The 103,079-nt window shown below is 43.0% G+C and overlaps 1 protein-coding gene across 1 annotated transcript; it reads right to left on the bottom strand.

The window, feature by feature from the left end:
- Nucleotides 1–7,617: 7,617 nt before the first annotated feature.
- arid1ab (AT-rich interactive domain 1Ab) lies at nt 7,618–66,474 on the bottom strand. The gene is made up of 20 exons (XM_033636548.2): nt 65,168–66,474; nt 41,849–42,070; nt 35,406–36,125; nt 33,904–34,020; nt 18,679–18,919; nt 17,771–17,860; nt 17,230–17,400; nt 16,368–16,668; nt 15,603–15,748; nt 15,383–15,480; nt 15,082–15,291; nt 14,752–14,956; nt 12,709–12,841; nt 12,061–12,236; nt 11,850–11,979; nt 11,562–11,681; nt 11,263–11,359; nt 10,274–11,093; nt 9,954–10,084; nt 7,618–9,858 (listed from the first exon to the last, which is right to left on the bottom strand). The coding sequence occupies exons 1-20, from the start codon at nt 66,065–66,067 to the stop codon at nt 7,936–7,938; spliced, it is 6,951 nt and encodes a 2,316-aa protein (XP_033492439.2). The 5' UTR covers nt 66,068–66,474; the 3' UTR covers nt 7,618–7,935.
- Between the last annotated feature and the right edge of the window lie 36,605 nt (nt 66,475–103,079).

The following is a 103,079-nucleotide window of genomic DNA, read 5'->3' as shown; positions in this document are numbered from 1 at the left end:
TTCAAAATCATGAAAAAAGTCATAGTATAGTATGTCGTCCAAAATCATGAAAAAACATCATAGTATAGTGTGTCGTCCAAAATTATGAAAAAAAGTCATAGTATAGTATGTCGTTCAAAATCATGAAAAAATATCATAGTATAGTATGTCGTCCAAAATCATGAAAAAAAAGTCATACTATAGTATGTCGTTCAAAATCATGAAAAAACATCACAGCATAGTATGTCGTCGAAAATCATGAAAAAAAGTCACAGTATAGTATGTTGTCCAAAATCATGAAAAAACATCATAGTATAGTATGTCGTCCAAAATCATGAAAAAAAGTCACAGTACAGTATGTCGTCCAAAATCATGAAAAAAGTCATAGTATAGTATGTCGTCCAAAATCATGAAAAAACATCATAGTATGGTGTGTCGTCCAAAATCATGAAAAAAAGTCACAGTACAGTATGTCGTCGAAAATCATGAAAAAAGTCATAGTATAGTATGACGTTCAAAATCATGGAAAAACGTCATAGTATAGTATGTTGTCCAAAATCATGAAAAAACATCATAGTATAGTGTGTCATCCAAAATCATGAAAAAAGTCATAGTATAGTATGACGTTCAAAATCATGGAAAAACGTCATAGTATAGTGTGTCGTCCAAAATCATGAAAAAAAGTCATAGTATAGTATGTCGTTCAAAATCATGAAAAAACATCATAGCATAGTGTGTCGTCCAAAATCATGAAAAAAAGTCAAAGTATAGTATGTCGTCCAAAATCATGGAAAAACATCATAGTATAGTATGTCGTCCAAAATCATGAAAAAAAGTCACAGTACAGTATGTCGTCGAAAATCATGAAAAAAGCCATAGTAGTATGTCGTCCAAAATCATGAAAAAAAGTCACAGTATGGTATGTCGTCGAAAATCATGAAAAAAAGTCATAGTATAGCATGTCGTCCAAAATCATGAAAAAAAGTCACAGTACAGTATGTCGTCGAAAATCATGAAAAAAGTCATAGTATAGTATGTCGTCCAAAATCATGAAAAAAAGTCACAGTACAGTATGTCGTTCAAAATCATGAAAAAAGTCATAGTATAGTATGTCGTCCAAAATCATGAAAAAACATCATAGTATGGTGTGTCGTCCAAAATCATGAAAAAAAGTCACAGTACAGTATGTCGTCGAAAATCATGAAAAAAGTCATAGTATAGTATGACGTTCAAAATCATGGAAAAACGTCATAGTATAGTATGTTGTCCAAAATCATGAAAAAACATCATAGTATAGTGTGTCATCCAAAATCATGAAAAAAGTCATATTATAGTATGTTGTCCAAAATCATGAAAAAACATCACAGTATAGTATGTTGTCGAAAATCTTGAAAAAAGTCATAGTATAGTATGTCGTTCAAAATCATGAAAAAATATCATAGTATAGTATGACGTTCAAAATCATGGAAAAACGTCACAGTATAGTATGTCGTCCAAAATCATGAAAAAAAAGTCATACTATAGTATGTCGTTCAAAATAATGAAAAAACATCATAGTATAGTATGTCGTCCAAAATCATGAAAAAAAAGTCATAGTATAGTATGACGTTCAAAATCATGGAAAAACATCATAGTATAGTATGTCGTCCAAAATCATGAAAAAAAAACATCATAGTATAGTATGTCGTCCAAAATCATGAAAAAACATCACAGCATAGTATGTCGTCGAAAATCTTGAAAAAAGTCATAGTATAGTATGTCGTCCAAAATTATGAAAAAAAGTCATAGTATAGTATGTCGTTCAAAATCATGAAAAAATATCATAGTATAGTATGTCGTCCAAAATCATGAAAAAAAAGTCATACTATAGTATGTCGTTCAAAATCATGAAAAAACATCACAGCATAGTATGTCGTCGAAAATCATGAAAAAAAGTCACAGTATAGTATGTTGTCCAAAATCATGAAAAAACATCATAGTATAGTATGTCGTCCAAAATCATGAAAAAAAGTCACAGTACAGTATGTCGTCGAAAATCATGAAAAAAGTCATAGTATAGTATGTCGTCCAAAATCATGAAAAAACATCATAGTATGGTATGTCGTCCAAAATCATGAAAAAAAGTCACAATACAGTATGTCGTCGAAAATCATGAAAAAAGTCATAGTATAGTATGACGTTCAAAATCATGGAAAAACGTCATAGTATAGTATGTTGTCCAAAATCATGAAAAAACATCATAGTATAGTGTGTCATCCAAAATCATGAAAAAAGTCATAGTATAGTATGACGTTCAAAATCATGGAAAAACGTCATAGTATAGTATGTCGTTCAAAATCATGAAAAAAGTCATAGTATAGTATGTCGTCCAAAATCATGAAAAAACATCATAGTATAGTGTGTCGTCCAAAATCATGAAAAAAAGTCATAGTATAGTATGTCGTCCAAAATCATGAAAAAACATCATAGTATGGTATGTCGTCCAAAATCATGAAAAAAAGTCACAGTACAGTATGTCGTCGAAAATCATGAAAAAAGTCATAGTATAGTATGACGTTCAAAATCATGGAAAAACGTCATAGTATAGTATGTTGTTCAAAATCATGAAAAAACATCATAGCATAGTATGTCGTTCAAAATCATGAAAAAAGTCATAGTATAGTATGTCGTCCAAAATCATGAAAAAACATCATAGTATAGTGTGTCGTCCAAAATCATGAAAAAAAGTCATAGTATAGTATGTCGTCCAAAATCATGAAAAAACATCATAGTATGGTATGTCGTCCAAAATCATGAAAAAAAGTCACAGTACAGTATGTCGTCGAAAATCATGAAAAAAGTCATAGTATAGTATGACGTTCAAAATCATGGAAAAACGTCATAGTATAGTATGTTGTCCAAAATCATGAAAAAACATCATAGTATAGTGTGTCATCCAAAATCATGAAAAAAGTCATAGTATAGTATGACGTTCAAAATCATGGAAAAACGTCATAGTATAGTATGTCGTCCAAAATCATGAAAAAACATCATAGTATAGTGTGTCGTCCAAAATCATGAAAAAAAGTCATAGTATAGTATGTCGTTCAAAATCATGAAAAAACATCATAGCATAGTGTGTCGTCCAAAATCATGAAAAAAAGTCAAAGTATAATATGTCGTTCAAAATCATGGAAAAACATCATAGTATAGTGTGTCGTCCAAAATCATGAAAAAAAGTCACAGTATGGTATGTCGTCGAAAATCATGAAAAAAGTCATAGTATAGTATGTCGTTCAAAATCATGAAAAAAGTCATAGTATAGTATGTAGTCCAAAATCATGAAAAAACATCACAGCATAGTATGTCGTCCAAAATCATGCAAAAAAGTCATAGTATAGTATGTTGTCCAAAATCATGAAAAAACATCATAGTATAGTATGTTGTTCAAAATCATGAAAAAACATCATAGCATAGTATGTCGTCGAAAATCATGAAAAAAGTCATAGTATAGTATGTCGTTCAAAATCATGAAAAAACATCACAGTATAGTATGTTGTCGAAAATCTTGAAAAAAGTCATAGTATAGTATGTCGTCCAAAATCATGAAAAAAGTCATAGTATAGTATGTCGTCCAAAATCATGAAAAAACATCACAGTATAGTATGTTGTCGAAAATCTTGAAAAAAGTCATAGTATAGTATGTCGTCCAAAATCATGAAAAAAAGTCCTCCATTTTTTCCCTGTTATAGGATTATTTGGGCAGTTATTCCTTACCTGTAGTGAGGGTCAAAAGGACAGAGGGCTGTCATATGCTGTAAAGCCTCAGAGGTAAACTGTCATTTGTGATATTGGGCTTTATAAATACAACTGAATTGACTAGACCTTGTTGTGAGCAGTTTGATGTAGGAACCATTTTCTCTCTGCCTAACTACAACCACTAATCGAATCACTAAGCAGAAAGAAAATAGTTGCTACATTAAACTTCTCACAACAAGGTCTGTGGATTATCTTGAGTAAGGTCATGATTTCTGTAAAGAGACATTGCTGTTGAGTTTTCCAAATGTATTTTTGAGGCGTTTTGAGCACCACAAGCTGAGTGCCATCTAGTTTCATTGTACTGGAGAGACGGCAGACATCTCTACAGCAGATATCTCTAGTACTTGGTAACTCACACCAAAACAATCTCGATTGATAAACAGCACCACAGGTAAGAAGAAATATATGTAATTGCGTGAAAAACTGTTAGGAGCAGGGAGGAGGTCTTTAAAGAGACTAAAGAGTTTCTTAATCAGAGGAGAAAATGGTGGAAACACAAAGAGGTCGGAGAAACGGTCTCTAAACACAAAATGACAGTGAGTAAATGAAATGCTGCAGATGTGATCGTGCAGGAATAATGTTTGTGGCCGATCTTATTAGGGATATGCACACATTTCCCACCTAACAAAATAACACTATAACGCCAGAAATAAAATGATCAATGATGACATTTGAAAAACTGGAAAAATGCAACAGTGCAGCAGTGATGACTTTGGTCTGTCTCAACCTTCCATCAGCAGAGTAATCATACTAACACGTTCACAGTCAGCAGTTCATTTCATGTCCACTGGGTGTCCACACCTTGCAGGCTCACAAAAGGGTGTGTCCGTGACAACCAATCATATCTGTTGAAAGAAAGCATCACACCTAGCAACAGGGTCAACCACACCTCCTCACTAAGGTAAAAGTCTCTGTCCCTTCCTTGCTCAGAGTTGCTCTTAGAGCTTTCCTAAACCACCCCTAAGCTAAGACTCCTTACTGAAAGTTTTTAGTCTAAGTTAGGAGCTGTCTGAGAGTGATGTCAGAATGTTTGTGATTACGACCCCAGCATGTTAGCATTTAGCTCAAAGCACTGCTGTGATGGAGCAGTGAGGCAGCTCCATCAGGTGACTCTCAATGCATGCAGGGTCTACATCAGGGGTGGGCAACCTGCGACCTGCACTTGTATGGCGCCTTTCTAGTCATCTAACCACTAAAAGTCACATTCACACACTGCTGGTTGAAGTAACCATACAAGGCGCCACCTGCTATTCAGTTTTTAACACACTCACACACCGATGGAGCAGCCACCTCGAGCAAGTTGGGGTATCTTACTCAAGGACACTTAGACATGTAGGCTGGATGAGCCAAGGATCGAAATGCTGATCTTCTGATAGGCAGACGACCTGCTCTACCTTCTGAACCAAGGGTAGAGCTATTGAGCCCCTCTCCAATGGCTCCCTGTGGCTTTGACCAAAACATTAGACTACAGAGAAATGAACTAGGGTTATTTCTGAACATTGCCCTAGGAATTGGGACACCGCTACCCCTTGCAGGAAGGTGCAAATCTAGGGGTAGGGCCAAGGGGTCGGGCTAAGGGACACGCCCTAAGTTTTCATTTATCATCGTAGGCGCACAGTGATTCGGACATTATCCAACTGTAAAAGAATATGTAACCTGCAGGCCTACGACAATTTTTTAAACATGTTTTAACATTTCATTATCTAAAATATGAGTCGTAGAAATGTCTACAGTCTCACACCTTATCTCTAAATTTTCATCAACAGCGGTGGCATGTCGTGAGTCTCCTTAGCAAAGGTAGCGTTTTTGGACACAAACTGACTCCTCTGGTGGTAAAGGTTGCCGACCCCTGGTGTATATAAATGTACAGTATATTTCTAACTGCGAGTTCATGACTACACTCTGAGACTCATCAGCTCACTCAGGTTTCTGTCAGGAGATGCCTTGATGCATTTAACCAAGTCAGAGTCAATGCTGTGAGAAGGAAGTGAGGACTTGACTTTGGATTAAGTTGTTTTCACATCTCTTCAGCCAAAGAGATCTCGATCTCTGCGAAACCTCCTGAATAAATAAAGCTAAACTAAGTGAAACAACATCGAAAATTTCAAAATTTAGTTGGTGCCACATTTGGCTCACGCTGACTGTTTTGTTTTTTGGATGCTATTTTGCTTCACCATTGAGAAAACTTTTATTTTTTATCTGTGCTGTGGTGAAACTGAAATGGATGCTTTTCTCTGGGCTTCGGCACATCAGATATTTGGTTTGGTTTAAGTCTGGTATCTCTCCCACTGATGAATGCAGCTTCTGTCAAAATGTCACAAATGAAATTCAGAGACAATTTTCACCCTCAGTAAATGAGAACTCTCTGGGTTATCTGTATGTATCAAGCAGACTCTGCCTGGTCACACCCCCGTTACTGTAAATATATATGTAAATATCAGCACATGTGATCCAGGGACAAAGACATCAATGCAACATCGGGGTGAGATATCAATCAATGCACAGAAAGAAAAACATGGCTGTGCATTTGATGAGCAGCATACTCCACAGAGCGAGGTGTGTGTGCGTTATGCCTCCGCTTCTATGTGTAAATATAAAAGCCATCAGCAGAACACGCATGTTGCTTTAGACGCATCAAATTGTCTCCGTGCAGATGAAGTGCGAGCCAAATGAAAAATTCAGGACTTTATTTACTGCTGCCTCCACCACATAGGAGAGGAATAATAAATAAATCCACAGCAAACGTCTTACGAAGATTTAATGTACATTTATTCTTAACACGTGGAACATATAGTATAAAGATTTCATACTGAATAAATGATATTCATTAAGCCAAAAAAAAGGAAAAAAGAGGAATTTACATCAAGTTTTTAGCTACATCATCTGAAATACAAATATGCAGAATCCGCATCACTGGAAAAAAAAAAATAAACAAAATAAACAAATTTAAAATGGTTTCTTCATCAAGGTCTAGTTTGTCATTTATGAGGGAGCTCAAATGGAACCGCAGACATGATTTTTGTTATATTCTCTACACCCAGACCGGAGACAAACTGAAACTTGAAGTTGTGTTTGTTGGGGGGTGGCGTTGGACAGCAGCTAAACACCCCCGGAGCGCGATACGAGCAGGGTGAGGCGCCTAAGGAAACGGAGAGGGTGGGCGTCAAGTAATCACATGGCGTACTTGATGCAGGGGAAAAACTGTAATCATCAAAGATTAAAAATGGTGAAGAGCAACAGAAGTTGAGAAAGAGAGAGAAGTGTAATGTACAACATCATATATACACTGCAGCTTGGACTGCATCTAGAGTTGAGGACCAGTCCTAAAGAGGTGACTTTTTAATATAAGGGTCAAGTCATACAATCAAGGGACAAAGAGAAGAGGTCGGGGTGTTGTAGGTTCACCATACTTTGGGGGGAAAGCCGTTTTCTCTCTCGACATTAACTAAAACTGTTTTTAAAAACTACAGTTTGCTGCCAAGCCAGCGTATCTCAGTGTGAAACAGTATTATTACAGTATGTTTACAGTTTTTAAGGTGTACAGTACAGAAAAAAGTCCTACAATCTACTGCACAGGCCTCCCATGACAGATGTCTGTTCACAGCCAATAATGTGGTTCCTGTGGGGCTGAGTATATAGCATCCAAAGTTACAGCAATTATACCACACCACAGTCCGTGAGTCTATGTAGCCTCCAAACATGAACCATAATATTGTTTAGTCCGTGCCCTCTTCCCCCTGCCGACCCCCCCAGGGAGAAAGCGAGCACATGTATCCCCCAAACTCACTGTAAACGAGACAGCAACTTTGGTTACAGTTTCTTCTTTTTTTTTTCTGGAGATTTTTCTTTTCATTAAAAAACAAGTCCTTTCCGCAGGGCAGCGCACTCTGTCCTATGCCTGGGTCCCAGTCTGCTCTTCTTTGTCAGTATCTTTCCATTTCAGACGTTTAAAATCCACAGCTACTTCATGGTATTCCTTCCTTTAGTGAGAAGCAGGGGTAGAAAGACAGTGGAATCCGAGGTGATTTTGCATAAATAAAAAAAGGACAGTCAGTTTTGCTCTTTTCACTCACACGCAACAGACACACGCACACACAAAAAAAGAGGGGAGGGGGAGGGGGAACGGAAAGAGGCAGAGCCGAAACCTCCCCACGGCTGTCATGACTGGCCAATCAGAAAGAGTACGTCACAGATCACTTGGGACACCAGAGAGTTCATAAGTGGGGACACCGAGATGTCCAGTAGCCGCGACTCGTACAAAGTGAACTCAGAGTGGTTTTCCTCCACCTTAGCCAGGGCGTGCAGGGCCCGGGCCGCCCGCCGCATCATGTCCACACTGGTGGGCTCAAACTGAGGTCCTCCCTGCATTTGTAGCAGGGAGCTCTGGCTCTGCTGGTACTGCGTGGCAGCTAGGCTGTCCTCCAGGAAGCCCAACAGGTTACCCACGCTGCCTTTCTGCACAGCAATAGCCCGCGCCGCTAGGCTGTCACCCTGGGCCAAGTTAGCCAACAGGACGACTGCCATTTCTCGGCAAACGGCCACCTTGCGTTCACCGACCAGACGCACCAGCGAGCCGTACAGCTTCTCCAAGCGGCTGAACGGTGGCGTTGCCAGAATGAGGTCGACGTTGTTGTCCTGGATGCTGAGCTTGCTGAGGGTCTCGAGGACCAGTCTCTGGGGGGAAAGTGAGCCATGGGGCCCCAGCGTGGGGAAGGGGTCCAGGGCCTCTGCCGAGGGGCAGACTGCCCAGTGGAGCAGGCCATCCAGCAGCGGCAGGCATATACTCTCTGGATAGATAGAAAGGTCCAGCTGGCCTGAGATGTTCGCCAGAGTCACGAGGCAGTTCTCCCTTAACACCTCGAGGCAGTCCCACCACCACTCATCTCTCTCGCAGCTCACGCCTTCATCTTCCTCTTCCTCCTTCTCATAGGTGACGGGCGCCTGTTTGCGTTCGGGGTGCCTGTGGTGGAGCAGCACCAGGCGGCCCAACAGCAGCAGGAGACCTGGGTGTTTTGACATCTCCTGGTCATTCCCAGGAATGAAGGAGAGGCTGCGCACTATGTTGGAAATGCAGATGCAGCGCCGAGCTAGCGAGTCCTGCCAGTCCGACAGAGTGCTGAGCGGCGTTTCGTCCTTGCTGTGAGGCTCGTCCTCCAGGATCTTGATGTTGCGTCGACTCTGGAGTTCAGGGTTGATGCTAAACAGATACTTTCCGTTCTCTTTCTGCTCTTCTGCGCCTCCTCGGACCACCTCCTCTGTGACCGACCCCGGGCGGGCGGATAGGACATCATCAATGGTGGCAGTGACTGGTGGACCAATGGGAAGAGGAGGAGGGGTCTTCTCTGCTGGAGATTTTTGAGGTTCAGAGGACTGGAGCTGCTGCTGCCGAGGCTTATCCTCCCCGTTGGACTTGGATTTGTCAGAGTTTTCTGTCACAGTCTCAGTCGCCTGGACCTTCTTGCGGCTCTCAGTGGCTGTTGGCTTGCGTTTCCGCTGCTTGAGGAGGTCCATCCGGCTCTCAAAGTGGGTCTGGATGTGCTCGGTAGTGTCACCACCGCCAATGCTCCAGTGTATCAGGCCACTATCAAAGCTCTGCCGCTGCCCAAGCTTGGACGAGTGGTTCACCAGGAAGGGATTCTTCTTCCGCACCACCTTGATTGGGAGTTTATCAAACTTGCTAGCCTGCTTGGGCTTTTCCAAGTGGAGGTTGGGGTCCTGGGAGGACCCTGAGGTAGAGGTATTGGGTTCCTTGATAGAAGACTCCCTTTCCTTCTCCTCTTCCTCGTCCTCTGAAGACTTGTGTTTGAGTGAACTCTCCTCCTCTTGCTTCACCTGGACCAGTGAGGGGGTGTCGGGATTGGCTTTTGTTTCCTCTACCTCCTCCTCCTCTTCGTCTTCTTCATCCACGTCCATACCCTCTCCCTCAGGCATGGGGATTTCATCGTCAGAGTCCTCAGCAGCGTTAGGGTCTATGAGGGTGCGCTGGCCTGGGTCTCCCACTTCGTACTCCTTTAAGATGCCAAAGATCTCGATGAGGCAGCGTCTGAAGTACTCCACCACCAGCTCCAGGAATCCAGGCAGCTGAGAAACCAAAGACGGAAAGTCACCAAAACAATCCTGTAAACATTAACACCATGTGATAATGTACATTTGACACGTGGCTTTGTGTTGCTTACCTGGCATAAGTTAAAAGTAGTAATGCTATTGTCATCATACAGTAAAATGTTAATGGTGTCCAAGGCCCAGGTGCTTTCAGCTAGTAAGCCTGACTTTAGTGACATCATCACTCTCCAAGCCTCAGGTGTGCCTGTAAAGAAAGAACAAAACCTGAATGAGCCAACTGGATCAAGATCAGTTATTACAGCTGTGAAAAACAGGAAAGATTTCACTGAATGCATTTATTTAACTCACAATTACTTATGTCACATATTTCAAGCATGCAGCTTTTATCGGCTGAACGAGTCAATTTACAATTTATGAAGTAAATGTTTTGTACCAATGTCTTTCATGGTGAGCCGCCTGCGGGGCTTAAGGTGGGGTTGGGAGGCCTCCACAGACCCAGGAGGGAAGGCCACATCTCGCCTGATCATGGGTTGCTGCACAGGGGCCTGGCCGATGTGGGAAGCGGGTACTGGGGGTCCAGCTTTCTGCACCTTGATGCCAGGATGCATGTAGGGGGACTTGCTGGGTGACGTCCTGCTTTCCATGGGCCGGGGCATGGGTGTTGGGCTGGACACCTGAGGAATGTGGTTCTGGGAAGTCTGGTAGGTGGATGGCAGGGGTCTGGTCATGGGAGGTCCAGATCCCCCGGGGCCAAAAGGTGGCTGCCGTTGGTTGACATGGCCGGGCCACTGACCCTCGTGGTTCATGCGTTGGTCTGACGGTATCATCTCCTCTGAGCGGTTCATGCCGTGGTAGCCAGGCCCCTGGCCTGGTACAGGAGGTCCCTGTCGGTTGGGATAGTTGGGGTAGCCCATCTCATTGCGGCCCTGCCACATCGGGCCCTGGGGGCCATCAGGACCCGAAGGCATGGGGCTTGCCATCATTTGTGGAGGCATTGGAGACTGGGAGTTGGGGCCTGCAGATGACGGTCCTCGATCCCGGTTGAAGGGGAAGGGGAACTGGTTCTGTGGGCCTGGTGGTCTGCGGTCCCCTCCAGGGTATGCGTTATATTGGTTATACATGTCCTGCTGGCCCTGGGGTCCCGTGGACTGGGGTCCTGGCTGCTGCTGACCACTGTAAGGGACGTTGTACATTTCCCCCTCATGGCGCTTGGCTGGAGGACCATACCCTCCATCTACAGGACGCTTGTAGTTCTGGTAGAAGACAACAATCGGCATTATATTAATAATTGAGTGATAAAATAATTATAATTTGCATTAGTTATTCGGATGCCAGCAAAGATAGGTAAGTGTACCTTTAACACATGCGTACATAAAAAAAGAGGAATCAAGTTAAGACGAATGCCGGACATTATGTTCTTACCGGCTGCTGCTGTGGATACATTCCTGGCTGTTGATTTGGGTATGGGCCACCAGGGGGAGCTCCTTGGCCAGGGTACTGATTGGTATAGGACTCATGCCTGAAAACAATAACAAAAGTTCACACAATTACATTTCATAGTTCTTTTTCACAGTAAAAGCGCAGACAGTTTAAGTATAAAACTCCAATGCTGAAAATCCTCCAGCCTTGATGACGTAAAAATGATCGCACTGGCAAAATGCCCTCAAACAACCACATTTATACTTTAATACAGAACGATCTAAGCAGTGAGTAGTACTGACCGTTGCTGCGGTGGAGGGCGGCTGGGCGAGTACATCCCTGTGTCGGCTCCAGAAGGCATCATGTTGGGCTGAGGAGCTCCTGGTCCCATACTGCCGTCAGGGCCCATGCCTGGCTCCTGTCTGTAAACCCAACACTCATCAGCTGATCTGACTTGACTGAATATACAAAAGGACACTTTTAAGCTTGATCCCAACCTTGCCAAGCTCTTTGTGAACCTTATATATTTTAAAGATGTATGCAAGTATAACATCATGTCGACCACCAAGAGAATAATGCAGTATGTTTACCTTCTGTCATATCCGTAAGGGTACTGTTGCCTCTGACCCATCTGCATGTTGCCCATAGGCCCTGGTGGGCCTCTGTTATACTGTTCTCCCATCCCACTGTTGGGGCCTGGTTGCATGAACTGCTCTCCAGCTACAAAAAAAGAAAACACATTGTTTGTTTCAGCTCTGATAAAACTAAAGCATCTGATTTACTGGTCTAGCTGTCGCTCACCTTTCCTCATGCCACCAAAGGGGTCCTTGTTGGACTCATAGGGACCCATTCGACCTATCATCTCTGGGCCACCCATCCCAGGCTGATAGCCCTGTGAGTTGGGAGTCACGGCGTTCCTTCTGGAAAACGCTGGGTCTCCGCCATCAGCAAAGGGGTCCTGCAGATTAACGCTACTCCTGTGGGAGGGCAGGAGGCTTGTTATTGAAACATAGAAGTTTTTGCTTCATATACACAGTATTCAAAAGCACTGTTTATTTCTTGTTTTAAAGGTTTTGGTGTCCCGCCATATTTTTCAAGGCATTCAAAACTCCGCTACAGTTTTTTAGGGGATATTCATATTACTTTAGTTATACAGTCTATATATTTTATATAGTATTCTGCAGTCATTTTCCAAACCGCAAAACATAATTTCAGCAATAGTTTTAATACATACCCCATTATTACACTCCTCTTTAACAAGCTGCTTTGGTGTGTATATATCTTAACCTGACCTACAATTACATAATTTTTTACTGTTTGCTGTAGATCATTTTTTATTTCCTGCTGCAATGATCCAATTTCGCCACAGGGATCACTTTCGTTTTATTGTGATGACTCCAGATATTGTCAACATCACAGAAACATGATAGTGCGGCTTTGGACTCATACCTGACGCCAGGCATCGGAGGCATTTGCGTGTGCGGGGTGGAGGCTGGGGTGGGGGGCTTCAGGTCTCCCCCCTCTGCCATCGAACTACTTGTGGACTGCGGAGTCTGGGGTCCTTGCAGGGATCCAGAACCAGCTGCAAAACAAGGACACACACACTGAGTGCTTGTAAACGACCAAAGTGCTCTGGTTTGAAAAATTCAAAGATTCCAGAGAATTCATCCCCCTCCTCCTCTCCTCACTCCAGGAATAAAGGCGAGAGTAGATAGTTGAGAGTGAGGCGGGCCGGTCTTGTGGATAGGCTGAGCACTGCTGGGGGCTTTCAGGAACACACGCTGCTTTTGGCAATCCTAAATCCCATTAAGAAATTCCTGAGCGCTGCACAGAGGAACACAGTTTGTGTCAAGCTGACTGGCTTTTGAGTGCACAGCCAGCGAAAACGTTGAATCTTCCAGCTCATCACAGCATGCCAACCCCACCCCCCCACCTCCACCTCCATCACCCTCCTCCTCAGCCACTGCCGGGCTGTTGGAGTCACCAGGAAACAATGATCTAAACCTTGACTCTGACAGATTACTGCCTGACCTGTAGAGACAGGAGACAGCAAGTTGTGTTCGTGTGCACGAGAGTGAGTGATTGTTTGTTTGTGTGTGACATAGTGCTCGTTCTTAACTTCAGCTCAGGACTTCTCACTATTAACACGCCAGTCTGATGACTCACAGGTTCCCATTCATTAAACTGGCACACACACACATACACACACACACACAACACCGGGGTCACTGGCAGGTCACATTTATTCACATTTTCTCACATCACCCTCTCGCCTCTCTAGCTCTCACACATACACACACATTAAGCGGCTCCCCCTCCCCCTCCTCCCTCTGGGCAGGGATTTCCCTGTACTAAAGATGAAGGGAGGAAAGGGGAGGGGGGAGGGGGAGGATCTCGTGAGGATGGAAAAAAATAGCATGGTAGAAACAGAGAGTCAGAGAGAGCGAGAGAGGGAGAATCGCATGACTTTTACGCACACACATACACACACATCCAAGCCTCTTCCCCCCATTCATCATTTCTGGCTCAGTACTAATCTCCAGGGAGTGTTGCCTTGCCTCTGTAGCCCTGAGCCAGGCACCAGGCAGTGAGGACACGCCACTGACGGGGCATTGCTATCGCCAAATCACCTCCCGCCCCACGCCGCCGCTCCCCCCACCCCCCTCCCCAGCTCTTCCTTCGTACTAACTAGAGGGCTGATGCCAGCTGACAAGCACCCTGATGTCTCCTGTAACAACACCCCGGCGCTGACTCAGTGCCCCGTGTCTGACAGCATGGGTCTCGGCCAGACTGAAGCAGCACGTGGTCGCTCCTGGTGTGGTTGCTCCTGGCAGCTAAAACCGGAGTCCCTCCAAAACAAACAACTTCCAGGCGACACATCGTCCCGAGACCACCACCCCCCTCCCCCCATCCCCAATTGCACCCCCCCTTAACCTCTGACTGACTGCCAGTTTACACACTGACTTTTACCCAACATTCAGAGTTCATTGAAAGATTTGGCATGCTGGTGGAATCACTGTTCGCACAAAAAAACAACCCGGGGAGTCTGAAAGGACAAGTCTTTCGTCATGTCCTGTGCAAATGCCAGGGAGTATTCCCCCGAGAGACGTGTGTGTAGAACTGTCCAGAGGATGCGTCGGACTTCTGTGACTTACAGCTACGCTGCCGTCATTTACAACTCCTCAGATATACGGCAAAATAGCAGTGATTTATGGAGGATGGCAGCCCTGTACAGAGGATGACAAACCATCTGCGATCGGCTTTTAACGCTGCAATTAATAGGATACAATAAAATACACTAGTTTATAGGGCAGATGATGTGAGGCAAATAGAGCAAGGAGGATGTGATGAACTGCACTGAAACCACACTGCAACCACACTGCAACCAAGGAAGACACGGAAAAATGAAATAAGCTTTCATTCATTCGAGTGTGATTTAACTCCGAGGGGGAAACAAATGGCGATGAGGTGTGGGAGGATGCCGCCGCTCACCTGGGCTGGGAGGCTGGATCTTCGGCTGGTTCTTTTTGGTGTCCGTGTTAAAGAAGTCCGGGGGCGGGTCTTCGCCGCGCTCGATCTTGCACTCGAAGGCGTACAAACACTGGATGTACTGTTTCTTGAGCGAACTGGCTGCGCTGCTCGACGTGCCCACATTCAGGTTGGTGGCCAGCTCCCTCCACTTCTTGTTCTTGTTCACCTGGTGGGCGATAGAGGAAGGAGTAGGCTCAGAAAGCTGCACACAACAGCCTTACAGGAATTACAATGCTGTCTGTTTTTAAATCTGTGATATTCACATCAACTTTGTTTGGAATCCAGGCATACCTGGGTAAGGCCGCCGATCTCTTTGACAGACACGTAGAGTCTGAAGAGATCGAGAGGCTTGCGTCCCACTGCGGGCAGGTTGTTCATGCCCATGGCCTTCTCCTCAGCGAAGGCCAGGTATCGATCCACCCACATCTTCCTCTCTGGCTCTGGGCCGAGCTCGTACAGACGAGTGATCTTCTCGTTAGTGATGGTGGAAGAGCTCGACTTCTGCAGCACAGATGATGAGAGGAAATCATGAGATTGGACAAAGACTCGATTGAGCAACAAGAATTTCATCATGAGGATTTAGAACTTGTACCTTTTTGGATTCGGGCTTGGGAGTCCCCTCCACTTTGTTGTTCATCTTCGGGGCGGGGTTCATTTTCTCCATGCCAAACTCTGAACTAGGAGCCATTCCTGAGTGTTGAGAGGTGAAAGGAGGACAGTGAAAAACAAAAGTTTACCAGCCTATAACAGTCTTCTAAGGACATACAGTAGTACCACCACTAGATCAGGGATTCAATGTTGTGTTTACTCACCAGGAGTGTTGTTGGCCATATTTGCTCCCATTGGATATGGCCCTGGCCCTCCCTGGTTCATCATACCGTGCATGCTGTTCATGCCAGGGCCGTATGGAGAGCCTGTTCCCATCATCCCCTGGGACATGTTAGGGTAGCCAGGTGGCCTAAAGTAGAGAGTGCTTGTTTAGAAGGAACACTAGCTGACACAAAGAAACTCCTAGAAATAAATATGCAAGAGTCTGTCGTCCTTCATGCCTTTCTCTTTGATGCTGTGACAAATCTATGCCTTTTTCTTATTTAGTGTTCACTGTGTTTAGCTTATTCTGTAGGAAACATCAATTTACGTCACATGACTCCAGCAACTGCCAAGCCCGCGAGTGTCTCTCTGTAGGCTGAGCTGGCATCTTGGCTGGGGAGAGATGTGATTCACTGATCTCAGAGACCATCTCCTGCTCTCGCGCTCTCTCCACTTTTTCCTTTTTCTCTCATAGATAACTGTTTGGTCTACTGCCATCTACTCTGTGGCACACTCAGGCACCAAAACACACAGCAGACCGGCTTGCACGTGGGAAGGACCAATCATTTTTCATGGCCACACAACCGGCACATACGAGCAAGGACACACATACGAAGACACACACATTCAGCTCAAAGAGGGAAAAAAAAACTCCTTCAGAATCTTAAGGGAGTCTTGATATAAAGCTTCCTACTGACCCTTGACAGCTAACTGCTACCTCATATCTCACCTAGACACATATACAGCCAGTAGCTGTGAGCACCCACCTGTTGTGTATGGAGTTTGTGGGTCCATGGTGCATGGTGGGGCCACCGTCCTTCCTGTTCATGCCCGGAGGGGGACACATCCCAGACGCCACCTGCGGAGGCATGCCCGCCATGTTTGAGGCCATCCCGGGACCAAAGGGCCGAGCACCCATCTGCCCCGGGCCTATTCTGCCAGGCGGGATGCTCCCATATGGAGCCCCGCTGCCCTGACCGGGCATGGGGTTCATGGAGCCGCTCATGCCGGGACCAGTGGGGTAGTTGGCATTGGGCATCCCTGTGTAGCCAGGCTGCCTGGGGTAACCTGGAACAATCACAGAGACAGAAATGTAGACTGGTACCCACAGTCATCTGATGTTGGTTTGAGGTTTTCATGGCATCCTGCTGTGTTTTGAAACTGTATTTTGGTCTGAAACAGAGAAGTAAGGACTTCTACTCATCTCTCCCTGATGAGATAAAGAGTTTCGGCAGTCCAGCTCTAAATTTACCTCGGTGCTGCCTGTTCTGACAAGCAGCCTGATGAAGCGGGCTTTATCTGGCCTTCACTGATATGACTCATAGCAGAACTTCTTCAAAGCCCACAGAAACCATCTGAGACTTCAAAGTGAAGTGATATAATTTCATAAATATATGAAGTGAGAGGAAACTTCAAAGCCTTTTTTTAAAATCTGGGCTATCTACGAAACTCTGATGGTCTCAAGACGACAACTGTAAACTCATTCATAATATTTTTAGGATTTGAAAAAAGAGGCCTGCTTGATATGACGGAGCTGACTGCACCATTCAACACTGCACACTATTCTGTCAACCATTGAAGTGGGCCTTTTAAAGCAGCACCACCTACACGTCTTCCCTGGAACCTTACCTTGTGGACCGTACTGGCCCCCCTGAGGCCCGTAGTTTCCCATGGAGTTGTTCTGGGGATATGGTCCCATCCCAGCATGCATCTGGCCTCCTGAAGACTGGCGTGGAGATAAGGCGGAGCCAGGTTGTCCAGGGGACCCGTAAGGAGGCATCTGAGGGTTGCGCATGTACACTGGAGAGGATTGGTAGAGATTAGATACACAAAAAACTCTGTGTAACACATCATGTCCCTGTGTGAAGAACTCTTTACTTCCTCACAAACACACAGAGGTACAGCGTGTCTGTCTGCTGCTACCCTCATTTGACCTGGCAAGTAGAATACAAGCACATTCTTATTTAAAGATGGAGCCTGGGGGAGTGTTTACAGGAGGACAGAATGCTTACAAATGCAAACAATCACACCATACAAGCTGCTGAGGACGTGGCACACATTCATGCCCTGATGGCCACTGAGCAGAGGAAAGGTTAGGTGCTTTATTAAAGACACCTCACGAGCAATTTGAAGCTATTCCTGCTCATAAACATCTCGAATCAACACTCACCCCTGTCCTGGCCCATGGCTGTCTGGTTCATGGAAGAGTGCATGATGTTTTCTGACTGGACGCTGGGCGGCCGGGGAGGCATCTGATTACCTGCAGGACAGCGACAACACAAATGCTCAGCAACTCAAAAAAGACATCAGAAATTCAATTGTCTTTGTTTTCTCCTGTCTTTGCCTTAAACTTCAAAATATTGGCCATGAAATGACCGAAAGCCAATCAAATGAAATGAAAATCAAAACAAAGAAATACTATGACAGTGTCCTGTTGGCTGCCTGTTAAATTGCTCTCCACAATGAGTTGTTGGTGGCATCGTAACTTCTGTTTCCCTGCCGTCTGGATGGTTTACTAGCATCATGTTAGGAGAAAATGTTCCCATCTGGCAAGTCACTTCATGAATTACAAATGTGATCCATCGTATTTGTGAGTGAGCAAGTGGTGAATTAAAACTCTAAATCTGTCTGCTGTTCGTTTACTGGATGTTTCGTACAGCATCCAACTCCATATATGAAAAATGGATTTTTTCCTGTTTTTTAAGCAGATTTGATAAATAATCTGTAAATAATCTGCATTTGTTCTTTACCGGTAATTCTGGTCTTTTCACGTTCATTTTTTCAGTTTTATTTCATCTCAGCACAATAAATGTTTTCAATATAATACATTTTTGTGTTTGAGAAGTCACCCTGGAATATAACTGTCCTTGCTCCATGTTATTTATACAGCAGAAATACATTTCAAAAGATCAATTCAATGCTACTTCAATGCAGCACAATGAAATATTGTGCTTATGATACAACTGTGAAATCCGTTAAGACATGCAGCAAAGACATTTGTCCAACATGAGCAAAAACCACATTCAAAAATGTGACTATTTCAAACACCAGCCAGTGCTCATAGTATCACGTCTTTACCTGGCACAGCAGCAGGGGACAGAGGGCCAGTGCGGGAGGGGGTGACGCTGGCGGGGGAACCCACAGGTGATGGCGAAGGCCCACGTATACCTGGCAGGTGGGGCGAAGTGTGCGGAGAGAAGGGCGACTGGGCGGGATTGCTTTGCTCGCCCTGACTGCTGGATACCCCTGAGGTGCTGACGCCCGGGCTCAGGGCCCCCTCTGTACCAGTGGGCAGGTCGTCGATGGAGCCCGACAGATCCTGGAACAAGGGGAGCAACATGGGTTAATGTTTGTTTTTAACAGGAACATGACATCAGCAGCGTTTTCAAAAGTCCCTGTTTCTGGCTGTTAGCACTAAAACGCAACCCTGGAGTTTCCAAATTAAAATGGCGTCAGCTGCATTTCCAAAAGTCTCCATTTTAGGGGTATGCAAATATAGGAGTGGTGTGGATGCTAGGCGTTAACATAAGTTATAAAGAAAAATGTTTCAGTGTGGATGTAGCCTTAGTTCAAGTTGTGAATAAACAACATATTGGACATTATAACATCCTGATAACTTTAAAGACTAAGCTAGCAGCTTTGAATATTACCATGAAATATGGCTAGGATTAGCTGAAGCCAAATACTGTCCTGTTTTTGTTTAATGGCTTATGTGTTTTTTTTTAACATCTAATTCATTGACTTCAAATCAGCTTATTGTAACTATTGTTAATTTTATGCACCATTTCATTTCATTGTATTGGGATGGGTTGAATGGTATTGGTTTCTAAGAATAAACGTTTCCAAGGCAAAAACTCTCAAAAGACGACTCAGTCCTCTGTGGCTGTGAGGAAGCTGCGATTATGATGGAGTAAGAGGGAAATTAAGAGGAAAAAGCGATACAGGATATCAGAGGCGTGTGTGTCAGTGTGTGTAAGCAGGGATGTAAATAAAGCCCAGTTTGGCTCAGACTCTAAAGCAGGAGAAGAAAGCTGATGCATTTGGGAAATGTGAATCATATTCAACTTTCGTTCCCTGCACATACTTGAATGAGGAGGGCGAGAGCATTTTATTTGAGCGTCATGTCAAAGTCAAGTCAAGTGAAGTCAAATCAAGTGAGTGGAAATCCAAATGGCCACTGTTGCATTACAGCAATCTTTGCCTCCACTGGGGTGTGTCTGTTATTCTCACATACAAGGCTGCCAGCCCTGTTACGGTGCGAACACACTCAGGTACAACGACTTCTTTTCCCACCTTTATAAAAATACTCCACATCACTCCTATAACGCTGATAATGATCCATCTTGGCGAGGAGAACTCTGTTTGTGTGGCTTGCAAAGAGAAAATGGGGGGAAAAATGTTTGAAGCAAGTCATCTCGGGAGGCAGTTGAAATAATTGGTGCTGGGCACGGGCTCTGGTGCCATGTGGTGTTGTTATTGAGCCTCGCTGGCTGTGACACAAAGACAGCCAGGCAGGAAAGAAGGTAGGAAGGCAGCCGGCGATGATTATGTTTGTGGGAAGGTGAATGTTTACACACTGGCCACTCACGTGGAGCCCATGTGCTCGCTCAGAAATGCAAGCTCATCTGCCAGTCACATCGGAGGAGGGAAAAAATGGGAGGGAGGAGGAGGGAAAAAAAAGCACTCATTGGAAGGTGGCCAACTATTCCCATAGAAATCTCACACTCGCAGGCTGGCTGCAGCCCCGAAGCCGGCGGTTTTGCACTTGAAACAGCGCCCGTTGCTATTTTTGGGACGTGACCTGATGGAGGAACCCCAGAGGGAGTGACAGGAGGAGAACGCTGATTCAGAATCCACCCCCCACTCCAACCCACCCCCACCCTGTTCCCTCTGCCCTCCCTCCATCTCTTCCTCTCTCTCTCTTACTTCGGTGACTGCACAAACCCGGGCCTTTATGACCTGCACAGGAGATGTGGCAGCTACAAAACCATGTGAAACTCAGCATGAGAGCTTTATTTACAAGAATCACATGCTGAAGCGTTTCACTGGCTGATACCCAATTAATGGTCATAAGTGAAAAAACAGGTCAGAATGAGGCAGAGCCGTGCTATGTGAACGACAGGGAGCAGCGAGATCTTAATGCTCCGGAGTAAGAAGCAGAGATCAAACAGCATGACATTCCTTGCTTAAACAACCATGGCGGGATCCTTTTTCCAGCAGCCAGCATCGTCAGATGACCTACATCCCCCCCTCTTCCCAACTAGCACCACCCCACCTCCACTCAGACATCACAAGACCGGTCATCTGACAGAGGACTCTGTCTGAAGGCCCTGGGCCAGCCGCCACGATGACCACCTCAGCAGCTGCCATACCGAAAGCTTCAGAGATCACTGCGCAGAGTTGTGTCTCCGTGACACCCCCCCTTCACCAACCCCTCCCTGACCCATACCACAAGACAAACAGGTCAGGGGTCAGGTCCTGGGGTTATGCCCAGGAGTTGCACCTCAGCAAGAGGTCACTGTGGACGGCTGCACAAGACATACACACTTCAGTCACGACACAAAGCGAGGCAAGAAAGACACTTCTTTTTACAGGTGGAATTCGGTGTGCTTAGAGGCATTGGAGCAGAATTAGGATCAGGTGAGTAAAAATCTGCCAGAAATGAGCAAAACTGGAGAAAAACCAGTCCTTGCTGCCACTTTTTTACCTCATATAGTGAAGACCATGACTGGGCATTGAACACTCTTGGCACCGAGGTCAACTGTCTAGTATCAAAGGCTGTCAAGTGGCACTGGCATTCAGTACTCAACAAATTTGTAACCCTGTTTCCTGTTCTAGGATGAGACAGTCATTTTACCAATTCTTGACTGTATTGATTTTTATTTAGGAGAACCAGGTTTCTCAATTTTAATCAACACAACTGTCGGCACAGGCAGGGTGGAGTGTTCGAAAGGAAATTCGAAAAGGATTTGGATCAGAGAAGCAGTTTCAGAGCTGGACTCAGATTCAGAATCAGCTGACAGTATAATAAAGTGCCTGATCATATAAATAACTTTAAGTATTAAAGGTCCAGCGAATTGAAATTAAGAATCGTTGCATTTTTGTTACCTTAGAATGAACCTATGAATCTACATCTATCATCTATGGAGTTTGCCATTTTGTTTCTACAGTGGCCCAGGACAGACAAACCAAACACTGGCTCCAGATCAGGCCTTTCGTATATTCTCGGCAGCCACTGTGGTTAGCAGTCCTTTAGAAAAGAGCTTAACAGTGTCGGGAAACACAGAGTTTTAACATAAAACTGCTTTATTTTGCGTTTTTACCTTTTTAAACCACCCAGCCTGTTTGTCTTGGAGAGGAAGACACTTGTGGATAAATCCTCTCCCAGTATAATCCTCCTATAACAATGAACACTAATGAAAACCTGACCGCAAGTCCACATTTGGCACACGGGAGAAATATCAGCTGGTTGCAACCTGCAATCCTCACCACTAGATGTCACTCAATCCTTCACACTGTTCCTTTAAGTTTCTCTGACATTTGAAAAGTCTGGCTTATTTAGTTTCATGGGAAAGGGGGTGGGGGGGGGGGGTGTAGTAAAAGCATGTTTATATTTGTCAAATTAATATATGTGAGGGAGTAAGGTTTTGAAAAATATTCCTGACTTGGGTTTCTTTTGACAACTTGTTTTACCCTGATGCATAATTACAAAAAGAGAAAAGAAACGCAAATCTACAGAAACGTTCACATGTACACCTGCCACACGATGCAGCATCGAGGCCGAGCTCTTCACCCTTCTGTAAATATCTGACAGCTCTGATCCCTCAGCCTGGACAGGCAGAAGCATCGCACACACACATACATTCAAACACACAAGCTCCTACCTACTCCCACTCTGCAGTCATTGATTTTTCCCGGCTCAATACTGCACAGCACCAGCCTGTTCTGCTGACTGCACAAGCCGGACAGCGAGAGGAGAGGAGAGGAAGCAGGAGGGGGGGGGGGGGGAGCTTGGTGATACTGATGCTGTGTGGCTCTGCTATTCAACACGCTCATTATTAGAAGGCAAATGATGAAGAGGACATGGATCAGGCATGAGGAGGAGCTGAGGGACGGCGGGGTGTCTAAGTTGGAGTGTGATGGTTTATGAGCTCGGAGGAAGGTTACAGCAGTTATCATCTGAGACAATTATAACAGTTGATTATATGAGAATAAAGGAGAACACAGAATTTATACACAAGCATGAAAAAGGGGAAGATATGTGAGCTGTGTTGGGGAGAGAAGGAGAGAGCTGCAGTTCTTTCTGTGGAGCTTCAAGCTCCTCTCTATGGCAGCCATTTTGTGTTTTTCCCAGCACTGCCTAACATGGAACTTCAGAGCTGAGAACTGCAGAACAGTCTTCCTAATGTTTGAGGGTTTAAAGGAGGCAAAAAGACAGATTTACACAAAGTGTGGTGTTGAAAATTTAACACAAAAATCCTAAAAAAAAATCTTTCCAATGCAATTATTGCTTGTGAATGTGGAAAATGGCAGAAAGTCTTCACTATTGCCATTATTCCCATATTCTCCACCGCTCCTCTGAGTGTGCCTGTGCTGTCTCTGAGTCATCTGCTCTGCTCTCCTCTCCTCTCCGCCGTCCTAATGTATTCCATTTGCAGATTACTTCACTGAATCAATCAAGCCTAACCAGAGCCATTAGTCTGCCAAGCCAGCCGATTTCTTTTTTTTTTTTTTTTTTTTTTTTTTTTGTAGGTTATGAGGAACAGAAAGTGGGAGAAGAGAGGTAGCAGCCCTGAGATAATGAAATGTATCTGGAATGTGTGACCCTGGCCAGTAGCGTAACCAGATCTGGTGGTGGTGGTGGTAAGGAGGGGAGAGGAGGTATGGGGGGGCAGAGTTCATCCCTCAGTCACACACTCTCCCTGACCCACTCTTCTCTGTCATTCTCAGACCTCAGGGTTTCACCAGCCGCCTGGTTGGCAGGCTTCCTTATTCTCAGGCCTCCAGATGCTAAACACAATATACAGCAGGGGGAAGGAAAAAAAAAGAGAAAAAGCTCACTCACTCCAGACTGGCTTGCACACACACTCACACATCCTCTGTGGCGAGGTGATAGCTGAGGAAGAGAGAGTAAGAAGGGGAGAGGAGATCGGGTTGGGGAGATAGAGGAAGGGAAAAAAATGGATGTATCTCAAGGGCTGCCATGGTTACTGAGATCCACGTGGTTGACACATTAGAGCCGACACAGTCCCTCCCCCCTGTTGCTGCCATCCCTATGTCTGTCTCTCTCTCGCGGTGGCCTCCCTGCGTGCTTGGCAGGGTCACGGTGCAGTCAGCTACTACAAAAGAAGCAGCCCGTCATTGTTACAGGAAACGCAGACGCACCAAAGCCGTGTGCCCCCCCCCCCCCCCCCCCCCCACCCTTCCTGCTCCACCACTGCTTTAATTACACACTCAGCCTCCAGGCCTTTTGCACTGAGGACTGAGACACATGCACATAGTAGCACGGAGAGTGGACAAACACAAAACAGTGAAACCTTGAACTTTTTTGCCGTCTTTCCTGAGTCCCTCATGTTTATGTTTACATGCTGAAAACCTCGTCACTAGGAGTGCTGCACATTCACCGCTCATTCAGGGCACAGTGGGCTTCTGATATCTGAACAGGGTCATGGGAAAAGTCATCTCTTCCCTTTTATGTGTAAGATCAAGTGAAATTTTCTCTGCACAGTTTCTAAAGGGGTTTCTCTTCTCTTTCTCCCAGCTCAGCCTCTGAAAATGCTGACTTGATTTAACTGAACCCAGAAGCATATATCAGAGAACCTCTATCAGAGCGCTTCTATCTGCACGTACACAGATGACAGAAAGACTGTAGACGCACCAACAAAATAAAATCTAGTTTGACTCGTCTCTGAGACCACCTGTAATGACTCCGTGCTGCAGCACAATGGAGTGACAGCAGGAAATGTTCAGGTGGTGAACAAGGAGACGGACAGGTGGGTGGTGCTGACGCCTCAGCCACCTGCCCAGAGGCTCCCACCTGCATCCGGGGGCTGCGCCGAGCTATGGGGAGCTTCTGGGAAGTCCACAGATGGCTTGTAGAGAGGCAGCTCCGGCCCCAGCTCCAGGTTTGCAGGGCTGAGCTCAACCATAAGGGGGCACTCCCATCCCACTATGAGGGAAGAACTGGAGAAAGGAGGAGAAGCAAGGCAGGCCCCTGCCTCATACAGCAGCAGCAGCCATTACAGGGCTTCACATACAGCACAAGCTGACGAGAAACTCTCTATACACAGTTGGAGCGACCTATAGGAGCACCACACAACTCTGACCCTATCTGCATGATGATACAGATATGAGCCATTGAGCAGATGGCTCGAAAAGTATTAAGTGGATGAAATGAACACGTCTGAGTTTCGTTATCTCATTTCTCCAAGATGTAGGCAAAGAACACACGTGGATAAGGAACACGGCAGTAGGGTGACACAACGCTCAGAGCCTTGGAGCACCCTGCTGGGGTTACATATCTTGTCTGGAGTATCAGTGCCACAGACACAATGTCTACTACCTCCACTGATGAGCTACCTCCAGCTCTCCAGAGATCACCATTACACTGCTACTTCATCACCAGCAGCCACGTGGGAAGGATAATAACACAGACAAAAAAAAAGTCCAAGATGAAAGAGTGAAGCAGCGTTGTTCAGAAAAACAGTCTCGTACTGCTAAGGCATAAAACATACAATTCATTTGACACTGATCAATACTGTTCTGCTTTAACATTCCTGTGTGATGCAGGCTCGCAGTCAAAAAAGAAAATAAAGGCCAACTATGAATCTTAATCAATACGTAGAGAGTTCTTTTTTAAACGCTCCACATTTGCCTAATTGAGCTTCTCTGTGGGTGTAACAAAAAAAGGGGGTGTGCGAGGCACACAAACACTGCAGCAGTGTGTGTGGAGCTAACACAGAGTAAATGAAGGGAGGTGGTAGAGGGGAGGAGGGTGAGAAGGGGGGGGGGCGTCTGATTGCTGTGAATAATGGGGAGATGGTGTGTGCGTGGGGGGCCTTTTGTAGAGATCACAATAGTAGCAGGGAGTCCCAGGGCAGCGCACAGATGCCCAAGTGAGGCAGGCAGCTGCCCAGCCCGAGGTGAGGGGTGCTGGGATACGGAGGACGAGGGGGCTGGAGGGGCTTGGGGTGTGGTGGGGGGTTTTGGTGGGCGGGGAGTCTCCAGACCCCTACAGCCAGTCTGCCTGCTTTCCAGAGCAGCAACGCCCCTCCCCTCCTACTGTCACACACACACACACACACACACACACACACACACACACACACACACACACACACAGCACATCTAGGGGGCGCTACCAAAGCACCCGACACCACCAGTGAATTAACTGGGGAGAGGAGAGAAAATATTATATAGAGGTTATTTCATAGAGTGAGAGTTAATTTCATTGTGAGGCCGGTTTCATCCATCCAGGCTCAGCAGCTTGTTCCAGCGAGAGCAGGAGAGAGCAGAGGACAGACAGTGCTGCAGTCAGCCACAGTCTTTGTGCTGCAAAACTAGCTCAGCCCAGCAGAAATGGAGGCAGAGGGGAGGGGCATGGGAGAGTGTGTGTGCAAGTGTGAGAGTGTGTGAGTGAGCGGAGAGAGCAAAAGGGAGAGGGAGAGTGTTCTGTGTGTGTGTGTGTGTGTGTGTGTGTGCTGGTGTGTGTGTGTGCTGGTGTGTGTGTGTGCGTGTGTGTGTGTGTGTGTGTGTGTGTGTGAGTGTGAGTGTGTGTGTGTGTGAGCGAGCTCACAAGAGCAAAACAGGGCTCGGGTTTTAGCAGCCTGAGAAACAATTCACTGAAGCAAATGCAAAAACAACACACTTTGTCAGCAGATTGAATTTTCTCAAGTACATTAATTAAAAATCACATAGAGGAAAGAAAAGGGGTGAGACAGAGAGGGAGCAGGGGAGAGAAACAGACGAGCTGGGAGGAGGGAGGCAAGGAGGGGAGGAGGAGGAGGGGGGGTGAGAGCGAGTGAGAGGCGCCCTGGAATCTGAATAAGACATGTGCACACAGGAAGCAAGGGCCCCAGAATAGCAACAGGAAACTGGCCCCGGACTCTGAATACTGTCAGCGCCAGAGCCTCGCAAAACAAGGCTGCGCTGCACAGCGTTATGAAAGCTGATTTACTGAGAGAAGAGAGAGAGAACGAGGAAGGGAAGAGGAGGAGGAGGAGGAGGGGAGGAGGGCGCAGGCAAGGCAAAGAGAAAATGAGAATATGGACAGAAAGAGGAACGGGAGAGAGGCAGAGAGTGAGATATATATTTATATATATATAAAAACAGAAAGAAAGAGAGAGATGCAGCAAAAAACAGAGTGTAATATTGAAAAAGGCACAGAGGGGGTTGGGCTGGGTAGGAGAGGAAAAAAGTGGGCCGGCCTTGTCAGGCTGATTGCTCCAGAGCTATGTCGCAAAAACAAGCTTAGCTGCAGCAGGAGAGCAGAGCTGGGCTGGGCTGAGCGCAGGGAATGGGGATTGCAGGAGGGGGGACTCAGAGTTGATCAGCACCAAGACTGGAAGATCTCTTGGATCCAGATCAGAAGGCTTGGCACACAACATTAAAGGTCATTAGGGTGGGAGGGTGGTGGGTGGGGGCTCTGTTGTTGTGATGTGGGTGGTCTCGGAGCTTTGCAAATGCACTCAAGACTGAATTCAAGCGAGGGTGGGGTCCTGATAGACAGTGATGCAGTGATAAATTAAAAGGTGAGAAGACTAGGACCTCCAACGCATCAAAAGTCAACTGAGTGACAAGCAAGAATGCACGTCTTTCATCATTATACCACTCCACTTACAGGCTTCCTATCTCCCACATATTATACTGAAGTTGTTAGTTTTAAGTAGGGCTTAATACTGAGTACTGAGTCTACTCCATTACACCCTTGTTTATAGGCAAATAAAGTGCATCCCTGGCACAAATAAAGAAGACAACATGAACCCTTGGCCCTTCCTTAAAGATGAAACCACTCCAGACGAAGCCTCTTATTTGGAAAGGCAAGATGAACGGGAGGGTGGAGGACAGAAAAACAAACTCCGGCATGAGTGTGTGACCAACATGTGACCTTCCTCTTGAGTCTGGAGCACATTCAGACACATCAGAAAAGAGGAGCATCACAACTAGTGGGCGGTTCTGAGTGGGATTAGCCCCATAGTGGAAAAAGGGTGTACAAAAGACCTGAGGAAGGACAAGAAGGAGATTAAAAAAAGGGGAGAAAACAGAGTGGAGGGGGATGGTGGGAGGGAGGGAAGTTGGTGGTGGTCTGGTAGCTATTCCCTTTCCCATGGCTTGACATGGAGAGGAAGCGTCACTTCCAGGGACCATGAAAGCTGAGGCCTGCTTTACTTCTGCTGGAGCCACAAAGGGAGGAGATAAGTTGCACCAGCTTCAAGGAGCTTCCATACTACAAAGATATTATAACTCTCGTCCCTAAATAAAGACACTTAACTCACTATTACCTTGTAGACTGAGCAACACCGATGTAGTGCTGCTAGCAGGCCCGAACATAACTACATTTCCCACACTGCAACTGCATCATATCTTTCATTAGACCCTCCCTGCCTCTTAAATGCCCATATTTTTTCAAACTCCAAACCTCTAGTTTTAAAACACAGGCTTTATACTAAAACTTTAAATCTCAAGCTTTACTGAGATGACCCTGGTGACATCACTTTGACATCATCAGGGTCAGGACTTTGCCCACCAAATCTGTATTTTTTGTACGTGTTTTTTAAATCTATCATCTGATATAAATCATTGTGCAAAGAAACCTTTCACTCTGCATTCAGACAATATTTCGTATATGAAACAAAATGGTAAGACTCATTTGCTCACTTTCTCTCCTCAGAGGAGTTACCTCCCCGCCTGTCGCCAGTTCCTGCCTACATCTTGCATTTGGCACCGTAGCTACCTGAAGGGGCTGAGCTGTCCTCCCTCTCTGTCTCCACACTGTCGCCTTTTCTCTCTTTCTGTGTGCGACTCTCATCTTCTAATAATTCCTCCTCCTCGTCATCATCAGCTGAATATCACTATCTTAGCAGGCTATCTGAGCTGGGAAATAATACTGTGCATACCATTCCCCCACGTTAAGCCACATTTTCTTAACTGCTTGTTAGTCAAAAAACTCTCAAGGCAGAAAATCGAACCAGCTCTGAAAACTTTAACAATGGACTAAAGTTTTGGAGTCAGTGTGTGAAAGTGGTTGACACAGTGTGAGGTCATATTTATTCTTAAACATGCAACAATTTTGGATGGAAAATACAGTGTGCAGAGGCCTTTATTTTTTGTGAACCTTTTAAGGTCCCTCCAGAGCTGCAGATGACATTATACAATTGTTCAGCCAGTGAGTGCCCCTTTAATCAGCAACTATGGTTATTCATTATAGATTAAGTCAATAATGTGACGCATTTGATGGAGACAAGTACAAAATAATGTCTCTTTCTGTCCCTTCTCTTGGCTCTTAGTTTATTTCCTTTCCTAGAAATGGCATTATTGTTGTCACAGGAATATTTTAAGACTGCACAGACTACTTTACAGCTGTTACTCACTGTAAGGTTGTTAAGAATCAGATACCTGACTACTAAAAGTGTAAGCAGGCTTCAGTGAAGACAACAACAGCTCCATGGAGCCGGTGTGGTAAATACTCAACAGTTAAACTGTGCGTTTGTATCCTGGAGCCAGAAACCAGCTCAACCTGCTCAGCTAGTTCCACTATAGCTGCCTGCTCCCTCCCTCCCTCCCTCCTCCACCTCTTATCCACAGTCCCTTTCTCAAGCTGACTGTTGCTTTCCTACCTGCGCCTTCCAGCAGGCGCTGAGCCTCCTGTACTCCTTTATTCCCACCTCAACGGCGGCCTAACAGACGCTGGGTTTTTAGCACCTGGCTCAAACAGACCCATCTGTGCTCTGGATGAGGTGATGTCTGGCTGGCTCTGTGCAAAAGCTACTAAAGTAGCTAAATGGCGCTTACCTCTCAGCCGCTGTTGGATCGGGATTCAAACATGTTCTGAGGCAGATTAAAACAAATGCGTATGTACAAATCACTGCAGGTGCCTGCAAAATAAACACCCTTCCCCATCAAATTAAACCTGTAGATCTGTCGCGCACATCCTGTCAGGTGTTATTTTAGTTTGGAGAACATGCTTCTTTGATTAGTTTGACACAAACTAGTTAATTTAAGATTAGAATACCCAACACTTCCTTTTTGAGTACAGGTGCACAAATACATATTCGTACTAGTCACTGACAATAGATGCAATCTCTGCACATGTAAAAGTATCCTTGGACAAGACAATGCACTCAAATTGCTCCCGATGGCTCTGCCTTTTACGTGTGAGCGTGTATGAATGCTTAACTGAGTAGCAGGTGGCACCTTTACAGTAGCCTCGGCCACCAGTGTATGTGAATGAACAAATGTGGCATGTCGTGTTAAAGCGCTTTGAATGGTCAGATGACTGGAGAGGCACGATACAAATGCAAGTCCATTTACTCTTTATGCATCCACCACTGAATGGAAAACGAAAAATTAAGTGATATAGAAAATATGAGCCGGACAATAAGGTGTTCTTTTGTTAAGCAAGGGGATAAAACTGCTTATCAGGGTATCATCATCTGGGTACTGTTTGAATCATTTTAATGCCAGTGACAATATGATATCTGTGTCAGCACAAGTCTGATGTGACACTTTATTATACCCTAGTTTGACATATGAGCATGTTTTGTAACAAAATGAGCGAAAACCTTTGAATTTCCTTAATTTCCTTTGACACAAAAATGTCCAGCAAAACCTCTGCCTCATTAAACTTTCTAAAATTTATCCTTAACATTTTAACAAAACTAAAAGGCGATCCAAATTAGCCACATTTTAAAGCATTTCTGGAGCGTTTTCAACATCCATCATGGAACAGAAACGTCCATTTTAACGAAAGTAACATTCCACATCGACTCCAGTTTTCTGGACTGCTTAGTGAAGCAAGATAAGAATCAAGCGAGTATTGAAAAGATGCCTCAACAGCGCCTCTGCGCCACTGACGTCTCAAGTCTTGCAAACTGGGGGTAAGCATGTGGACAATAATGCCATGCCAACTTTGGATTCTTGACACTGAGTGCTTTGGACAAATTTCAGCTGGTACCACGAAAGTGACACTGAGCCCTGCTGCTAATGCGGAGTACATCTTCAGATGTTCAACAGGGTTTGGCTTAATAAAGCTTTAACAGTCACAGATCCCTGTCTTAACTACACCTTTCTATGAATTAAGCAAACAGCAGCATCAGAAACATTTTCTGCATCGTGGCAGATTTCACGTGCAGTTATTAAAATAGATTGATTTTCAGGTGCAAGAGATACTACTGGTGCATATCTACTCCTAACACCTGTAGGAGTCGGTTCAGCTGTTTTGACAGAGGCTGTCGGGGTTATACTCACAGCTAGCATGGTCTAATCTGCACACTGTGCCATGTGCCCTCCACAGGGGTGCGAAGGGAAGACGGAGAGGAGAGGGAAGGGGATCAGTTCATCTCTACCTTAGCCAGATTAATGGTTCTCACAGCCAATCACAAAACACCAATAGGGAATCCCCGAGAAGTTGGAGGGAAATAAATAAAAATAGCCCGAGCCTGGCCTGCTCGGCCAATGGCTGTGCCCACAGAGAGATGTATAAATAAATAAGAGAAATAAATAAAAGAGGAGGGAAACACATCCTGAGGGCATCCCCTACTGGCATAGACAGCGCTGCCTCTCATCCCTCCCTCCCTCTCAGCATCTCCCACTCCAACCAATCACTCACACTATTTGAAGTTATTTGCTTGCACTCCCTCAATCCCGCACCTCACCTCCCCCCTCCACCCCCTCCCCTCGCCGCCGACTCCGCTCTCTCACTTTCATTCTCTCTCATTAATGATCTCATTTCTCACTCTCCTTCCCTGAGGCCCAGAATGAGGTTAGCTCCGCAGTCTGACCTATAAACACTGCCATGGAAACTGCAACGTGTTACAGCGAGACACCTCTTTAACAGGGAGGATGGGGGGGAGAGGTGGGGAGGGAAGGGGGTTCTCTCACCTTTATCTTAGCCAGAGGGCTATCACACACCAGCTTTACTTCACTTTCAACAATCCTTTTCCTGGCAGAAATGTTTTTTCCCCCTCTCAGGTTTTTTTTCCCTAACAAGTCAGTAGAAACCTGCACTGCTTGAACATGCTTTAGTCACTCTTGGCATCAGCTTGTTGTGTACTGTGTGTATGTTGTCTTCAGAGGCAGCAGAGAGACAGGGCTAAATTTAAAAGATAGCAGTAAGGATGCAGATTCTTACTCTTGTTACCTCGAACAGTTAAAAGATCCGTTCACACCTTAAATTTGTCATTACTGCCATTAATATGCAGATTTTAGGACAGAAATATGTATGCGCCAACTGAGGAAAAATATTTATCGAAAGATATGTTAGAATTTTATGCAGAGTAGACTTCAGTATCCCCAAACATGTCAGTGATTTAGCAGACATGTCAACAGAAACAGTAAACAAAGCTGGGAATCCACCAGTGGCCAGAGTCCAAAGTACTGAATATTGACCCTTCTCCAGTAAAGCACGCAATACCCACAGTAGTTCTGGCTTTTAGAAACATAAAATGTCCATCATGTTGCTCTGAATAGGTTAGTGCAGCTGAACTGAAGTGTTTGGTAGTCAGTCATTTGCAGTGTGGGCCCAAAAATCCAATATTTACCCCACATTTCTATGTGTTTTCTTCTTCTCTGGTCACACTGTGACTGTGCCTACTGTTATGGTGCAACTCTTTCTACTGTCAGGTGATGGTTGATTGTGATTGTTTTGTGTACAGGGGTGGTTGGTGACGTCTGTTGCACAACAACAGTTCGATTTAAACAAGAATTTATTCTATTTAACTTTAAACCCACCTTCATTTACTAACTTGGGAAGAGAAAACAATTAGTGTTATGTGTTACGGGTGGCTAGAAATGATTATGAATTAATTTACAAATACCAAAAATCTGTTTCAAATCAAGACACAATTTTAAATCTAATCATGACACCAAAAATGGCATGATAGTGAGTCACTAAAAACTGGTTGTTAAAGGTCCAGTGCGTAGAATTAAGGAGTATATATTGGCAAAAATGGAATATAATATAATAAGTATGCTTGCTTTGGTTATAATAACTTAAAAATAAGAATTATTGTGTTTTTGTTACCTTAAAATATGCTGTTTAAATCTACATAGTTGTTGAGTCTGCCATGTTGCACCACCATGTTTCTAAAGGTGGCCCAACCATTTGCGTTTTTGCGTCAGCCACCGTAGTTAGCAGCCCCTCTAGGACAAAACCTTACATTTTAACGTGAAACTGCTTTATTCAGTGTTTTTGCTAGTTTTATTCACCTGCTCCGTTTGTTTCTGAGAGGAAGACACCTCTGTGGATAACCCCTCTCCTCGTAAAAACCTCCTGATTGTCTGTATTTTAAGTTATTAGAAAAAAAGGCAAGCACACATTAGCATTTGGTGGGCTAGCAGCCTGTCTCCAGCAAGCCAAACAGCATCAGGGAAACACTGATTACTGAGGCTAAACTACTTTATTTAGTGTTGTTACTGATTTTAATCACCTGGTTTGTTTGTTTGTTTCGGAGAGGAGGAGACCTCTGTTGATAATGGTAAAAACCTCCTGAACAATGGACACTGAAAGAAGTCTAACTGGAATAGTTTATAGCTGGTTGCTATCTGCAGTCGACACTGCTAGATGCCGGCAAATCCCACACACAGCTCCTTTAAGTCTGAATCCATGAGCGCTTTGCTTAGATACATAGCAAAATCAACAGTTTTATTGAACTTGGGTGCCGATCAAGAAAACATCTGAATGAGATCTGGTCTGAAATCTGTTCTAGTCAAACAGCAGTGCCTCCTATCTGCAGACGCAGGGCAGAGGAGGCGACACTTAGAGTAGGATGATTTCCAAGTGTAGTTCTTGCATATGCCCAGTGTCCAATTTTTGACACATGCACAGGTCCACAAATTCAAGATAAGTCCCCCATTCACTATCAAGAATGTTATTAATTATTGTCTTTTCTTTCCTGGCTGAAGGAGAGGATAGACTGGTCAAGATTCAAAACTACTTAGAAATCTCTAGTTGTAGATTTAATGGGATTTCTGGCATTGTCTTAAGGCTATAAAATACATATCAGCGGTGCAAACTATGGAGGCCAGCTGATGAAACCCCAGCATCGAGCACAAGTCAGATGTTAAGTGAGCAGATGGAGTTCTTACCGGCAGACTGGATGGCCGTGCCTGCATGCTGTCTTCTTGACTGCTCTTGTTGGAAGCCATGGGCTGGTTGGAAGGAGGAGCACTGGACTGGGAGCTAAAGGAATCCTGGGAAAGTTCCTGATTATGGGGAAAAGCAGAAGAGAATTCCACACATGTAAAAAAATAAAAAATCCCAAGTGTTTTTACTGCATATTGGCTCTTTCCAATGTACAGCAACATAAAACAAATGACAGATCTCCACTGGGCTGGATAAATGTAGTGTGCCGTGCCACACGCAACTGTGATTTGAATACTTCCTGTATGGCATGACTGTGTCACCATAGAGGAGACAGGGAAAGGGAATTGCTTACTTTACAGCTGTTTGCCTGTTAAGCTCACTTGTGGCTTCATCATCTTTCCAACTGTGTTTTTTCATGTAAAACGGGAGTTGTTGTGTTCTAAATCCTACTGTTGATGCTGTTTATTTAAAGGGTTACTCCATTATATTTTGATTTTTTTTGTTGAGGTTTTAATATCATTCTGTATCTTTCCAGTAGTGTTCCTGATGTATTCAAATCTAAAAATTAAAATTTTGGTCAAAGGAGGTACGTTTTAGCAAAAAAAAAAAAAAAAAAAGGTTTCTTTCTCGGGCACTTCTAAAAAGCTTTTTCGCATGTGACCTGGCATAGGTTTCTGTGCGATCTTGCCACATATAAGTCGGTGTACTGCTGTGGACGCCATGTTAGTTTGGTTACGAAAGTCACACAATTACAAACAAAGTTAACAATCAAGGCAGCAACTCCCGTGTTTTGTGAGGTAAATTACTGTTCCTGGAAACAGCCTTGTGACTTTGAGGAGAGCAAAGAAAACGGCTTTTGGCAACAAGTTAAACCGGTAAAATAATCTACATATAGCATACGCTTCACTTTTTAGGTGGTCCTTTTTAGGAACCTAAAATACATTTAGCTGCTGCTCCTTCAAAAGAAATAGTAGTTTTACTTTGCAGAGGTTACTCCTTACAACTGCCCCTGATCGGTTAGTTAGCTTGTGTTATTGCGTGACTTTCGTAGCCACAGTAACGTGGATCAGTGCTTTACCTACGTCACTGATATTTGATAACAGCTGAGAAGGAGTTCAAATTTGAAAAACATGGAAAAGACCGGCCCTTCATCAAGCCCTTTAGATATTTACACCATTTTTGGACCACTTGTATTATGGAAAATTAAGGGTGTGATGATTTCAACTGTCTATTACACAACTAAGTCAATTATGACCAAAAAGGCACTGAACAAAGAGGGAATGGAAGGTTTTTACTGAGAAGCAGCTACAGACCGTTTGCATTAACATTGTAAGGGACATTATACTACATCTCTGCAGCATTAAAAAAGTACAGCGGACATAAAGAGCATGCGTCAGCTCAAGAATCTAATGCTGCAGACAGAGATGGAAACACAGATAGGTCCAACAGGGCACATCACATCATAGCTAAAGTGTGCTAACAGAGTTCTGTGAGGTGTTGTTACCTGTGGGGGAGGTGGGAACCTCTGATATGGTGACTGTTGTTGCTGCTGCTGCTGTTGTTGTTGCTGCTGTTGTTGTTGTTGTTGTTGCTGCTGCTGCTGTTGCAGAGGGGGCGTCTGGGAGTAAGGTGATGGTTGACCCTGCTGGCCATGACCTGGAGGTTGCTGAGATTGAGGAGGCGGACCTCCTGGTTGTTGTTGTTGCTGTTGTTGTTGTTGTTGTTGTTGTTGTTGCTGTTGTTGTGGGGGTCCTTGCTGCTGCTGCGGCGGCGGCTGCTGCTGCTGCTGCTGCTGCTGCTGCTGCTGCTGCGGGGTTTGCTGCTGTGGTGGCTGCCCTGGTCCGGGGGGCTGTTGGTAGCCAGGCTGGCCCTGAGGGCCCTGCTGACTTTGGGGTCCCTGTTGCTGCTGAGGCTGCTGCTGCTGGGGAGGGACATAGGGTGGCTGTCCTGGCTGAGACTGTGGGGGCTGGCTATAGGGAGGCTGACCTGGAGAAGGACCATGGGGACCTTGGGATTGTTGGTAGGGGGGTCCGGGCTGCCCGTGTTGGCCAGAAGGCTGTGAAGGGTGGCCCTGCTGGGAATAGGGAGGTCCAGAGCTGCCCTGGGGTTGACCAGCATATGGGGGCTGCTGCTGGCCAGGGTGAGGTGGGGGGCCGTGCTGACCATAGTAGCCCTGGCTCTGCTGGCTGTAGCCACCCGGCCCCTGTTGCCCATAGGCTGACATCTAGATGAGAAAACAGAAAGATTGGTCATCAACAATAGCTCAGCTTAAAACGAGGAAGAACAGAAATGTGAGCAAATAAAACCCAGCGCGGTTGAATTGGCTGTGAACACAAACAGCTTTCTTCTGTTTTACTACAGGTTTACTATCCTGAGCCCCTCTGTGGAATATCAATCACTACCTGAATACAGTCTGTGCACTGACAGGATCCTTTCTAAAGCTGTAAAAATACATAAAAATAACCCAATATCCAAAGTCACCTCTTTGATATTTTTACCATTCATTCTCAGCGGAGTAATCAGAGCATCTCTTCATCTTACTCACAGATTAAAAGGGAAAGACAACCGTTGTGTGTGTGTGTGTGTCTGTGAGAGAGAAGAGTGTGATCCTCGCTATAAACTGATCAGTCAAAGCGCATAAGAAAAACCATCTAAGTGTTGGAATTCAGCCGTGTATCGCTTTAAATTACAGCTGGGGAAATAAAAATTGAGTTTTGACTTCATCTCCTTGAACTTCAATATGAGGCTTTTCATATTCTACCCGATCCAGAGCGCGGAAAGCCTTTCAATACAGCGATTTCGTTTCATTACCCTCAAGGAGCATGGAAGGAGAAAGCGCTGACCTTGTGAGGAAACACAGTAATAAAAAAAAGAGGAGAAAAAAAGCCACGTGTTGTTTTGGGAGGGTTCTCAGCTCCTCAAGAATTCAAAGGGAATAAGAGATAGTAAAGAATTGCCACACATTTAAAACAACGTGAAGCGGTTGTATTGTATCTGTCTTACAAAGGGAGGGAAGCCGTTTTCTTCTCTGCATGGCACTTATCGAGTCCACGGTCAGACACCAGGCAGGCCAGTATGAGATAATCACACCACACAATGGGCACACGACCACAGACAGCGGACGTAAAAGAAAAGGCTTCACTCTATGGGATTCCCTGCATGCATTTGTCTGTTAAGACGGACTGCCTGGCTGAGAGGGTTCAAGAAAGGTCTTATTCCTAGCTATGAGTGAGTAGCTTCGGCAAACTGGATGTTTGCTGTTTTCAATTGGACGACGCAGTCAGAAAGTGCTGCCCACTGTGCTCATACACACAGCCTGAATCTTCACCAACTTTTGCTCTCGAGCATGAAAATAAACCAGACAGTGAAAAATTGATGGCCTGCTCTCTTAGAGCCGGTTCCTCTTATAGGTTTTTCTTCAGTTGAATTTTGGTTCCAGGTGGAAAAGATGCGACATTTTGGTTTTGTTCAGCTCCAATAACACTGATTTTTAAATCATCATGATCAATAGGGGTGTTAACCTTTGCGAATCCTATGATTTGATTCGATTCTGATTCTTAGTGTCACCACTGATTCAAGATCGATTATCAGTCACAACACTGATTCTTGATTGAGAAAAAGAAAGTGGTGCACTTTTTTCAGGCTCTTACAGCACTGAAACGCAATATATACATGGCTTATGCTAACAAAACACTTCACTTAAGTCATGCAAAGCTAATTACTAAGTTCTAACATTTTCGAGGATAAACTACAAGAAAATTCTGGTGTGTGCGCATTGCGTATTGTTGTCCAGGTGCTGCACTTTGCTCTTGCAGTTTGTCAATATTACAACTTCATTAACTGTAATAAACTTGATGTTTAGCATTTGATAATTGATCCTGAATCATAGAGGGTGAGAATCACAATTTTATGTCAAACTGCTTTTTCCTCTGACCCCTAATGACCAAATTTATACAGTACAGGCCAAAAGTTTGGACACACCTTCTCATTCAATGCATTTTCTTTATTTTCATGACTATTTACATTGTAGATTCTCACTGAAGGCATCAAAACTATGAATGAACACATGTGGAGTTATGTACTTAACAAAAAAAGGTGAAATAACTGAAAACATGTTTTATATTCTAGTTTCTTCAAAATAGCCACCCTTTGCTCTGATTACTGCTTTGCACACTCTTGGCATTCTCTCCATGAGCTTCAAGAGGTAGTCACCTGAAATGGTTTTCCAACAGTCTTGAAGGAGTTCCCAGAGGTGTTTAGCACTTGTTGGCCCCTTTGCCTTCACTCTGCGGTCCAGCTCACCCCAAACCATCTCGATTGGGTTCAGGTCCAGTGACTGTGGAGGCCAGGTCATCTGCCGCAGCACTCCATCACTCTCCTTCTTGGTCAAATAGCCCTTACACAGCCTGGAGGTGTGTTTGGGGTCATTGTCCTGTTGAAAAATAAATGATCGTCCAACTAAACGCAAACCGGATGGGATGGCATGTCGCTGCAGGATGCTGTGGTAGCCATGCTGGTTCAGTGTGCCTTCAATTTTGAATAAATCCCCAACAGTGTCACCAGCAAAACACCCCCACACCATCACACCTCCTCCTCCATGCTTCACAGTGGGAACCAGGCATGTGGAATCCATCCGTTCACCTTTTCTGCGTCTCACAAAGACACGGCGGTTGGAACCAAAGATCTCAAATTTGGACTCATCAGACCAAAGCACAGATTTCCACTGGTCTAATGTCCATTCCTTGTGTTTCTTGGCCCAAACAAATCTCTTCTGCTTGTTGCCTCTCCTTAGCAGTGGTTTCCTAGCAGCTATTTGACCATGAAGGCCTGATTCGCGCAGTCTCCTCTTAACAGTTGTTCTAGAGATGGGTCTGCTGCTAGAACTCTGTGTGGCATTCATCTGGTCTCTGATCTGAGCTGCTGTTAACTTGCCATTTCTGAGGCTGGTGACTCGGATGAACTTATCCTCAGAAGCAGAGGTGACTCTTGGTCTTCCTTTCCTGGGTCGGTCCTCATGTGTGCCAGTTTCGTTGTAGCGCTTGATGGTTTTTGCGACTGCACTTGGGGACACATTTAAAGTTTTTGCAATTTTCCGGACTGACTGACCTTCATTTCTTAAAGTAATGATGGCCACTCGTTTTTCTTTAGTTAGCTGATTGGTTCTTGCCATAATATGAATTTTAACAGTTGTCCAATAGGGCTGTCGGCTGTGTATTAACCTGACTTCTGCACAACACAACTGATGGTCCCAACCCCATTGATAAAGCAAGAAATTCCACTAATTAACCCTGATAAGGCACACCTGTGAAGTGGAAACCATTTCAGGTGACTACCTCTTGAAGCTCATTGAGAGACTGCCAAGAGTGTGCAAAGCAGTAATCAGAGCAAAGGGTGGCTATTTTGAAGAAACTAGAATATAAAACATGTTTTCAGTTATTTCACCTTTTTTTGTTAAGTACATAACTCCACATGTGTTCATTCACAGTTTTGATGCCTTCAGTGAGAATCTACAATGTAAATAGTCATGAAAATAAAGAAAACGCATTGAATGAGAAGGTGTGTCCAAACTTCTGGCCTGTACTGTATGTAGAGGTGCAGGAATGAGTCGTAAAACCCTGAAATGAGTTAGCATTTTAGCACTCCGGGTTCCCTTGTCTCAAAGTCAATGTTTCTTTCAATGGGCTTTTGGTTAGAAATTAGCCTGTGGTTCACATAAGCTCAAAAGAATTTCATGTACTGTTCGATTAAGACACAGTCACATCAGTAAATACCCTCCCTCGTGAATTTTGAAGCTTTTAGGTGTCCTAATAAGGTGGTTGCTAACAAGTGACTAAATGAGGCGCAGTGTCATCACGCCGAACACATGGACTTGTTGTGGTGACAAAATTAAGTCACATGACCCTGGTGAAGTAGCCTGGTGTTAACTTTTCACTTCTAGCCATTACGCTTCAAAAATCAAAAATTGGTGTTTATTTGTAAAGATCATCTTGCGCAAAACAAATACATATCATAACGTTAATTTGCCACAGAGCTTATTCTCTGCAATAATCCGAAATCCAATGGAATTATCCTATAGGTCTTTTCACAGGGGAACCACGGCAATGCCAACTTCAGTGGCGGCCTACAAAAAACAAAGTTATCCCTGTAGCTACCACAGTTCAATAAACCCTGTGTCATGTTGCTCTCCTGTTTTTCCCCTACTGAGACCGCAAATTTGGAAGTTGCCGGGAGTTACATGGGAAGATCAATACCTCTATTACAACAAATAGCTGGTTAGCTTAGCTTATCATAAAGACTCGACTCAGAGGGAAAAGTTAGCCTGCCTCTATACAAATGAAACAAAATATATCACATTTGTTTGATGTGTATAAAAATATGTGGTTTTATGGAAGAATATATGTGCAACTATTTCTATTTCAGCTTTGGACAGAACAAGGTTAGTCTTTGCCCCTGTTGGAAGTCTTTAAACTACGTTAAACAAACCATCTCCGGGGTTAGTAAACACGAGAAAGCAGCAAGGAGGTTACGTCTTTTTCATATCTGCTATTTATTCCCTCGTAAAAACTCAGTGCAGACTAATTTAAGATGATGTCTGAGCTCTGCTTGGATGGAGATAGACAGAATTCATGAAGGTGGGCCATTGCACCACAAGACAGCCGACAATTAGCACGTCCACCTGCGTTCATTTGGTCTGTGACAATGGTGACAATCTGGAAATGGTGGGGTAGTAATCACTTCAAAAAATACTTCAAAATACTATTTTGATCACTTCCAATCGCATCCCATTAGAGCTGGAGCCAATATTTCTCCTAGGAACGACTGCAGGTTGAAATCGTTCCCACTAAAGACAAAAGCTAGTTGGTGTTAGTGGGTTTTATGTCCAGTGGGTGAGGGACTTTACTGAACGGAACAATGTTGTATCAATTTCTTCATCCAACTCTTGTCAAGAAAGTAATATGCTTATTTCCCCAAATGTCCAACTATTGCTTTAAGTACAGCTACATCCATCAGCTCCACCTTTAGCTAAAAGCATAGCGCGCCTTTAAAGAATCAGCCGTACCTTTGCAGGCTGAAGTGATTACTACCCCACCATTTCCAGATCATGACTAGTCACTATGAATAAGTAACTGGCTTGCAAATTTCCCCGCACCTGAGGTCAGATGAGTTCGCTACATAAAGTCACTCTATCATCCGTACGCTACCATTTCCACCATTCCTGCAGCAGTAAGTCACAGACCAAATGAACGCTCTACTGCCTCAACTAACAGGAATGTAAAAAAAAATTATTAACTTGTGGTCCGGACTTCAAACCATGCCCTGCATCATGACTAAGTACCACACGCACTCAAAATGGCCCTGTTAAATATCCTTTCCTGAGGCAGGAGGTCTTTCATTTATAAGAACTTATTGGTTTCAACTGGTTTCAACAGACTTTTTTTACTGACAGCAGCAATGTGGTTTGGGTCTGGCGATGCCAGACTCTACCCACCAATTCCTCAGCTCACCCAGCAGCACCATAGGTTGTGGTGTTGGTTTGGAAAACAGTGCCACCCTGTCAGTATCAGGCAGGACAGATCCCTCAAACTGTTCTTAGTATGCTGCCCTCTGGACTCCAATGGTGGTTATATACTTATGAGTTCACATCCTCATTACTCTGATTATAAATGCATTGTCTTATACATTAATTCTATTTAAAATAAGGAAAAAGGTTGTTCTTGTTATATCAACAGTCAACCTTTGCAGAAATGTCAAAAAAAAAAAAGTTCTGATCAACACATCAATGTGGTTAAAAAACCTTCCATGATTCATCTCATCTATCCAGATGGTAAAAGACGAAGCAAAGATAAATTGAAATCACCTGGAAGACGTTCCACCACACAGGAACATTGGTTATGTATGGTTACAGAGAGGATACAGGGATGTTCATCTATATGAAGAATAACTGACCTGCTGTCCATACTGTATGCCGCCCATAGCGCCAGGAGTCCGGTTCTGCATCGCCATGGGATACCTCTGAGGGCCAGGAGGTCCGTAGCCTTGCCCTGGGTAAGAGCCTCCCTGCTGGGGTCCTGGCCCTGTGGGAGGTCCTTGCTGCTGCTGGGAGTAGGGGTTGGGTCCTCCATATGGCTGGCCACGCATCTTCCCAACCTGGTCCATTGGGCTTGGAGGCTGGAGGACACACAGAGAATTTGCAATGTCTCAGTAAGCTAAGAATGGATGGCTGGCTGGAGTAGCAACTCTAGCTTTAAAACACCGTAGAAAAGGTTTGACTTTAGAGGTACTCGTTTGTCATTGCTTTTGAGGTTGATGGTTTTGGTGTGTCTATAGCCCTTGCTAGGCTGTGCAGTCACATACCCTAACAACCTATAACAAGCTCTATAATGATGCAACTGACAGAGTATTGTTCAGAGCCCGGTGATGTGACAGGAAAACATGGGAGAGCCAGAGTTATTTTGGGACCTTTTTAGTTGGGTTTCTTGAAAAAACATTACTCAGCAACGAACACAAATGATGACTCCACCGTTTCTTCACTGTGTCGTGTAAGCATCATCTCATAAAAAAGTCACAGTATAATCAAGCAAATATAGAACAAAAAGCAGAAGGGGGAGGGAAAAAACAGTAGTGGATTTACTTTCCTACTAGAAAGGGAAAAAATTGGCCATGAATGAATGAATGAGCCCACTATATCCGCCAGGAGTGTTTCCTTGCCCAGGAGATCATTGTGCCAGTGGGTGGATACTGTTACAGCGGAGACGTCGGGGAGGGTTTCTATGAAAATAAGCTTAAGGAAGTGGAAGTGTCTGCGGTGGCTGGAGCTGGCCCACCCCTCAGCTGGAGCCACGTCAGGACGGAGGCCGGGTTGGTGGTGGGGGCTGACCTTGGCCAGCTTGGAGTCGGGGAGATCTACATGGCCCGGGCAGGCAATGTTAAAGGCCAGACGGCCTTTCTGGCTGGCGAGCCAGGGAGGGAAACGGAGAGAGCAGAGAAGGGGCGGGGGGGGTTTCGTAATGAGGCAGCCTCGCCTGTCAACAGCTGGAGCCAAGGTCATAAAGTGTCTGATGCCGCGTGTGTACATAAGAGATGAGCTTGGTGGAATCCCCCCCAAACACAACATTAACTCTCCAGTGTAACAAAAAATAAAAGAGTTAAAAAATTCCATTGAATTATAATGAATTGGTCATTCCCTGGAAATAAAAAAAAAAAAGAGAGAGAAACAAAATTCAAGCCAGGGCCTGTCAGATTGTCTGCCTGCTTGGCACAATCTGATGCCATCAACTCATCACACCGCTGGCAACCCGTGTGTTCCCATCAAACCCACCGCAGCGGCATCTGAAAGTGCGAGCCACAATGGGGGCTTTGAAGTAGCAACACCTCCTGGCCTGCTGACCTCGGGCAGCAGACACAAAGCTTTCATTGCTTCCCACGGTTATTAATCTGTGTGTGTGTGTTTTTTTTTCCTCCCCCAAAAACCTCTTTTCCTTGGTTAAGGGAGACAACCACCAGGGCTATTTATAGCCAGCGAGACGGAGAGGGCAGTCTGCCGAAAATGTAACAGGTCCCAGCTGCACTGCTGTTTGAACCTGGGCCAGGCCTTGCTCTTCCTGGGCTTTAATAAAGCAGCAGGCTTTGGCACTCTATGAATGACAGTGCTGCAATGAGAGAGAGGAGGTCGGATGGGGGGTGGCTCAGCAGGAGAGAGGAGTGTGTGAATATATATGTGTGTGTGTGTGTTGGGGGGAGACTGTAGGTGTTGCTGGTGGTGGTCGGGTGGGTGGGTGGGGGGGATCAACAGGCTGTCAGGGCGGTCAACCAGCTTTATCCAAGATAACATATTCCATTCCAGGTTTTCCCTGTAGCCTCCCCCAGGCCACACTCTCCTGAGCTCCTCCAGGTTCAGGAGTATGTGTATGTGTTATGTTGTGTGTTATGTTGTGTGTGTGGAGGGAAGGAGGGAAAGAGAAGGGGGGTGTTACTACGTTCCCAAGGGTCATTACCGACCGCACCTTGGGGGGAAGACGTAACAGGCCCCGGTAGGCACTCTCCTGTGACCTCTAATGCACTTTTAACCCCAGTCTGAAAGGAAGGACACCACCCCCACCTGACATCATGCCATGATCAGAGTCCGCACAGCACACCGATCAGCCTAAAGATGACTGGTGAAGCAGACGCGACCTCGATGTGGTTTTTAATCCATTTCAGACAGGTGTATTTGTCCAATTACGGCAAACAACAAAAAGTCGTCACATTTCCAGAAACAAAGCTGGAGTGACTTCTCTCACTGGATAAAAATGTGCTATAGCTCTTTCCTAATGAGCTGCTTAAGCAGTTAGGCAGAGCCTCCTGTGTCATCCATAAAGTGTGCCATAGAGGCCTGAATCACCCGCTAACGTCCTCCAATCCACATGAAAAATGACTAGTATGCTAACAAACTACAGAACAGCAACACTAAAAGTAAAGTCTATTTCTCATTTAGACAAAATCTCCCAGCGATGACCGGGCCATAAAACAATCAACCTTTTTCCTCACCAATTTCGGTTGATATTTCGCCAGCAGTGAGAATATTTCTACAGCGGCCTGTGTGCCCGCTTTTTCATTAAGGAGCCTGACAGCTCAGGCCTCGGCCCAGCAGGGAGAGAGGGGGAAAGTACAGCTCGACTACAATCAGGGTTTCCAGCTCCCTGAGCCACGTGGAGAATCAGCGCCGCCGCTCCCAAAACAACTCACTCCTCTATCTCATGTCTCATTTAACAACCACTCTAAAGATGGAGATAGTGGTCATTTAAAGAGGTGATCAGGTGGGAAAAAAAACTCGATTTAGACGCTACTACTCCAAATAATTAAACTCTTTTATTTAGGGTAGCAGATCCTTGAAGGATAATTACAGTTTATAAAAAAGCAAATAATAAAACACCCATATGTGCACAACAAATAGGTTATACCATGCTAAATATCATGTAAGAACATTCATAACATAAGTCAATGAGCCTGGTATTAATCCAAGGAATCCAAAAATGAATTAATAGTAATTAATTAATATTTTTTCTTGACAGAAATATAAAAGTGTTCAAGAAATGTCTGATAAAATTAAACCAGGGCTGACCCAAATGTCTCTAAGTTTCAATCTCTACCATGGTAATCGACGTCCAAATCAGTATTTGAATGGTCCGATTTTTGTTTGTTTTTTTTGCCAATAAAATTTGCGGAGGAGCCAGTGTTCCCAGCACAGTCATCAACCCCTGCTTCAAACCAATGTGGAAAAGGAAGAGATGAGACGAATCGCGGACAGCGACAGTTCTCTTTGCATCGAGTGATGAGGCCTGTACAGAAACAACAGTAGCAATAGCCAACCTTCCACCCATTGTTCCCTTTCTCCATCACTCTGTCACACACATTCAGCAGCGCCAAGTCCTTCTAAAGGTGGCTGATTAGCATATATAAATATGACTGATCACAATTAGCTCCACTAGGTCCCTAGAAGCTACGAATATTCTTGGGTAATAATAACCGAAGCTTCGAAGCACCAGTGCAATGGTATTCGAGATAGCCCTAAATTAAGCCACCCATACATCAGGATGGGGTGCTAATGCTAATGCACCTCAAACACTAGTTGCCCCCCATCATCAGACAGGAAAAAAGGAAGTATTAGTAGTAAAAGAAGAACAGGATGTGACCAACCACCACGCTAATGTGTACGGTAGCCTTACAATGTTAAAACCACATTCAACATGACCATGAAGTTATTTTTCAAAACTTACTGTCACTTTTTTTTCAGCTCTGAGTTCACTACATAACATTAGCTACAATAGCTGTATGGCTAGTTGACCCAGCTAATTCTAAGTAACATAATGTTAGCCAGCGTTAGCAGCTATTTCATTAGAAAGAATTGCTTTAATGTGAATAAATCTGACTAAACATCACGTGACTAAAACTTTATCATATTTTCTTGTTCGTGAACATGATTTTAGACTGAGTCACGTCAGATTTTCATCAGCAACAATGACCGTTTAACACCGCTACAACATCAAAGTCCATTGATTGAGAAACGGCAGAAATTACAAACCGCATTTAAAACATGTACAGAAAACAATGACCACAGTGGAGATTTGTGTTTTGTGTATTTCTTTAGTTTACACTGTCAGCTTAAACTTCTACGAAATGTTTTAAACCATTTGTACAAAGGGTTTGACATGTTGCTGACCAGAATTAAGAGTCCTTTGTCAATTTATTGTTTTATTTATTGACACTTTCTTGATAGTAACTGTTTTGAAACTACCTCAGATTTGTCAATGTTACGCTGTTGGCAAATATTTGTCATCTTCTGACATAAAAAATAGTTTAAACCAGAATCATTCTTCAACTTTCAAACTTGAAAGAAATAATGCTTTGACATTTATTGTGATAATTATCTTTATCGACTGATGTGAATTTTTTATTGTAATAACATTTTTGGCCGTAACGCCCAGCCCTGGTTAAACCTGCTCAAGAGGTCTTGTTTTTTACTCCTCGACCTCATTCGATCATGTTAACACATCTGTGTGCTGCAGGCTGGGATAGAGCTGTGGCCAGTCTCCTGCTCAGGCCTCCATTGATCTGTTTACCAGCATTTTAAATTGTTCACATCTGACACACCGTTACGCATCCTCCGAGATCCCAGAGAGCTTTGGCTGAGGCATTTATGAGTGTGTGTGCTTTAACCACACTAAACAACCTCTTCTACTGCATCTTGTGTATAGAGGTCAGGGACTGCTATAGAAGGCTCTGTTCCTCCTTCTCTTAGCGATAGAATGAGTGGCTCTTTAGAAGTGCGACGCCAAAGCTGGTGCACTGGTGCTGTTGAGTAAAGACCTTGAGTGTCTGAATTTTTTTCCCACGTTTTTCCACAAGTCTGAACTTGGGAGTTAAATCATAACCGATAATGTGACATCTATTGTTGTTTGTCCTTGTAATATTTAAAGGAATTATACTATTTAATGATAGTGTTGAGATTAAAACTTTCAACATTAAATAGTAAGATTCAGCAAGATCTCCCACATTTGTCAACCTTCAAAATGGATGAACTTGTTATTTGCAAATCAGTGCAGTTGTTTGTTGCGATTTGTGATGTGTCAAAGAAAAATGTCAGGGCCTGGAGGTGGCAAGGGCAAGATAGACACAGTGGAAAGACGATAAGGCATGCAACAGTAGAGCGGAGTGGAAGTCTGAGTCCTTGTGCTTTTTAACACAAATAACTGCAATCGAGGTCTGACACCTGATGACCTCCCAGCTACTGGTAAAACGTGGCTCAGTTCAGTGAATGCACATTTTAAATATTGAGGGGGACATGTCACCTGCATCCTCCCTGAAATCTACATCTGCGGCTTGTTTTAATAACTTTTTAGTTTCTGGTATTTACAATCATTTACAGAGCAACTGATCACATTAGCATGCTAACAAAACAAGCTAACAAGTATCTGAATTTTTTATCCAACAACTACCACTGTGACATCTTTGGAATAAAATACGCACTCTTTTTTCTTCTAAATAAATGTAAATCATACGTCACAAGTAAATTGGCGTACCTAATATCTTTCCGACATATAGTGGAAGAATATATTGCCCTCAATATTATGCAGCCGTAAATCAGAATCTAAACATTTCCAGACTACGAATGTCAATTTTTTATATATATATATATATATATATATATATGATAAAATGCATGTGACTAACAAAAGTCTGCTGTTATGATGTGCAGGGAGATTCCCTGACAGACACACATCAAAAGCCACGTGATAAAAAAACATTTGCAGCAACCCACTTATTTGTTTCTGAAACTGTCTGGCTGAAAGGCTGATATTTGTTCCAAAAGGTTAATGGTATATTATTTTATAGATATGAAATGAAAAGATCATTCGCATTACAAAATGTTAGAAACCAATACTGTGTTTTGAGCCAATATTTTCCTTCTTATTTAAGCCACTCGTACAAAAAAAGCAAATTACAAATGAAAAATATTGTAACTACTCTGTGTTTCCTCAAGAATTTTAATTATGAAACACATTTCAGACAAGGTTACTAAAACTCTCATTTCAAGGATAGCACTTTTAACATAATCATCTATAAAAATTCAGGGATAACTGACCTATTGCTATCTGATTTTCAGTAAAAGACCAAAACATTGCTGACATGTTTCCTTCTCAACACAGACTACAGGTTTATGATGAACTTTCCACACGCAGCAACAAAGTCTGAAACATGCACACTGGATGGCAACTCAGCTAACAGCACTGTCTCTTTATTTCTGCTCAGTCATCTAATCAATTTCTGGAGGAAACCCCTTCCCCTCCCTTTTTTCTCTTCCATAAAAAAAATAAATAAATAACCACAATTAGCACGTGGCTAATCTGCATAGAGGAAAGCCAGAGCACTCTTGGCAGAAGAGGTTGCACTGAGTATATTGTGTCATGACTGGGCTGCTGGTGGATATTGCAACTATTCAAAAACTGTGTGTGTGTGACATGGGGATAGGGATTTGTAAGGGGTTGGGGAGGGTGATGGGGGGGTCTGGAGCAGTGCCTGAGAGCAGAGCTGGAGTCTACGGGGCCTAGCGGAGCAGATGGACCGAGGGGGTGGGGGGCAGACGATAAACAACTGCTGCTAATTTAATCCACCACACGGCCACATGGCCTCGGCTTGGCGCACACACCATTGTTCTGCGTTAAAGCCCTTCAACACGCAATACACCAGCGATAACACACGCCGGCTAAGGCCGCCCTCATATGGTGGCGGAGACACACACATCACATGACAGAGAGGGACAGGATATCCTACCCTTTAGCATCAATGTCAACTTCAGGGGTGAGATTTGTGAGGCACTTTGCGTTTAACAGCTCACTTCACATTAATGTGGTTATCCATATTCACAGTGGGAGCTGCCCAGTATGACCAGTCCTCACCGTTTAAGCACTGAACACTCCCACTGCAGAAGTGAGGAGATAAGTACTTTGCTCCAGGACAGGCAACTGTTTCTCAGCCACTTGCTCCACTGACATTTTCCCAGTTTCACGAGAAGTCATGCTGACAACATTTCTCCAGACTAACACCTTTAAACTGAGGTAGATACTCCTCAGAGACAGACAGCAGAGATGGGTATTATCGCTCAATGTCTGGGTAGAATTCAACAAGTTAAAGCAGGACACACTGTTTGTCCATCCAACAGCCCAAACAAACCAAAATACTCAATTCACAATACTTAAAGACCAGAAAAAACTTGTTAAATTCTCACAATAACAAAGCTGCATCTGAGCAGCAACAGCAGTGAGGTACTCTAAATATTCAAGGCCTCAAAATAACTTAATTAAATGAGCTTTTGAGGAAAGTATCCAACTGTAAGTAACCAACTAGTATAGAGAAAACAAAAAACTTGAGGAAAAAAACAACCAAAAAAGCCATGTTCTCAATTAAGCAATTAGCCTGCCTTCCCACTGCATCAACCCGAGAAGCTCCAACTTTGAGCTGTCCGCTGCGTGACTCTGGATAAAAGCACCGAGGACCTGGCTTGTGCCTGCTTGTGCTATCATCCACATCGAGCAGAGGCAGCGGCACCCTACTTGCCCAGATGTTCACCCAGCTGTTCCAAGGAATCCAAAAGATGTTCAGGGAGGAGAGGGAGAAGGGAGCTCGCATGACAAAATCGACTTTCACATCTCTGAGAGATCAGGGGAAAAAAAACAAGGCTATTTGAGGTGAACAAGAACAGAAACAACAACAGCGACAAACAGACGAGAGTTAAAAAACACTTGCATGATTTAAAGGTGGGAAACACTGCTGCTCAAACGGCCCGTTGCATTTCTGTGCACATTATTCCCAAAGACAAGCAGAGGTCGATGTCACATATATTAGAGATATTCTTTGATCTGTTCAAATTCAGTTAGACAGCACAATTTTTTAAATGTTAATGCTATAAACATTTTTCTGTCAATAGCTTTCATTATACACTGACATTCAGCATTCACACAGGCAAAATAAAAAACCAGAAAGGCAGCACAGACACCAACATCTACACTGTTAACTCAGTAAATGACCAAAAGAAAAATCTTAACTCAAAGTCCACTTCATAGCTTGTGTCCGAGTTTTGAAATGTATCTTTGTCAACTATTGTCCTGAGAGCGTCCGCCAGGAATGAGTCCTAAAACCCGGAAATGAGCTAGCATTTTACCACTCCTGGTTCCCTCGTCTCAAAGTCAATAGTTTAGGTCTGTGGTTAACACAAGCTTAAGAGACTTTCACGCTTTGTTTTCCGTCTTGAAATACATCGGTAAATACCCTACTCGTGAACTTTGAAGCTTCTACCACGCCAAACACGGCATCACAGCCTTGTGACTGTGGTGTAGTTCCTTTATAGCCTATCATTTTGCTTTTTACTTCAGGCGATGGCATTAAGGCTTCAATAACCATGAAAATTGTGAACAAAAGGTGCTAGCATCATAAATGTTAGTTTGCCAAAGAGCTTAACTTCAGAAATCCAATGGACAAATCCCACAGGCTTTTTGACAATGGAACCAATGGAAGGCTTATTTCCTCATCAACCTACAGAAAAACATCATACCTGCCGGACTCAATGGAGGTCTGGCGCTAAAATGCTGGACTATCTCTGTAATTTTAACATCAACAATGTAATTAGCATCACATAGAAATGATATAAGAATTCGAGGGTGAAGTCATACATTTAGCAGAAACAGATCCAAACAATCACATCACAATAATTTTAATAAGTAAAATTATTAGAGTTGTTCCGATACCAATATCAGTATTGGAAGCGCTTCAGATACTAGCTAACTGCGGGTTTCAGCAAATACGCAAGTCTATGCACCTATCTGATACCATGTAATTTATTAATATACTCAAAAGTAGTTTCACAAACAGATAAAAAGGCAGTTTTCATTGAAGTTAATTTTTCTTCACCTCCCCAACACAAAAGCCTACACAGCAAGTTGCACTGTGCAGCCCCTTCTGTTTTAGAGCAATGAACAAGAACTGATTGCTGGTAAATAGTGTAATGTTAGCCGTTAGCATAATGTCAGGAATTTGGCAATATTTCACACTGGATAAAATAATCCTATGGCATTCAACCTTTGTGAGCCATGCCATGCAACAATGATAGCAATCATTTCACATCTGTACCAAAATTATATCAGATTGTACTTGGTATCGGTCGAGACGCAAGTTCAGGCTTCAGAATCCGTATTGCTAAAGAAAAAAATTGTATTGGAACATCTCTACAAATTATCTACCAAATGCAGAAAACTTGATAACAAGATCAATCATGACTTCAAAACGAAAACAGAAGACCAAAATTGAAAAAGAACCTGCCTTGAACAAATGTTATAATGGTCACAAGATGAAAGCAGACCTATTAACTGTATTTTAGACTAGTGTGCATTTAACACCATAAACATCAGGTAAACACAATCCTTCCTTGAGGAGAAACTCAATCGATTAGTGTCAATCTGACAGCGGTGATTAGTACCTGAGAGTGAGTACGTACTGAACAAAAACATAGCTGCAAGGTGTTAACTGGTTCCCAGCACTGACAGGCCCAGTGTGCTCTGTGAAAAAAATCCCCCGTTGGGTAGATCACAGCAGCTTGCTGAGACCATCCAGTTATTGCCTGATAAAAAAAAAGGAGAGAGGGGGCTGCCTGCTGCTGCCTGGCCTGTCACTGTGATGTTCAGGTTGGAAGTACAAGAGAGTGAACATCCGCCCTGACTGCCGGCTGTCAACCTGTCAGGCCAAAGTTATATTTCCAGGTGACAGTGGCTGATTCCCAGGAGTGAGACGGGCGTTTGTGGACTGGGAGCTCAGGAGGGCTGAGAGCAGGGCCAGTGGGAATGGTTCACGTTGTGGTGTGAAACAGAGGAAGGCGAACCAGATGTTCACTGTTTAACAGAGGAGTAATAGTAAACTCTGAGTGATGTGTACGGCACCTGCAGACGCAACAAGAACTGGAAAGTTTTATTTTCTACACTTGGTTAAAAAGGTGATAAATAAAAGCAAAGACCATTTTGAAGGGTAGAAAATCTTTTGCTGAAGAACTACGGAATGGAACCTTCACGTTTTTGGTACCGACCAAAATACGTCTGTAGCGCAGAGTATTAAAGACTGTGACTAGTATTTACTTATTTTTGGATAAGATAATACCAGATTTATATCAAAATGTCACCAATTTTAGACTATTTGAGGTAGTGTTGTCACAATATTGGCATCTCTAACTACGACACAACACTTTGAAAAATATTGTTATTTGATAGCAAAGGGGAAAAACTGAAAATGAGGGCATACAAATTAAGTTTTCATTAAAAAATAAATACAAAAAGCAGAGAACAGCAGAAGGACTTAAGTAAATATCAATAATAAGAGCAACGAGAAAGCGCAGCTGGTACCAGTTATTGATACTATGGAAAATGAGTATCAAATAATTAAAAAATTCCAAATTGATACGTATGGATAAATCAATATTTTTGACATTATTTGGTAGAGGGTAAAGTTATTGTTCAGTTGTGTTAAAGCAACATTTGATATTTAAGTACTTTGACGTTGATATTTAAAAAAAAAAAAAAGGGGGGGGGGGGAGGTTTTGTTTAAGAAAAAACACTTGAATAATCAATTGAAAAAAGTATTGTTTCAGTATGGAAACAAAAAGAACTTCACTTAAAACTTTATTTAATTAGACAAAACAGATGTTATGGACAGAATTTACAGCTGAAAAAAGGTAAGTAATCGCAATATATATTAATATACATGTTATTGCGATACTCAGCATATCGGAAAACACCTAAATTCGCAATATTATTATATCGTGGGGCCTCGGGTGATTCCCACATCTCATACTTTGCCCTATGAACAACCAGTTTCTGTGTTTGACTTCCTCTTCATTATAAGTCACATATGAAATCACTTCTTCACCTATAACCTACAGTGTTAAACCTTTTCAAATGGAATCAAATATCCAGTTACACTGTAACGCTTAACAGCTCATTGTTAAAATGCACTACCTTTGCAAAGAGTATTTACAGTCACGGTCGCCTAACATCCCATAATAAACAGTGGTGTGGCTTTTTTAAGGCCACAATGTGAGTACAGCTCAAGAATGGCTGTGGTGCTCAGGTTACACGAGCACTTCACCAGGAGTGCTCGCGGAAAAAGAAAAAAGCCGTCTGTGCTCTCCACTCCTGCTCCGAGATAAGCCACTTGGTGCGTTCAGCGGGCAGAGACTCCTCCGTCAGCATTGGAGGCAAGACAGTGATCGGTTACATCACGTTGCCGAGGCTCGGCTCGCGCTGCTGAGAAGGATGCTTATTCAGGCTGACCATTGGCACCCTGGACGACCCATTACGATAAGTGTGTCACTCACTACTATGCCAAAAATACCCTGGCTACTGAATGAGGCGAAGCCACTTAAGGACCTGGCTGGGTCACTGCCTGCCTCATGGTTAGAGTCACAACTCTGACACTGATGTCAGACACACTGCTCTGCACACACACACACACACACACACACACACACACACACACACACACACTCGACCAGAGGAAAACATGCTTGGTCATAATGTGAATTACAGACCAGGAATTTTAATGGAATATGGCGTTTGTGCATTACGGCAGAGCTGTACACTTTTAATTTCCACTAAAACTCGGAGGGAAAAGGCTTGTGCAGGACTGTCTCCATCATGTTTCAGGCCTTGACGGACTGAACTGCTCTGGACAGACAGTTTGGATTGTTAATTTGCACTCCCTCGGGCACTGCCATGCAAATCTTCAGGTCAGGGAATCATGCCAACAACAGTTACTGCTTTCTCTACAGCCATGCAACCACATTTTAAAACATCAAAACACAGTTAGCATCAGCCAGGCAGCAAATACTGTTCAAATGTGTCTTTGGTGCATAAATCACTGTCACCTGCCACACCAGCGAGAGACAATGACACTAAACAGCCTTTTTGCTGTCGCTTTTGTCTGTGTAACTTCGTCCCTGCTGACCACCGGCTGCTCTTTTTTTAACCATGAGCCTACCAAATCAAAAACAAAACAATGGCTCCGTATCAAACGGGCTGCTAACTGGACGCCTGGCACACTGCTGTGCACAAAGAGGTGGCATTTAAACTTGTGTAAACACTGGCCTAATTCTATGAAAAATGTACGTTAATTATTTAGGCCATTTAAAAATAAGCACAGTGGCACCACGTATACTTTTTAAAGAGCTGAAAAGTTAATTTTGAAGTGTACAATGAAAGTGAGTCAGAACTCTCTCTGCTTATAGTTTATGTTACAGAAAACTATGTCAAAAAATCAAAAGTGATTCAATTAAGGGCTGCTGTTAACAATTGTTTTCATAACTAATGAACTCCCCAATTATTTTATGATTAACTCATTAATTGTCCGGTCAATTACCTGTTAGAAAATAGTTAAAGATGTCAATCACAGGTTCCCAGAGCAGTAATTTTGGGCATTTTTTCCAACAAAATGATGCAAGTAATTACCAGAATTGTTACAGGTGAATTTTGACTCTGGCTCATTATTTTCAACCAACAACTTAACAAAAAACAAAGCAGTTGCCGACTGCTTTTCTGTCAATCAACTAATCAATGAATCGACAATTTGTTTCAGATAGAAACAGTGATACACCAAATCGTCACGTTCAAGAAGCTGGAATGAGCAGAAGATCTTAAATATTATTCAACACGGTTATGCATTTATTTACTTATCAACACATCCATTAATTTGCTAACTATTTCAGCACTTGTTACTGCTTTCCTGTCTTTACAGTACATAGATGTAGCACAATATCTGGAATATTGATCCTCCATTGCTTTGCTAAGATTACTTCAGTGTGCACAGGCTTTCTCCCAGCTCCTGCCTGTCCTAAATGAACTCCACAGAGCTGGTTTTATTAGCCTAAAAGATGTTCAATATGATGATCAGAACATATCTATGATTCTGAAGTTGTCTGCACATAGAGGTGGCTGACCCAGCAGCTAGCAGCTACTGGTGCTAACAACAGTGCTAACAAAGCTAACAGTGTTAACATGGCGGGTGCTTTCATGATGATGCCATCCTATCATCAGTGCTAACCGCCATTTAAGTGCAGTGGAGTAGCAGTGATGAGCTACACACTAATAGGGACCCACATGCACTAACATGCATGTGCGATACCACAACAATAACGCTCAGAGAAGCTACAACAACATACATAAGTAGCGTGACTTCATTCACCTCTCAGGACACCACTACTCCACTGTATCTCTACCTGGAGCTCGCATGTACGGAGCCTGGGCTTGGTTGAAGGTGGCAGTGCTGTTTGGGCAGAGAAAGCCATGTGTAAGTAAGGTAAAGGAGGTTATTGGGTTGGTGCGGGGAAGGGAGCAGTGAGACCTGGCATTAGGGGAGTGTCTCTGGGGCGCCAGAGATTAAGGATAGACCGATACATCGGCCGGCCGATATATTGGGCCGATATTTGAGTTTTTTACTTGTATCGGCATCGGCCGATACGCGCGTGGGTTCGCAGATTTATTTTTCCCTGGCATGATTTACAGACAGGCATCCGCGGGCAGCTCTGTGTTGCCGGAAGACCCTGCAGCGCACATGCAGCGAATCCTACTGTGTACTGTAGTTGTTGTTTTATTTATGCTTCAGCTTAAATATTTGTTTATTTTATAAAGACATTACTGGAAGATTTAAGAGCACTGAACTCTTTTTTTTATTTGAATGTATAATAATAATAATAATATTCTACCTGTTCTACCTCAACTTTCCATCTTGTTTTAGTATTTTTTACTGTTCAATAAATGTTTCTTATTTTAAAACTTGAGACCTGTAATATTTGTTATCATTGTGTCATTTTTTTTATGTAAATTGAGGGAGCAAAAGCAGTATCGGCCCCAAATATCGGCTCAAGAAAATCGGCAGTCCATAATCGGTCATCGGCTAAGGGTGATGGAAAAAAATCGGTATCGGCATCGGCCCTAAAAAATCCATATCGGTCTATCCCTACCAGAGATCACTGTCTAGCCTCCTGGAGGTGTCGTGGGACCAACTAGACGAAACACTGGTGAAAGGAGGTTCCCACCCGATGACATGCTAGTTATCACTGCTCACTGGTTTGTATAGTTAAGCCTTGCCATATTAGCTTATCATAGGGCTGAGGTTATTCACTGAGTGTTTATCCTTCCTCTAGAGCACAAACTTCTTGTGTTTATTTGAACTCACACATAGCAAATCTAGCTTGAGTCATGGTGCTGCTTGAATAAAGTTCTGTCGCTGGCCGTTCCTCCAAAGTCCCAGATGCATCCCAGATGGAAGTATTTCCACTGCTTGAATATTCTCCTACTAACAATTTGATGGTGTGGGTGATCTATAACAACTACCACCACTTTTAAGACTGGTCATGGGCTGTAAAAAATACCAGTTTGTGTGCCTAAGACTTTTTCTTTCTGCAGTGGTTGTGAAAGAGGCATCGAGTCTAATTTTTTATACTGGTATTGCATCAAAGTTTAAAATTCTGGTATTGTGACAACATTAGACTTGAATAGCACATTAGGAGAATCAGAAAGCAAGGCTATGACTAGAGGGCACACTCCACAACAACAGATATCATGATTGAGTTCCACAGAAGACAAAGACGTGTGCTTATGTTCCCCTTTTCCGCTTTATATATGAGCCAATGGCTTTTTTCTCCCTGCAGAGAGCAAAGGTGAGAGCTATATGAGAGCTGGGAGGAAGCATCATTCTCTACCTTCTAGTATCAACAACTGCACCAATTTAAAGGTTAACCACTTTATTCCATAAAAACACACACACCATACGTCATGTAAATGAAGTCTGTAGTCTCACACAGGCTCGGAGAAGGATATTACTATGCTAATCTGGGGCATTTTAGAAGGTAAATGTCAAAAGAAATGAATTACCTTTACATTCCAGCGTGCCCTGATGCAATAGCCCAAGTTTGACATTTGTCCATGAGGAACTTGTTTTTCCTCGGTGTGTTTTCAATGCGCAACACTGGAAATATAATTTTTCAGTTTGGTAATTTTCACCATCAGGAATTAAAATTATTTTTTGTATCACTTTAAAGCAAAGATTTCAACAGCATCATCATCAGATACTGGCGGGATAGTTTGTGGAAGTCAATACACCTGCAGGTGTAGTCAACTTTATAAGCACTCACAGCTTCTTACTGTGTTGTTGTCTCTGACGTGCTCCCTATCAAAAATTCACAGGGATAATTAAACGGTCGTGTGGATCCAAATCCAACACTTGACTCTAGAAAAAGACTGAGTTGGAAAAATGCAACACTGTCTGTGGCTGTCAGCGAGATGAAAACGGGCGATGTTACCAAAGAAAGACGGATGGCTGGTGACACGTGGAGTAAGAGCAGGTCAGAGAGGCTCCTGGGGCAGCACACACACACACACACACACACACACACACACACACACACACACACACACACACAAACACTCGCAACGACCACTGAGTAACTGCCGCACTTTATACACAAATACACACAGCTGTCAGGGGCAGACGAAGATCATTCACAAAACACCCAACCCCCCTCCCCTGGGTATCACTGACACCGTTTCTCCCTGATACACACACACACACACACACACACACACTCACCATCCAGTCTCACACACACACACACACAGTTGCCGGGAGGCAGCATGCTGTCCATGTGGCCTGTGGAGAATCATTACTCAGCAGTGCACACTAAAGAGCCGAGAGTGAACTTCCTTTCTGAATGCTCAGGCTTCCTCTTTTCCACGGCACCAACCCCCCACCAAACAGAGTCACAACAGTAGCTGGAAGTTGTTCTGTGCGTTTTCTTGGAAATGTGTGTCGTGTTGAATGAGTAGGGACAGTTTAGAAAGTGTATCGCCAGCTGTCAAAGAACAGCAGATCACTTTCTAGTGATTGTGAACATCCAGTGACGCAACACTTATCCGTCCAAAAATTATAGTTTAAAATGAGAATTATTTTTAAATCATTTCAAATACAGAAAGTGCCTGTGACAGCCGCAACCAGCAACTATTTCATTACTGACTGACTCATGTTTAAGAAACCAATTTATCTTTTAGTCTATTAAAAGAATGAAAATAGTTAAAAGTGAAAGCAGATGACGACTTCTTTAAAACGCCTGATTTGTTGGGTTGCATAGATATAGTGGTTTCAATGTATACTGTGATATAAAAGCTGATGGTTGTAATACTGTGTACATTTGCTTATCTACGATATTTTAAAAAATGCAACTGGGCGGAGACCTTTTACACATACTTTTCTTTACTTTTACTTACCTTATACTTCCATTAACAAAATGGCTTCAAGTTTTAATTATAGTGATAAAATTTTTAGTAAAATGAAATAACCCTTTTGTTTTTATTCCTTTCAGTGTCATTCTGACTGATGATAAAATAAATTCCGTTATACAGTGAAACTGCGATGTTTTCTGAGATGAGATCGTACTGTCAAATTGTCATACCGTGATTCGTCTGGGAAAAAAAGTCCACATCTGGTGAACAATTTACAACAACATCAGACAGAAAAATCCTTTGGGCTTTTTTCTTAACGACTAACTTAACTTAAAAAATAATAACTTAAAATATTTCTCACTTTCATGATCAATTAATCTACTGATAATTTTTTCAATTGCTTGGTCGAGGGCTGGGCAATATGGAGACGATAAAATATTGCAGTATTTTTTAACAAATATATCAAGATTGCGGCAATATTAAAATAATTTACACAATGAGATTTTTGATAAATCATCAGTACTGTGAATATAATTGAGGTAAAATCAAATACAGTAACAGCAGCTAGAACAGTCTTCAGGAAATTATATCACTTTACTGAAATAACACTTACAATATTATCATATCCAAAATCTAAGATGACATCTGGTCTCATTTCGTGATATCAATAATATCAATATATTGCCCAGCCCTAGTTTGGTCCTCACAATGTCAGCAAATACTAAAAAATGCCAACTACAATCTACATTAAGGGCTGCAACTAACAATTGTTTACATTATGGATTAATCAGTAGATTATTTTCTTGATCAAATGTTGTAAAAATAAAAATAAAAGAGAAAAAATAAGAAAAAAGGCTCAACGCAACTTCTCAGAGCCAAATGTCTTCAAATGTGTTGTTTTGTCTAACCACATTGATATAAACAGAGAGAAACAGCAGATCGTCACACTGGACAAGATGGAACCAGAAAATATCTGGCATTGTTGCTTTAACAATGAATAAACAATAATTTAAACAGTTAATCTATTATTAAAATAGCTACGGATACATTTTCTGCAATCACCTAATCATCGCACCTCTCATTACAAGACCCCAGACTCAAAGGTGACATCTTAAATGTCAACTATTTGAATCATCAGACTCTAGTTGCAACCTTTTTCCATCTTCACCTCACCTGACATTATTTTATTCATGTATCATCTCCAGTACAAACACTGTGAGTGAATGGGTACTTTAATCGTCATAATTAGGGCTGTAACAATTACTTCCAAAAAATGCCCCTTTAGGAAACTGGAATTGTGACAAAGAGGGATTTTAGTATGTTCTGACACTTATATATCAAATAATTAGAAAAATAATTGGCAGAATAATTGATTATGAATATAATCACTAGTTGCAGCACTTTATTTTTGGCATTTAATTAAATTTTTTTCTTTGTAATGACTTTAAATTTCATCAGAATACAAATTTAATGATTTTCAAATCCCACTTCAGTGTAAAGGACTCAGCGCCCAGTATACTTCACATTTCCAGTATGATCTCCAATACGATTTTCATTACATCCTCAAACAAATGACACAATTAGAACAGCTCTAGTGTGCTAAATAAGAGCATACTGGTCGGTTTAATGCTTTAATTAGTTTTACTTTTGAATAACAATGCAGAGACGGGGAAAATGTTTGCTCTGGGAAATATTAAATATATTCCATCTTCATTACTTGTGAGTTTTTGACACCGTAAAGCTGTCATGAAACTGTTTATTTGTGCACTGCTTTCCAATTTGCAGTGGGGCTTCCCTTGTACATCAGCAGCAGCAGTGCTGAGCGTCTATTAGCAGCAGGCAATTTAACACCCTTGGTTTGGTGTTTTTCATTATGTTTTCAACTGTGGGACTTTCTCAGAGAAATGTTTCCAAAGTGTCTTGGATTATGATTTAATTCAAACTCTATTTGGGAAGTCAGCCTTTCAGAGCGGAGAGGGCATCCCTGATGGCTCACTCCCATGTGTTAGGCGGAGGGAAACACCTGGCGTTATACCATCCAAAACAACCCCACTACAATCCACTTCAGAGTATTTGTTTGTGTGCAAGGCATAATGAAAACCCATAATATTAGCCCTCACCCACCACTCAATTAACACATTAATTCATCTTTAGCAGGTGGCTCAAGGCAGGTGAATGGCTCCATAAAAATCATCCATCGAATCATTACTGGCGATGCATCTGCCAATTAAAAGGCCAATCGTGCCACTGTTGATGAATGGAGAGTTGAAGCATTTAATCAACTCTGCTAAAATACAGCCAACAGCACTCATCGTGGACAGCTCTTCTGCACAGTCTGTGAAAAACTCTCCAATCGCTGCAGTCAAACATCAAACACATAACAAGTTCTTTGACTGAGCATAATGTGTGTGTAGTGGTGGCCTCATGTGACATCGCTGTGTCATGATTTGACAACTGTTTGGAAACTATTTACTTCATCTCTCCGTCCATTTGCCCCATGCGAGTGGTCTTTTCCTCCCAGTACCACATTTGGGATTATATCCATTAAAGTAATGTGTTCTCTGCACCTGCACCACTGACACCAAGACAAAAAACTCCTGCAAAAGCTCCAGTTCTAAGTGGTTCTAATTCTTCCCAATTCAGTGACACTAATGAGATCTTGATACAAACCCGTCTGCCTCCTGCAAAAATACAGTTTCTGCTACCTTTAACTGTGCTTAACAACCAAACTGTTCAATTTCCCTCCCAGCAGACTCTCTCCTTCCACTTGCACAATAAGAATGAGATTGAGCTTCTTCAGCAAAGAACCGCTATGAAAGCACAGTAGCTCATATAAAAAACCGGCATGGTTGACAATCTAGTGATGAAAAGGTGTTAAGAGTGTTGGGACAGACTAATGTCCAGTGTGTAGGGGGGATATCAGAAATGAGATACGATATTCATTAGTGTACAATCACCTGAAACTAAAGACTTGTTGTGTTTTTGTTACCTTAGAATGAGCCGTTTATATCGACAAAGGAGCGGGACCTTTTCCACGGAGTCCACCATGTTGTTTCTACAGTAGCCCAGAACAGACAAACCAAACACAATAGGGCCATTCGCATCATCATGTCGGCCACTGTAGTTCTCCTACACACTAGGCACATGGGGAAGTTTCAGTTGTTTGCAATCTGCAACCTCACCTCTAGATGCCACTAAACCTGACACACCAGACCTTTAAGAAAACAAGTGGATATCACATTCAGGATATGACCACAAGCAAAGCTTACAAACATTACTGGTAATACTGTGTCTCCACGAACATAATCTGTTGCCTACAGCAAGCATTATAACAATAAATTGAAGAAAAGTGGCGGCAGAGTTGTTTGCATGCTGCTCTCTGAGACATTTAGACGTCACAGCAAAGATAAGACACTTCTTCCGAGTTCACGCCTCTGATCTGACACCTGAAATATCGCTTGGCCCACAGTACAACCACAAATAAAGATAAAACTAACCTACCGAGAACTAATGCACTTATTCAATAAGATGAGTGTTACTGAGGCTAGTCCACATGCAAAACTGGCAGCTAAGAAATGCTAAAAAAATGTAAGTGCAATTAAGAAACACTGATACTTAGGAGCAACAGAAAACATCTCTACTTCTTCTTAACAAAAATTCAATCAATCAAAATTAAATGTGATTGAAATAAGTCATAAGACATTTTTAAAGCTGCCTGGACTGAAATCTAGAACCAATTTAACAATAACCAAAACACGAACTGACATCAACTACTTTGGGCTTGGGAACAATTTTGCCTAAATATTTACTGTAACATAAAACATTACTTTTTTGTCTACTTCAAAAGTTAGATAATCTAGTTCACATGCTGAAAAAATGTACAACTTTCTGTAGTGGAACATACGGAAAACAACGAACATATATGTTATCATAAAACTATTCATCTGGTTTGCTTTGAACAAAACACGTTCATCTGTCATTTGGATTTGGTAAATGAGCGTTGTTGGTTCCTCCATCCTGTTCTGTTCAAAGTTAATGTACGACACATTCAGTTAAGTTTTTATTTAATAGATATCAATTGTTTTGAGATATTAAGATGCAATATGTCAGTTAAAAAGATCATAATATCCTATTTCACGTCTTAGCATTTTTAAGGCTTTTGAAAGATTGATTTAAGACATCTGAATATCAGTTAACGCCTTATTTTTAACAAATTTAATGTCCTTTAAGTCTTTTGAAGGATCCACAGGAACCATGCAATAAATATGAATACGACCCACGTGGTCATCTCTGACGTCTCACTAAAAACATAGCTGAAAACATGATCTCAAAAAAGTGTCTGATGGTTAATATTAATTAATTTGATGTGAAAAATAAATTAATTAAAATAAAAAAGTTCACCCCACAGCATCAGCAGCTCAACTATAAAACAAGTGCCCGTCTCAATGTCCACAAAGATGCTGTCAATTTACCCCGTTTACCAAAGTTGAAAGCTGGCCTTGGGCACTGACACTTGCACACAGGAAGCCACAAATTGGAACGAAAAAGGGAAATCCAAACTTTCCTCAAAACAGCAGTGAGCGGCACTTCAGTAAGACTCATCAGCCTGACATTCCTTAACCCTTTGGTAAAGAATCACAGATCATCACAGCCAGTGAATACAACAATGCTGTCTACAGCTACTGATGTCAAATCGCAGAATATCTGGACGTTTGAGTTAAACCTATTGGAACCAAATCCTTTTGCTGACATTTAGAGAGCGCTGTGAATGTGCGAAGTCGCACCGTGTTGCTCTAAGTGTCCACAATTGACCTTGCTGTGAGGCAGCAAAGTGGCATTTGACACGTGTGAATAGCTTGCACCTTTTAAGTTAAAGCAACATGTGGTGATATCACTTCTATAGCTGAACAGTCTGTCCTTGAAGACGACTCTTTCGCTGGAAATAAAGTAATAAACACAGTATGTCTGCTTTCTTGTGGGACTAAATCAATGTATCAACACACATAAAGCACGACCTTTGTCGTAAAGGGTCTATCATCTTTGGTTAACAGATGCATCAAGCAAAGTTTGACAGGAAAAAGCAGAAACATGTGATGCTCAAATCTGAATATTTAAAGAAATTCAAAATGTTGTAATAGAGAAAATTAAATAAATGTTCCTCTCTGTGTCAAAGTGAATTGGAAATCACATCTCTGCCCTTAATGACAATGCACACTGCACAAATGTTTCCCATGACACTTAATTGTAGAGTAAAAACACTACACATGTGGCTGTTATCACTGGAGAGAGAGATGTGGGTGAGCACTGTTGACATGGTTACACTCTCTGCATGTGGACGCAAATTAGACTATTGTAACCTGCTGGGGGAAAAAAAAAGCCGTGACACTCGGCTGACACCTTAGTTGCTTGTAAACACAACTGGAGCCAGTCCAGCCCTCTCACGTGGCTGCGAGACGTCGGAGCACACAAGTCTCCTCAACTTCTGATCTGGGAACAGTGGAAAACACACTTGTACAATGGGGCTACATGGCCACACCTACTCTATGTGCTGTACCAGAGTCAGCCAACTTCAACATGCAGTGCACACAGTGTACCCAACAGCGAGAAAAAAAACAAAAAACTTCAGGAGAATGTCAGAGGTCAGCAGCTGAAAATGACAGTTGAGATGTGATTCAGCACAAGTGAGCTTATCATACAAATAAAAACAATGGTGGATCCACACGAGTACAGTCATCATGCAAATTACTGCAGTGGGAGGAACTGTGTTCTCAAAATGCTTTAAATAGACACAACCAGGGAGTAAGTTAATATTCTGAAATTAATATTGTGGTTTTTGGTGCATGTTTCTGTTGATGTGGGAGAACATTCACAGCATTTATATGCACAAAAATATAGGTATGTTTTAAGGCTACAAAAATGCACACAATAGTGATCAAAATAAATATAATGACATAAAAGACACAGGGACTATGTTGTCTTGACACGGTGGAGGAACACATAACTGGGCAGAGGGGGCTGTTTTTCTGCAGCCTTCCATTAGATGCAATTATAAATGGCCGAGAGCAGAGGGATGGGGAGCCAATCAGATCTCGGCTCGCATGTCAACCTAAGACCAACTGTCTCCTGGCTCTGACAGCAGGATTTTACCTCCATAATTCAAATCCCAAAGCAAAGGCAATCTGCACTTTGCCAACTCTAACCAGCGGGGCCGTGTTTACAAGGCGGCACATGGAGCAGAGGCGCAGGGGCAAAAAGGGAGAGCGGAGCCGAACCGAGCCACAATGAATGAAACCCTCCGTCAAGATGAATCAATCGCGGTCACAATCACACTTTGATCCGAGTAAACACTTAGCGGATGCAATTGTTGCCATTCACTGGACTGTGAGACACATCTCCACCTCACCGTGCGGAGGCTTTTTAACCGACAGAGGGGTCTTTTCTTAATGATTATGCAAATGTTATTTAACGGCTATCGCTGTCATTTGCATCTTGTTTATTGCCTTGACAGCCATTGACACAACTTTGATAGCACTGGAGGGAGCACAGCACATTAAAAGACGCTATCTCGCCGCGGATTCTCGCAGAAATAACAGTGGTTACAGCACTTCTGTCTACAATGAGGCTGGAGGAGCACTGCGAAGAAATATCGCCTTATCTCCCTCTGCACACACACACACTTTCTCCTGACAAACTCTTGCTCTACTTAGTCAAACTCTTGCCCTGTACCCAGCAGGGACACACACTAACACCAACAACTCGGGAAGTTGTTTCCAACAGAATATGTGGCTTCTTTCTGTGTCTAAACACTATTGCAGGGGGTGGTATTGGGAGAAAGAGAGAGAGGCAGCCATTTTAGAGCTCTTGCTACATAGACAATGGCTGGTCCAATGCAATATGCAACTCTACAGTGCTTTTCCTGAGCTACTGGGTGACTTTAACTGTGTCAAAGTGGTACTGTGCAGTAAGTGGAGTTTACCTGATTTCTGTTGGGAGGTTGTCCAGTGTTTCCCGGGCTCATGGGAGGCGGATGGTGGGTCCTTTGTTGCCAACCCGGATGGACCCCACCATACTGACTGCTGCCCATATCTCCTGGCCCCTTGCTGGCCCCTTCCTGATTGTTATAGTCTCCTTGGGGGTAATTCGGGTAGCTCCTGGCAGAGCTAGGGGATGTCAAAAGCTGATTTAAAGTTGGCGTAGACGTAGGTTGTTGGTTTCCCATGTTATACCTCTGATTATTGTAAGAGGCAGCCATAGCTGTGGTTCCTCCTGCTGGCTGTTGCTTGCCTGGCTGCCCCCCAGCCGCCGGAGGCTGGTTGTTACGCGGGGAATTCATGGCCCCGTATCCTTGGCCCTGATAAGAAGTCCTGTTCTGGAAAGGGCTGTAGTTGTTATAATGGTTGGGGTAGCCGTGTTCGTGTGAATTAGGGGGGTAAGGGTCCATCATGCCCGGCCCCGATGCAGCTGCCATGCCAGGGCTTTGTTGTCCGCCATGTTGATGAAAAGGGGCCCGGCTGTAGTGCTGGTTGTAACCGTAAGGAGGTGGAGGAAAGGGGCCCGGGTGGTGGTGTCCCATTCCGGGATGGTTATTCCCTTCGGGCCCGCCTGAATCATTCTGATTACTGCTATTATTATTTACCCTGGGCAAATTCCCGTTGCCGTTCTTCATGTCAGGATCCCCTCCTCCCCCAGCATTTCCAGCATCGGTCCCGTCCTGCAGCTCCTTCTGGCCAGGAGATCCGCCGTCAGGTCCCGGTTCCTTATTTTCATGCTGTTTCTCTCCCGGTACCGACTCCTCCTGTGGGTCCCGATCCGGCTTTTTGAGTTCGGATGGCGGGCTAGTGTTGAGAGTGGCGACGCTGGCAACCTGAGCGGCCATGATATCCCTCTCTCTCTCTCTCCCCCACTCTTTCTCTACCTCTCTCTCAGCACGGCGACTCACTCACAATCAAACTCCGAATAACCATTGAATATAAATACAATTATATTTATAACAACGTACCCGTTGTCCCGGTTCATTCCCCCCTTTGCCCTCCGCCCGGACCGGTATCCGGTAATCCACCGCGACTCCGTTTAAAGTTAAAACAGAGAGGGGAAAGTTTGTGAAAGAAAGAATATATAAATACAGAGCCAGGGAAATGAATTTCACCGACACAAGTGAGTGTGTGTGTGTTGGAGGGGGGGCTTCTGTTACAGAACGAGAGCGCGAGCTAGAAATCAACCAAACCAGCACGAGGCTCCGCGAGACACAGCCATCTTACCGACCTGTCGCGAGAAAATGAAAACCCGGAGCGGAGTCCGCGGTGAGAAGTGGATCCGGACTGCCCTGTCTAATAACAACATTGTTTATACCCAAGAAGAGCCATTATTGTGGGTCTAATGCGCTTTAAACTGAGCTCGTGCATAAAAATGTCGACGTGTACGAAAAGCCCTGTTTGTTAGCATAAAGTGCCGGTCATTGTGAGACTAATTAAGTGTTGAACGGCGAAAAGGCTTATGCTAATGAAAATACACAGCAGTGGGCTGGCTGACAAAGTGAGTGAGATTTAGATTTGAAAAGAATACACATTTTACAAAGCGTATTTATGCGTGCATGCTTACTGCTGAATTAAACTAAGAATAGGTGACCAAATTTTGGAAATTTTGAAGTTTGGTGGTCAATATTAATAAAATATTCAGTGTTATCATCTATGAAAAACTCCAGTGTAATTTGGCCATGGTAAGTGTTGATAAAAATGGGTGCTATATTACTATATTTTCTTTTATTTTATCCTACAGTGCATCTTTATTGCTTATTTTACAGCATTTTTATTCCATTCTGATATTATATCTTATTCAAACATTATTAAATTGTGTATGTAGTACAGACGAGGCTACAACTACACCCAGGAAGAGACTCAAAATGACTTCAAACTAACTACATGACCCAAAATAAAGCACACACAAAATCAGCATTACACGAAACTGCAACAGATGCATAAATACTTTGAAGATAAGTTAAATAACTGTGCATTTTTAAGGCTAAACCATCTGTGTCTCAGTTTGTCTTGCTCTTATGCAGGAGAGGTGGTGAGGACTTTTGCATATCTGCACCCAGGGGCTTGTTATCTCATTATCTGCCCATGAATGTGTGGCGTGAGAGCATGTGGAAGGTGTGCATTGTGTGATTCTGACAGTTAATTGAAAGTTAGCAGCCCTGCCATTAAACACAGGGACATTTTCTGCTGGGGACATGCCACCAAAAACAGAATTACAGGTCTGGAGACATATTCAACTTCAGTTTAACTATGTTTTAAATAGCCTTATGGTTTTATAAACAAGGCTGCTGCACTGCTCAGTACCACAGACTTTGTGTAAAGTAAATCTATTAAAATGCCCCTTCCTGCACTGTACTACTCTGCCTTGAAGTCAGCCATAACTATGCAACCGTTCTGATTACAAAAATTGCTTCATGCATGAGCTGTGTGTGTTCATCTGTGTTACGTTCATTTGTGCACTTTATCTTATTAGCTCGTTAAAGGAGTGGAACAAAATAGGCTACAATGTCATCTTCTGTTAGAGTGGGCTAATGGGTGGAAGTGACTGCGTCCATGTGTCCACAGGAGCAGAGGAGAGGACAGCAGAGGAGAGTAGAGGAAAGCATGAAATCACAACCTGTGCAAGTCTGTGCAGTGTGTGCAGAGTGTGTGTGTGAGTGTGAGAGAGAGGATAGAAAAGGAAGAAGGATGGGGGATGGACTGAGCCAGTCACAGAGCAGGAAGTGAAGATACAAAAAGAGAAACAGTGGTGGTGGAAAAGTGACAGTGTATCAGACCACTGAGATCCAACACATCATATGCTGTCCGTTAAAACTCAGATCTCACGCCAACACGCACGAGAGCGAGAAAAGCACAAAATCGTCCTATACAATTAATAGGAATAGACACCCTGTGCCTCTCCACCACTCTCTCCCTCCCCACCCCCTTTCTTCGTGCTCTCTGCCTGCCTGCCTCGCGCTCTCCTAGCAGCAGCAGCCTTCGTGCTGCCTTCAGAGGCTGTCGGAATTTTCGCGAGTCAGAAACGAATGACTCATACAGTGCAAAACTAAGAGACTAAATGTGAAAGGAAAGTATGAAACGTCATGCAAAAGCCTACTTTAGTGTGTTGTGTTGTGTAACAAGGTAGTGGGTGCATTAATTTCTGTCAGGATTAATAAAGTATCTATCTATCTGGGGCATTATCCACCTCAGCAGCACACAATACAGGAATGATTAGGATTATAAATAATATAGATTACAATACAAACATTTAGTAAAAATGTAGTCACAGCTTTATTATTCTTTTATTTAAAGCATTTCATAGCTTTGTTTTGAAGGTGACATTTATATAAAGTTCAACACAAGATCATGTGAAAATATAGGCTAATACTATTTAAAAAGTATTACATTTCCTCTGTGTTAACGCATCAGTATGCACACAGGTATTCAAAATGAGAGGACATGGAAAATAGTGTTTGTATGTGTTCATATGGAAAGATGTAGTGTGCTTTTTTTTGTATATCAGCTCTCCTATTTTCCTTTTTTCCTTGAAATAATATCAGAAATAAAATGCGTGTGTTTTTGTAAAGTGGCTCTGAGATACACAAGGCATATAAGCAACAATCTAAGCAAACCATTCCCCACTCATATAAGAGTATAGAGTGTTTTATTTCTAACCACACAGCACGAGAATGCTGCGACACTGTGCGTTCCCGAGCCTCGCGTGGAGCACGTGAAGGCACCATCACCGCTTGCAAAAGCAGCAGAACTTTGCTATGTGAATGTGGGGGATGGGAAGCAGCAGCTCTCTGCTCTGCTCAGCCCTTTCTCTCTACAATGCGGGGCTTTCTGCTCACATTGCTCACTCTGTCCGCGGAAAAAGAGATCCTCTTTTACTTTAAGTTTTACTCTGAGGCCAACAAAAAATATCCACATGTATTTTGAAGCTGCAAAGACAGCTTTTGTGTGTTTAATAAAGGAGAGTATGCAGGGTGAAGGGGGTCAGCTCAGCTGCTGTCTGCTTATATAGGCTAAGGGAGGAGTGTGTGTGCATGTGTGTGTGCGTGCGTGTGTGTTAGCAGAAAGCGCAGAGACTAGGCTGTAAGGGAGGAGGGGGTAGGGAGCTTCTTTTTTCTTTTTAGCATAAACTTGCTGTTTATTATCAAGGGGTGCAGTCTCTCTTCTTCCCTCTTTCATATTTTTAAAAAGGAGCACTACAATCTGCTTTCTATGCTCTGTTTTTCCCGGTCTTATTTTAGACATGGCTTCAAAAATGTGCTGTATTTTCAGCACTCACCTTGAAATATATTTATCTGTTGTTCAGCCGTGTGTGTGCAGCTGCAGAGCAACTTAAAGGCACCGAGATCATATGGTATGTTAAATCTCAGTGGGAGAGCAACAACATGATGCTAAAGACCTCCTGTGCAGCTAAGAGTGTCATGCATTTATTTATGTGATTCTTGTTTTACAAGGATATGGTGTTCTTTAAAACGCCATGCTGCACGTCCAGACGAGCTCAACACAAGCACGAGGACTTCCTCAACACAGAATTAATAGGGATACTATTCTTAATTGATATCACTTGGAAAGACTTTTACTCTGAAATACTGACGCGGAATCAGAAAACAGGTACCAGTAGTTTACAATTGATGCTACGATTGTTTATGTCGTCACCACTATAACTGCTTCCACCCACCAGTCACCTAATGACTTGATGAAAAAGTGTTACCATGAAAAGCTCTCACTGTAATTCTCCGTCATAATCCTGTCTGGCTCATGTAGCATGAGATTCACACTTCCCACATGGCCTCGTAGTATCGTGCCCCATGCCTGTCTTTTGTCTCGTTAATAATATTTCAAACAAAAAGGAAAAATTTTATTTTTTTAGATTGTTGCACAGAAAGCTGCCTGGACTCTGTCACGTTTGGCTCTTTGCTCTGACAGTTGATAGTGTTGAGAGGCAGAGAGAGAAAGAGCGGGAGGGGAGGGGTTGGGGGGGGGGGGGGTCATGTGACATCCCCCATCTGTCCCAGGATGATGATTTAAGAGTGTTTACTTGTGCCCCACCGCCACCTCCCCTGCAAGGATGACCGTGATGCATCACCTTCGGCCTGATGCCGCGGCTTCCCCCGTTCGTCACCAAGGCTTCGGCTTGGACTTCATCCAGTCGATCCTTTCTCTTGTAATCATTATTAAATTGATATCAAGGGTTGATTAGAGGGAGGAAAGTAACAATGGAAGCTGTGGTGGAAAAAAGCTGCATTTAAAGATGCAAAGAGTTAGAGGGAGTTCATTATTCATGTCATCAAATCTAGTTATAAATGCAAAACACAAATTTCAGTGGACAGGCTAGGGCCATAAATATTTTACCAACTTAACTAAGCCAAAATATTCTATTTCTGTTAATTTATGTACGCCTTTGATATTCTTAAATATGCATTTTTAATGTAGTAACTTTCTTCAATTAATCTCAGCTTTGAACAGTAAAAGTGTCACTCTTGTTGAGCGAGTTAACTGATGACTGATCATTCAGGAGGTTTTTTTTCCTTTATTTTAATCCCTTTGGATCCAGTCTGGGAATGGAGCCATACAATCACCAAGACAACCCAATAATGTGGCGTGGAATTTCCTAACAAGAGTGGAGTTGAATTCAGACACACACACTGATGCACGGTGCACACCCTCGTGTGCTATAGCCAGACACAGCTCATACCTGACAATAATGTACACACTGAGAATTTATGGCCGTCAAGAGTCCGTCATTAACACATAGTTGCGCCAAACATCAGCGGTAATCCCACAGTGACGTTGTCCCTGGACATACACACACATACACACACACAATCACAACAGTTGGGTCCTGTCCAGATGGTTGCCAGGCAGCAGTTCAACGCATAGTCTGGAGTGTGTAGAGGAAGGAAGTGCCACTTTGCGAAGTGCAATGGGCATCCGGCTCGTTCCCAGACGCTGTGTGTGTGTGTGTGTGCACGTGGAACCTGCCGCTTAAACTTACACCTGACAAACACACACCCACCTCTTTGTAAACAGTGCAGCATTAAGGAATGTGCAATAAAAAAAAGCCCCACGTGGTTTCCTCCAGGGTTCCTTAATAAATGTGGACAATCAGTTTCATACCGCCGCCGTCAGAGCCTCAGCATACGTTCAGTCAAACATACAGCGCTGACAGATGAAAGGATATCTAAAAAAGCACTTGTGGAATTATTCCGCTGCCTTGTAAGGTCATATTTCAGATTAATCTTTCAGCCATTGTTCTTACATGATTTGATCAAATGGGATCAAACTTTTTAAGAGCCGCAGCTCACCCTGAACTGCTTAGCAGACATTCAATCAGTTGCTCCTCTCTCCTTGTATTATTCTCTCCAAAGCAGTGAAATCCTCTGTGCTCCTTAGGTGAAAATAGACCAGGGGACCTCAATGCCCCACGACAGGCTTTCAAATCAAAGCTGATAGGACATATTCAGGTTACACTGGAGCACTTTTATCTACCTTTTTTTGTGTGTGTGGGGTGATAATTTGCTAGGGGGCATTTTTTCGAAATTCTCTGAATTCATGAAGTCCGCACAGTCACACAGGCACTGGCACTGAATTCTAAACACTCTATTTTCTCGCAGTGTGTTCAAGTGAAGTGAAGGAAGGACCCCCGATCGCAACAAAGCCAGGCAAGGTTAAGAGCAGTCAAAATTACGGTGTCCACCCTGCAAGGACTGAGAAGTGCTCACTCTCTTTTCAGGGAGGATGAAAAGAAACCGTGCAGGGAATCATTTCTGTCGTAAGGGAACTCATCACTGCGAGCATACTGGGAACCGATCCATTGTGGGTCACAGAGCCCAGTATGTGAGCTCCTCCTAGACTGACAAACGGTTCCATCCCTGCAAATCACACAGAGCATCTTGTCAGCGTTTCAGCTGTGGGGAAGGGCCAATATAAAGAGCAGAGAAAGACCGTGCAGTGGTCTTACAGCGGAAAATTTAACCAGGGCTTCTAAAAAAATGTACTCGTAATCTCAAGTTTAGCACTTCATATCTGTAAATATATCTTTTTCAATCCCATAGAAGTACTTCAGACCAGTCACACCAGAAAAAGACGGAGAGTCTTCCGTACATCTTTGCAAAACTAGTGGTGCTAGCTGGCAAGCTAACAGTCAACATGGGAACATGCTAGCAATAGTCAGTCCCAGCATCTCTCTTTCTCTCTTTGTGCCGTTTACTCTCCCTGATATTTTGTTGGTATTTGCATTAAGAGATATTAAGGGGGAAAAGCACTTTGAAATAGCTAGCTTGATAGCTGTAAGCACAACCTGTTCTTAACCCTAGATGGTCAAATATCGATGCTTTATCACACCCCTTGGCATGTGATATCAACGCCAAGGCACCCCTGCATGCACAAGGCTTCCAGCAAACACTAATGTAAACCCGTCTGTGGCAATACTTCAAACTGAGAGCAACTGATGTAGTATGAAGAGTAAGAAATCTGCATTCAAGGCGGATGGGTCAAACAAAACAAGATGATCACCCAGGAGACCTCAGTTTGTGTCTTGCGAAATAACAAAACTCAACACAGAAGCACCACCAAGTGCGCCAATTTTCCGTGGAGCTCTGCCTGCTTGCTTTCGGGACCCATATTAACCGATTGGGCTGTTCACACTGGATGCATCGCGGCAGCAAGCACCCAAGACAACTCGTGATCTGCAGCAATAGTTTTGGCATCTACAGTGTCTGCAGTAGCGTCATTTGACGCCACCTCTGATCTGCATTGATGGGAACACAACACCTGTGGGAACTTGCTATTTCTAGCTCCTTTACCAGTGAGATGCAATGACATCAGTTCTTAATCAGCACTTAAGCATCAGTTCAAATTAGTCTGCGTCTAGTTTGAGAGAGAGACTGAGTAAATAAGAGATAAAAGAAGTGACCACCGTAAAGTTCTCACTTGCCTCTATGCTCCTCTCTATTGTTTACTAGCTTGGCCTGTCCCTGATATCAAACATGACACAGCTCCGGTCTACTGGCAATGGGAAAGGAGTCTATAACCTTTTAGTGGGTTTACCTGTGGGGCCGCAAACACATGCTAATTTTGGTGGAAAAGGAGATGCTTAAGGGTTCCTTTGGCGTCGCTTTAAAACTCAAGGGCTGTGACAAAACGTCAGTATTTGATGACCTGGGAATGAGAACAGGTTGGTCGGCTAGCTCTGTTGTCTACCAGACATTGAGTTCAACGTCGTAATTTAATTGATTTTGAATGTTATTTTATCGCTCTTAATGTCCCTTATTTCACAACTATTTTCTTTTGTTGCAACGTTTAATAATAGTAAACTGAGTTTTAAGTGATTATTTATTTGATGTTTTATCGCTTTATTAGATTTTGAACACTTCGTATCTCCATAAACTTTGTCTAGTGTTCACAAACAATACAAATGAGAAGCATCGGAATGCTTTCAGAAATAAATTTTGCAGCTGCACATCACAGGTCATTAGAGAATACGTTCATCTGTTTTCAAATGATAAGGTGAAAATGAAAGATTCTGTGTTTTAATGTTAAGGTGCTGCCCTCCATGTGTGGGTGATAGACGGGGCCTTTAGATTCTGCTCATGCAGTAGATTCAAGATAGAAAGATGGACTGGGCTATGAATATTTAAAACTATAATTGAACCAAATACGCGTGTTTGAATTAGCGATTCAGAAGCCATAGGTTTGCAATCAATGGTGGCAATCGGGGGACCTGCGTTTGTTTTGAGTTGAAATAGCTAACTGTAATGCAGACATGATGAACAGCAGAGTGGGCTGGCAGAGATGGACGAAATTGACATGTTGAAGACGGAGTGATTAAGTTACCTGTTACAGAACAGCCCCTGAGCATATATCAATATGTACTGTGGCAGGCTGAGAAGATGAATTGGCTGCGAATGAATGGATATGGGGAAAAAAAGAATCACAAGCACCTGTACTTACCCAGCAAGGAAAATAGAGTCTGTGTAGAAACCAAAGGAGCATTTTATGGAGAAACCATTTTCTATGTGTAATATCAGTATGTTGATACAAGGCATTATATTGAAAAACGGCCGGTGTTATTCACTCCCTGGGCCCCTGAGATGCTCAAGAGACCAATCTTCTCATATACTGAAATTGGATGTATTTCAGCCGCTACCAGCTGAATCATTTTCTTGTCCCACTCTTTTAGTCTATTGTTTACAGATGCGCCTTTTGTTGTGCCTGAACTCTTCCCTCTTATGGGGGCTGATGTTTATGCTGTTTCAAGCATGAGTGCCTTAACTTACAAAGGGCAGCGATGAAGAGAAATTGGAATACATTAGCATAGCAGTTTGATACGAGATAGGTGGTGGAGTCGATGTTGAAACAGCAAGAGAGTTCTGTTGAAGGAGGAAAAACTTTGGCATATAAAACGTATTGTTTGTAAAGTGACAGCAGGATAGATTGGGTTTGATGGGAAGACAAGGCCTCCAAGTGAAGGCACCTATGTGGCCATGATGACGACCTAAGGGCCCCTCCGTTGGGAATTGTCCCCTTGTGTAAGCCCTGTGAGGCAAATTGTGATTTGTGATATTGGGCTTTATAAATAAAATTGAATTGAATTGAATTGTGTGGCGGCACACTTCAGGCATGACCTTTTGCATCTATCCTAGGACAGCAGGTGGGGGGGGGGGTGAAGGGGGTCCAGCACCATCCACCAGTCAACTGTGAAAACAAAACTTTATCTTGACTCTGTAGGGAGGCTGCGAGATAGGACACTACAAGGCTTTTGAGGGCAGAGACTATTCTTTGGGGCTGATAATTGGCTTGAGGGCTGCGGGGCAAGGTTGAAGATAGGAGTGGTGCTGGCCGGGGGTCGGATCTTAAATCTTTGCATTGAAATGCTGATGAAAGAGAGGACATTCAGCTGTAATTGCTCTTTTGCTGCGATTCTGGGTGACACACCTCCAAGCTGAATACTAAGAAAACAAACCGTGAACGCTGATGTGCTGCAGCTGCCACCTCTTTCCTCCATGCGTGGAAAGGCAGGAGGATGCCGAGATTAACGAACAAAATCTACTATAATGTGTGACAATAAAGTAAAACGAGGCTGTGCATATGACTTTCCAGCTTTTCTCCATCTGTTGCCAGTCGAGTTGATAAAACATAATCCACGGTTTCCTCTGAATATGATATGAGAGCTTACAATTTGGAACGCATCATTTGGATCATTTAGGATTTGGATCAGGTTCACATTTGAAGAGGGTATTTGAACCAGAACCTTAAGAGACACTGCTGGGCACAGCTCTTGCCAAATAGGGCATTTATAAAAGGTTGGCACGGGCCCTACAGAGTGAAGGCTGGCAAAGGCATGATGCCCACATCATAGTGCCAACCAAGGGTTTTGTTTGGCATGTGTCTCTGTAGTATGGCTTGTCTCCTCCAGACAACTGGCCCAAACACAACTTAGCATTAGGTTACAGAAGCATTACAAACTGAAAGTGATTCATTAAAAAGCTCTCAGTCTCTGAGTGAGATGAGAGGCGCAAGAATGGGAATCAATTAAAAACATACTGGGAAGGTGCAAAATATTGTGGACGAATTCCACATGTCTTGTAGCCCCCTTTATCCTCAGCTGTCTGTTTGGATTTTAATGAAAAAAATCAATAAGGAATCATAGCTTTAACAAAAAATGGGTTACCTTGTATTGTTTATTAACTTTATATATAGACCAAATCACCGTGATGTCACACTAACAACAACAGTGTGTACATTTACATGCACAGTTAAGTCGAGCTACGGTTATAGCTCGACTAGGCCATTTAATTGGACTACTGTCCTTGTCCAAGTATACAAGCACAGGAAGAGTGTCACTTTATTGACCAATAGGTGGAGATATGCCTCCTTCAGCTTGTTAGTATTGGACCTTCTTCTGGTTTACCTATTACGTCACAGGCCAAACAATCAACAAACAAGTTAGGAATGGTTAGCTAGCAGCAAACTGGTGCCATGGTGGACAACTTTACAGCTTTGCACATTTCGTTCGTCCAAAAATGCACGGCTCTGGACGTAGATTTCACCACGTTGTGACCGGCTTCTGTTACGCATTTAACGCTTTCAACTTCCAGGCCAAAGCGCAGGGTGGACACCGTGGAGCGTGCTCAGAGCACCTTGGCCAATTTGGGTTTGATTAGTCTCTATATACAGACTCTACATTAAGTGAATGTAGAGTCTGTAGGCAAACCCTGGAGATCTTGCCTCCGGAAGAAGAGCGGAAGAGCCCTGGTTTCCGGTTGCAGGCTGTTTGTAGTCCGCGTGATATTGACCAATCACGTTTGAGCCGGCTGCAGTTGTTGCCAGGTTAAACGGTCCGTGCGGTGAACTAACGAGGTGGAACATAATTGGCGTCACTGCAAACTCTGAATCTATCGCAATGGTTCAGCATTTTTACCTATATATAAACGGAAGTCGGAAACGGATATTCGCCTCCTCCGTCCAAATCAAACCGGAATGCCAAAAAATCGGGGGTCTGCCCCCAGACGCTGTATCGCCGTCTGCCGTTATTCAGACGCCGAATACAGCCGATGGGTTCCGAGAATGGGGTTTGATTGACTGTATACATGTAGGAGGAATTCAACTCCCAATCACATTATCTGGGTGTGTTAGTCCGATTTTGAGAAATTCGATTTAGTGTGATTGGAATAACATGCTTACATGAATTTTAAACGTTTGGTTTTAATCGGACTAAAACAATAAATCGATTTTCTCTAATGTCATGTAGACGCACTGAGACGCTTCCAGGTAGACAACTGGCAATTGATTTGAATTGCGGAAATATGTGAAATCAACAAACTTTAGTTTTAGTTTCAGTCATCTTCAGCCCTAACTGTAACATTTTAAAAAAATACAGTAAAACACAATGGTCTGACTAAAATTCCTACATAATGATGAGCCAGTAATTCGTGCACAACCCATGTATTTTGGAAGGCTGCGATCATCTGACTAATGTGCTGATGGGAGTAAAAACGGAAGTGGTCCTGAGCCATCCAGTTAGGAGACAGGTTGGGGTGGTGGATCGGTCCCCAGGACGCCGGTGTTTGTAACTATATGAAATTTGAATCATTTCAAGGTACACTCTCACCATGTTCCTTTTCCTAAACCTAACTACAGTAACTCTGCAATAATTAGGAACTTTACATCAAGGACGTAACGTCATTTGTTGGCCCCTGATTAACAGGACATCATACAAACTAATATTTGTGCATTTTCATGGGATATCTTACAAACTGTTGTATGAGGATACGTAGATCTGGCATATCCGCTGTGCTCATTTTATGTTCTGTGTTGCTTTGCTAGCCTCTTTGCACTACTGGCATGGTGGCAAAGCAATGTATGACTGTGATCGGGGGCCACAGCAAAACGTATTTTAGCATAAACTGTATTCGTAATATTTTCTCCACTTTACCTTACACACTAAGTGATCAAGGCAACAACAGACCAGCAACTCCCCTGTTATGCTAAGTAAAATTGTTTTTGTCAGTGGAGTCTAGTGGCTTCAGTTCCCCGATGGAAAGTACTGTCTGATGGCAAAGTAAAGCGGTAAAAATATTCTAAATAGAGTATACACTTAAACTGTTTTAGGTGGGCCTTTTTTAGGTGGCTAAAAACTAACCAACTGAGGCAGCGTCTGTTCTGCGCCGTTTCATTTCATGTATGTGACGCAGAGGTTCTACTTGGAAGTTATTGTAAACAAACATCATAATTTGGGCTATACTCACTGGGCAAACTAAATTAAATACACAATGTGTCCTCAATTATGAACCAAGCTTGACAGTGTCTTAACCGTGAACCTTCTTACTGGAAGATTTGGCTCAAAGCCTCTCCAAGAGATTTTGATATCCCTTGTTTGATAGCAGTAGGCGCCACATACGCAATCCTCACCGAGGCTGTTACAATAAAAAGGGCTCTAGGAACATAGTCAGGGACAACAGCAATGTTTAATTTCAGGCACCGAGGAGAGCAATTTCTGTCCTGCAACTGTACAAATCAAGACAGTGGGGAAAGAAGGGGAAAATGTAGCTGAAGTAATTTATTCTGCCTCATTTTAACCTGCCAGAGAGGCCTATTTTAAGAGAAAATAAAAGCGGAGGGAGGAGGTGCTGAAAACAATGCATTTTAAAAGAGGCTCTTCCCCCAGTGTGCCTTTATCTGTCAGTCAAACCCAGCAACGTAAACACATATTAAGGGGGAAGACAGAGGGGTTTCCATAGCCACAGTTTTAAATGGCACTGTCGTGCACTACACAGTACCCCCCCTTTTTTTTTTGCAACGCTGTTTATTTGCTGTTGTGTTGGAAGAATTCAGGTTGTGCAGAAAGCGCTGATAGTGAGGCACTGGGAGGCTTGGCTTGCCCTGTTTCCACTGCAAGAGAAAGAGGAGAGAGACAGAAGAGGGCCCAGCAGACTGAGAGGAAAAAAAAAAAACATACAAGGCCGGTTATGCAGAAACACAGATTTAATGTAAGGCTTGGCTCTCTGTTATAAGCAGGGGAGAAAGGAAAAAGCTGGTGTGGACTGGCAGGAAGAGGGAGACGGAGAGTAGAGGAGGAGGAGGAAGCAGAGGCTCATCAAGCGGCCTAAGGGACGCCTGTCAGCCCCGCAGATGGAGCACTCAGGGGTGCTTTCGATGGGATTCAGTCCAGTAGAAGTAACTGGCCCTGGGCAGAGCGGACCCTCTCTCTGGGAGCCACTTCTCCAAGAGAATGGTTCCCCTATTGAAGCAGCTTCTGCCCCCTCTTTGGATAAACAGTGCTATAATACACTGAATTAACAACACGAGCCCTGGGGAAATCAGGTCTCTCTACAATAAATTGGCAACCCCTCCCTTGTACCCCCACCCACCACCCACTACTCATGATTTTTATGGTTTCAAGCTCAATAACACATTTATTATTAAATCATGTTTACTGGAATCACGTGCATGTCCTTGTCTCGGCTGTATAACTGTTGGGTTGAGATTTCAAATGTGCCTTTTTTTTCCTTTTGGTTGAATTCATTACATTACATGATATTTCATAAGCACTTATTGATTGTAGCTGTGGGCTACAGGAATTCAGCACAGCTTTTGGTTTTTAAGTGTGTGTAGAGGAATTGCATTAAAGCTTTAAATCCATGTGAAAAAGAACATTTGTTTAATGTAATTTGTTCATATGTTTCACTTCTGGTATGTTCAGCTCATCGGCCGCCCCATGCAGCCGAGCGTCTCCCTTGGAGGTCTGTGCGAAGGCAATACATAAAACATTAAGCATGTAAGCAAAAAACACTGTTCATCAACACAATGTGGGATGTTAAAAGGGGGTATGATTCTCGCGGAGCCACATTAAAGCGCTTTCCAAAACCTCTGATTCTGTTTGTACTGTCGTCTCTGCTGGAGACCAGGTAGGAACCCCTTAGCTGTGGCTTCTCACCCGCCGCTTAATCTCACCCACAATCACATTCAGTGACAGGCGCACAAAGCCGTCCGGCGAGCCCAACAAGGCTCTGCTATTATGTAACCACTGACAGCTGGGCTTTCAAGGGATGGGTGAACCCCCATCCGTGTGGCAGCACTTTGTGTCAACCAGACGTGACAGTCAAGAAAGGGCCTGGGTAGAGAAAGGGTATTATCAGGCCAGGCAGAGGCACACAGTCCCCAATAACAAATGCACTGAGTGATGGAGTCCAAATCAAAACAGCAGCACAGACACGACACTAACATTTCCTCCTGATTTTTTATCAGATGTCATGTAACATCCTGTAACTGTGTAACACCTGATAACAAGTGCTGGCCCATTAGAAGCCAATCATGTGACTGCGATCAAGACAAAAATCTAAACATAAATACATACATTTTCTTGGCTTTGGCTTCACAATTCATCCCGCGGGGTAACAGGAATTATGGCTCTCTGTGATGCAGAGATGAGAGGATTTCATCTCTTTCAAGTTCACCCAAAAATGTTTTTGGTTGCATTTCAACCAATTGCACCTCAATGCAGATTCCTGAGTCTCAAAAAAAAAAAAAAGTGGAAACGGTAACATGTGCATAGGTTTGAAGTCTCCCCGCTCCAAAGGGGGTGATATCTCCCCATGGTTTTTCTTAATATGTCACTGCTTTGAAACAGTGGCACATGACACTGAACACAGAGGCACCCAAATGTTTGATTAAACTGTGCATCGCTTCCCTTTAGGCCGACATCTCCGACGGGCCTTTGATGCTCCGAACACACAGTGGAGCCAAAGGGCCCAGAATAGCAGGGGGATAATCGACAGACGGTGTGTTGATTTTGCCACCCTTTCCAAATAATTCCCTGTTGTTCCAGAGAAGAATCGCTGTCAGTGGCGGCATTCCAGGGCAGGCAGACTGGAGAGATTGTACAGGATGAGGGCCGCCGTCTAGATATGGTAGATCTAAACATGTCTGTGGTCACACAGACCTGGCCTTCAACACGCTCTTTAGCCAAACTGGCTCTGGGTTTGTTACATTCCTGCCTGAGCAGCTCGGCGTGCATATAAACATGTTTGTACCATGCAAAATGAATGACCAACACTTCTGTTTGTCCATAAAATGGTTGATATGACAGTGGACTGCTGCAACGGCATAATGGAGCAAAAAGAATATGATTCAAATTAAAGGCAAAGGCCAATATTGAAATACTAGGGTAAATATTAGAGTGAAGGCAAAGTAAGAAGAACTTGCCCATGCTAACTCCAAACTTATTAAAATACTTAGCTTTGTCAAGAGCGTAAGATGCCGATGCATGCAATCAGGTGCTATGTCTGTGGACGTCTGCAAAAAATACCAATGCACAAAGCCACCTTTTGCAGGCAGCAGTTTGTAATGTCATCAGTAACCACATAATATAAGTGGCTGTAAGGTGGCCAGGAGGAGAGGTGGGTGGATCCAACAAACTCCTGGAGCCCGTCATTCGCTTTCTTTGTAAATGTTGAGCCAAACCATTATGTTTTTTCTGCACCTAACCACTTGCTTCTGTTGCACAAGGAATTAACTGGAAATATGAGGTGTTTTACCAAGGCAAGTTTATTCTGAAAAGACACAATGCATGTAAACAAGCCTAAACTGACACGGCGTCCCAACGTGTCAACAACAGACACAGGAGAATACCTGTGACGTTAAAGTCCACAAACAACATGACGATATTTGAAAAGTTGGGACGAAAAGAAGTCATTCAAAAGAAATAATATAGGGTATTTTATCATTAGGAATAACTACATGTTACATTTCAAGGATCATGCTGATGTTTTACTCATTTTGTCTAAAGAAAATCACATGCACTACAAATTATGGCCGTGAGCACCACATGAATTTAGAGATATATATGCATTATGGAGGCTAGCTTTAGGAATGTAAGCTAAAAGAAGATGTTGTTGATGCTGTACATCTGTAGCATATTTTTTATAAGAAACTAGTCTTGAAGTGTACAGGCTGCAAACAGGCTGATGCCGTGCTAACTTTTCCACAACACTACAACATGTCTGCCCTGCTGCAGAGGCTTCAGAGGTGCACGACATGGTTAATTCAGACCTGACAAATCTCCCCATTTTATTTCCATGGGACATTTTGAGAACTGCTGAATGACCTTCGGGCTATTCTTGACACTGGGGTGTCCCAGTTTACCGTCCACCAGTGTAACCAGTTCCACTCTGTGTGCTGCTTGTGCCTGGTGCTCACACAGTTGAGCCAGAGATTGTCAAGTCTAGATAGAGGTCATAGTACAGCAACCGCTCCCTCCAATACACAGGCAGTTCATTAGCACATACAGGCTGAAAACAGCGAAAATGTGTTTAAATATTAAAGATTTCACCAACAGAATTTGATTAAATATATTTGTCAGGCAGAGTAAAGCACTACTGCACTCACCTCTTGTGTTTTTGCACTTTTAAAATGTGTTTTTGCTTCAGATTAACATCAAAGTCCAGTCCGGGTTTTCCACCGAGCCGGAGCCTCAATTTACTGTGTGTGCTTTCAGCGCCGCACCACTCACTGGCAACCTTAAGGATTCCTCCGCGGCTCACTTGTGTGTGCGTGTATGTGACTCTTGATTCACAGCACAAAACGACACGTACTGTCACACGCAACGCCACGCAAAAACAACTGCGATAGCTCATTTTGAATGTCTCTTCGCGGGTTAGTTATTATAATGCGTTTCAACGCCCGCAGGCCCGGTTTGGGGAACTTGGCGCACTATTTTGCCCCAGCTGTCCTGTCTTTCTAACGCATACAATACATTCCTGTGTTGTTCCGCGGTGTGACAAGGCCCTGCCTGCCTGCTGTTCCTGTAAACTCCCGCCTTGACTCAATGAGCGAGAGAGGCAGAGAGACACAGAGACGGAGCTCAGAGAGTGAGTGGAAAAGCCCTATAAAACAAGCAGGCCCACAGCACCCACACTGGAGTTCATATTCCATTTTAGAGCACGCATCAAGTTTGCAGGCAGTAATGAACACAGTAATCACGTAATAAAATAATGACTAGCACACATCAGAGTGGACAAATATCAAGTTACTCAAAACTGCCTGCATAACAAATAACAGCTCTCATTGTCCTCTACATTAAGAGCTAAGGGACTGTTCTGTACTTATCAGAGGAGGGAGGTGTCTGTGGTGTCACTTTATTATTATTACATTTTAGTTTGGGCTGTTATTAAAACTGTTTAAGATTAATTATTATCTTGCTTTATTTATTGATTATTTAATACAATTCTATCTTTATACCATAGGGGAATGGATAGGTGTCCGTACAGGTATCCATCCATCTGTTTGGGGTCGTACACGTGCCATGCTCGGGCACTGGGTGCTACTCTTGTGCCTTTTTGGAGCCAGCTGTCAAGAGTGCGCCGTTAAGTTGCGTCTAATGTTGCTAAGCAACCATGACAAGCACTGTATCGTATCCTTTTTACCTGAAATCGTGAGTGCAGAGCTGATCTTCCTCCAGGTGTGTAGGCCTATCGTCCGTGGGACAGATGTAAAGCTCCAGCAGCCCTGCACCAAAATGATCAACTTTTACATATTTACCACAGACTGGTATTTACGGAAGAAGGGAAAGATATCTGTGATGGAAGCATCCTCATTGAAAACAATGAATTCGAGAAAACGCAGCATGTGTACGGCCCCTTAGTCTATCATCGATATTCAATGGTTGGACCGATAGATGTACACAGAATGGGTAACCTAGATCCACATGTCAAAATATGAGTATTGAGTTATGAATATTGACAAGACTGTGAAACTGTGTCGTAAGATACCTGACAAATTAAAAATACAGAGTATATCTCATTTATTAAGGCTATTAGTTCAAACTGAACAGAAGTCTGAAGTGCAAAGACAGAGAAAATGCGCTATAGGAGGCTTAGTTATAACACCATGCTACAGCTAACTCCGCCAGGTGGAATATTATCATGCCTAGCTAACACTTGCTGGGAGTTGGGTACATACGACAGTTGTTAAGATGATATATGGTTGGATAGACGGCTCAGTAATCGAAAAACAAGTATGACAAAGACATTTACTTACATTGGCTGAAAACACTTTGTTACTGACCTCACCTGAAACATGTCCGATCTCTGTGCAGGTCACTATTTGGTGGTGTTGTGGTCAACTGGCCGGCAGCACAAAAGGATCGACCCTGTGTAGCCACATAAATAGTCCATGTTACAATTTACCCCACGCTCCCCTACTATTATTATTATTATTATTATTATTATTATTATTATTATCTGACCCTCTCTAAAGCTACAGATATTTTTCCTTGAGTCTCCCTGAGTGACCATAAATGAGATTATTAAAACTTACCCGATGATATTTTAAAGTTAAAAGTTGAAGACGAAATCCTGGAGTTGAAAAAAGCCTCGGTTTTTCACTCTTGCCATGCATGCTGGTTAGTTTGTGCAAACCAACCTAAATAATTTTGATTAAATATCTGTATTTGAAGCTCAGATTTGGTCATGTTTGCTTATATTCATGCTCTCTGTTCTCAGAACTTGTTTTTACTGGCTTCACTTAGGTTACGTATAGAGTTTGCTCTCATTGGTTCCTCTTGGCCGTTTCAAGGGATTTTTGTATGCAATCTTCTATATGTCAATGTCACAGTGTATTTTAGGTGGTTTTTGTAATCATGTGTAGTTGTCCTTTTTGCGTTTTTATGGTTCACTTCTAGTACACATTAACAGACTTTTTGGCTTTTCGTTGTAGTAATCTTATTTTGTGTTTTACTGTATATTGCTTGTTTTAGAGCTGTACATTTTTATTCTATGTTGTCTGTCTGTAATTTATGTTGCTGCCTGTCTTGGCCAGGACACTCTTGCAAAAGAGATTTTTCTGGTTAAATAACTTAGGTTAAATAAAAGAAATAAAATGTAAAATAAATGTTTTTTTTTCTGATGGAAGCGTTAATTGCACATGATGTGTCCAAGGACTGTCAGAAATTCAAAAATCAAATAATTAAATCTGTTTTTACAGTTTCTGGTTTGTGATAAAATTTGTCATTTCGGCAATTTTTAAAGTTGCCTTCTGCGGTAAAGTAGTTTCAAAATACAACCATTCAAATTTGTATGCTCCTCCCCTAAGCCAAAATAAAAAACATAAATCCTTCCCCAACGCTTAAAAAGTCATTCGAGACGCCTCCCCCTTTTGCACCCTCCCTTCCCTCTCATAAATAACGAACAGTCCCTAACAGACAACAAATGAGCACTGTACATATAGAAGTATGTCTAAATATTTATTAACATGGATATGTAACCTTTAACAGCCATATAAGGATAACACATAATGTAATATTGTAGAAATAGAATATATTTCATGTTCTTGAACTGAAATTTAAATCTAGAATTATTTCATTTCTGATTAATGTGATCAATTTTGGTAACTAAACCCCCTCAGTATAGTAGGTGGGCGAAGGCTCTCTCATAAAAAGACACTCCATAATATTCCTATCATACTCCTGCAGGGCCTTTAAAGTACATCTGTGCCACTCAAATGTGGGTCTGTAGTGCTTTTGTCTTACATTTTATCACCCATGTCACCAAAATATTCCCATAACATGGGGTTTATAGCTACTTTTGCTGCTGTGTGACCCTGTATTAGTCACAGCCTTACTTTTGCAGTATTTTTCTTGGGCGCTACCCAAAAGAAGCAGCTCCTTATCAGCACTGTATCTTAACCATCAATTAATTTCTGCCCTGGCCGCGATGCGGTTGTATGATGACCGATGCTTTCGCAGTCAGATTGCATGCAAAACCAGATTCCACTGCCCCCTAAGTGACAGTTTATGGTCTTTGATTTGGTTTGGCTGGAGATTGCCAGGCAACAAAACTACCCCGAGTCCTGAATGAAACAGCCATCTGTTCCGTAGACCGGTAAAACTGAATTAATTTGACACAGGGGCTAATCCTGGAATTCAGCTGTAGATTGATTTTTTTGGACCAGAAGAACAAAAAAAAAAATAGGTTACATCAAAGAGCACATGGTGAGCCTTGATATGAATGAGAGAGAAATGCTCGGTCACATCGTCACTGTACTCATTTGTTGCACGTACACACTTGGACAAAGGTGGGGTTGCTTGTAACTTTGAGAATGAAAAACGAAGGAGAAGCTATTGTTTGTGCTGACTGTAAAGCAGGTCATAGCATACTAATCCCCTTGTCTGGGTTGTTACCCATTGAATGCTGGCCTTGCTATTCATATAGACATGGCTATTCAGGAGCAGGAGACACTATAAAAGTGAGATGGATTACAACACGCTCAAAGGAATAAGACTAATTAGAGCCAAGGTGAAAAGATGCACATAGTTGATTCAGGTGAGTGAGCTTCAGCCAGCTCCTGTCGACATGTCAGTGACCTTTACCCCCCCAGATTACCCCGCTGCCCTTGACCCGCAGCACACTGAGGGCGAGGCCCTTTGGCTCGGACGACAACGTCTCCTTCCAGCATCCCCCAGCTTTATCCGTCCTACTTCATGCCTGTTAAACCTATATGGATTGTTTTACCCTCCGATCCACGGGGCCACACAATACCCATTGAGAGGGAGAGGTCAGAGGCTCACCGCGGCGACCCAAGCGCTGAGGCTTTTTGTATGGAGCCGTGCTTGTATCCCATTCTCCACCCCGGCTCAAATCATGTAGCCGGGCGCAAGACACACTTCTGGGCTCACATTAAATCAGCTTCATAAAGGGGGCGATGACAATGGAAACAGAGCTGATCATCTGGCTGCTTGTTGTTTCCCTTCCCACATAGTTGTAGGGTTAACTTGGACGGAGCACCCCCTTTTCTTTTACCCCCTGTGATATTAAACCGATGGCGAGGGAGCAGGTCTGACACTGACAAATCTACTAATACTGCCACAGTGTCAGACACACTTCCAGGCTATCTCTCTGTCACAGCTGGTGAAAGTGTCTGATAACCTACATGCTCCCTTTCGTCTCAGATGTTGTCTAGTGCTCACGCGGGTCAGAAGGTGCAGCAGCAGCCCGGTGATTATGACACCTTTGGTTTACCTGCAAAATTAATAACTAAGGACGAAGGTGCTGTCCTGCTCCTGGAGTGGAAACTGTGAGCCAGTCGAGAGCTGTTGAATCCAAGTGGGAAAACCGGCGGAGATGTGTTTGATTTTCTTTCATTCTTCATAATAAGATCACTTTGAAGGAAAAGATAATTGGCAAAGAAGGTCAGCAGGAAAGGGGCAGCTGCTATTTTCAGTGTTGGTTTTACTGCAATAAGCTCTGTTTTTAAATAATTTAGCCGGGCTATTCTTGATTTGGAAACAGCTTTGACAGCAAAACAAGAGTGTCTATCTCAATCAGAGGAACGATGATGGCCTGTGAGGAGCGAACAGAACAAACAGCTCCCTCTTTCATGCCAGTAATTAAACCAGCAGTGGGTGGAAGAGTGTGGGAAAGAAGCAGAAAGGGTGGAAGAGGGCTGGTTCAGGATTGCCACCTAGTGGTGTGACGAGCATAATGCACAGTAGGACATCCAAGGGGCTTTGTTTTATGGATTTTTCTGTACTTGGAGTATGCACTGAGCAGGATTGTGCAATGATACTGTGTTCAGTTGAGACAGAACTCCCAGTCACCTTCCCTGAACCCAGCGCTCGCTCCTTACTAGTACGTGAAAGCACAGACTGGCAGGATCTCCAGGATCTATCATCTCCTTACACTATGAATGGCAAAAATAATTGAATAGGGTGACCCACACTTGGCAGCTGAAGTGGAGGGATGGATTCTGATCCCTGTAATAAGCAGGGCTCAATAAGCGCTGCAGGAAGCCCCCACTCGGCTCCAGCAGGAGAATGACTGGGTCAGATTAAGGTTGAGGAGTTTAATTATGAACAAGGAAATGAAGTTCTCCAAATCTCTGGCTCATGGGATAATTTTAGCCGAGAGACGGCAGCGGGTGTCTCGAGTCCGTCTTCTCTCTGTCTGCGCGCTATAGCTGAAGCATCTTCTGCCACTTCACAATCAGAAGCCTCCTGAGGGATGAGGAGTGGGGGGTAGGGGGGTGGGGGGTAGAAGAAGGAGACAGGGATGAAGTGCCACTTAGGATATTGCTTCAAGGAGTGCTCTCCTTGTTAAACTCATTGCTGTGGGCATAAATATAGCCAGGCGTCAGATGATTTATTGACACGCGCTCCCTCTCCTCCTCCTTCCTGCCTAACAAGCCTGTGGACAAATGAATTGTCGAACTGGAGGAATTTTGCCTTGATTTACACTCTGTTCCCAGTGCCTGTGGGAAATCCTAAGAGAAGGAGCTGAGAGTGTAAGCACTGTATATGTGTGTGAGAGAGACGCAGAGTGATGAAAGTATACATATATATAAAACTTCTTATACTGTTAAGGGTTGTCTTTGTAAAACTTTTATTTTTTAAAAAGTCTTAAAGGGAAACTGCACCAGCTTTACACCTGAAGGTCAGTTTGACTGGTGATGAGTGCGACTCAGATGTATCGTCATGTCCTCTGAGGCCCAAGTCTGGGAAAATGACCCTGATGAGGTCATTAAATTTATAACATTTACAACAGAAAGCAACAACAAACTAGGAGTGTAGAGTTTAAAAGATGTCGGCATTTACCAGGTAGAAAGGGTCTTGTTAGTCCCCCAACTTTTCAGTTGTGTCTCCATGACTAGATTCTCTAAACTGATCCCTTGAAGCTGCCCTGACCACCATTTTATATTCACAGTGGATCAACTGACTATATGTAATGTCAAAGGTGTCGCGCGTCGTGACCATAGACCCATTTTGAAGCCTCGTGTTTAGCATTTTGGCTGTCACCATCTTGGATTTTTGGAGTCAGATGTGACCATAGTTGGACTAGGGGGTTGAGCTAACCCTTGTGCTAGCTGCTAGCTTGGTAGCACTTTGCATTTACAGTCTTCAGCTAACTGTGCTAATGCTTATTTTTGCTGGTGAAAAACAGGCTTAAAACCATTAAAACAAAGTGTACTTACCAGGAAAACTGAACACCAGACTCCTTAGAGGGCCTTTTAGTACAACCAAATGCTGACCAAGAGTTTTTGTAGGCAACTTGTGTGGTGGTGTGTCTGTTGTCACTCTACAGTTACACCTCCAAAACACTAGTTGGCAGTGGAGGTTTCTGTGAAGTGCTGTAAAGTTTTGTTGATTCAAAATACACATTAAACACACATTAAACATGGCTTAATAGAGACAGTTTCAAACACAAGTACACAAATCAGCGTCACTATAACTCGCAGCATTCACAGACAAACACTTGTCTTTATCTGGACACATTTTCCCCATGCTAACGTTATTAGCACAAGTCTACTGCATTTTACAGTGTATAAATTAGCCCAGCAGCTAGCGATCTTTTCCTCTACTCATATAAAACCAGGGACAACAGCAACATTTAACAAAGGAAACTGCGTAATTTTGATCCATTACAACTCAAAAGGTTCACTGACAAAACAACTGTCTTACACGTAACACATTTTCCAAACAAATACAACATGCTAACGTTATTAGCACAAGCCTATGGCATTTTACATTGTAAAAATTAACCTAGCGGCCAGCGGAGAGTTCCTCTGCTCACATGAGACCAGGATAAATCACACACAAGACTTAAAATGCTATTTTTGTGGAGGCTTTATTGTCATCACAATTTATTGTTTCTTATCTGTGAAATTAAATTAAATAAAAGCTTTGTTTCCACTGAGGGAAATGGTTTCAGCTCACAAAAATAGACAGGAGGTCTGCGTCACTGCAACGTGTACGTTTCTAGGGAGGTGCACGTCAGGTTATGGCATAGGCTCTATGTTAATGCAGAGCCTACGTCGTAGCTATGGCGTCGATTCAACGCAGAAGTATAAAGCCAGACGCAGCTTTACAGTCTTGTTATGGTGGTGATGTGAAGTCATGTGACCGTAGCATGCTTTGTTTATAGCCTAATGTTAGCTTTTAACTTTTGGCATTTAGGCTTCAATAATCATGAAAATGGTGTTCAGTTTATCTTGCTGAAATATATGCGCAAGTATCATAAAATGTGTTTGTTTGCCACAGAGCTTATTTCACAGCAATAATCCAAAACTCCCATAGGCTTTTTGACAAGGGAACCAGTGCGATGCTAGCTTCTGTGTCGGCCTACAGAGAACCATCATCCCAGGAGCACTCTATAGTTTTTTGTTTCATCTGTACCCTCTCATTGTCGCCCCCGACTCAGTTTTAGGCCTACTAGTAAATATTTTTTGATAATTAGGTTTTTAATACTATTTAAAATAATTAAAAAAAAAAAAAAACCCTTGTTTTAATACTTGTACAAACACTTGACTTTGAGTTGACTTTGACTGTGGAGTAGCCACTAGCACAAATTAGCAGCAAGCCCGAGTAGAGACGCCGTATCCAACTCTCTTAACACATTCGTTGGTCAGACCAGAATAATAGCGTTAGTTAACTATTTTTATTGCATTACGTATTTGTAAATGTTTTTTAACAAGCGAAACTATGACATACAGAGTGTATAGCCCTATTTACAGGTCAAGTGTGTAGGATATAGCGGCATCTAGTGGTGAGAGGGCAGATTGCAAACACCTGACACTTTTCCCATGTGCCAAGTATGTTAACCACAGTGGCCGATGCGAAAATGTGAAAGGCCATATCCATAGACCCATTGTTTGGTTTGTCTGTTTGGGATAATATAGAAACAACATGACAAAGTCTGTAGAAGAGGAATAGGTCTGTATGTAGATATAAAGGGCTTATTCTAAGGTAACAAAAACACTAATGTTGTGTTCACACCGGGCGGAAGTAAAACAAATTGCTCGAGTGAGTTACATGTAAAGTGCAATTAGACACAAAATTCCTGCCGGGTGGTGTGATGGACACGAAGCAAATTAAGTGGCGTGAATGAAGTGGGTGGCGTGATTTCGCATCGTATGCTTTTTTGCGAGAATTTAAAAAAATCTGAACTTCAGCGACCGATAGCCAATCAGCATTGGTATCCTCCGGGGACGTATTTCTGCGATTTTACGTGAGATGACATGAGTTATTTGCATGTATGAAGCGAGTCAACACAAAATACTGTAGTGTCCAAACTTATGCAAGCACTGCGACGAGAAAAGTCGCATCGCGGTTGGTGTGAACACAAGATTCTTATTTTCAGGTGATTCTAAACTAATATTATGTTCCATTTCCCCCATTAGATGTTCCTAAATCCTACATACCGGACCTTTAAAGAAGACCCCTTTATAATTATAATAATAATAAAAATAGAAATAAATTTTATGTATAAGCACTTTTCAAGTAAAACATAATAAAGATGGAAAGAAAAAAAATCATAGTTGTCATAAATTGCTGAAATCTGATTTTGAAATCACAGCTCGGAGGCTGTGGTTCACTGTTACAGTCTGAACGGTACGACACAAGCTCAACATATGGTTAGAATATGTCAGATGTTACAGTTTTATCAAAATGGTGTAAATGCAGCTGTCATGCAAAGATTTTAGACAATGCTTGATCACATAAAGTTATTTTTAAAATGCGTTTTACTTCTCTTTTTGCTTTCGTCTCAAAAACAGAAGTGAGATAAATACACTCTGCTATGCTAAAATATTCAAATCAATATCAAAGACTTGAAGTTGATTATTTAGGTAAATCATGGCCCATACCTACATGAAAGGTCTTTGTGTTGCAGTGACAGAGGAAAGCTCCTCTTTTATTCATGTTTACATTGTATCTGTAAGGTAAAGTCGTGTTTGAGAGATTCCTCTGTGGGAAACAAAGAGAGGTCTGTACGAGAAGAGACTAATCTTGAGCAAATATTGGGGAACTGCACTGGTGAGCTCTCCTCAGAACTTCCCTAAATGTCTTCCTCTCCAGTGATGCTGTTGTGAAACTGAACACTGCAGCAGGCGGCAGACGACACTGACTGAATGAACACACGAGCAGATGAAGAGAAATTATTGTCGACTGCTCTTTGCCACCGCGCCGTGCTTCACCAGTTGAAGATAATAATTGTACATCTCATAAGCTGTCAACTCCATGTGCTCACATGTAATTTCTTTGTCTCTCTTACTCCTCCCTCTCTCCCTCTCCTTCTCTGTTTTCTTCTTCTTCATCCGTCCTTCCTCACAGTATCAGTCCCCACCGCGGGTTGGAGGGTGACACGTTAGGACTGATTTGCTCTGACAATGAGCTACTCGCACTAATTTACTCATTTATGCTAATATGATTGACATTTCATTTCAGCACACTCCCCTCCCCTGCCACTGATAGGGTTGGTGGAGGCAGCCAGTAATCACTGACAGGTCCATTAAAGGGAGATTGCATGCAATTATCTCGCTAATTCAGAGGGTTCTTTTAATTTGGCAGCATAAAATTGTCAATCTTGGAAGTGTAATCGGCCTCATTCCCATTTGATGCCAGGACTAAAAATAAATAAGCGCAGGGTGTGTGTTTCTCTTTTCTGCGGTCTGATGACAAAAGAGATGTAGAGGCAGCGGAGGAAAAAGCATCCAGACCTTTGTATCTTGTCCATCCGCGCTGACAGGATCAGGAGCACAGGAAATTAATATTGTTTTTGTTGTCACAACACTCATTGTTGTGAAGCCATCTAGATAAAGGGCTGTAATTATTTCATGTTGCACTGTATATTCATAAACATATGCAGTAAGTGACTCTACGTAACGTATATTAGAAAAAATAACACTTAATGACCACTGAGGGAAAATGGGACATTGCAGCTAATGGTGCTTAAAATATATGCCTAAAAGCAGGCACACATACACTGAACGTTACACCCTCCAAAAACCATGTGCATGAGTCAGAACTTAGGAAACTGGTTCATAGTCAGTGTATCAGCTGTATTCAGGTCAGGGTTTATATTTTTCAAATGGCTAAAAGTGAAATTTTGGACTTAAAGGATCTGTATGTGACACTGAGAGCATTAATATAGCAGCAAACAACTATTTGCTATGTAGAGATATAGTGAAGTAATGGCATCCTGAGCAGAGAATGAAGTCACGCTAGTCTGGAGTCGCTCTCCTCTGGGTCAGTTCAGGCTGTTACATGCACTGTTTGTATGTTTTCCTGCAAAAAGTAATGCACCAACATTTGTACATATCCCATGTCAAGGTGAGCTAGTCATTCCTGTATAACCCACGTATTTTGGAAGGCTGCAATCTCGTGACCAATGTGCTGACAGGAGTACTGCGTGGTCTTTGAGTTAAATTTGAGTCATTTTAAGCAACGTCGTCAACATGTTTCTTTTCCTAAACCTAACCTTTGTACCTTTATGTTAATTTTCTAATTTTGCGTTATGGATATCGTCATTTGCGTGGTGCTAATTCGTAGGATACACAAACTGTTGTGTTTGTATTTTTGTGGGATAACATATGAGCCGTTCACATTCCGAACAAACTCACACCGACACCATAACAGCTCAACTTTGTCGCCTAACCCGTTAATGATTGTTAGGTAACGTTAGCCATGTGATGCGTTTTACAATGAAATAAGATTTAACCCATTTTAAATCGTAGGCAAAAACAAAAATAAAAGTGTGTGTTCACATTTTGATTGTTGGGCAGCAATTACATTATATGTTGAATGAATACTGACGTCCAAATTGAGTACTCGAGTACAGCAGCTTGGCAGCCATTTCATCTATGTCACGCCACCCACCATCACCTCAACCTCCAGATGACAAAGTAGGCTCATATACATATACAACATTTTCTTCTGGCGACTGCTGAGGACTCGGAGTAAGTCATTTGATGAATGTATCTCATTCTTCACATCTGGCAAAGAACGTATTTACTCCAAAGTACTTGAATGTAATTCAGTCAGGAACACTTTTGTCAAAGAAAACTTTGGCACGGTATTATACTTGGCAGCATGGCTCTGTTCTGGGGCCCCTCTGCCTTTCCTCTGGCCTACGCAGAAAGCCTCTTCGAAGCACCTACGTGGAAAGCCATAAGGCAGAGAGAGCACACCTGTCTGCCCTTCCATGTGCAGATGAGGAAAGCCTAAGGCAGAGAGGCAAACCTCCCTGCCCTTCCATGTGCCTACATGGAAAGCCTAAGGCAGGGAGAGCAGCAACAAAGGTGTGAGCTGAGCTTGACACCGTACCCTGCCTGAACTAACGCTATGCTAAATTTCTTATAAGTTTGATAGATATAGGACTGAGGCATCTGTGCAGGCCTGTCTCTTTCACCATTTTTTTGGGCTTTTCCCAAAGTGTTACACAAATTTGGAAGCAAACTATTGTTTCAAATATCAGTGAATGCTGTACAAAAAGGTTGAGACTGGTTTAATAAAACATATGAGACAGGCATTGTGAACCTAAGATGACATGAGGCAAAGACAAGATGATACAAAACATGCAAATAAGCAAGAAATGTGAAATATTGCAGCAAGAATTAAGTGAGAAAATGATTTCAATGCATCAGAGTGTCAATGAATAACATTCAGAGGAGACGTTAGGAGCAGCACACAGGGAGTCCTATATAAAAAGTGTGTTATATTCGCATTAACAGGGAATGCAAATGTCCACGGTGCCTGGGTGTGTGGCTGTGTAGCTGTGTATTCATCTCATCAGTACAATCAGTTTGCACATGCAGATAACATATGACATGTACATCTCCCCGCTGTCCCAATGCATTTCTCACCCCCGCTTTGGAGGATTGTACAGCAATAGTTAATCTTATTCCACATTCCCACACACTGTCATTTCTCCCACCCGAACCCTCTCCCATGGCTGTTCTCAGGATTTCCAGATGAAGGAGTGATTGGTCATTTCCCCATAAGTGCGAGGGCCCCTGAACGCAACCCCCATTCAACAGCCATCAACCGGTCCAGAGAAACACTGGAGTGGATGGGAAAGGCTGCGAGAAGTGGACTCTACATGAATGAGAGAGCAAACCCTTGGCATTCAGTGCTTGAAAATGGCTTTTCATGCCACACTCTCCGAGAAGCCAATTGGGCTGTAATGCGTAGCACGTCCCCTCTCTCCCTCACTGCAGGCGATTCAATTACCTCCCATGCAAATTGGCCGGGGCTTTCATTTCTAGGAGGCAACCCTGGTAACTCATAAGGCATCTCATTGGTAATCTCAGCAATTAGGGAGCTAATGCATCTGTTTGTCATGGTTTGGAGAGAGTGAAAGACACTGGTGCAAATGAAAGTGTCCAATTCAGAGAGCAGGAAAGGGAGAAAGAGGTCCCAACATGAATGCAAACTCACTTATAAAAATTCCATAAAGCCTGATGAGATGTGTTCAAAAATGTTTCTCTCTGAAGTCCAAATCTTCAAAGCAGAGTGCAGTATTTTGCCTTCTGCTGCCGCTGACATCAGAATTCAAATTATATTCTGACTAAATTTATACATTTTCCTGCGATAACACCGGGAATGAACGATTATACAACAATCTAATGTGTTTGCTATTCTCATGAATCCATTGTTCTCTTGGTGTTCACGTTTCAGCCCAGATTTTATTGTTTATTTAACCCCTCATGAATAAAACATCCCGGAGTCATTTTTACTGCATGCTGTTGCATTATATCAATCATTCACAAAGCCCGTGCCCGTAATTTGATTCTCGTGTAATATTCAGGCCTGGAAAAGTGAAACTGTGGAGACGTGTATTTTTGTCACCTCTCTATGTGATTTGTAGCAGCAGCCTTGTGCATGTTGTTGGGGAGAAAAACATTGTACATTGTTTGGGGGTTCACATTCAGAGAAGATTAAATTATTGTACCAAGCACAGTGAAGAGTTATATGGAGGGCTGGTGCAGGAGCGTACAGCCACATAGTGGTGACTACAGTGGCCACCAGAGGGTGACCATGCATTGTTTAAAGACTGGCTGATGTGTATGGGAAAGCAAAAACTCAGTAGGTAGACAAACTAGCATCATGTGACAACAAGCAGCAGCCACCAAAGCAACATCTGATTGGACATCCCTTTAGCTTCTCACACATTTTCCCTGCAGCTGTATCTGAGCTCTAAGCAGACCGTTCCTATCCAAAGCTTTCATTTGTACAGATGTTTCCCCCTCCGTCCTCCTCTATAATAAACACCAGGGGGCCATTTAGCCGGAGATCACTGCGAGGATCAATGAAAATGTCACCAAACGTTGAAAGAGTGTCGGCAGTTGTGTGTCTTAAAAGCAGCGGAAAAGTGACAAGAGAGAAGAGAGCGTGCTCACATTAATAAGAGCCCGGTGATCAATATTAATCAGCAGGCTCATCCTAATGGCATCATTTGTCTTGTACTGATGCAAGCCACTCTGACGTTTACACAGTTCAAATGCAGCTTTTTGGAATCCAGTAAAGTCCACAGTTAAAATATTTCCATTTCCTCCAGCGTGGCAGTCATATAGAAAACATGGCATCTTGAATATTTCATTAAAGCTTCAATAAAGTGTCGAAAGGACAGAGTGCGTCAAACGTTTATCTAACTTTGAAGACAGACAAGGAATCTGAAAGGCTAGGAACTATTTTTATTTTTGTAATAAACTGTTTTAAATAGCTGAGTAACTGAGCATGAGCTGCCGTTCTTTATCTTGAAAATAATAGTTTAAAAAATCTTCAGGGTGCACTTTGCTCCACCTGGATGGAGTCAGGTAAATAATCATCCATGACAATAAATATCTTTCAGAGAACACTGAACTACTGTGGTTATTACACTCTCTCCAGTCACACACACTCCTACTGTTGTTTTCTTGCAACAAGTGACATCCGGTGATGTTTCAGAAGGAGACTTCTGTCAAATGAGGCAATAACAAACAGACTGGATCAAGTGAAAGGTAAAGAGACTCTTCAGACACTTATAATAGTCTGAGCCTTTCGGTGGTGAAAATTACCGATTTTAATGGAGATATAGTGACAATGTTTAATTGCCTCATGTGCCACGTGTCAATAGAGCCCACCCTCGACCCTCTAAGATGTCAGGACGAGGGTGAACTTGGCCCTCAAGGAGTTAGGTAGAGGCAAGAAAACCACAACAGGAAGGTCTTTTCGTGAATAACTTTTGATAGAAAGGTGGTAGAGACTTGCCCTACCTGCCCTTCGTAGGCCCTTCCATGTTGTTAGAGCCCACCCTCGACCTTCTAAGAAGTTGGGAAGAGGGTGAACTTGACCCTCGAGGAATTGGGTCCAAAACTGGGAAGGTATTTTTGAGGATAACATTTGATAGAAAGGTGGTAGAGACTTGAAACCAAGCTCTACCCACCCTTTGTAGGCCCATCCGTGTCGTTAGAGCCCGCCCTCGACCGTCTAAGAAGTCGGGAAGAGGGTGAACTCGACCCTCGAGGAGTTGTGTCCAAAACCGGGAAGGTATTTTTGAGGATAACATTTGATAGAAAGGTGGTAGAAACTTGAAACCAAGCTCTAACCCCCTTTTTCGGCCCTTCCGTGTCCATAGAGCCCACCCTCGACCTTGTCAGAAAATATGACAAAAAGTTATTTGAATAAGAATTACTGCCTTCAGCTTTAAACCCCCTGAAAACTTGGATTTAAGTCTAATATTCCTCTGTAACACTGGTTCCCAACCTGGGGTCCTGACCCCCACTAGAGGTCAGCAAAGCTTCACAAGGCCGTCACCAGATCATCTTGGTCTCTTTTTTCATGAGGTGTAAAAAAACATCTTTAAAAATATATACAGTAGGCCTGTATCTCAGGATTTCGATTACTTATGTGGAGTAAACAACAGGTAATGTAATTTTTAAAGTTTCCTATTCAAGATTTAAACTTAAAAAGAGTCTGGCAGGATGAGGCCTGAGCACAGGGTGTATTCACAGAGCCTTTAGTCTGCGTAACAGACTCGTCCTGCATCAAACTGAGCTGATAGAATAATGGCTAAGCATCAGGAAGAAGAAGCCTATTACATATGTATGATTGTTTTTAAAAACACAATACAGACAGAAAATCATATAAAAACTCCCTGATGTAATATTCTCAGTAAATAATCTGCTCAAAATCCATCTTAATTGCTCATTTTATACACACTTCCTGCACTTATTGCTTCACTATTTGGGTTAAATGTACAGTTTGTCTGCTGGTCTGTGCTGTTATTTTTATATAACGTCACTTGGTCACTTTGCTCAGCGATAGAAAAGGGGTTCCCTTGACGAAAAAGCTTGATGCCCACTGTTTTATAACTAATCTCTTATTAAAAATGACTACAGAAACAATTAAAGTTCTGGAATAAACAACCGCTCGTCACCTGCTGAGAGCTCATCAGACCAGGTACAACAGAGAAGGTAATGGGAATGTAGAGCAGAGTCATGTTTCTCTGACACCCCAGAACAGCAATCAGCCTAAATGTTAGATCAGAGCTGACAGTCAGTTCTCCAGCCTGCACGGTTCGTCCAATTATACCCTGAAATACTGAATAAAAATGCCTGAAACAGCAAATTCTCACATTTGAAAGGCTGAAAGACAACGATAGATGGCTTCAACATGTTTTTGATGACCAAAATTGATGACAATTTGCTGTCAATCGACTAATCGAACACTGCGTATGGTTTCAGACTATTAAAAATTACACTTTTAATGTATTTTTAGATCATATTTATATTTAACTCAGCTGTGTTTATCTCAGGCTGTTGCAGATTCAAGTTTTAGATTGTTAATAGCAACGAAGAAGCAATTAAACTGAGCCTAAACGAAACAATATATCAATAGATAAATAAATAATCATAACCATAATCACAATCATAATAATAATCATAAGAGGCATTGTTATTTATTATTACACATAGGGGGTACGCCAACATAACATATGCTGTTGACTGAAGACTGTGAGAGATAAATTACATCTGAATACACATTGCTCATAAATGTCATTAGCAGCGTGCTCAGTTATGTATAGATCACTGCTTCATGTAAAATTATAACTGTAATCTGAATGCAATGAGGAGCATGTTAGATGTGTCTCCCACAGCCGCCTCGCTGACAGCCGTGACCGGACGACTGGTAGAAATGATCCCAGTGCAATATATCATGCCGGGAACCTGCTACCTTCACTGTCACCTGGGATAAAACAATCTCCAAAGCAAATAAACAGGAGGCCTGCTGTGGTGATGGGAGCAGCGTTTGAGCCCGCGGCCCGCTCCCAGCCTCAGTGGCTCCCCCCGCAACAAAAGAGCAGACGGTGATTCCGACCTGGCTCTTTTGTCGGGGTCCACATGGGGCCATGATTAAAACAGTTCAAGTCACCGAGGGGGTCCGGTGGCCCTCCCCCCTCCCTTGACAGCAGCACTACCTGCAGCCTTCCCATGGAGGGAGTCAGGAAACTGGGGAGACAGGAGTGTTTGTGAAGTTTGGGAAGAGCATCTAAAGCCTTTGACACCCACACAAATTATATATAGATTCTATTTACCTACATATACAACTCCAAACTTTCAGATTACAGATCTGTTCAGGGGCCTCTGCTGTGGGGGCTCAGTGGGATCCAGGTATCCCACCAAGCGTGCGTGTGAAACAACATGTTTGTCTTTGCTGCTGATAGGATTACTGACACTCAGAGGCTGTTGGTCGTTCTCTCCGCATAGATTCATCGTGTTGTCGCTGCATTTACCTCCTGTCACCTTCTGAAGTTCAAAGTGAGGCAAAGGAGTCCCGTGATGAGAGTGTGAGAGAGTGTGTGTATCCTCTCTGACCCTGTTGCTCAAGTGTTGATTCTAGCCGCTCTCACCCCCAGTTTGTTTTATTCTTATTCATAGTCTCTGTTTCTCGGCTGAACTATTCGCTGCAGCCACTTAACCACTAATGTTTACTTATATTTCACTGGATGATTTACATACAGATCATCATGAGTCATTGCACTCAGAATCAATAATCATCAGCAGGAGAGCAGTCCTATAAAACATTTTATTTATGCGTCGCTTTACAGACAAAAACACAGAAAGAAAATCACGATCCTTCAAATTTGGTTGTTTTGAATATTTTAGATCAAGTAAAGGATTAAATTAACATTTTTATTTTTAAACTATGTATATATTTTTTCATTTTTATCAATTTATTTAACTCATTCTCACTCCGATCTCGTAACATATCGACGTTTGGTCATATACTTTCCATGTCGACATATGACGTGCAAGGTACCCTGGATGTGTTGGTTGTTGACGTTCTGGGATGCCGTGTCAACTTCAGCCTGTGACATGCTTTGTGTGTTTTCAAAATACACTTCGGTTTACACAGAAAATGAAAGTTTACATACAGTCTCTTTCAAAATAAAAGCACTATGTCGCTCCAATAATCCCACCAGCCCTCAAACCTGCCCAAGTCAGACTTTTGCCCCCTTACCTTATATTGTTTACCCCTTATGCTGCTGGGCACCATTACACAATAATGGCAGCTGGCTGTCTCCGTACAACACCGCAAATAGACGTTTTTTCCTTCAATAACAAAGACATGTGGTTATGTTCAGCCAACAAAGCATGTGGTTCGGGTTTAAGAAAAAAGAACAGGGTTTGGTTTTCCAATCTTACAGGAAGTGAACACCACCATCCCGGGCTCATCCATCACCGCTCCCACCTTGGACTTCCGCCCCTTAACTTACATTGTTGTCCTGTTGCAAATTACGCAATAACGGTGCGAGCCACGTATCATACAGATGTGAAATAATGGCTTTTTTGTCCGTGTCTGACGCCAGAATTCACTGCCCAAGCGCTGGTATTTGACGACTTTGGATTGAGACCAGGGTGATTTATTACAAACAAAAACGAGAGTTAAAAAAGAACATCTTGTGTACTGTGTTTCCAGGTAAACCAGTGAAACACTAATACTCCGCACTAGTCAGTCAGTCGTCCAAGCAGACATGTCCCCCATCTGAGGTCAGGTCAAAGGTCAGGAGAGTCTCAGGACCTCCTGCACAAACACTGCACTGATTCTTTGGACCTTTCGGGTACTTTTGGAAGGTGGTGGGACACTGAGAATGATGTGATTGTTTATAGTAATGATTTATTTACACCCTTTTCTTTGAAAGACTGAAACATGTACTTAAAGAAAAGAAGAACATAACATAATAATCCTTGTTTGTAAAATGTATCATATGAATTATTTTCCAGCCAGTTTGCTCGGACGTCTCAGAACCAGGGGACAGTTAGATAGAGAGGGACTGAGCAAGAGAAGAAGGAAGGGGGGTCAAAAAAGAAGAAGAAACACTTCAAGATGAAGGGGCAGCAGAAGAAAAGGGGCAATTACTGTTCCTTTCTTATGGAAATGGTAATGAAGTGGGACATGGGGCTCGGGACAATAGAGGGCCACAGGCAGGTTGAGCGTCACCGTGTAAACTGCTTCCTGTTAGGGAGCCATTTAGCCCTCACTTTTACTGACTAACAAGCCATCTCCAGGCCAACTACAAAGAGGTTTCCCCATCAAAGCTGCAGGCTGCTGCTGTCTGTGGAGTCCAGATAGGCTTTTCCCAGGCCGGCTCACATCTAACGGCGCAGCAGCGCAGGCCTCTAGGGTGCTGCTTTAAAATGCCTCTGTGTTGTTTTCCTTTAGCCGGGACGAGTGATGACGTCTTCCTGCGTCTCACATCTTCTGACTGCTGCAGAAATGCTTACATACATGATCCCCAGTGACTCTGGGGACCAGACTTCTAATTCAAAGTTTACATCAGAGACGTGGGCGCTCAGTGATGTCGCTGATATGAGGATGGGAGGCGTGAGGCAGATATAGTGCTGTAATGGATTTTTGAAGTTGTTTTCCTATAATGATCGCTGACTGCTCAGAGAGAAATTCTAATAATGACTTTACTGCCAAGGCGTTAACTTCGTATCGTATCATTACCATCATCTGCACATCTGTCAGGCCTCTGCACTGACAGCTGGGAGTGATGCTCAGCTCATATAAGGTTGATATCGTGATGATAAGAGATGAAATGAGAGGGTAGAGCTCGAGCTTTGATGTATCAATATTCAGGTTTTTTCTACATTTAAGCAGGTAGTTTCCCTGTGGAGGACATTTATGTTTCAGAGACTGGAGGAGAAAGTACAGGTGTATCGCACATCTGAGAGACACTTAGGAAAACACATATGTTTGGAAAATATGGGATAACATTGCTTTAAAATATGGGAGAAAGAAATTTAACTTCTTTTATCTTCATTTGACATATATTTTATATATTTGACCATTTGAAATGCCTACTATACACTTTTAGATTCTTTAGAGAGTTTTTTTTGGGCAGCCATTAGTTTCAATTCAGTTTTATGGGATTTGTAGATCATTAGGTGACTCATGAAATGAACAGATTGCACTGCAATATTTCAATAAATTAACTCGACAAGCATTAATGCAGACTTTATATTCACTGTGACTGATTACACGCCAATTTCATGGAAATGATAGACACCAATGGATGTTAAAGAGGTACTTCAATTATTGTAGTGTGGGTTGCATGATGAGCTTTGATTTAAAGTATAGAGTATAGAGCCAAAATATATAAAACCACAGGTACAGCCCTTTAGAGGATGAAGCTGGCACAGCTTCTGCAGCCTTTCCTGTAAACATAAACCAGCTGGTCACTGTAGTTTTGAGTAATCACAAGTCAAACAGGAGAAAGTAGCGCACTTGCTGGGGACTATTTTTACCAATACAATACAAGCTTTGAGTTTTAGTAAGTATGTGGCTCAGCAGGATGGCGTGTGTGGGATTGAGTCAAGATAAACTTGTGTGCGTGTTCATGGTGATGAAGGAGCATGCTCCTGGGTGAGCTCTGTGGCACAGAGGAATTACATATATGAAGCTCAGATACATTGTTGGTTGCAGTCATAGAATATCACCAGATATATTCTTTAAGGTCCACAGTGGTCCCCTGGTCCCACTATAATGGTACAGGGATGTTGATGGATAGGTGATAATGGTCTTTAACAAAATCAGATTACAAACTGAAACTTAGGATGAATTCACACTGCCGCTATTTTGTCCGCTTTAAACGAACCCTGATCCGCTTCCACGGATAGTTCAGTTCATTTGGAGTGGTGTGAAGCTCATTCAAACTCTGGTGCAGACCAAACGAGCGAACCCTGGTCCGCTTGAAAAGTGGGGGTCTCGGTTCACTTGCAAATGAATCCTGGTGCGGTTCGCTTACAGTGGGAAATGCAAACTGACTATTCAGTGGACCAAAGAGAGGAAGTGACGTAGAGCGCCAACAGTGCAAACCAGGAGAAGCATTTTTTAAATTGTTTAGCGAGAGGATCACGGCACGCGGATTTAATCGGTTGGCAGATCAGTATCACATCAAGGTAAAAAAAACAGAACTGTGACAGCAATATATTGGCTGAAGGGGGTGGATTTCCGTTTTCGGTCCTGGCCAATTGATGAGCCAGGTTTTCTTCTTCCTCAGCTGTTGTAACTGCGGGATGTTGTCCAGGCGGTTTGGTCCGCTT

This window comes from Epinephelus lanceolatus, chromosome 16 (genome assembly GCF_041903045.1).
Source record: "Epinephelus lanceolatus isolate andai-2023 chromosome 16, ASM4190304v1, whole genome shotgun sequence".
Taxonomy (NCBI): domain Eukaryota; kingdom Metazoa; phylum Chordata; class Actinopteri; order Perciformes; family Serranidae; genus Epinephelus; species Epinephelus lanceolatus.
This window is presented reverse-complemented; position numbering and strand designations above follow the sequence as displayed.

What these genes read in the sequence shown, in the direction of transcription:
- arid1ab (XM_033636548.2), bottom strand. Translation starts at nt 66,067, where the DNA reads ATGGCCGCTCAGGTTGCCAGCGTCGCCACTCTCAACACTAGCCCGCCA. An exon ending in GGTTCCCACCTCCCCCACAG is followed by an intron (nt 34,021 to 35,405) that starts GTAACAACACCT and finishes CCCCATAATCAG; the next exon opens with GAACTTTCCCAGGATTCCTT. An exon ending in CTACTTTTAACTTATGCCAG is followed by an intron (nt 9,859 to 9,953) that starts GTAAGCAACACA and finishes TTGGTTTCTCAG; the next exon opens with CTGCCTGGATTCCTGGAGCT.